The sequence below is a fragment of the Mya arenaria genome, chromosome 14 (genome assembly GCF_026914265.1).
Source record: "Mya arenaria isolate MELC-2E11 chromosome 14, ASM2691426v1".
NCBI classification, from domain to species: Eukaryota; Metazoa; Mollusca; class Bivalvia; order Myida; family Myidae; genus Mya; species Mya arenaria.
Genome location: NC_069135.1, coordinates 64,178,795 through 64,322,973, shown reverse-complemented (window position 1 = coordinate 64,322,973; position 144,179 = coordinate 64,178,795). Strand labels below are relative to the sequence as shown.

The 144,179-nt window shown below is 35.4% G+C and overlaps 9 protein-coding genes and 2 long non-coding RNA genes across 12 annotated transcripts in view; 4 read left to right on the top strand and 7 right to left on the bottom strand.

Moving 5' to 3' along the window:
- The window catches only part of LOC128216401 (E3 ubiquitin-protein ligase TRIM33-like), a 6,333-nt gene extending 4,346 nt beyond the window's left edge, over window positions 1-1,987 (bottom strand). Inside the window, exons 1-2 of the mRNA XM_052922960.1 lie at window positions 991-1,987; window positions 567-683 (exon numbers count right to left, since the gene is read on the bottom strand). Of these exons, the coding sequence (XP_052778920.1) occupies window positions 567-683; window positions 991-1,987 (1,114 nt within the window). The remainder of the gene's footprint in view (window positions 1-566; window positions 684-990) is intronic.
- Window positions 1,988-10,315: 8,328 nt separating this feature from the next.
- On the bottom strand, window positions 10,316-11,218 carry LOC128216400 (uncharacterized). The gene has a single exon (XM_052922959.1). The coding sequence runs from the start codon at window positions 11,216-11,218 to the stop codon at window positions 10,316-10,318; it is 903 nt and encodes a 300-aa protein (XP_052778919.1).
- An 8,646-nt stretch (window positions 11,219-19,864) lies between these two features.
- LOC128217176 (uncharacterized) lies at window positions 19,865-23,036 on the top strand. The gene is made up of 5 exons (XM_052924119.1): window positions 19,865-20,281; window positions 20,691-20,873; window positions 21,390-21,500; window positions 22,254-22,340; window positions 22,704-23,036. Exons 1-5 carry the CDS (start codon window positions 19,865-19,867, stop codon window positions 23,034-23,036), a joined length of 1,131 nt encoding a protein of 376 aa, XP_052780079.1.
- A 2,042-nt stretch (window positions 23,037-25,078) lies between these two features.
- On the bottom strand, window positions 25,079-41,017 carry LOC128216922 (E3 ubiquitin-protein ligase TRIM33-like). The gene is made up of 4 exons (XM_052923635.1): window positions 40,865-41,017; window positions 39,144-40,072; window positions 29,251-29,367; window positions 25,079-26,670 (listed from the first exon to the last, which is right to left on the bottom strand). The coding sequence occupies exons 2-4, from the start codon at window positions 40,069-40,071 to the stop codon at window positions 25,823-25,825; spliced, it is 1,893 nt and encodes a 630-aa protein (XP_052779595.1). The 5' UTR covers window position 40,072; window positions 40,865-41,017; the 3' UTR covers window positions 25,079-25,822.
- A 9,885-nt stretch (window positions 41,018-50,902) lies between these two features.
- LOC128216638 (uncharacterized) lies at window positions 50,903-54,653 on the top strand. Its single transcript, XM_052923250.1, has 6 exons — window positions 50,903-51,019; window positions 51,691-51,756; window positions 52,252-52,341; window positions 52,941-52,985; window positions 53,341-53,360; window positions 53,903-54,653. The coding sequence occupies exons 1-6, from the start codon at window positions 50,995-50,997 to the stop codon at window positions 54,083-54,085; spliced, it is 429 nt and encodes a 142-aa protein (XP_052779210.1). The 5' UTR covers window positions 50,903-50,994; the 3' UTR covers window positions 54,086-54,653.
- Window positions 54,654-63,413: 8,760 nt separating this feature from the next.
- Window positions 63,414-66,294, bottom strand: LOC128216399 (uncharacterized). The gene is made up of 2 exons (XM_052922957.1): window positions 65,505-66,294; window positions 63,414-64,267 (listed from the first exon to the last, which is right to left on the bottom strand). The coding sequence occupies exons 1-2, from the start codon at window positions 66,292-66,294 to the stop codon at window positions 63,414-63,416; spliced, it is 1,644 nt and encodes a 547-aa protein (XP_052778917.1).
- Window positions 66,295-66,473: 179 nt separating this feature from the next.
- Window positions 66,474-68,334, bottom strand: LOC128216709 (uncharacterized). The gene is made up of 3 exons (XR_008258115.1): window positions 68,258-68,334; window positions 67,693-67,760; window positions 66,474-66,520 (listed from the first exon to the last, which is right to left on the bottom strand). It is a non-coding gene; the product is annotated as an uncharacterized LOC128216709 (long non-coding RNA).
- Window positions 68,335-73,228: 4,894 nt separating this feature from the next.
- On the top strand, window positions 73,229-80,345 carry LOC128218569 (uncharacterized). 2 transcript variants are annotated; one of them, XM_052926261.1, is made up of 7 exons: window positions 73,229-73,326; window positions 74,362-75,103; window positions 77,436-77,501; window positions 77,997-78,086; window positions 78,681-78,725; window positions 79,081-79,100; window positions 79,642-80,345. In XM_052926261.1, exons 2-7 carry the CDS (start codon window positions 74,365-74,367, stop codon window positions 79,822-79,824), a joined length of 1,143 nt encoding a protein of 380 aa, XP_052782221.1. In that variant the 5' UTR covers window positions 73,229-73,326; window positions 74,362-74,364; the 3' UTR covers window positions 79,825-80,345. The 2 variants fall into 2 exon arrangements, with proteins under 2 accessions (XP_052782221.1, XP_052782222.1); XM_052926262.1 differs by having other exon boundaries at window positions 73,243-73,302.
- Window positions 80,346-85,400: 5,055 nt separating this feature from the next.
- LOC128216888 (germ cell nuclear acidic protein-like) lies at window positions 85,401-97,872 on the bottom strand. Its single transcript, XM_052923587.1, has 8 exons — window positions 97,725-97,872; window positions 97,482-97,560; window positions 96,115-96,347; window positions 94,325-94,493; window positions 93,846-94,054; window positions 91,051-91,162; window positions 87,723-87,958; window positions 85,401-86,158 (listed from the first exon to the last, which is right to left on the bottom strand). Exons 2-8 carry the CDS (start codon window positions 97,516-97,518, stop codon window positions 86,054-86,056), a joined length of 1,101 nt encoding a protein of 366 aa, XP_052779547.1. The 5' UTR covers window positions 97,519-97,560; window positions 97,725-97,872; the 3' UTR covers window positions 85,401-86,053.
- Window positions 97,873-106,940: 9,068 nt separating this feature from the next.
- On the top strand, window positions 106,941-109,569 carry LOC128217022 (uncharacterized). Its single transcript, XR_008258175.1, has 4 exons — window positions 106,941-107,008; window positions 107,506-107,595; window positions 108,177-108,221; window positions 109,550-109,569. It is a non-coding gene; the product is annotated as an uncharacterized LOC128217022 (long non-coding RNA).
- Window positions 109,570-120,126: 10,557 nt separating this feature from the next.
- On the bottom strand, window positions 120,127-127,775 carry LOC128218065 (E3 ubiquitin-protein ligase TRIM33-like). Its single transcript, XM_052925589.1, has 4 exons — window positions 127,667-127,775; window positions 125,541-126,549; window positions 125,128-125,235; window positions 120,127-122,659 (listed from the first exon to the last, which is right to left on the bottom strand). The coding sequence occupies exons 2-4, from the start codon at window positions 126,535-126,537 to the stop codon at window positions 121,800-121,802; spliced, it is 1,965 nt and encodes a 654-aa protein (XP_052781549.1). The 5' UTR covers window positions 126,538-126,549; window positions 127,667-127,775; the 3' UTR covers window positions 120,127-121,799.
- Window positions 127,776-144,179: the final 16,404 nt, after the last annotated feature.

Sequence of the window (144,179 nt, the reverse complement as noted above, 5' to 3'; positions counted from 1 at the left end):
AAGAAAGGCACACTTCTGTCAGCGAAAATTGACGTTTTAGACGAATTTTAAATTAAAAACGCAAAACAAGACATAGAAAGATATATATCCGTGAACGTTTTCATAAGACGCACTTGAGGTGGAAAATTCATAGCGATGAACGAAGAATTGATGAATATATCGGTTATTGTAGCTGGAACGCAAACATATGACAGACGTCTCAAAAGTGACGTCAGTGGTATATTTTGAAGACTCGTAGTTTCAATACAGTTCCGAATATTGAACAAGTAAAAATATTCCCTAACTGGACATATGCTATTCTATTCGTATATTTCAGACATTAACGCGAAAATTCTCTCAGAGTCGCGTTCCACCTTAAGTTTATTTGGATCTTAATTTTATTTTTGATATATGGTTTGTCGTAGTATTTTATTATTTTACTTTTGTTAAGTACTTTACAACATAGTTTTTAACGTAACTTCATCGTGCCTGGTTAGCTTGAATTACGTCAACAAGATTTTTGAAAACAGATTCATCAACTGCAATACGTAAGGAAATGTCAAAATTGTCTGCGATTGTACACAAACCTTTCTGTGGTACACCTTTCTTGTATTTTTGTTGTTGCTGCATCGTCTCGAGTTGCGGTGGCTGCTGCTCCTTTTGTTGTTGTCGTTCTTGCTGCCCTACCGCCGAAGTTGATTCGCCTGGAAATATGACGGTTGTAAATTAAGTAAAATATACATACCGTATTGTTATAACTAAACAAGTATATATCATTCAAAATTATATGGCTTAAGTTTATTTGTATCTCAATTTTATTTGCGAAATAATATTTGTCGAAGAATCTCAATATGCCATTTCTGTAAAGCACTTTGTGAACTTTACAACATAGTTTTTAACGTAACGTTAACGTGCCTGGTTAACTTGAGCGACGTCAACAGGCTTTTGAAAACATACTTATAAACTGCATTACTTAGGAAATGTCAAATTAGTCAGTTGTTGTACGCAAACCTTTTTGTGAAACAGCTTTCATCTGTTTTTGGTGTTGTTGCGTCGTCTCCTGATGCAGTTGATCCTGCTTCGTCTGCGTTTGTCCATGTTGCTGCCCTAACACCGATGTCGAATAGCCCTCTTCTAACCGTCCTATTGCTTTTTCAGAAGCTATTAAGTGTTCAGTTGCGGGGTCCCTGTGAAACTTGTATCGCGGAACTTCACTCCTCCTGCTCACCTCTTCTAGGGCTGCCTGGAAACCCGCCAGCTCTTTTATAGCTCGCTTTCCTACTATTAATAGCTGGTTGCTATTGTTGTCCTGTGCCTGTAGCTCCGACTTTAGTTTCTCAATGGATGAGTTCATGTTTGTGCATTTTGATTTCAATTCATTTAGCAGTGTCTTGGATGTTTGTTTCTTCTGATCAATTTCTGCCAAAAGTTCGTTTTCCCTTTTATCCAGGTACTGGTTCATTTCATTCCTGAATTTGCGAAGCTCATTGATATTGGTAAAGCTTTCTTCGTCAACTGATTTCATGATCGCCTGTATGTCGTGTAAAAGTTTGCCGATGTCACTAGCCGTCTGGACAAGTCCTGTTTTCAGGTTGTTGTATTCTGCACCCTCTTTGTACCGCTTTGCCACTTGAGAAATTCTTTCAATAGTGCATGAGCTGTGTACTTTCTCAGCCAAGCAGTCTCCACACAGAGGTACCTCATGATTTGGACAAAAGTATTTTATGAACTCTTCGGCATGACGCTCACATGTTTCTGTAAAATACTTAATCTCACTCTCTGGTTGGAATGAAGAAAACATGGTACTCTTGTCCTTGAGAGCGTGGCTTTTGGTAAACTTCATATTCCTGTGTACTCGGGCACAGTTAGAACACAGGAACTCCTTGCAGACGGTACAGAAGGCATCAGGAGAGATGATCTTGCCATCGTTCGCACATGGCTGGCAGAAGGTAAGATCAGATACTGATCCTGTTCCCTCGGGTGCCTTTTTCCCCGAGCCTGCATCCATCTTGAGTCTTAAGTCATAATATGAATGATAAATATATTTTAGGTTTATTAAGTTTTCAACAATTTACAGGAGCGGCTCCAATAGCTGACGTTAGAAAGGGCATAACAAAGGGGCGAAACATTTTGACATGCACGCCTCACTCAAAACCGAATCTATTTGAATCACATTGTTGACAGGGGAGGTGGGGCTACTCCCTTAAGAAAGTTTTTTTTAAATTACCATGCCGAAATAGTGCAATTCAGGCATATTGTATTATCTAATTCTCCTATACTGAAATAAAAAGAAAACTTGGCAAAATAAAGTGGGGATGCGCCCGATGCGCCCCCGCGCAGGGTCTGCTTGTGATTTTTGCTGTTAACCACCGACCCCGCAAACAAATTATACAACTGAACATGGCTGAAATACAGTGGAGAAAATGTGCAAAAATCACACAAGAATGCACCATTTCAAACTGAAGGTAGCCTAAAATTTCGTTTGAAACCTCCAAACGCCAAAAATATATTAATAATATATTTGGCGCATATGTACATGTGTTGGGATTTTTGGCGCGACATAACGTAACGCAATGTATTGACGTAACGCGCGAAATGTATTGATATTAACGTTACGTAACCTCTTGTGTGTTGTGATATTATGTATGACTTTTTTATAAAGGAAACGTACCTTCACGACGTGTTTTACCGTGATCACGTTTCTGAATTCGTTTCTGATGCCGGCCGCGCGTTCTAATTTGTGCCCCCAGTTGTAAGTCAATACAAAGGCCAGGGTACTTTTAAGCTGTTTTGTTACAGCAAACTACTAGTGGCAACATGGGGACATCAAAATGTTGCAATGAAATGAAAGACTTTCTGAAAGCCAATTATTGTGACTACCCCAAGTGCGCACTCACTAACTTTAAATCCTGGCACCGCCCCCTATAAAAATACTTATTTAAACTTACTTTTGTTTACGCTTGAAAGCAAGTCCTTTCCGATAGTCACTCGAATATCTTATTTACACAAATCACTACTTTCATAAGTGGTTGTCGCCAATGATTAAAGTATTCGCTGTTTGGAGAGAGGGGGAGAGTCAACGTATTTCATGTGACTTCAAAAACGAAAGTAGCAACTTTCTTGATAAGAAATATTATCATAGGTAGTGCTATAACCAGGTATCCGGTACCCGGATGAAGTTGATACCGGACTGCGTGATAAATCAGTATCACATGATCGGGTAATTATTGCCTATTGAAGTAATGGTTATCGGATAACGAACCATGGTATATTTAAAGGTTTATGCACCACCCGTTAACCATTATGAATCCACTGATACGTTTAATTGTTTATTTCCCTTATGCGTGTTCTAAAGAGAAGTATACTCATAAGAAGGCATATTTAGCCTACCAAATAAGACCGCCCCTGAGCAAACTGATATTAACATTCAATAAGGGTTTATATTGCTGTTGTTTTTAAGTTTCATTCGAATTAAATGATATCAATATGATTATTTGCGGTAAGCGTTTTGCTGTGCCATATTCCTGCCAAGCTTATGCGATAATACCTACGTTCTTTCCTAATAAATACACATTTTGTCTAGCTATTATTATTTTTCATGTGATACATTTTGTACTATAGTTCCTTTCTCATTAACTGACAGAATTTGTAAAATAGAAAATTGTCAAAACGTACAACTAAATATTGAGTCTAGGGATAAAAATGTCCAAGTTACTTTTTATTTCGATATATATGAAAAACACATCCCAAATGCACCAATTCGGAATACAAATTGTTAAAATGATCCCGTGAGATTACCCACATCCACAAGCCAAAACTTTAAATCATATTAATTTCGGTTCGGCGAAAAGGGTGCAATTCAACCGATAATGCTCCTAAGTAACGCCCAATATAACTCCAAATCTGCATCCGCCCCTGCTTTCGCATTTTTTGAATATTTTTCCAATTCCAAATTTACTGGGTTTGTCTATCACGGTACATGAAGCTGTACTAATAACATTATTATCACGTGCTTAATATGCATACAATAAACTGGAAATCATTATGTGATATTTTTAAACGGATAAACTCAGCTGAGACAGCGTGGAAATTCTCTTGTAATCATGTAAATTGATGTTTGATTATCGGACACATAATAGCTAGGTTTGGCAATTCTCTGTGTAAGTAATGTTTTGGTGTGAGTGAGTAGTATATAGGTGTCTGATTCTCCCCAAGAGCTTAAAAATTGGTTCCTCACAAGGGTAATCATCGACACTAACACTAGTTTATTCCTAGGGAACTGATTTAAACATGACTCTTTTAGCTTTTAGCTTTCGTCACAATCGGGCAAAATAATTAGTATAAACTATATATGAAGAAAACATTGTTTGCAGATGTCATGAAATACAATGGATCAATATTAGGACAGTTCATAGAGAACTTGCATGGGGTTGCGTTTTAGGTCCTTAGAGTCAAGGTCGAGGTCACTGCAACTTAAAATTGAAAAATGGTTGAAACTGAATATTTTTAATTAAGGTAGAAAGGTTGTGACCAAACCAAACTTGTTATGTAGGAGGAGTTTATTGATATATTTCATGGAATTGTGTTTTGGGTCAAGGTCACTGGTGCTTATAATAGAAAATCAGTTGAAACCTTTAATGGGATTAGGTTTGGGGCCCCAAGGGTTGACTTCAAAGACGCTGTTCTAAAAATAGAAAAACAGTTGAAATACGAATATCTTTAGTTAAGGTCGACGACAAATTGTGACTAAACTTCGTATATAGGAATATTTTAGGCAGACCTTCTACTGCATTGTTTTGGGGGCTGGTAGGGTCAAGGTCAATGTCACCTGTTATAAAAGTTAGAAAAAAATCAGTTGAAATTAAGTATCTTTAGTTTGGGTTGACATATGGGTAACAAACTTTCATATGAAGGAAGCCTTTATGGAGACTTTTTAAGCCATTGCATTTTGGGCCCATAGGATCAATGTCACTGTTATTAAAGTCAGAACAACCGTTGCAACTGATTATCTTTAGTTTGTTTAGTACAATTTCATTAAGTGTGTTATTTAATATGTAGTTTAAAACCTTTAAAGCTTTATATAAAATATGACTTAAATACCATTCCCCAATAATGACAATATAACATTTCACATAAAGCCTAAATATTATATATAAATTAATAAATTGACAATATACAATTTTTGTGTAAAAATAGAAACGAACATTCCCCCAAAGGACCAATTGATATATTACGAGGGTTGTCTTCTTCGTGACGTCGTCAGAGAAATGGACCCACTTTGCACGAACCCGAAAATAAGTGAGGAAACACTTCTTGTGATGATGCGGTCGACTGCTGTCGATCAGTGTGTGATGCCTGATGAGGTCAAATTCTGGTACAGCGACCCACGTTTTGGTAAGATTTTTTGGTTTAACTGCAATTGGGTTGATGTGCTTGACTACATCCTATCATCCTCTCACACAATATAAATTAATATATTTTTATGTATCTGTATCCCTTATTCATTGTTATTTTAACATAAATGCAGTATTACCTACCTGATAAAAGTACAATATCCTTTCAGAAAACATTCCATCGTTTTATCAATCAACGAACATGAACAATGACTTGCGTGTTGCGAAGACAATTTGCGACTCGATCGCCCTCGTTGAGTCATGTTCAGCTTGCTTGCCTCACTCAGCAGTTGTTTGAAAAGATCATCGGTCAAACAGAGTATGTATGAGTGATTGGCTAATTCAGGCTTGATTATCAAAAAAAATCTATGATTGTGGTTATAGACTTTAAGTCATGATAATCATGACTAGTTTAAAAATACCATTATATTTGAACTGAGTATGAAGAGGTACAAGCTGAATATGAAAGGCATTTTATCTAAGTAACTAATATACACATTAGTTTAACAATTCAATCGTAATCAAGTTTTATTTTTAGCTCGACTATTCGAAGAATAAGGAGAGCTATCCTAGTCACCTGAGCGTCGGCGTCGGCGACGGCATAACCACTTATGTTAAAGTTTGCATACCAACTCGAATATTTTCAAAGTTCATTGACATCTGGCTTTAAAACATTGCATGCTTGTTCAACATCATGCCCCAACCTGTACACACGGACGCACGGATGCACATACTACGTACACATTACCATCGCAAAAGCTCTTCTGGCCTTTGGCCAGTAGAGCTAAAAAAAGAATCTTTAATAGTCAGTATGGTATTTCATGTTAAGCAGTGTCAGATGATAGGATTGTTTGGTTGTGGACAGTAATCAAGAAGATGATGTTTTGATCCAGCAGCTGAGCAGTGATTCTTTTTTTTCATGAAAAGTGAATGTTAGATTAAACGTTTCTGAAAGTACAAAGGTGTAGTGAAATTAGTATGTCATTGGATGTTGAGGACCCTTCAATTCTTTGTAGTCTGCATCATCTGAGAATATTGGGTTAACTTGATTCACATGCAAGCAACATTCCAGTACCATAAACAGCTTCACATACTTGCGTACAGAGATGGCTTGATTTCTGAAATTTGGTTTTATTTGATAAAAAATAACAAAGATGAAAACTTTAACTTAAATTCTAAGTTTTAAAGCCAGATGTCCATTGACCGTATGTGCGTCTTGTTTATTGGTTCAGGTCAGGCCATATTTGAATGATGCAGTGCAAATTATCATGACCGTATGTGCAACTTGTTTATTGGTTCAGGTCAGGCCATATTTGAACGAAGCAGTGAAAATTATTATGAACGTATATACAACTTGTTTATTAGTTCGGGTCAGGCCATATTTGAAAGAAGCAGTGAAAATTATTTTGAACGTATATACAACTTGTTTATTGGTTCGGTTCAGGCCATATTGATTCAATGTTTAGCATCCTGAGACAGGAAAGTTTTCAACTTTTAGAGTGAGACAAGCAATATTTTCCTCAATCTGCTTTTTTAAGCAAAGAAATTTGATATTCTCGAGGTTGATATCTTAAATAGCAAAAATATGTTTAAATATGATGTATTTCATTACCATGGCACTTTATTACATGCATTTGAGGTACATATTTTGTCATGGTTGAATTCTAATATAATTGATACTGTACATATGATACATACAGAATCCCAACTTCATGTGGAAATTGTAAGTTTGTCTGAACCTAAAAACAAATAAGATGATTTTCATGAGATTTGCCATTAAGTCTAAACAAATATTATACACTGGGAGAGCTTAACTTCGCATCTTTGTTTTTTCCTGCATATTGGTAGATTTTTAAAATGGAGCTTCACGCTAAAAATGAAATAATTTTGGCATTGTCATATGTGCTTTCATGTATCTTTATTCTATGAAACAGATCTGCAGGCCCAAGATTCTTGAAAAAATCTTTTAAGTCCCTTTTAACAGGATTAGGCTTTAATATCACACTATATTTGTATAATCGAATTATGTTCTCATTTAGTTTCCAAAAAATGCAGTTATCTTTATGATGGTCATATAATGGTCACAATAATTTTGATTTTGTTTTTATTCAATTTTAATTTAAGTTATTTGGTTCAATAAAAGATATACTTAAGCTGACCTGACTAATGATTTTTCGAGTAATTAGAGCCAGTTCTATATATTAAACAGGATCATAGCTGTAATGTTATAAAAAAATATCATTCGTGATTTTGAATAGATTTAAATAAATAAAAACTAAATATTCAATTAAAATTTAAGCTTTAAAATGACTCATATACATTTTTAAAGCCCCATACATCGAAAAAAACATTTGTGTGAAATGTGAGCAGAACGCTTGCAACATGATTATAAGTATCTTCCATGACCGAGAGTGTAAGATAGGTTCATCCCAACATGAGCGTATGGTGTTTTGAGGAAACGAGGTTTACCAATTTTCCACAGAACATCCTGCGCGAGAGTTGGGATGAACCTATCTAACACAAGCGGCAATGGTAGATGCTTTTTCTCCCACCTCAGTTAAACAAAATAAAGTATAAATTGTATTTTTTCGTTGGAACTTTTTTGTGCCTAGTGATAATAAATGCGTATAGATTTGTGCTAGTTCTTGGTTGTCATGGATATATGAGCAGTGATTCAGATTATGTTAATAGTCAAATCGTTTTTAAAATAGTTCTGAGAAGAGTGCAGCATTATTTCTTGAATGGAGTGTAAAAAAAAAATATGGCGCCATTTGAAGCGAGAAATAATTAGTCAGATTTCTAAATATTGCTACAAGACAAAGTTTCCATGATGCTACAGACAACGGTCTTCAACAAGGGAGGTAATTGTGTAATGACAATAAAAAAGGAGTTCCATATGGGTACTTGTTTTATCTTTGCCCGTGTGCAAGATAAGAATTTCTAGCGTGGTCAAATTTTGGGATCTACTTATCTGAGGTGGGAGAAAGAACATTATCATGCGCTCAAAAAAAAAACTCTTTTCTTAACTGATATTAAATGCAATACAAAATTTTGTCAAGAAGTATTTATAACGCTATTGAAAATTTGGTTACAGTATTATTTTTTGTTTTAATCTGTTAATGATTCCTTTTGAAATACATAATACATGTAATATGAAAAATAATGTTTTGCATTTATTTGTTAGTGAGGCGATATTAATATAATTTCTTAAGTCATTTCCTAACTTAAGTCATTTTCCTAACTTATGTAGCTCCCTTATATGATATAATACGTTCATATTGAAAATATCTTAAATGCTTGATATTCAACCAGTTTATTAAAATTTCGTTATTAATGTTAAAACACATCTACCTTTCTTTTGATTTGACTATGAAACAAGGAAAGCGACTTAAGATATAACTTAAGAAGTTTTATGGATGTTGCCCCTGTATTTCTGTGTTAAATTGACTTGATTGTGAATCCATACAAGACCATGGAAATAAAGTGAAATATCTGCCGACGTTGACTTTGTACATTTAGATAATTCTTGAATTTTCAACAATAGGCTGATTGCTTGAAACTTTATTATTAAGAAGCGACAACATTTTAAACGACATTGTTGTTCACTTTTAAACCTCAATATTATTCTCTAAGTTTCATGGACACGCCTTTTATCTGTAGACCTTCGGACGAATTTGGAGACAAATGTTCCATCTACATACATGAGCTATTTCTAAGAGGCTTCCCAGAGGATTTGGTCTGAACTCCAGGGGATTTTGATATTTGATCAGGGCATATTCACCCAACAAAATTAAGCAAATGCCCATTTCAAGCTTTTTTCATAAAAAAACTACCTCTCATTGGTAACAAGAACAAGTTAAACAAACCTTGCATTTGCATGTTTTTACTTTGAACAAGACGTGCTATAGGTCACAAGAAAAAAATATTATCGTTATATTCCTTTTATCATTTCCATGTTTAAACGAACTGTTTTTAGTTTGAAGTGACACTCGTATTTAAAATCAATACATACACATGTATAACAAAGATAATATTTGATTGATAAACTACTTACAAAACAAGAGCTGTCACAGAGACAGCGCGCTCAACTATTCCGCCGCTTTTTTAGTGTAAGGATTGAAAAGTTTTGGCGAAACATCACTGTTAGATTAGATTTTAATGCAATACATGATGTGCTGAGATATTTACATAAATGTGCTTACATGCAAAATTTTAACCAGAATAAAGGGCCATTATTTGCAAAATACAGTTATCTAACTTGGTTATTCAATTAGGTTGGGTGGTTGAATACCATTGTATAAAGTCTCAATGGTGGTTAAGTGGTTACATGCAAAACCTTAACCAGAATTTCTATGTCGAATGAAAAAGGGGCCATTATTTGAATTTAAAGCAAACTAGAGTTGTCTTACTTGGTTTACTTTTTTAAGTAGATTCAATGGTTGAGTACCATTGTATAATGTCTCAATGCAATACATCAGGTAGTTGCTGAGATATTAACCTATGTGTGCTTCCATGCAAAACCTTAACCAAGGTGTGACGCAGACGATGACGCTTGGGTGAGGAGTATAGCTCTTCTTACTCTGCGAATAGTCGAACAAAAACTGCGTTTATAGAAAATATCAACTGTTAACAAGATTGTTACCTTATAAATCATATCTAAACATTCACATATATTAAATGACCGATGGGTCTTAGATCTGTCAAGATGACTGCATATGACTAAAGGCATATTCTTCTGTGAACAGTAAGGCACACTTGTTGGCATACCAGAGCTAACATATAACTATTATTTCAGCAGTTCAACATTATTTCAAACTATCGGCAAAATAATTAAATCATAAAACAATTGATACATAAGTAACATTTGAAAACGTGTGCATTTTCATAAATGAATATACCATATTTAACAATGACATAAATTTATGTTTAAGTAAATGCAATTGTTATGCGACTTTGAAGACTTTCACGAAATTCTCGATTTCAGGTTTGTTATCTGGACTACAGGTAACAAATGTCATCTCCTCAAGTGGAAAGTAAACCATACTGTATGGACCGTCTATCCCCTCTTTCTTCCCCATCAGTTGGGTTATCTCGCCTGTGAATGTGTCCAGAAACAGGATGTTGTCACTGGCCCTCCCACATAGTAGCAGCTGGTTGTCCCCCACGGCTGCCAGACCGCGTGGTGATCTCAGTATCGGGTCTTTGTAGGTCTGGAGCACCTCTACTGAGATGCTCAGCTTGGTTATGGTGTTGGTGCCCCAGTCTGTGACATATATGACTGGAGGAGTCTGGCTCTCTCTGGTCACTGTCAGATACTCAGGATACAGAAACAAAGGTTTTCCACTGCTGTCTTTGTCCGCACTCTTCTTCACCTTTACCTTCATGTTCATCAACACAACCTTAGGTGGGAAGGAGAAGGACACTATCAAGTTGTCATCACAGAAATATATTCCATGACATTCTCCATCTACTTTAACAACTTTCTGTAGTGTAACATTTCCCTGAGTAGATACGAACTGTATCTTTTTCTCCTTAGGCAGAGTTACAGCTGCCCTGTCCCCGGGCATGAGACACAGGTCCCACGGACCACCTGGAAGTTTCACCTGGGACACCATCTTGTTGGTAGTGGTGTCCACATGCATTACTGAGTTATTGTTGAAGTCAGCCAGTAGGAGCCTGTCCCCAGGCAAGAGGGCCAAACTGTTTAGGAAGCAATCCCGGTTGTCTGTTGATCCCTCCACTGGGATGTCAGGCAGCTTGCTAAACAGGGACTGGCTCAGGTCTGTACGGCTCTGGTTTAAGGCTGGAATATCGCAAAAGAACTGTCGATGGACAAATACTTGCATTAGTGTTTCCTAATTTATATCCACATCACTATAATTCAACATTTTGCAAACTAAGATCTGTTCATAGTAAACGCATGTATCATGATCTTGATGGAACTTGGATGCATAAACAAAATATAGCATCGGCATGTACGCAAAGAGATATTTGAAGCTTCATAATTCATATTCATGGGCCGTTATCAAATCTGAACTAAGGAAATTGTATGAACATAATTAATATAATAAACTACACTTGCCGAGTGTAGTGTTTGAAACTTATTACTTAGTTTTGGTGATAAAAAAATGTTGTTTACTCAAATGATATAAAATAAAATCATACTTAAAAGCATATTCCGATTAAGCCTCTATTTTGAACATGAATTTGAATTTAAACACACGTTTTGAATGAAATCAGAATACCGTAATTATTTTACAAAATCTTTGTTTTATAGTAATTGAAACACACCAAATAAGACGTAAAAAGCAGTTTCGATCTCCCCCCTTCCCTACTTTTTTCCGCCCGTCATTATTTTTCAATGATCCCACAGACTCTAAAATACTTACGCCCTCTCACATGTGTTTAATAATCACAAACAGAGTATTTTTATGAATAAACAGCCTTCATAGGGGGGAGTATCAACCATGAAAGTATACGGCGTAATCATAGGGGACAGTACCAGTCAGAGAAGAAAAAAGTAAATATTTTGCAAATTCTTGGTTTTATAGTTCGTTCAACTCCCAGTAAGATGTAAAAAAACAGTTTATTTCTGGTTTTCCGCCCTAACTTAGTTTCGCCCGTCATTACTTTTATTTTTTATGATTAGCAGCTGCTTTGTCTAGATGGGCATCTAAAAAGTGATAACATAGACACGAAAATACTTTCTCCCTCTCTTATTCGTTTCTCAATCACAAATAAGACTTATTAAAGTAAGTTTTATAAAGAAAAAGCCACATATGGTACAGAGAAGTAAAATGTGTCATCAAAGGAGGCAGTATTAGTCAGAGAGGTATACGGTGTAAACATAGGGGGTAGTATCATTCATAGAAGTACATGGTGTAACCATAGGGGGTAGTATCATTCAGAGAAGAATATGGTGTAACCATAGGTGGCAGTATCAGTCAGAGAAGAATATGGTGTAATTATAAGGGGAAAAATCGGTCAGATAAGGTGTAACCATAGGGTGTAGTATCATTCATAGAAGTACATCGTGTAACCATAGGGGGTAGTATCATTCAGAGAAGTACATGGTGTAACCATAGGGGGCAGTATTAGTCAGAGAAGTATACGGTGTAACCATAGGGGGTAGTATCATTCAGAGAAGTACATGGTGTAACCATAGGGGGGGTAGTATCATTCAGAGAAGTACATGGTGTAACCATAGGGGGCAGTATCAGTCAGAGAAGAATATGGTGTAATTATAAGGGGAAAAATAGGTCAGATATGCCAGAGAAGTATATGGTGTAATCAAAGGTGGCAGTATCAGTCAGAGAGGTATATGGTGTAATCAAAGGTGGCAGTATCAGTTAGAGAGGTATATGGTGTAATTATTAGGGAAAAAATCGGTTAGAGAAATATATGGTGTAACCAAAGTGGGTAGTATCATTCAGAAAAATACATGGTGTAACCATAGGGGCGCAGTATCAGTCATAGAAGTATACGGTGTAACTATAGTGGTCAGTATCAGTCAGAAAAGTATAAGGTGTAACCATAGGGCATTGTATCAGCCAGGGAAGTATACGGTGTAACCATAAGGACAGTATCAGTCAGAAAAGTATAAGGTGTAACCATGGAGGGGGCATTATCAGTCAGAGAAGTATTCTGTTGACCAAAGGGAACAGTATCCGTCAGCGAGGTATTCGGTATTAAGTGTAACCTTAGGGGGCAGTTTCAGCCAGGGAAGTATACGGTGTAACCATAGGGGGCAGTATCAGCCAGAGAGGTATATGGTGTAACTATAGTGGTCAATATCAGTCAGAGAAGTATAATGTTTAACCATAGGGAATTGTATCAACCAGGGAAGTATTCGGTGTAACCATAGAGGGCAGTGTCAGTCAGAAAAGTATACGGTGTAACCGTTGCGGGGGGGGGGGGGGGGCAGTATCAATCCGCGAGGTATTCGGTGTTACCATTGGGGGCAGTATCAGCCAGGGAAGTGTTCGGTGTAACCTTAGGGGGCAGTATCAGCCAGGGAAGTGTTCGGTGTAACCCTAGGGGGCAGTATCAGTCAGGGAAGTGTTCGATGTAATCTTAGGGGGCAGTATCAGCCAGGGAGTGTTCGGTGTAACACTAGGGGGCAGTATCAGTCAGGGAAGTGTTCGATGTAATCTTAGGGGGCAGTATCAGCCAGGGAAGTGTTCGGTGTAACACTAGGGGGCAGTATCAGTCAGGGAAGTGTTCGATGTAATCTTAGGGGGCAGTATCAGCCAGGGAGTGTTCTTTGTAACACTAGGAGTCAGTATCAGCCAGGGAAGTGTTCGGTGTAACCCTAGGGGTCAGTTTCAGCCAGGGAAGTGTTCGGTGTAACCATAGGGGGCAGTATCAGCCAGGGAAGTGTTCGGTGTAACCATAGGGGTCAGTATCAGCCAGGGAAGTGTTCGGTGTAACCCTAGGGGTCAGTATCAGCCAGGGAAGTGTTCGGTGTAACCCTAGGGGTCAGTATCAGTCAGAGAAGTATAATGTTTAACCATAGGGAATTGTATCAACCAGGGAAGTATTCGGTGTAACCATAGAGGGCAGTGTCAGTCAGAAAAGTATACGGTGTAACCGTTGCGGGGGGGGGGCAGTATCAATCCGCGAGGTATTCGGTGTTACCATTGGGGGCAGTATCAGCCAGGGAATTGTTCGATGTAATCTTATGGGTTAGTATCAGCCAGGGAAGTGTTCGGTGTAACACTAGGGGTCAGTATCAGTCAGGGAAGTGTTCGATGTAATCTTAGGGGGCAGTATCAGCCAGGGAGTGTTCTTTGTAACACTAGGGGTCAGTATCAGCCAGGGAAGTGTTCGGTGTAACCCTAGGGGTCAGTATCAGCCAGGGAAGTGTTCGGTGTAACCCTAGTGGGCAGTATCAGCCAGGGAAGTGTTCGGTGTAACCATAGGGGTCAGTATCAGCCAGGGAAGTGTTCGGTGTAACCCTAGTGGGCAGTATCAGCCAGGGAAGTGTTCGGTGTAACCATAGGGGTCAGTATCAGCCAGGGAAGTGTTCGGTGTAACCCTAGGGGTCAGTATCAGCCAGGGAAGTGTTCGGTGTAACCCTAGGGGTCAGTATCAGCCAGGGAAGTGTTCGGTGTAACCCTAGTGGGCAGTATCAGCCAGGGAAGTGTTCGGTGTAACCATAGGGGTCAGTATCAGCCAGGGAAGTGTTCGGTGTAACCCTAGGGGTCAGTATCAGCCAGGGAAGTGTTCGGTGTAACCCTAGGGGGCAGTATCAGCCAGGGAGTTTTCTTTGTAACACTAGGGGGCAGTATCAGCCAGGGGGTGTTCTTTGTAACACTAGGGGTCAGTATCAGCCAGGGAGTGTTCTTTGTAACACTAGGGGGCAGTATCAGCCAGGGAGTGTTCTTTGTAACACTAGGGGGCAGTATCAGCCAGGGAGTGTTCTTTGTAACACTAGGGGGCAGTATCAGCCAGGGAAGTGTTCGGTGTAACCCTAGGTGTCAGTATCAGCCAGGAAGTGTTCTTTGTAACACTAGTGGGCAGTTTCAGCCAGGGAGTGTTCTTTGTAACACTAGGGGGCAGTATCAGCCAGGGAGTGTTCTTTGTAACACTAGGGGGCAGTATCAGCCAGGGAGTGTTCTTTGTAACACTAGGGGGAAGTATCAGCCAGGGAGTGTTCTTTGTAACACTAGGGGGCTGTATCAGCCAGAGAAAGTATTCGGTGTAACCCTAGGGGACAATATCAGCCAGGGAAGTATTTGGTGTAACCTTAGGGGCCAGTATCAGCCAGGGAACTAAACAACGAGACTTTGAACAGTATATTTAATTATGAAAAAACCCAGCTATGGACAATAAAAAAGCATTGATATGTTTATAAATATAGATATAGAATGTTTAACAACCTCTGAGTGAAACTGCCGCAAGCAATGATATAAAACAAGGACTTTCATACTTCAAATCATACAAATATATCTCAAACAATCTCCTTTGTGAAGAGCTATCAGCATATTTAACAATATCCTGCCTAAAACGATTTGTGAGCCCTGATCTCTTTGGATTATTTCGAACCGAGATTACATCCGTAACTTTTCGGCCATTTCCGCAACGCATGAGGTGTGTGTCAGGCGACTAATCAAGCTGCTGGATTTCGCCTTATAAATTATCCATGAGTACGAGCTTTTTACAACTGATTTGTCCAGGGTCATATATGTTACGATACACTTGGTTGCCGAGGATGCCAAGACAGATTAAACTAAAGCGCAGACATTTATTTATTTTTACTCTTTTGTCGAAAGCTGCATCGTGTGCTATTAGGACGGGGTGGTTAAATTCGTTCAACCACTCGGTAAATTAAGACGGCCGGTAAACACGACCGTAGACTCAACCAGTGTCTTGTAATAAAAAAAATGCTCTCTATGTATCGCGATTCCGGTAAGCGATTTGATGGATGTCAGAATACTGCCACCTGCGGGTATGACGCTGTTACCGGTTTTATTGAGACAGTTCACGGTGTCGACAAAAAATGCACGTTGATTTTTTTAAACCATGAACGAGTCCCTTTAAATTACACATTTTTTAAGCTAATGGAGTTACATTTTGAGTCAGTTAGATAACATCAAGCTAAAAACAAATGATTGAGAATGGCGGTTAGCAGATGTGCGTGTATGCGCATGCGTGCACGTGTTTGTGCGTGAGTCACAGGGGTTGGTCCGGCAGTGTTTTCGAGCTCCACCGAAATCATGCATTGGTAGCAGAGCAATGTTTTCACAAAACTACAATATTAATCAATGTAAAGCGGCAGAAGCAAATTGAAAGAGATTTAGATATGTGATCAATAATCAATAAAAACCTCAAAATGAAAATGATTTATTTTCAGTTGACACCGAAACATTAAAATATTAAATCGGTGGCAAAGGCCGAGTAATAGGCGTATCGAATTCAACGTTAAAAATACATTTTGAACGCATTGTTTACAATTAATTGCTAAATAAAATTAAACAAAACTTACCCCGTAAATTCATGTATTTTATTGCATAACTCGAAAGGCTGAATTTCAGACTAGAAAATAGTACACAAAATATAGGAATTGCCAGGCATTTCACGAAGAAATGTTCACCCAAATGTCAGTCGATGGGCGTAAAGAAACGCACAATTATCAAAAGACACACTGCTTATCTTCCGCACGTTTTTAAAATTGGTAATGTTATCGTTATATAATTTAATTTAGGCATCTCTAAACCAATTTTCATTACTTTATGATGAAATATCGGTAGTCGAGATGCGCCAAATGTATCACTCGATGTGAGAAATCGTATGGTGTCAGATAGCATCCTTTAGCACTAAACGACGACGCGTATATAAGTTATTTAAGCAAAAATGCGAAAAAAAAATCACACTTACCTCTGGCCAATTTACAAAAATAATGAAATATATTTTATATTGAATGCCAATTAAAACTATGACAGCTGCACCTCCTAAACAAATGTTGATACATACTAGTAAACGAACTGTCTTTGAATTCCACGATTCCACACCCGTTACAAATCAGCTAAAGGCTGTTGTGAGATTGGTTGATTGATATTATCACGCGAAGCTTTCAATTAATTAAGGAAAGGTTCGAAAATCCACAAACTTGTGAATGAGTTCGAGTGGCCAAATGATCGATTTTCTAAAAATATTTGGACTGTGCCAGCGGGATGGGGGTTCACATTAATTATGCTGCCAAATAAGACCAGAATTTCTGTTTATACAGTCGAACCCCGTTGGCTCGAACCCCAAGGGACCATCGAAAATACCTCGAGCCTCGAAAAATTCGAGCCAAGCGGTAATACTTTTCTTCAGTATAATGAAATCGGTCGTTTACATCAGTTCGAGCTAACAAGGAATTCGAGCCGAGCGAGTTCGAGCCAACGGGATTTGACTGTACTTTAATTATATCTTTTGCTGTAATTAAGGTTTCAAACAGTAAACTAATAATACGATAACTCAGTTCAGATGCATTACTTCTGAAATATGTTTTGGTCCAAAAACATGAGCGAGTCCATTTAAACACTTTTTTGACATTAGGCCACAACAAATTGATCATTTGTTCGTCGGATTTGCCGCACCTAAAAATCGAAAAACGAAAAAAAAATAAAAAAACTTTTTTTTTGCGCCCGCACGTATTTTTTGCCTCGGCCGTTTTTTTTTTAACTCCGTATTTAATTTTTTTAACTCCGTATTTAATCTACGCGATTTTACAAGGGGAAGTCACTGCGTAAGGGGAAACTGTTAATCGATTAGTATAAAGTGGTCTGTTTGTTTCTCGTTCATTTGAAGCAATGGCGGCCGCCATGTTTCTGATCGTCACAGCGCGGTCTCTTAATGGAGATACCGTTTAACCCCCTACAGCACTAAATGTTGCGGCCAATACCACTTTCGCCGATCTGTTTGTGTCTGCTTTAAACAAATCAGATACTATTTTATCTCAAGATTCAATCCAGAGTATCAAAATTAGTAGTCAAATTGATGGTTCGGGAGCGATTAAAATTGCCGATGTACACATGCAGCTGGATGTAGCTTTGGAACTCGGTAAGAAATATGTACTGTACATTGTTGAGAATGAACGCTTGTCTACTCCTAACACTGCATGTTCTAATGGGGTCCCAAATGCATTTTCAATTATGATGTCTAATTCAAAGACATTTCAAATGCCAAAGAAGCCAGATGGAATGGGAAAGAAAATCACTGGTCCACAAAAACTTTACACAGATTTAATAGACTGGGCTCGATCTATTGGGAGTGGTTGGCCAGCAGATGTGGTTGATGTCAGTGGTAAACAAGTAATGAAGTCACTCAGTAATTCTCTATGGTACATAGATGACAGTCACGCAAAATTCAAAGATGCTGGGTGTCCGATTCCAAAAGATCTCGATGATTTTCAACATTACAATAACTACAAGGCTCTTCGCCATAGACCACCAATTGTAAGAGCTGAAAGACTTCAAGAACTTGTTGAAGATCTTGCATCTGCATTATGTTTGCCATCAATGTCTGAGAAAAGAAATAAAACATTGGCACTAGTCATTGAAGAATTATCAAAATCAATGAATAAATACAGGGAAAGACTTCAAAGTGACAATGAAAAACATAAGAACACATACCAATCAAGAGATAAAGCCAATAGTGGCGATTCAAGTTCTTCATTCATTGAGCCAGTTGAAGAGTCGAATGTAAAAGAGGAGTATAAAATGTTAAACGAAACAATGAAGGGAACTCCTGACTACACTTTCATCCAACTTGACAATTTTTGTCCTGACAATCGCATTGAAAGGCGCAAGTATTTGAAAAATCTTCGGCTGTCAAAACACATAACGTTATATCGCGTTGCTTATGGTGGGAGTATTGGTACCCTGAATTTCATATGGAGTGTTCCACCGGGAAATACATCTGATCGAATGAATCAATGCATGAGAGTGATATCTGAAATATCGGATTCACTACCGAAATTCTCTTGTAGGGCATTGAGAAAGGAGTTTATTGAAAAATATGTCAATTTTGTTAAATGTCCAAAATCAATCCTCAGACATATGTACTTCAGTCTTACAGGGTACGAAGAATCTGCAAACTGCACGATGGAACGGGAAATAAATGAAAGAGTATCGAAGATTATTAGTGCTGATGATACACAGTTGTTGTTAGATCTACGAGCCACCAATGGATCTGATTCATATTATGATGGGTTTTTTGATGAGATGGGCAAGTACTTTGATGAGCAGATTTTGCAAGTAAATGAGAGACGGAAAAGTGAGGAAATGTACATGCCACTTGCAATATCCATAGAAACATTAAAGAATGAAATTACAAAAAGGGTCCCTGATGGCACTCCCATACCCAGTAATGAAACCATAAGACTTCAGTTTTCTCCTAGTAACCCATTTCATAACACTGCTTTAAAGTACACTGGCAAATTTAATGTCAAGTTTCGTGTTCAGACAAGACAAGCAAGGGTGTCCCATCCAGATTCACATTATGCTGCCAAATACTTTATGTATTTGAAAGAATTTTGTGTGAAGTTCAGAGAAAACTCAATGTTCTTATGTATGGATGACAAAGCTATTATCCCTGTCGGAGAACCTGGGATACCAATATCTACTGGTGTAAGGGGTCACAACAAAGTTTTAGCTCCAACAGAGGGACCACTTCTAGTAGCAACTGATCATGATTTCCATCTTGGAGGCCTTGTTCCTTCAGTAGTTTTTGTGACAGATATTCCTGAAGACCCAAAGGATAGCTTCTTCTCTGGTGACATGCATGTAAGAACAAAGGATAAGGTTTTCAGTCCATCAAGTCCACTCAGGCATGGAGCTGAACTGATCAAGCTACTAAGGCACACAAATAACTACTCAGAAGATGAAGTAAATCTCAGTGTCCCAATACTTTGCCTTTACACTGATGGGGGACCAGACCATCGGGTCACATATGAAACAGTGAAGCTTTCATTGGCATTACTTTTCATGCAACTAGACTTAGACATGATCATTGCTTTACGCACGGCACCTTCCCACAGTTGGACAAATCCAGCCGAAAGATGTATGTCTATTCTGAATTTAGCACTTCAGCATGTGGCTCTTGACAGGGATGAAATGGAATCAAAGTATGAAAAAATGGTGAAAAACCTGTCAACACTGTCGTCTGTAAGGAATCAGGCAAAATTGAAAACAGGACTGAAGGAGGCTTTCGAGAAAAGCATGGAATCAGTTGTTGATAAAGTGAATGAACGCTTCTCACAAATGACCTTGAAAGGAAACAAAATCATGGCTCACAAAGGCTTATCTGATGAAGAAGTATTGGCTTTTCTTGATATAACAGCCATTGGCCTTGGAGCGGACAGTCCAGTTGCCACTCTGAATACAAAAAGTTCAGACTTAAAAAAAAGCAAACATCTTCAGGTATTCATATATGATTATTATTCGGTAAAGAGACGAATAAAGAGGCGCATCGCATTTAATCATTATTCTAACACCATAACCAATATTAACCAATTCCATAATACTATTTTAGCAATGTACTAACTTACTAACATACATGTAGATGTATATAATTTAAAGTAATAAGTTGAATTCTGGGTCGTGAGCAATTTAGTATAATATTTTATAGAAAGAAATTAATTATTAGTATAATCCAATTTAAAGTCTTGCTTGTCACTGAAGCAAGAGTCAATATATTGTCACTTTTATCCATATTTTGTTGTTGATTTTCTAATTGCAAGGTCAGGGGATACAATTCAGGCAGACATTCATGTACATTTTTTATGCAAATTATGTGTGAACTATTTAAATGTTTTCAATTGTGTTGTAGGACTTCTTCGAAAAGCACGCCGAGTCAAGCCACTATTGCTTCCAGATTAAGAAATGCTCAGACACTGAGTGTCACTACTGTTTGATAAACCCTGTTCGAGACCAGGACCTTTTTGACCGTCTCAGTTACCTCCCAGAACCTACACCAGATGATAGTGGAGAACACTACTTGCCGTTTAGTGATGTATGTGTTTAGGTATTGCTTATCATTTGCACAGAATGTAATGAGCATAATATGAAAAAATGAAACACTAATATTTGTGTAATATTTGAGCTACTTCTTTGAAGGTCACCAATTTTTCCTTTCCCAAATACTAAAAGATGTAATCATCCAAATGCTCTGAATTTGAAGTGAACAAGCTAATGGTAGACTGATTTCTGGAGTTATACATTCATTCTCAGCATAGAGAACCTGTTTATGAAATCTAATTTATTTTCAAAATCAACATACAAATGCCTCTGGCTGTTAAATGCATGGTCATGGCAAAAAAGATTATGCACACACACACAGATATTTATATAAATAAGTGACTCAAAATTATAGTGGTTGAAAAAAAAAAAAAAAAAAAAAACTAGACAAGCAAACTTCAAGTCATTTTAAGTTTAAAATGTGAAGCTTATAATTTTAGAGACATATAGGGTTCCTGTGTAGATTATCTTTATTCAATATATATTATATAATACGATATATAATTTGCAGGTGTTTGGAAAACCTCTGACTCGTGACAAGTACAGACCATCGTCAAAGAAACATGGAGACTTTGATGAGGAGTCAGAAGATCACGATAAACAGAACAGAGATATTTTCAAGGTGAAGTACATCAATGTAAAATATATAACATGAAAGACCAGGTGTGCATGTTTCAGCCATCAATTCTACGCAAAACATTAATTGTAATCGCTATAACAAAGATGATCTTTTATAGGTAAATTCATTTTTTCACAAGCAGATTGGGCATATAATTGTGATACGATTGTTATTTTAACTAAGGGTTAAATATTTAGTAAAGAAGTTCATTAATATATGAACATAGTGGGTCAGTGCACGGTATAAAAATGGACTTTACTTTAAGCCATGCCCTGACAGAATGCACTCTTTACCTGTGCATGTTGTAGAGAAAAATTAAACCTCAACATTGACAATAATATTAAAATAACAAATGGATCTGGTATAAATTTTAGCTGTTTGAAAAGCACCAGAAGAAGTGACCATTTGATTAAATTTTATGCTGCATAGATACCATTTGACTTATCACAATTAGTCAAAATCGTTTTCAGTCACATCAAAGGTATTCTGAGCGTTTCGCTCATTAAGAACACTGTGAAGATGCATACATGTATATTGAAATTACTCATCTGCTATATTTTAAGATAAGAAATTTGTATTGTTATTGAATCAAGTAGTGCCAAACAACAGTGTCATGTGTCTTTTGTTCTTAGAGATCTTTATTAAGTACAGTTAACCCAATTATGTTTATAGAAAATCAATGTACAGAAGTACATGGACATTTTGGTGTACATATTACTTGTTTTAATAATATATTCAATGTATATTTATAAATAGGTAGAGAAGGTTAGAGATGCTGTCCTCTGCGGGGAATGTCACAAGCCTAGATGTGTATTCAGTGCCAACAAACTTGACCGCCAGCAGGTATTTGAAATCAAACACTATTTAAAGTTTGGTTATTTCAGAATTGAAGCCATCTAGAATTATAACAGGGTGGTTTAATGCTAAAATTGGTAGTGAATATAGAATTTAGTCATGTCAGTCTGAGAGTAATTTGCACCATCTGTCCGTCCCTCTGCTTGTCCGGGTAGTATCTTGACCTTGCAATGGAGGATATAAAAATATCTTCCCACAAATGAAAAGACAGTGTGTTGCATACCATAATCATGTCAAGGTCTTTAGTCTACATTCCTTGTATTATTGTTTTGGCTGTTATTTGGCTCTTTTAAGATATTCAACTTATCTTAATGCAAACTATTTAAATGATGTTTAAAACTGTTTATACAGGAGGAAGCCCTCCAGAACATCAAGGCCTGCCAAACATATACCTGTGGGGATCAACTGGAGGAAGCACCTGGATTGTATGTCAGAAGATGTGTTAGCTGCATCTCCGATGTTGAGATTTCATACTTTTCTGCTAAGTGCCGACACTACCTACCACCTGTCTGTGTCTATTGTGGAAATACTGGGGAATTATTAGATGACAATGATCTGTACATTGCAGATCTGTACGGGAAATACTCAGTTGTACGGCCTTTGTGTTCAACTTGTCGTGGTTCAGGGAAAGATGCAAAGACATGGGGCATAAAGAAATTTGTTAAAAAACAGAAAACCAAGTGAAAACATAGACTACCGTAGAGAAAATTTCATCAACCTATATGCAGTGTGTGTATACTTTTAATATGATAAATTACGTTATAAATGCTACTTTGGAAGGCAATATTTTTCTTAGTTTCACCATTTAATAAGGTGTAGAAATAGTAAAGTTATATTTTTATAAGTCTTCATTTGAAGCAAAGTATTGCTTTCTGAAGAAACATTTATGACGCAATGTTTAACATGGTATACACATTATTGTTGTTGTGCCCCTTCTATTTGAAGTGCTTTCTTGTAATAGTCATTTGTATCTTTTATGACAATTATTTTGCCTATAGACTGCTATACATTTAGAATCTCATGTGTGAATTGTGCAATCCTTGTTTAGAATGTTGCTCATACAGTATTTGGGTCAAAGATAAAGTAAAGTATCTAGTCATTTTCTATATATTTGGTACTCGTATAGTAAAAAGTCTATGCATACTGAACCTTTTGTTTGAGAAAATGGCAAACTGTTTGTTTTACAGGTTCTTGTCATATGTTTGGACAGTATTTAATTGATATCATGTGTAAATTGTTTTTAAATATTGTTTGTGCAGTTTTTGACAATGTTAAAGATTGAGTAAATAAGCTAGTCAATTGTTACAAGTTCAATATTTACATAACAACATGCCACCTCATAGGGTTAAGCTCTAGTCATATGTCTGTTCAGTACAGTTATCAACCTGGTATTTTTGTTTATATGCCTGTCATAAAAATGCTGATCTGTAATGTGACCTTAAAATTGATATGCAGTGGTTCAGATCAGCTCAAGCCCTGAGAGCCCTGTACTGTTAAATTTCTTTCCGGGCTTATTCAAATTCAGGATTGGAACCGGGCTTGCTTATTCAAAAGTATAACTTAAGCTTAGTTCAATGTCAAGGTGTAGGGGAATATTTACCATTCTGCTCTTTTTTATACAGCCGTTTAACAGTAGGTTTTATAGTTCTCTCTGCAGAATACAGAATGTATATGGGTATAATATCTTGGACCTGTTAAATAATAAGTAATTTTGCTCTAGTTCTCTAAAGTTATCACCCTTTTAATTATAGGAATTACCTGAAATCGGTCTTGTCCAATCAATGATATTATAATTCTTTGTCCAATCATCACCATATTCGGTCAGAATGTGCATTGGTAAAATATCTTGGTCATTTTCTTTAACCAGCCATGTCGCCCCTATCACTCCAGAGTTTTGACCTTGGGATTGGGAAAAACTGTATTTAATGGGGCGGCTCTCTAAATTAAGCTCATCACCAAACTATTTTTTTCTCATTTATTTTTCAAAATATATCATATTAACATAACCAAACTTGGTGTTTTAAAAAAAGGACGGGCGTGTTTTGTGACAGTTGGCACTCTTGTTTATATATAGAATAACGTTGAAATTAATGTCTGTTACAGTTCTTAAAGATTTATCTTAATAAATGTGTGTGTTTTCAAATATTAGTTGTGTTATTACCATTTTCCATCTACTATTTTCCATCTTCTGTCATGTCAAAATCACAGCAACTTGATCATGGGCTTCACAAATTTAACGTTTAAAATATATATATGTCCCAATATTTTTTGAGTGACTTGATGTTTTTAAAATGCTCTTTGTGAAAGTTAGTTGGATAAGAATGGCATGAATACAAAAGTTATTTTTTGTTCATAGAATAATTGCAGAATATTGTTAGAATGCATATTTAAATGATGCTGTGACAAAGTCGATGAATAGTAAAGCACAGTATCTTATTGACATTTGTTAAATTTTGAGTCATGTTTTCATGTTACGCCATCAAAACCTGTTCATTTATAATTGAGAACCTTCTTCGCATCTTAAAAGCATTACTTTACATCATTTTAAGATATATTTGATAAGATATACTTTTTTTTTTTTTCGCCTTTCGCTCGCCTCTGATTTTCATGAAAATGAAAAAAAAATATTTTTATTTTTTTTTCGCTCGCTCGCTCCTACTTTTTTCTGGCAAAATCCGTAGAACAAATGATCAATTTGTTGTGGCCTTAGTTACATCTAGAACACCAATGTTTGTATAATTTATTCAATAAATATATGAGGAATCAAGTTGCACATTGGTCAATGTCGGTTTAATCATTTAATTCATATATGAGGAAACTATTTGAACTATGGTCAATGTCTGTTTAATTATTCAACTAATATAGGAGGAAACTATTTTAACTATGGTCAAAGTCTGTTTAAACAATTCAATCCATCTTTTTGGAAACAATTCACACTTAGGTCAATGTCTATAGAATTATTCATTCAATATACATGTATAAGGATACGTACATATATGTTTAACTTCAATATAAACACATTATAAACTTCATATGTACTAAATACAAACTGCATGAAAAAATGAAACACCGTGTCTATAACTCTATAATCTATATTCTGAATCATTCTATTACACAATTACATTTTTTGATTAAACATTCACAAGTAAGAAACCAACTTGTTGGTATATTTCATACACAATCAGCTACTAACATTTCAATTAATAATACACATTCTCATACTCGTATATTATTTTCTTATAACACATTACTACACGATTTGTCACTAATGAAAACTGTTAGAATTCAATATAATTTAAAAGTCAAGTTTCCGTCAAATACTCTCATAGTAATTGAATCGCGCGATATGTGAAATAAAGCATTGTATATGCGTATTGTCAGTATAATTTTATAGATTTGAATTATTCTTGAACATTACAATTACTTCACACCTGATACAGATTTCACTCATATCAATTAACTGACATGATCTATACTAAGTTGAATACTTTTACGAAATTATCCAAATCAGGTCTGTCATAGGCATAGCAGGTGACAAACAACATCTTCCTCGGTGAACAGTAAGCCACACTGTATGGAGCCTCTATCCCCAACAGCTGGGTAATCTTGCCGGTGAGCGTTTCCAGTAACAGGATGTTGTTACTGCCCTCCCCACACACGAGCAGCTGGTTGTCCCCAATGGCTGCCAGATCACGTGGGTATTCCAGTGTCGGGTCCTGGTACGACTGGAGCACCTCTAGTGAGATGCTCAGCTTGGTTATGGTGTTGGTGAACCTGTTTGAGACAAATATGACTGGATGAGTTTGGCTCTCCCTGGTCACTGTCAGATAGAAGGGACACGAATACAAAAGTTTTCCACTGCTGTCTTTGTCCGCACTCTTCTTCACCTTTCCCTTCATGTTCATCAACACAACCTTAGGTGGGTTGGTAAAGGACACTATCAGGTTGTCATCACAGAAATCTATTCCACGACATTCTCCATCTACTTTAACAACATCCTGTAGCGTGACATTTCCCTGAGTAGAAACGAACAGTATCTTCCTCTTACTGGGTAGAGTGACGGCTGCCATATCTCCGGGCAGGAGACACAGGTCCCACGGCTGACCAGGTAGTTTCACCTGGGACACAAGCTTGTTATTCTTGGTGTCCACCAGCTTCAATGAGCAATTATTGTAATCTACCAGTATGAGACTGTTCCTGGTCAGGAGGGTCATATTGGTTAGCAAGCAGACCCTGCTATCACCTGATGTCTTCACTGAAATGTCAGGCTGTCTGCTGAACTTGGCCTGGCTTAGGTCTGCTCTGCTGCTGAAGTGGGCTGGAAGTAAACATTACCATAAATAACACAAATCAAAAAAGCATTTTGTTTCATCACATTTTAAAATGAATAATAATAATAATAATAATAATAATAATAATAATAATAATAATAATAATAATGATAATAAATATTTTTATTCAAAATTTTATGATAAATCCTATTGTCGATAGTCTATATATTTCACCGCAATGATATACAAAATGACGTATAATATTATAAGTAGTTGCCTATCTATTTAAAAAAAAAATAATAAAAGTATGCGTCAATTTTCGCATAACGAGTTTTCATTGAATACAATGTAATTAACAAACATCTTAAAGCACACTAGTCAGTCGAGGACACATAATATATAAGATAAATATTTGATCATTTTACTGAAAAATACCTATAACATTACATTATTTTGGGAAATAGTTAGCACTCTTTTTAACGATTCATCCAACAATTCATTTCAACGAAACCTTCTTGCAATAGCGCAAATGTCTATAAACATTCACTTTGTGCAGTGTAAAATCGTTTTTGGAATGAGTTCTGTGGACTATTAACTTTTATACAGGGGAAGACGTTTCTTATGTTGTAAGAACTTGTGTCCAACCCATTTGCTTTTTGTATACTCTATATTATTGTTGTAAATACCGATTATGTTGAAAGAAAAAAGGCAATAAAACATGTTTAAATCAATTAATTTTTATACATATGAACTTTCATTATGTGTTTTTTACCTTTTTAAAAAAGGTTTCAACAAAAAAATATGAATCATCATTGCTGTAGCAGTGATGGTATAAACTGATTAGGGTCAATATGAAGCAATAAAAAGCAAATGTATTTATCAATAACTAATTGGTTTATTAGTGATGCGCTTTGGTCTGGAAGGTTGTATTAGAATGGAGCGAATATTTGCATATTTGGATTTCATGAGGCGCAAGGCCACTGAAATTAATATCTGCAAGAATCCACGAGAGTCGAATACGATATACCGGATCAAAACGCTATATTAGTTACCCTTATCATGTATATATATATATATATATATATATATATATATATATATATATATATATATATATATATATATATATATATATATATATATATATTTATATATATATATATATATATATAATATATATATAATATATTACTGGCTTAGTCACTTAAAAGACACATGTTTTTATAATCAATGCAATATTAATTACGCAACATTTTGTATTATGACGTAATTTCAGCATAGTCTCATATGTTTATGATGTGACGTCAGCAGAGTAGAATACAGCCGTGTTGTACTGACAGAAGTTGAATACGGGTAACCAAATTTTACGATATGTATAGCGCCTGAAATTATGACTGTTCTGTAATACCAGCACAGCACAGTATATAACATTAAAAAAGATACGTCTTAATGTTTGTAAGTGAGCTATAACTATACTTAACAAAATGAGCTTATAGAAACCATTTAAAGTGTTCATTTATAATCAGTGCTATACTGATAAGATCATGTTTACTATTCAGATTTCAACATAATTTTTGCGAAAATGCATGGAAACCAGTTACATAAGACTGCTGACTTAGATGGCATATTTTTATATTGAAATTTAAAAAAAAAATACTTTATGCATTTTTCTTAAACCGTGAGTAACGGTTTAAGCCATAAAACCTTAATTTTCGAAAGGAAAAATGAAAATCTCCGATCTGATCTTTATGCCATCAACCTTTTACAATTGGTTTGCAGATATTTACGCATATATTTGCTCTTTCCAAGATAAAAATAAAAAAAATAAAAACGATAAATCTGTGAGAGTGCAGCTTTAAACAAAACTTAACTCTTAAATTACATTAACAGTGTTTCGTAACGTCATGGTTAACGTTTCAATACAATACGTTTAAAAATACGTTAGTTTGTTTAATATTGCGCAAAAACGAAGTCGGTAAGGTACACTTTCGTTATCAAGCGATTTATAATAAAACATTGAATGCATGCATTTATAACAAGAAAGGCGCACTTTTTTCAGCGAAACACGATGGCGTTTTTCCCGCAAAAAGTGACGTTTTATACGAAATTCAAATTAAAAACGTAAAACAAGAGAAAGAAAAAATATATGTCCGCGAATGTTTTCATAATATGTACTTGAGGTGGAAATTTCATAGCAATGAACGAACAATTGATGAATATATCGGTTGTTATAGCTGGAACGCCACAAAAAATGACAGACGTCTCAAAATTAACGTCAGTGGTATTTTTTGAAGACTCGTAGTTTCAAAAGATTCCGAATATTGAAAAAGTAAAAACAGTCCCTTACTGGACATATGTTCTTCTATTCGTATACCAATTTTCAGACACTAACTCGAAAATTCTCGCAGAGTCGCGTTACACCTTAGGTTATTTGGATCTTAATTTTATTTGAGGAATATGATTGTCGTAGTATTTAATTATTTTACTTTGTTAAGTACTTTACAACATAGTTTGTTAATGTACTTTCATCGTTCCTGGTTAGCATGAGTGACGTCAACACGATTTTGAAAACAGATTCATCAACTGCAATAAAGAAATGTCAAAATTGTCTGCGGTTGTACACCGACCTTTCTGTGATACACCTTGCATGTGTTTTTGTTGTTGCTGCATCGTCTCTAGTTGCCGAGGCTGCTGCTCCTTTTGTTGTTGTCGTCCTTGCTGCCCTACCGCCGAAGTTGATTCGCCTGGAAATATGATGGGTATAAAATTTAGTAGAATATATATATATATATATATATATATATATATATATATATATATATATATACCGTATTGTTATACCTAAACAAGTTTGTATCATTCAAAAATGTATGCCTTAAGTTTATTTGTATCTCAATTTTATTTGCGAAATATTATTTGTCGAAGTATCTCATTATGCCATTTTTGAAAAGCACTTGGTGAACTTTACAACATGGTTAACGTGACTGGTTAACTTGAGCGACGTCAACAGGCTTTTGTAAACAGACTAATAAACTGCATTAATTAGGAAATGTCAATTTTTTTAGTGGTTGTACGCAAACCTTTTTGTGAAACAGCTTTCATCTGTTTTTGACAGATGTATACAGTGTAATCGTAAGGGGAAGAATCAGTTAGAGAACTACACAGTGTGAGGGGGCAGTTTCAGTCAGAGGAGTACAGAGTGTAGTCATAGGGTGCAGTTTTAGTCAGAGAAGTATGCGGTGTAACCATAGGGGGCAGTTTCAGTCAGAAAAAGTATAGGATGTAACTTAATAGGGGACATTTATATTCAGAAATGTATATTGTGTAACCATAGGGGGCAGTTTCTGTCAGAGAAGTAAACGGTGTAACGATAGGGGGACGTTTTAGTCAGAGAAGCCTTCGGTGTAACCATAGGGGGCAGTTTCAGTCAAAGAAGAAAACAGTAAAAGCATTGGGGGCAGTTTCAGCAAAAGTATTTTACCATGTTACTACTAGTGACAGTATAAGTCAGAGGAGTTTAGAGTGTAACAATAGTAGGCAGTATCAGTCAGAGAAGTATTCGGTTTAACCATAGGGGGCAGTGTCAATTAGAGATGTTTTCAATGAAAGCATTGGGGGCAATTTTAGTCAGAGTTTTTAGCGGTGTAACCACAAATGCCAGTATCAGTCAGAGAAATTCGCAGTGTATTAATAGGGAACAGAATCAGTCAATATACATAAATGGTGCAACCAAAAGGAGCAGTATCAGTCAGAGAAGAATACGGCATAACAATAGGGAAGACAGTGTCAGTCAGTGAAGTATGCTATGTAACCATCTGGGCAATGTCAGTTAGTAAAGTGCGTAACTATAAGGGACAGTATTAGTTAGAGAAGAATACGGCGTAACCAAAAGGGAAAGTATCCGTCAGATAAGTGTACGGTGTACCCGGTAACCATAGGGGCATATTCAGCCCGAGAAGTATACGGTGTAACCATTGGTGACAGTTTCAGGGAGAAAAGTATAATGAAGAAACCATTTTGGGCAGTATTAGCTAGCTAATATATAAAATAGTGTAACCAGTGGGCGTATTGCCAGTTCAAAAAGTATACGATGTAATCAAAGGGGCAGTTTTAGTCAGAGAAGTATAGGCTGTAACAATAGAGGACAGTATCAGTCAGAGATGTATATCATTTTACCATAGGGGGCATAATCAGCTAGAGTAGTATAACGGTGTAGCCATAGGGGCGGTTTCAGTCAGAGAAGTATAGGTTGTAACCATAAGGGGCAGTATCAAACAGAAAAGTATATCATTTAATCATAGGGGGCAGAATCAGCTAGAGAAGTATAACAGTGCAACAATAAGGACAGTTTCAGTAATAGAAGTATAGGTCGTAACTATAAGGGCAATATCAATCAGACAAGTTTATCATTTTACCATAGAATCAGCTAGATTAATATAACGCTGTAACCATAGGGGACATAATCTGCAGGAGTAGAATAACGGTGTAACCAAAGGGGGCAGAATCAGCTAGAGTAGTACAACGCTTTAACCATAGGGGCAAGAATCAGCTAGAGTAGTACAACGCTTTAACAATAGGGGCCAGAATCAGCTAGAGTAGTACAACGCTTTAACCATAGGGGCAAGAATCAGCTAGAGTAGTACAACGCTTTAACCATAGGGGCAAGAATCAGCTAGAGTAGTACAACGCTTTAACCATAGGGGCAAGAATCAGCTAGAGTAGTACAACGCTTTAACCAAACAGGGCAGAATCAGCTAGAGTAGTACAACGCTTTGACCATAGGGAGCAGAATCAGCTAGAGTAGTACAACGCTTTGACCATAGGATGTAGAATCAGCTAGAGTAGTACAACGCTTTAACCATGGGGGCAGAATCAACTAGAGTAGAACAACGCTTTAACCATAAGGGGCAGAATCATCTAGAGTAGTACAATGCTTTAACCATAGGGGCCAGAATCAGCTAGAGTAGTACAACGCTTTAACCATAGGGGCCAGAATCAGCTAGAGTAGTATAACGCTTTAACCAAAGGGGGCAGAATCAGCTAGAGTAGTAAAACGCTGTAACCATAGGGGGCAGCTGCCAATCAGCTACATAAATTTATCGGTGTATTTATAGAGGGCTGAATCAGCTAGATTACTATAATGGTGTAACCATAGGGGGCAGAATCAGCTATAAAAGTAAAACGTTGTAACCACAGGGGGCAGAATCAGCAAGAGTAGTATTACATTGCAACCATAGGGGGCAGAATCAGCTAGAGTAGTATTACATTGCAACCACAGCTTGAGTAGTACAACGCTTTAACCATAGGGGCAAGAATCAGCTAGAGTAGTACAACGCTTTAACCAAACAGGGCAGAATCAGCTAGAGTAGTACAACGCTTTGACCATAGGGAGCAGAATCAGCTAGAGTAGTACAACCCTTTGACCATAGGATGTAGAATCAGCTAGAGTAGTACAACGCTTTAACCATGGGGGCAGAATCAACTAGAGTAGAACAACGCTTTAACCATAAGGGGCAGAATCATCTAGAGTAGTACAATGCTTTAACCATAGGGGCCAGAATCAGCTAGAGTAGTACAACTCTTTAACCATAGGGGCCAGAATCAGCTAGAGTAGTATAACGCTTTAACCAAAGGGGGCAGAATCAGCTAGAGTAGTAAAACGCTGTAACCATAGGGGGCAGCTGCCAATCAGCTACATAAATTTATCGGTGTATTTATAGAGGGCTGAATCAGCTAGATTACTATAATGGTGTAACCATAGGGGGCAGAATCAGCTATAAAAGTAAAACGTTGTAACCACAGGGGGCAGAATCAGCAAGAGTAGTATAACGGTTTAACCATAGGGGGGCAGAATCAGCAAGAGTAGTATATCAGTGTAACCATAGGGGTCAGAATCAGCTTCAGTAGTATATTGGTGTAACCTTAGGGGACAGAATCAGCAAAAGTAGTATAATGGTGTAACCATAGGTGGCAAAATCAAAGAGAAGTATTACTGTGTAACAATTAGGTGCAGAATCAAAGAAACTAGTATGACGGTGTAACCAAACGGGGCAGAATCAGGAAGAGTAGTATGACGGTGTTGCCATCGGGGGCATAATCAGCAAGAGTAATATAATGGTGTAAATGGGGGCAGAATCAGTCAGAAGTAGTATAACGCTATAACCATAGTGGGCAGAATCAGCAAGACTAGTATAACGGTGTAAACTTAGGGGGCGGACTCAGTCAGAATTAGTATAACGGTGTAGCCATAGGGGTCAAAATCAGCAAGAGTAAAATAACGGTCTAACCTTAGGGGGCATAATCAGCTTGAGTAGTATAACGGTGTGACCATAGGGGGCAGAAACAGTCAGAGGTAGAATAATGGTGTAGCCATAGGGGGCAGAATCAGCTAGAGTAGTATAACGGTGTAAACTTAGGGGGCGGACTCAGTCAGAAGTAGAATAACGGTGTAGCCATAGGGGGCAGAATCAGCTAGAGTTGTTTAACTGTGTAACCATTGAGAGCAGAATCAGGTAGAGCAGTATATGGGTGTTAACATAGGGGCAGAATCAGAAAGAGTAGTAGAACGGTGTTACACAGGGGGCAGAATCAGCAAAGTAGTATAACAGTATAACCATAGGGGCAGAATCAGTCAGAGTAGTATAATGGTGTAAAAACAGTCAGGGTAGTATTACGGTGTTACCATAGGCGGCAGAATCAGCTAGAATAGTATAACGGTGTAACCATAGTGGGCAGAATCTGCAAAAGTGGTATATCGGTGTAACCAAAGGGGGCAGTTTTAGCCAGAAAAGAACTGCGTACCCAGAAACCATAGGGGGCAGTGTCAGCCAGAGAACAGGGTTTTTTTGCCCGTTTTTGGAAAAAAGACTCTAGACATTTTGGGGAAATTTGCATTGTGATATATGTCCAAATTGTGAAATTTTACAGTCAAAGAACAAGCTTCCTTACAGTCTCCTGCGAATGTGGAAATTATTAAATATTAGTTTCTTTTCCCTTTTAAATGAGCTGAAAGGGCTGAAATATCAAACCTTGTGGTGAACATATCTATTGCAATAAATTATGGCAGATAATAATTCACATGATCTCTGAATGTGACGAAACTCAATGATTTCTGAATTCAGGCCAGCATTTTTTAATAATATGGTTTACGGGAGCACCGACCCTTTTTTGTCAAAACCAAATAAAAACAAGAGCCGTCGTAAGACAGCGCGCTCGACTGCGCCGCTTTGACTGAGAATACAATAACGATGTAATAATAAATAGTTTGGTCTCTTTATGTCAAACCTAACTAAAATTATTCGATACAGAAGGTGACTTTAATGCTGCCCTCCCACCAGCCCGACCAAGCAATGTCACAAGTCATTCAAATAACTTGATTTCCAATTACGAAGATGTGGTTAAGAATATACAAATATGCCTTTCAAAAGAAATTTTAAAAAAATCAAGGGCCATAATTTGTATTTAGGCTTAAAAAGGAGTTATGTTTCTTGTTGTTAGATGGTCGTAAATAATTTTGAATTTTGATAAGTGCATTAAATGAACAGTATAGAAGTTTTTTATTAAAATCCCAACTTGCCCTTAACTTTTACTTGCCTAAAACTTTAACCTAAGTCAATCAGGAACCATAACTTGTATTAAGGATATGGATTTATGTAACCCTTATGGGTGATGGTCCTGAACAATTGTGTGAAGTATTAAGTCAATTGAATTAAGGGTATAGAAGTTATTAAACAATATCCCAACCTGCCCTAAAACTTTAACCTAAGTTCCATAGTCAATCAGGGGCCATAACTTGTATAAAAGATAATATGGAGTTATCTAACCTCATTATGTGATGGCTCTGAACATTTGTGTGAAGTATTAAGTCAATTGAATGAATGGTATTGGAGTTTTAAGTGAAAATCCCAACTTGCCCTAAAACTTTAACCTGCCCTAAAACTTTAACCTAAGTCAATCAGGGGCAATAACTTGTATTTAGAATAATATGGAGTTGTGTAACCTCACTGTGTGATGTTCCTAAACAACTGTGAGAAGTATTAAGTCAATTGAACAAAGGATATAAAAGTAATTAATAAATATTCCAACTTGCCCTTAAACTTTAACCTAAGTTCCATGGTCAATCAGGGGCCATAGTCTGTGTAAAGAATAATATGGAGTTATCTAACCTCATCATGTGATGGCCCCGAACAACTGCGTGAAGAATTAAGTCAATTGAATGTAGGGTATTGGATTTATAAGTGAAAATCCCAACTTGCCCTAAAACTTTAACCGGACGCCGACGCTGAGGCAAGTAGAATAGCCCACATATTCTTCAAATAGTCGAGCTTATAAAAGGGCTGAAATATCATACCTTGGGGTGTACATATCTATTGCAATAAATCTTGACAGATAATAATTCACATGATCTCTGAATGTGACGAAATTCAATGATTTCTTAATTCTGATAATTATCCCCAAAACTTTACATCACATGATTTTTTTTTAGAATTTTGAATGAACCAGTAAACGTAAAAAAAAACTTTCATAAGATATACAAATTTAAAAAAAAAGGATTTTTTTTTTTTGGCAGATTGGGAAAGATAATATATTTTGCATTGGGAACGGGTCGGATAGTCGGACCTGTGTATTCTTTAGAAAAAGTCCCAGAGATGTACTCAGTGTTGCCATTGTGGGCAGAATTAAATACAAAAATATACGGTGTAACCCTTGTCAGCAATATCAGTCAGAGAAGAATACTGCTTAACCATAGGGGGCAGTATCAGCCAGAGAAGAGTAATGTTTAGCCAAAGGGGGCAGTTCCAGTCAGAGAAGAGTAATGTTAAGCCATAGGGGCAGTTCCAGTCAGAGAAGAGTACCGTTTAGCCATAAGGGTCAGTATCAGCCAGAGAAGAGTAATGTTTAGCCAAAGGGGGCAGTTCCAGTCAGAGAAGAGTAATGTTAAGCCATAGGGGCAGTTCCAGTCAGAGAAGAGTACCGTTTAGCCATAAGGGTCAGTATCAGCCAGAGAAGAGTAATGTTTAGCCAAAGGGGGCAGTTCCAGTCAGAGAAGAGTAATGTTAAGCCATAGGGGCAGTTCCAGTCACAGAAAAGTACCGTTTAGCCATAAGGGTCAGTATCAGCCAGAGAAGAGTAATGTTTAGCCAAAGGGGGCAGTTCCAGTCAGAGATGTGTACATATGTTGTTATCATAAAAATTGCATCCCATGATACAAATTATGTAAAAATACAGTAAAGATAACAATATCATTCAAAACAAATAACAAAAAGGCACTGATATGTTTATAATAATAGACCTTATATAATTAACAACGTCTGACCGAAACTGTCGTCTATACTAGCAATAAAATGATGCAGATACCTTCGTATCATAATTATACTAAATATATGGAACAATCTCTTAAGAGTATCAGTCAGAGAAGTAAATGGTGTTACAATTGTGTGTAGTATAAGTCAGAGAAGTATACAGTGTAACCATAGGGGGCAGTATCAGTCAGATAAGTATACAGTGTTACCATAGGGGGCAGTATCAGTCAGAGAAGTATACAGTGTAACCATAGGGGGCAGTATCAGTCAGAGAAGTATACAGTGTTACCATAGCGGGCAGTATCAGTCAGATAAGTATACAGTGTTACCATAGGGGGCAGTATCAGTCAGAGAAGTATACAGTGTTACCATAGCGGGCAGTATCAGTCAGAGAAGTATACAGTGTTACCATAGCGGGCAGTATCAGTCAGATAAGTATACAGTGTTACCATAGCGGGCAGTATCAGTCAGATAAGTATACAGTGTAACCATAGGGGGCAGTATCAGTCAGAGGAGTATATGGTGTAACCAAAGGGGGTTCTATCAGCTAGAGAAGTATACGTTGTTACCATTTGGGCAGTATCAGTCAGAGAAGTATACGGTGTTACCATTGGGGACAGTATCTGTTTGAGGAGTATTCAGTGTAACCATAGGGGGCAGTATCAGTCAGAGAAGTATACAGTGTTACCATTGGGGACAGTATCTGTCAGAGAAGTATACAGTGTAACCACAGGGGACAGTATCAGTCAGAGACGTATACAGTGTAACCATTGTGGGCAGAAGTAGACAGAGAAGTAGATGGTGTAACCATTGTGGCAGTATCAGTCAGAGAAGAAGGCGGTGTAACCATTGTGGCAGTATCAGTCAGGGAAGTAGACGGTGTAACCATAGGGGCAGTATCAATGAGAGAAGTATACAGTGTTACCATAGTAGGCAGTATCAGTCAGAAAATTATACGGTGTTACCATTGGGGCAGTATCTGTCAGAGAAGAATACCGTGTGACCATTGGGTGTAGATTCTGTCAGAGAAGTATACAGAGATTACATTGGGGCAGTATTAGTTAGAGAAGTATACAGTGTAACCATAGGGGCAGTATCGGTCAGATAAGTATACGGTATAACCATAGGGGCAGTATCAGTCAGGGAAGTATACGGTGTAACCATTTGGGCAATATCTGTCAGAGAAATACAATGAAGTTACCATTGAGGACTGTATCATTCAGAGAAGTATACGGTGTAACCATTTGGGCAGTATAAGTCAGAGAAGTATACGGTGTAACCATTGGGGCAGTTTCAGTCAGAGAAGTATACGGTGTAACCATTGGGGCATTTTCAGTCAGAGAAGTATACGGTGTTACCATTGGGGAAGTATCATTCAGAGAAGTATACGGTGTAACCATTGGGGCAGTATCATTCATAAAAGTATACGGTGTTACCAAAGGGTGCAGTATCAGTAAGAGAATATCAGTATACGATGTACCCGGTTACCATAGTCAGCTAGAGAAGTATAATGTGGGCATATTAGGTAGAGATAATAATGGTGCAACCATAGGGGGTAATGTCGTTCTAAAAAGTAAGCAGTGTAACCGTAGGTGGCAGTAGCATTCAGAGAAGTAAGCGGTGTAACAATAGATGGCAGCTTCAACCAGAGAAATATATGGTGTTACAATGGTAGGCAGTGTTAGTTACAGAAATGTTCGGTGTAACCCTAGGGGGGCAGTATCAGTCAGAGTGTACAGTGAGGTTTTAAGGCATATATTCATGTTTGTGGTTTGTTATCTTATAGAAATTGCATACTGGTTATGATAACAAAAGGATACTCAAAAGATATAAAAAAAACTGCTGATATGTTTAAAATAATAGATATAATGTATTAAATACTCTCTGCCTGATACTTCCGCCTATGTCAGCAATGCTACAATAAAGAAACCTGCTATCATAATAAATATCAATATATATATATATATATATATATATATATATATAAAACAATCTCTGACTGATATTATCAACTATGATGCAACGATGTAACAGAGAGACAGGCATATATAGATATTGCAAAGAATATATCTCAGACCGATACTGCCGTCTATGAAAGCAACAATCTATCATTCCAAAATGTTTGTACCATCTTAAAAAAGTGATAATGTAAACTACTTGGCATTGATGCTATGTTTAAAACAAACACATGTTGTGTGTATACAAAGACGCTTCAATTGAAACACCATAGATGATTAATTTAATATTTAAAAAACCGCACAAATGATTCCTCACAAACACAACGCACATTACGAATTTGTGCTTAAGCTGAAAGTAACATACTACACGTACACACAAGAGCAAGCACACACATACCAAGGGCATACATACAAGCAAACACAACACACAAATCACACAAAACATACAAACACACCCACGTGCACGTACTCACATGCATATAACTCAACTATAAACATACACACCTAAGCACACATCGCACAAAACATACAGACACAGACACGTGCACGCACTCACATGCACACAACGCAAGTACAAACATACACACATAAGCACACATCGCGCGCTCGCACACACGCACGCACACGCACGCACACACACACACACACACACACAAACACCAAACACAAGTTCAAGCAAACACACCCACATATTGCATACATCGCACAAACCCAATATGCATAGATATTCTAAAAGGCACATAGCACATGTTCACACATACAAATCCCTCGGCACAATCGCACAAAACGTACACGCATAACAACCGTACCAATATACACTCCAACGGGTGACTCATATATCTTTTAAAACGCACTAACACTAACACATACTCGCATTCACAGACACAACATACCTTTAAACATATTCACTTACGAAAAAATCTCACAAACCCACATTCGTACATGCATTTGAGTCACACATGCACACACACACGCACGCACGCACGGACGCACGCACGCACGCACGCACACACACACACACACACACACAATTGTGAAAAAACTTCTGTTAAGGAAACTGATATACTATATATAATCCCAATTTATTGGGGCATTGAAATCGGAAACAACAAGTTTTATATTATTTCAAAATATATTGAATTAAACCTGGAGTAAGGATGGCAATAAGGTAACATGGTGTTAACTGAAACAAAAATTAAACGTGAAACCTGACTGATATCGTGAAACCTTACTATGATATAATTGCTTTGTGTTGCTTACCTGGCCGCTGAGGTTGTTTCTGCTGGTCTGCCAAATCTGACGCCACCTGGTCCACTCTGCCAATTGCTGTGTTTGAGTACAGCAGCTGTCCCGTTGCTGGGTCCCTACTGAATTTGGAGTGTGGAACTTTACCCCTTCTCCTGATGTCATCAAGTGATGACTGGAGACCGACTAACTCTTTGATCGCCCTTGTTCCAGATACAAACAGCTGGTTGTTGTTGAGCTCCTTAGCTTGTAGCTCGGCCTTGAGCTTCTCAGTGGCAGTTTTCATGTCTAGACAGTTTGCCTTCATTTCATTTAGCAGCGTCTCGGATTCCCGTTTCTTCCGATCAATTTCTTCCAATAACTCGTTCTCCCTCTTATCCAATAACTGGATGATCTCATGTTTGAATTTTCGAAGCTCATTAATATTGGTAAGACTTTCCTCTTCAACTGATTTCATGCTCGCCTGTATGAACGATAAATAGTTCTCAATGTCACTGACCATCTGCACAATACCTGTTTTCAGACTTTTGTATTCTGCACCCTCTTTGTAATGTTTTGCCAATTGAGAAATTTTCTTTACTTTACAAGAGCGATGTTTTTCATAATCAACTACGCTTTCTCCACACAGAAGTGCTTCATGGTTGGGACAGTAATACTTTATAAACTCATTCGCATGGAACTGACATATCTCTGTAAACGTCTCATCCTCACTTTCAGCATGGAATGAGGAAGGCATACTGCTCTTGTCCTGGAGGACGTGGCTCTTGGTCAGCTTCATGTTCCTGTGTACTCGGGCGCAAGTGGAACACAAAAACTCCTTGCAGACGGTACAGAAGGCATCAGGAAGGATTCTCTTCCCATCTTCAGCACATGGCTGACAATAAATGTGGTCATGGGACGACCCTGTAGCCTCGGGCGCGATTCTCCCTGGAACTGCATCCATCCTGTGTTCAAAAACATATTTTCATTGTCAAATATACTTTTTGCTAATTTCGTTCTTATTGAGGAATGGTCTTTAATATAAAAAACAACATATTCTCATTGTCAAATTAACACTTGGCTAATCCAGTTCTTTACGAGGTATAGTCTTTATTATAAGTAAAACTAACTTCTGTTTGATGGTAGAAAATGATTATTAAATTGGAAACACTAGCGGTTCCTGAGGCGTTGCTCCATCCATCTATTCATCCATCCCATCTATTCATCCATCCATCCATCTATCCATCCATAATCCATCCATACATCCATCCATTAATGTCAAACCCCTACTCTGGGGACCTAGACATTAAGCTGCAAGAATGTCAGTAAAAGTTGTGAAAGAAACAGTACTTTTTTAAAAACAAAGTTAAAATAAGGAGGTACAGATTAGGTTTAAAAATACCTAAACCATCAAAGCGACCAGCTTTGAAAACACAAACTACAATATTTTTGTTTCAGAATGAAAGGTGGCCAAAATGTTTAAGGACGGTCCAATACCCCAAATACTTGTGAGCCTTTTTATTCGTTTCTGGTGAAGCCGGGCTGCACGTTCTAATTTTTGACCCCAAAATCAGGTCCATATAAATAGATGCCAATAGTCTTTATAAGATATTTATGATGGCCACATATAAACATAGCAATGCCCACTGATATAAAAGTTTTTCTGAACGCCAATTATTGTGGTTATCCCAAGTGTGCACTCACTAAATTTAAATCCTGGCACCGCCCCTGAGAAAAAAATACTATTTTATACTTACTTTTGTTGACTGTTGGAAGCCAGTCCGTTCCGTTAGTTACTTGAATATCTTAAGTACACAACTCATTACTTTCAAATGTGGTTGTCGCCAATGATTTTAATATTCGCTGTTTGGAGAGAGAGGGAGAGTCAACGTAATTAATGTGACTTCAAAACCGAAAGTAGCAACTTTCTTGATAAGAAATAAGGGAGGTTATCATGTCATGGGTATTGCTAAAACCCGGTATCCGGTATCCGATTATGTTGATAACGGGTAGAGTGATCAATAGTTTTAGTCCAGAATAATAAATATTCTGGTTTTCCAAAGCTAATCCTCCGATACAAACAAAATTAAACCGTTTTAATATACACACGTTACTTCGGAAACAATAGAGTAAGAGGTCTGTTATATGAATTTCAATATGAGCTCGAAATTCACCTTTTATATTTACCGGCATAGCAAAATTCAGTTATATGAATTCCTGGCTATATATATTAGATCAGATAATCGATACCGGTATCACAAGGTCCGATACTTATTCTTAATAAAAGTCATGGTTATCGGATAACGATCGTTGGTATTATAGGCATATTTTAAGGTTTTGAAAATACTATTATAAACTTCATTTTGTTGACTGTTGAAAGCAAGTCCTTTTTGATAGTTTCTCGAATATCTTAAGTATACAGCTCATTTCATTCTAATGTGGTTGTCGCCAATGATTTTAACATTTGCTGTTTGGAGAGAGAGAGAGTCAACGAATTTTAGGCGTCTTCAAAAACGAAAGTAGCAACTATATTGATAAGGGAGGTTATCCAATTTAAATTATTTGAAATGAGGTTCTTGTCTTTATTTAAACAAATAAAAAACAATCAATTTTGTTTTAATTCTTAAAGAAAAATTCCAAGTAAGAGTGAATAAACTATTCTTCACTTGACTTAAACCATAAACATAATAATGTATTGATTTAAACAATAAAATTGCAATGTCATTATTATTCTTCATACTCTTCATTGTATGCGTTTCTTAACAACCCTCTTTGTGTATGTTGTATGCAAAGTTGAAAACCCTTCTTTGCCTATGTTGTATGCGTTAGTCTATTTCTTTGTTGTATGCATTTCATACTGCATCCAACGTCGTGAAATACATGTATGCTAAACATTATTATTAAGATTGAAATTTAGAATGCAAGATTGGTTGTGTATGGGGTTCTACCAACAAAATATAACGGAAGTTTATAATGAAGACTGATTGTTTGGTATATGTTACGATATTTTTCCGTTTATCTAATGCCATAAAAGTTAATTACATTTATCTCGATTTTACTCATGTTTAGTATGATTTACAATTGATAATTTCTTCAATTTCATAAAAAAAAATTATACTTTGCCATTAAATTTTACATTCAGAGTTAAGCATCAGCTGGCTATTAATAACTGTTTATGCAAAACTTGTTCAAGCATCTAATTATCCATTGGGAAATGTGCTTAGTTTGAAAATAAAATATGAGATAGAATACTTTAAATAGGTTGATTTGAATATTTATGTCATTAGAATATTATATAATTACTTACCTACGGGCTTGTTATAAAATTGTTTAGCTTTGTCTTTTAATTGATTTAATAACCAAATTAAACTGTGCTATGTATATTTATATTCTTATTTTACAAACCATACTTGGGTCGACCTACAGTGGAAGTCTATTCTGAAAACTGATTGGCTGAAGGCTTGCCTGACGCTCGGCATTTAAATTGTAGTTCTTGGTAAAATGGTGTATTCAACCCAGGAATGTTGTATCTCGTGTATCGGTGCTTTAAACCGAGCACGTTAAAAAACCAAAGGGTCTCTTCGCAAAGAGCTAGGGTAACGCACCCGGATCTCTTGTATCATATTCTGTTTCTCAAAGTCTTCCAGTGTCTGGATTTGACTACGACTCTTTTATCTCATGTCACTTATGGCATTTAAACACAATTTAAGTCGGGATGTTGTCACGGCGGGGACAAGCCATAATGCAGCCTACAGGCACGGGCAGACCTTGATAAACTCAAATGATCAAACAAAAACCATACTTGGACTGGTTTTTTATCTACTTAAAAGCCGAATGAATCATTTTCTTGAAGTTATCTTTCTTCAGACGATTTCTTCACTTTTTTATTTCCGACTTCAGCTTTTTTAAGTAAGTGCGTGGATTCCCTATGGACCATTCACGTTGTTTTACAGTAGGTATTCAATATAAGACTATTAATTGTTCCTGAGATTTGATTTTTTTCTGCTGATCAATTTTATACAGTTTAATCATTTACTTTAGATGTTTTATTTTTTTATTTTATGATACTCAACTGTTGATTGTGACACTCGGCGAAATTATTTGCAGCTGACAAAGGCACTTATAGTTTCCTATTTACATAGTTAACTTATTATTGCCATTCGAGTGACTTGAATTTTCAATTGACTGTATTGAAAATGAACACATCTCAGTCGTTTTTCACTCCCAACCTAAGCCCTGTGTCGATGCTGAGGGTTCATGTAACCGCCCGTGTGGCTACCATAACTCGTTAAATAAGACAGGTCGGATACAGTTGCAAAAGGGTATAGCGATGCCTGTTCTGATTTTTGTACATGTTTCACTGTTTTAATATTAGTTGTTACCAATACACATTTTGTGACATAGATTGAGCATGGTCATATAAGAAAAGGGTCAAGACAAGATCTGTACAGTTCGAGGATGTGAGGATCATATCAATCCTTGAACAATTCATGTCGATGGTGCGGGGCGTATAGTCTATAATAAAAAACATGTTATACGCGATTCTTCCAATCCCTAACGTACGTGAAGGATATTCCATATCAAAAATTGTAATAAATATGTAAACGTTCAATTATTTTGACTACAGTGGATTCAATCAGCGGTAAAAGGCCCAGTTAAAGCCCTCTATTAGTCCTCCTCCCTCCAAACAATGAAAAAAAAAAGAAATAAAGAAAAAAATCTGTATACCATGCCCTCTTACCACTTATGCGATCTGAGTATCCTGCTGTGCAGTTTTGGGGGTTTTATTATAAAAAATCACACAAATGGACCCTAAATGGCCCTGAGCCAATCAAAAAATGCACAGGAAATTGGCCCCTATTTTGACACCAGTGCAATTAGCAAGAGATGCACAGCAGAGGATTATCTTGCCAAACATATTACAGTGGGGGTATTCCAACATGTGTTCAAAGCAATATCTGGGACATTTGTAAATTGTCAAAGTTGATTAATCATTCGACGTGTTTTTGTAATGAGCAGGCACATTACAGATATTAAAAAATACCGTAAATACGAAATGTACGTATGATTACTATCTCGAAAACGCCCCCTATTATGGCAAGTGAACACATCTTTTTATGATAAATGTACAGTAACTTACTCGTAGTATTGAACGATTTGTTTACGGATGAATGCCCATTTCCTTTGAGCGTTTCCATTTCGTGTAGACTTAATTCTGCCGAATATGTTTTTCATTCTGCAAAGCGAAACAGGTGGAGTAGACCCGTCACGTGAATAAACAGACGTTTAAAAACGAAATTATAAACTTCCTGTCAAAGGGAACTTACTGTGTAAGGCAACATATGTTCTTGTTTTTCCGTTGTTTGCCCTTGACGGTGTTTGTGCAATTATTCCTATGATTACAGATGTGGAACACACTTAGAATGATTAGATATTCTTTAAAACAATAGTCAGATGACATTAATTCAAATCTTAATGATTTTAATGGGTGAAGTGAGCGCAGCGAAAGGGACCTTCCTAATCATTAAGCTATTAGATCTGACTTCGAATACAACATCTTTTGCTGATATAATAGTGTCAAAACAAAATCTGACACAGGGAATTCTCGGTTTTCAACATTTATTCATCCTTAGTTTTTAGAATATTAAAAACATTGAATTAATATTTATAAATCTTATATTAGGGGCGTATTGTCACTGTAATGTAGCATTAAGGGCTCGTAATGTCTTTGCTGATACAGGAATTATGGGACGTAATGTCACTGGTGGTGCAGCATTAAGGGCTCGTAACGTCATTGCTGATGCAGGAATTATGGGGCGTAATGTCACTGATGGTGCAGCATTAAGGGCTCGTAACGTCATTGGTGGGGCAGCATTAAGGGTTCGTAATGTCACTGGTGGTGCAGCATTTAGGGCTCGTAATGTCACTGGTGGTACAGCATTAAGGGCTCGTAATGTCACTGGTGGTGCAGCATTTAGGGCTCGTAATGTCACTGGTGGTACAGCATTAAGGGCTCGTAATGTCACTGATGATGCAGCATTAAGGGCTCGTAATGTCACTGATGATGCAGCATTAAGGGCTCGTAATGTCATTGGTGGGGCAGCATTAAGGGCTCGTTATGTCACTGGTGGTGCAGCATTAAGGGCTCGTAATGTCACTGGTGGTACAGCATTAAGGGCTCGTAATGTCACTGATGATGCAGTATTAAGGGCTCGTAATGACACTGCTGGTGCAGCATTAAGGGCTCGTAATGTCACTGATGGTGCAGCATTGAGGGCTCGTAATGTCACTGCTGGTGCAGCATTAGGAGCTCGTAATATGGTGGTGGTGCAGCATTAAGGGCTCGTTATGTCACTGCTAGTGCAGCATCAGGGCTCGTAATTTCACTGTTGGCGCAGCATTAATGGTTCGTAATGTCATTGCTGATGCAGGAATTATGGGGCGTAATGTCACTGATGGTGCAGCATTAAGCGCGCATAATGTCACTGAAAGTGTAGCATTTATGGGGCGTTATGTTCCTGAGGATGTAACGTACAAAACATATGTTACATTCATTCAGGTGGCCATTTTTCAGATTCACCAGATGGCTGAGTTCATACACATAAAGGTGTCCGTTTCGCATATATATTCGTTAGCCGAGGTCGTACAAACAGGCGGCCGTTTTGTACATTCACCTAATGGCCGAGGTCATACAAACAATTGGCAGTTCCGCACGTTCTTCCGATGGTCGGGGCAAACACATAGATGGCCGTTTCGCACATACACCCGATGGCCGAGGTCAAACAAAAAGATGGCAGCTCAGCACATTCACCAGGGCAATAAACAGGTGATTTCCGTTTTAATAGTGATACAGATGGAAAAAAAACTGACACCATGGCAACACACATGGGATATTCCAACACCAGAGATTATCGTACACATCGGATTCTCATGAGGGATGCTCCAACATCAGGGCTATAAGCAGGGGTTTATCAAACGTCAAACAATACAAAGTGGTTTCTCCGACACCAGAACAGATCCAAGATGGTGTCTTGTAAAGAGGACAAAACATAGGGCATTCTTCAACCTCGAGCAATACAAAGGGGTTTTCCGACTCTACCTGGGCAATCAATACAAAGATTATGCTCCAACACAAAGGCAATACACAGGTAATAATCCAACACAAGGGCAATACACAGGTGGTGCTCGAACACAAGGGCAATACACAAGTAATGCTCCAACACAAGGACAATACACAGGTGATGATCCAATACCAGGACAATACACACGTGATACTCAAACACCAGGCCAATACACAGTAGATGCTCCAAAACAAGGGCAATATACAGGTTATGCTCAAACACAAGGGCATACACGAGTGATGCTCAAACACCAGGGCAATACACAAGTGATGCTCCAACACCTAGGCAATACACAGGTGAAGCTCCAACACCAGGGCAAAACACAAGTGATGCTTCAACACCATGGAAATACACAAGTGATGCTTTAACATCATGGCAATACACAGGTGATGTTCCAACACCAGGGCAATACACAGGTAATGCTCCAAGACAAGGGCACTACACAGGTGATGCTCCAACACCAGGGCAATACACAAGTGATGCTCCAACACAAGGGCAATACACAAGTGATGCTCCAACACCAGAGCAATACACAAGTGATGTTCCAACACTAGGGCAATACACAAGTGATGCTCCAACACCAGGGCAATACACAAGTGATGCTCCAACACCAGGGCAATACACAAGTGATGTTCCAACACCAGGGCAATACACAAGTGATGCTCCAACACAAGGGCAATACAAAAGGGATGCCCCAACACCAGGGTAATACACAAGTGATGTTCAAACATCTAGGCAATACACAGGTGATGCTCCAACACTATCGGTTTACAGTGTAGATGCTCCAACACCTGAGCAATATACATGTGATGGTACGACATCTGGGAAATACACTGGTGATGCTCCAACACCAAGACAATATACAAGGCATATTCCAAATCAAACACACATGATGCTCCGACATAAGGGCAATACACAGTTGTTACATTGCTTAGGATTAACAAGCTATACATTTCTTTAACCAGGTACTAAGTATTCATACAAGTCCCGTATAACAGAATTTGGGTGAAAGTGACTTGCGATCGAAATTATTTTATGATAGTTACGATTAACTTTAAAAACGCCTAGACATTAAATGCAACGCAACTATAATTAAACATGATCAATTCAATTTGAATAACATACAACCACAATGTTGGATCTGTTATTTAAATTTGTATGAAAAGCTTATCAAAACACCGCAAACAAAGTAAATCCATTTGAATATTTAGTTTAAAACCTAAACAGGTTATTGATTTACCACTTTTATAATGTGTTTGGTTAAACCGCCGTCACAGAGTAGATGTGATTTATATATTGCTACCCATAGTAGATTATCGATAAAGTTGAGTTGAGGTTTAAAGCCGTCCTTCTGCACTTTACCAATTTCTATTGAATTCGGAATGATAATTGACAAAGTGTGCAGGTAATAAGGATTTCCGACATAAACGTATGTTGCATTTTGTTTTGTATTTTGTTTCAGTAATGTTTAAATGTTATAAGTATTAATTTTCCAAAATAAATTAACCTGTAGTGTCTCAAGCGTTTTGCACGTTTAATTGGTGAATGCATACTTTTAACTTTTTAACGGCAGCATAGGGTTTAAGATTATATTTTGTCGAGTGACAATATAATTATACTGATTCAACTTTTTTAAATCAACAATGGCAGACTGTCTATTCACGAAAACAATTGTACGGTAGATGTGAACAGTTTTGTCATCTCATTATACACAATAACACCATTTTTGTACAATTATTAAAGTGTCTAAAACTAAAAGATGCACCTTCATTCTTCCAAAATGGCATGTGAATAAAATGGGAGTAATTGCAAAGCTTAATAACTCCGTGGCAAATTTTCAATCTATAATTCTTCCCCCCCCCCTCCCCCTTACTTTGACCTTACGACTGATCCGATCAACAAGTGATCGATGGCATAGGGGTTGATTTTTCCCTTGGCCATGACTTAATAACTAGTTCTCAGAAGTAAGAAGGGCTTAATTTTGTCATACCCACGACTTGGTAATCTCTAAGTCGCGGCCATGACGTACCGTGTTGTGGGAACGAGTTAGTAAATCGTTGAATTATGACACGAGATTACTAAATCGTAGGAACTAGGTAGAAAGCCGTGGCCATGTCACACTAAGTCGTGGAAACGAGATAAATATATATTTCACAAATGTCACATCTATGCCATCGAAGTTTGATGTGAAAATGGAGGAATGTCCTTTATATCGTTGCCTTTTAGTTGCAATAATGACCTATAAAGCACTCAAATTGATTTGTCCTGTGGATAATGTAAATGATGTCTGTCATTTTTATCTTTCATTTGAAAAACTTCTATAGCATTTATATTAACAAAATATGCTAATTATAACATCTGAAGTATACGCCAAATTATCGAGGGGTTATTAAGTATTTATGTTATTTGCTCTTTTGACCATTCTTATGACAAACTTCTTTTACGTTTGTATTTACAGAATATGCTTTTTGTAAATTCTGACATATACGCCCATTTGAGGCCGCGAAATGTTGATCGGAAGGAACGTCATCCTGGTGCACGCGAACGGAATTCTAACAAGCGCCAACGTTTGCAAGACAAACGTAAAATACCACCAGAGAATGCTCCGAGGTCACGGGCAACAGAACCTCAGTTTCACCCAACTTACAGTCATGACTCAGCAGTGAAGGATTTCGGTCGACATGAGACCTTTTCTGAGCAGAACGAACAACAGAAAGTGACGTCATATTATCAGGAACTCTCAACTATTGAGGCTATCCGAAAAAGTATTGATAAAACCTCACGCGCCATCTGCACCATCAGCTAATATTCCAAACTGGATGCTTAATTTACGTTAAAATCTCGGGCGTCCGAGACATTTTCCGAGCGCGCCTCTTTAACATTTGTTGAAAATAATTCAGAAGACAATATTGACAACTTAAGTGATTCTGAAAAAGATTATCTAGAGGCAGTCCCAAACGAAAACATACACCAAGAAAAGGCTAAAAGTGTTCCAATCCCCGATAACAAAAAAAGAGAAGTTTACGGTGACACCTCAGTTTGGCCAAAACAGAACAAGAGTGCTCGCCCCTTATCAAATACGTTCAGAATAGCGACACCATTTTCCGCTGGGTGGACAAACACGGAAGATACAGGTATATTGTTTTCTTATTAAAATACAGACCCGATGTTGAAACATGTATATCAAGTGCAATATATTCCGTAATTTAAGATTCGGTTGCCGGAATTCAACAATACCTTATACGCAGTATACCTTCATGCTACTTAAGAGAATTAAACAATATTTACAGAAATTAATAATAAGTTCGTTTTGTACAGAAGCTTGCTTCTATCTCCAAGACTAAATTACACGACAGAAGAGTTATTATTGTGTAAATCATTATTTATGGCAGGCTTGCAGAAGATATGCTAGAACGAGGGAGGTCTCTATCCAGTAATCAGGGTTTTATAAAAGAAATGGCTTAACTGTATATTAGATATGACCCATATCATACACATATATGTATTTTTAAATCAAATACTCTGTAAATCTTGACCCATAGCAGACACGCTGAGGCTTGTATAAAGTATTTGTCAGACCTGACCCATATTACGTACGTCAATAAGTACTTGATCTTATATGTGACCTCGTTCCGGACAGTTCCACCCGACTCGACTATCTATAAAACTTGTTTCAAAGGAGTTTGCTTATCTTTGATCATCAACTTGGTTTGTGAATTCCAAATATTAACATTAAATTTCTAACAACGAATATTCAATATTTATACCAGACATGACTTATATTGAAACCAGACTTATGCTACATATACCCATCATTTCAGAAGTATTTGTTGTAGATTATTACCTTCAAGTATATATGAATACACGATACAGTACAAGTATTAAAAGAAATATGTTGCATTTTTAATACAAAAATGGGAATTTAATTCACTAGTGCTCACTATTTTAATGAATTTATTCAATATTTGATTCTGTAGTCTGGAGTTTTTGACACCAAACCATATTTATATTGTCGACAGACTTTGTGCAACAATATATAAAACTATTTATTATTGTAGGTATATACTTACAATGTTTAACCACAACTAAGAAAGCGCTTGCGCTTTTATCATTAAAGTTGTCAATCTCGTATACAATAGATTTCCTTATATTTACAAACTGGGTATTGAAATGTTTGTATTTTTATCAATGTTATCAATTATTCAAACTGAATAAACTGACTTCCATCAAACAGCTTTTCAATATTTATCTTTCATTTTTATTAAAACAAACACTTTTGTGAGCTATCAGCAGCAAACTATTGACGTTTCAAAAGTTTGCCATGTTTGTATTTAGCAAAATTGTTATCACCAGTTTTTAATTAATTTCGCTCCATTAGAATTATCGTGGCAGCGAACGCCAAAATTATTACAATATGTCTGACGATAAATACAAAATTATCGACTTGTATTTGAAAAGACTTGGGCCAACAGTTTCTGTTAAAGGGATTTCGATTGAACATATTGTGGATTAAATTTTAAAATATTTGCTACAGATGTACATGCATGAGTAAAACTTAATTTTATTAATGAAACGTGCTGACATTCTTCAAAGAAAATGCTTATTACGTTTTGCTTTTTAAAAAAGGATTACGCAAATGGCTCAATTTGCATTGAATGATATGAATAGATGAGACTTCTGAAAACGATGTGCATATGTTATTTTTTTGTTATAAACGTTTAAAACTTGTGTGTTTTTATTTTATGTAATTGTGGTTTTTGAACATCATGGATGAATACGATTTGCTGTTCAGTAAGAACTATTGATAACAATTTTCCTTGATTTTTAAAATAAAAATAAAAATGGTAACATCAAAACAATTGTTTTAAAATTTATTTGCTCGTTTTCACTTTCTGTTATAATTGAATTAATTCGTTTACCTTTTTATTCTTGAATGATTCTTATCTTATTAATCATTCAAGTAAGGTAATTCATTTACGTCTTTATTTCTACAATGATTTTCTACTTATATAATTAATATATCAATTTATGTATTCATTAACCTCTTTATTTCTTCATTAACGTTCTTTTTATCTTATGCGAGGACAAACGATAAAAGTCAATGCTGTAGATTAATCAAATCACTCAAAACAAGACAGAAATACATCAACATTAAAAAAAATGTTTTAGCGCATATACTCATCAATACTAATTATGTAGCAGAAAACATATGTAATACAACAACAATTAATTCAATGTCGCAAATATGTGTTTAAATATTGTGCTTCATTCAGACGCTTGAAATTATATTTGTCTACAAAAAATCATTGAGTTCGTTTACCTTTCTTGGCATGCGTTGTTACCAAGGCGATTAAAGATGGTGTCGATGCAACAGAGTGGAATAATAGTATATGACAAGTCCATTTAATTACATGTTCCTACCAATTTAATACACCTGCTATGATATAGATTAACTTTTTAAGGTCCGCGTCGTTACCAAGGCGATAAGAAGGTGATGTCTATGCAACAAGGTGGAATCAGGAGTACCCGTATGTAGCTATTTTCAGATGATTAACATATTTAAACAAGACAGAGCCTCATTCGTGTACCAAAATCATACCATATTATAACATCATTCTGATTTGATACGGTTTACAATTGAAATATCACGAATTTGCAAATAGAGCCCGGTGAACATAAATGGGAAATTTTGATTCCTGGTTATCCCATATTAATTAGGTATCATTTGAAAAGGCTTAATGTGTAGATGAAGAAAATTTAAATAATGAGCCGATGGACATATTATACAAACGCTGTTAGGTCCCGAAACATTGAAAAATCTCTCAATGCACTTCCGATTTCTGTTAAAAAATACATCTGCATTAGCTATATATGCAATATATGTTATTGAACGAGAATATCATGTTTCATTACTCCTGTAACAGCTCTAGTTCAGTGTTTCAATTTTAAATTTGAGTTTTGATTATTTTATTGTTTGGGCATTTTTAATGTCATGTAATGTATTGTTTCTTTATTTATTTCAGCTATGCAGCCGAAATCTAAGAAATATATTAACCAGATGTTAACTTTCCACCATATGAAACACCATGAAAAGAAAATAAGGCTGGCAAAACGTAAGCAAACCAATTGTAAAAAAAGTGAAAATGCTCAGTGGCGAACATACTGTATTGTAGCAACATAAATAAAATGATAATTACTACTGCTTCTGCAGACGAGCAGAATCAAGAACCATTATATTAAGTTCGTTAACTCAAATCATGATTAATATATTTGACAACGGCAATTATAATAACAGTTTAGTGTTCGAAATTAGCTTTTGTTCAATTGAATGGCAGAATTTATACAAGAGGAAATTGGGTAAATCAGCAATTAGCCGTTATTGATTTTACTCAGCTAAATCGGAAGATTTAAACAGAGTCATGATAAGTTAAACTAGAATCTTAAACACCAAGTTGGTTAAAGGGTTGTAAAATGTATTTACCGAAATAAATAGGTCAAACTACATAATAATTAACTTTTACTATTACTTTACTACAATTTGATCGCTTTTATATAAGTGAGTTTCTTAATCTATGTTTCAAGTTAAGACAGTATGCATGTGTTCACACTTCGTTTTCATATTGTTTTATAGCAGCATGACAATTTTGAATTTGTTAGATTTGTAAAAGTTTTCATTTGTTATTTGACCATGGCATTTCCATTTTATACACAGCCGCCATTGACAGCAAGATGCCGAACACCTTTAAATATGCATTAGGTAGGTATGTTTTCACTAAGTTCCATGCAATAACAAGTGCAGTTGATTTGCTATGTCAACTTTTGAAATATAACTTAAGGACCCAATAAAACCGGTTTTCAATGAACTGTGTATTAAAAATTGTTTCTAATTTCAAACAGATATAACTCGTACCTATAACCATTATTAGTCTTTTTAAACTGTTACACAAACTTAAAACAAGGCATGAACTTACTTACATTACAAAACTTTCGTATAGCATATATATACATGATAACAGATGAACTCTCTTCTAAACAAAATATTAAATACTTCCCTGTTGATCCTCACCCTAATGCCCTTCGGTGCTTTGATTTTCGTGTTGTCTCTTTTTCAGACCGGAAGCGTTTGGTTGATGTAAGTTTAAGATGAGATTATTAACAGCAAATAAGTTTTTGTTTGATATACAATTCAGGGATTTTTTTTTTATTACATTCAGTTACCGGTCAATTTCACAAGTAATTTTGAACATTTCATTCGATTCATATTCAAGGCCAAATAAACTACTTGTGTACATGTCATTGATATAAGCTATTATACATTGGCTCTTCAAGAACCTAAAAGACTTGTTTATGATTTATTTTTCGTTCAGAGGATTTAACCAAAATTCTTATCTCATGGAAATTGTGAGGAATTCTGCTTTAAAACTCCATAGAATAAATGTATTATGACCAAAAGAAATTAAAATCAAATTATTTTGAGCGTAAATCTACTTTGTTGTTATATCTTTAGCAACGGATTAGCGACTCTTGGAAGTTTTTTAAGAATTCCACTAATATTTTTACAGCCTTCATATTTAGCTGGCTTTCAAGAACCATTGTTAAAAAAGAGATAATCATGAAACCAAAATGAAATCAAAACATTTTTAAGGCAATTCTACTTTGTTTTTATTTCCTTAGCAACGGATAAGCGACTCTTGGAGCATGTCAAGCAATTCTCCTACGCCAATGACTCAGAGGAGATTCCATAACGACAAGAACGTGACGTCATCAGATTCGCAAAATGTGACGACACGAAGAAATGTATCAAATGAAGACACAAGCGAAACAAAACAAACTAAATACGTTGTAAAGAACAGATAGCATTTGTGACATTTATAACATTAACTTTAATTAAAATACTGTTAACCATCGCGACATTAGATAAAGTAACGATTTTCTAGATAATGCTTTTGAACACAACAATATTAAAAACATTATTTTATATTGAGGTGCATACCAACGGGAAATATGAAACAAATATTGCAATGGCATGCGTTATTTTGTGGGTCATTTTGGCCCTTACCTTGTGCTTCTTGAATGGTTTTCAGTATGAAATTAAAGCCTTCCTTATGGTCATACAGGATTGACTTGTTTCACGGTAAAGGTCCGTTATTCATATCACGTAATCAGATTGGCTATATCATTCTGAGATCCAATTAAGATCAATATTGAATACCACCCCTGAACAGCGTGTTTGATTGTTGTACTTTTTATCTATAGTTCTGTCCCTGTATTTGTCAATTTAGTATTCATGTTCAAGTCATTAATATTGCTTTTTAAGTTTGAAAAGGTCGAGTTTTGTCATTTCATTTTAAGAAAAGCTCTAGTTGAAGGTCACCGTCATAAAAGGTCAACTAAGTCATTAAGTTAAATACAACAATAATGCCTGTTTTCCTCGACATCTTCTTCTTACCAAACTCGTTATGAATCTTTAGAACGACGTTTGCTTTTGTTATATGAAGGTCAAGAATTACAGTATAACATTTGATAAAAAATATCCCATGAGGCTAACCCAGGGAAGAGCATGCTTAACATGATTATCCCCATGTGTACATAACCAGATATTTGTAACAAATTAATGTCATATTACATATGCAGAAGGGCTTTTATATTGAACTCGAAAACTGGTCATTTCATTCAAAACGCAGTAATTACGTTAAATTTCTGCTGACACAGTTTCAAATCACTACGAAACATATTTATAGTCTTTTTTGTCACAAATCAAAATTAAGTTTAAATAATTGTTATAAACTATATAACCAGGTCATTATGCAAAAGCCTGGAAACAATACATTTTTTCATTATCCTCGTGTTTTTAGCCTTATTGCACTCCTCATGATCACCTTTAGAGCAGTTTTGTCCGTATGATATAACAAGAGGTCACTCAATCTAATACATAAGTTTTAAAAAGGTCGTATAAACATCATGTCAAGTTAAAAGCGAAGTAACTTGTCATGTCAGTGCTATAATAGGAGGTCGTTTGTTAAATAATGTAATGCAAACTACAGGGACAACCCATCAGTAAAAAAACTTATGTATCCTTTGTACACAACCAGCTACTATTATCATCCATAGTCAGAAGAGAAAATGGGCCATTTAATTGAAAACACAGGAATAAGATCATATAATGCAAACGAGTTTCAGTTTTCCGATTATCTATCAAATCACTGCGAAACGTTTTTTATATTCTTTATTTGTCACAAGTAAAAGTTAAGTTCAAATATTTGTATTTTACTATAATACTACGTCACTAGGCAAAAGGCTGGATATATACATATTCACATCATCCTCGTGTTATGACCCTTTCAATGAGTTCGTTATAATTACCTTTAGAGTATTGCCGTCATTGTATGAAAAAAGGTCACTCACTCTAGTACAGAGTACACCATAAGTGATTCATTTTGTTCAGCATCCCGATTTCTACAAAACTCATTGCTTTTCATAAGGAGCCATTACTCTTCAATTTAAAGGAATCAGTAATGCTCCGTGAGTGGCACATAGGGTCGGGGCAATATTTTTTCTACATAAATTCAGACCCATTTAGTTTAGTGGGGCTGTTATGTGGGTCAAATATCGCCCTTTACAAAGGATTTTCATTTAAAAGATTTTGATTAAGCATTCTATGTATAGAGTTCATTTCAAATGGTAAACAAACGGAAGCATAAAAATGAAGCGCTAAATGAGATAAAATCATTAGCTAAATGTACTCATATAATAACAGATGTATATTGTAATTTTAACAATGAAATGATAAATTGAAATATAGAAAATATACGAGTTGATGCATCTTTTAATTGTACATTTCGTACATTGTTTAGGTATTTGAATGCTTAAAACAAATAAGTAAAGCATAACTCAATAATCAAGAATTAAATAGACGATGAATTAAATTGCTTTTTTGTGTGTTTTACTCATTTTTTTAAATGCGAACAAAAAATGGCATTGATAGGTTTTTAATACGTTTAGATTTTAAACTGATTAGTGAAGAATCGTAGCTGATCGCTGAAGACTCTTCAAGATTAAGCTTTAGCTGCACAGTTGCACAGTTGCATATAGCCAAGCCTTCTGTTTACATATGCAAAGGCACAATTTTAGTGTCAATGCTGACTTAAATCACGTCAAAATATCCTGGGGAGGAGGGGGAGTGCATGCAGTGATTGACAGTCGCACGGCATCATTTTAGGGATACAATCTGGGAGTGTAAAACACTAAGTCAGTTAGAAGTTATTAAGTTACATATCCGTTAATAAGAAACGAAGAAAGAACTTAATAAACTCAAATATAAACTAAGTGTTTGAATTTTAGACTGATGATTTGTAAACGGCATCCTATTTTTGCCTTGACATGGCAAGTAACTTCGCTTTCGACATGACATAATGTTTATATTTATAAAGGCAACGGCAAAACTGCTCTAAATTTATTGGTGAGAATTACATTTAAATGCTTAAAACACGAGGATAATGCCCAAATCTCGTGTTTCCAGTCTTTTGCCCAGTGACATAGCTAAACAGTTTATACCAAATATTAGAACTTAACTTTTGCTTGTAACAAAAAGAATATTCAAAAATATTTCGTAGTGATTTGATAGGAATTCGGTAAGCAGAGTTCCAACTCGTCTGTATATCTAAACCTTTTTTCTGCGTTATGAATTAAATTACACATTTTCGAGTTCGATATAAAATCTTTGCTGACTATCAATGCTGGCAATAACTTCTTATGTATACATTTTGATGACAGAGTATAAGACATCTGATTGTCGATTATTATCAGATGATTCACAAATTACTTAACCTACATCTTACACAAACGAAAAGCGTTCGAAAGATTAATATCTAGTTTTGTTTTAATATATCCGTCGAGGGAAACGGAATGTTCTTGTTTTTGACTAAGTGACTCAGTTTGACCTTCAATTAAAACTATTCTTGATAGTAAAATGATACATATCGGGAAAAATAAGCTTGCTATTGTAATACAAATAAACATGAACACAAGATGACAGTGGTTTTCTTTTTAAGAAGTCCACCTCGCACATTATACGTTCGTGGGTTTAAGCCACACCAGTGGCTTCTTCTCTTCGGTTTTCATACAGGACAATATAACTGGTTTCTACCAAAAAAGCGGACTGAAATTTGATAAAGATTGGGTAGAATTTTTCTCTTAAGTTAATTAAGACAAACAAAGAAAGTATGTTTCAGGGTGTTTTGTAACTGAATGTGAACATGATGAGATTTTCCATTGCATGATAAAATAAACATATTAAGGTGTATTTTTCACTTTTTCCTTTCACTTTGAGAAAAAACTTTTTCTTTTTGTCTCTAAATGTGAACATGTTGTAATGAGAATAAACATGTTAAGAGGTCTTCTTTATACCTCAAAGTAAACATTTTGAGATTATCCATTTTACTATGAGAATAAAATCATAAGGTGTATTTTTTTGTCTCTGAATGTGATTATGCTGAGATGTTACCTTTAATCACGAAATTAACATGTTCAGATGACTTTTTTTGTACCTGTTTGTGAACATGTTCAGATGTTCCCTTGCATGATGAAATATAAATGTTTCGGTGTCTTGTTTGTGTCTGACTATAAATATATTAAGAGATGAAGTCTTTCATGATGAAATATACATGTTTATGTATCCTTCTTGTCTCTGAATGTCAATATTTTGAGATGCCCTCTTTCGCTATGAGCTTTAATATGTTAAGGTTTCTCTTTTTTCCATTAAGGTGAACATGTTGTGGTATCCCCTTAGTTCCTAAAATAGTTGTTTTTTGTAATGTTCTCTCCCTATAAACGAGAAATGAGAATTCCATTTAAGTTGTATTCTTATTTTCGTTCGTTTATGCAGTATGACCACTAGGCCGCGATTTTGCAAACCCATAGTGATGCATTGAGTGTGGTATATTGTCCATTTTGTCTCTGATTGTAATGGGGTTAGATTTCCGTTTCTGAGAATTATAGTGTTGGATTCCCTCTGAGTGTGATTATGTTGTATTAATCCCATAGTCTCTGAATGTGATAATGTTTTGTCCCTTTCGTCTCTGAGTGTGAAAAAACTGGATTTTCCCCCTTGTCTCTAAGCGTGATAATTTTGAAGTGTCCATTTTTATCCCTGATCGTGACAATGTTGATTTCCCCTTTTGTCTCTGCTCGTTTCCGTTTGTCACTGAGTTTTCCATGTGAAACGATGTTGAAATATTTTAATTTATTTCTGAGTGTGATCATGTTAAATATTTTGCTTTGTCTCAAAGTGTGATGATGTTAAAATTAAACTCACATTTCTGAGTCAGATCATGTTTAATATTCTGCTTGGTCTCCGAGTGTGATGATGTTAAAATTGAACTCATATTTCTAATACAGATTATGTTGAATAACCCCCTGATTGTTAGCATGATGAATTGTTCTTTTGTTTCTGGCGTTACAGAGTTTTCCTATTGTCTGAGTGTGATCATGTTGAAGTTGAATAGCTCAATTTGTTTCTGAATGTGACTTTTGTTGAATTGTTCCCATTGTTTTGGAGCGTTTTAATATAGAGTTCTCACCACTTTGCCTGAGCGTGATTATGCTGATTTTTTTCCAATGTTCTCCTGGTATGATTGACATACTTTTAAAATATATATGATTTATTAGGAGTTGTACAAAATTGTTTTAATTGTAATATTTGTGTATGTGACACAGAAAGTTTTCAATTATGCCAAAACATGAGGAGCTTGTCATAAGATATTGGTTTGTCATCAAGTATTGAATAGTACTGTTAATGTAAAGGCACCATGCTTATAAAAATAATAAAAAAAAAAATAAAAAAAAAATAAGTTATATGAGGTTTTACCTCCCCAAACTACATTTTAAATACATTGTTATTGTGATTCATCTAATGAGATTAGCTGTGTTGATAGAGTATGATTATTGTAAACATTTCAAAAAATTGATTGTTGTGGTATTTTTGGAATAAACTAAAAATTAACCATCATTTGATGTGTGTGTTCAAGTTAAGCTGAACGTAGTCGATACGTTGCTCAACAAAATTTCGACGTCAATATGAAATATTTTCTATATGTACTGACAATTGATCAGCACAAAGTGGTAAGCTTGTTTTAATCATATATGTGAAAAAATACTTTTCGGAGAAGTAAGTGAAAAACCCCGCCATCATCAGGCACCATCATTTCTTTAATTTTATCCCCAATGGCGTCATTAGATATTGAAATCTCATCGAAAAAACATAGATAAACGATATGCACGTAAACAAGCATAATACAATTTTATTTTAATATTTGCACACAAAGGTAAGATCAATGGGAAACATATATAATAACTCGCGTTTTTCATATTTTGTTTTGTTCAACGTCAAAAGTTGAACAAGATAATAGTAAATATTCGACTCAGAAAAATAAATGGCTAAAGACCACAGTTATCTGCCCCCCCCCCCTTTAATTCGGATGTTAGTGCAGAAAAAAACAGTGCTTTTGTTTAAATATCAATATTTTGTTCAAGGAAAAAGAAAGGGATGCTCTTTTTTCCATAACGCTGAACATATTTTAAGACTGTTTTGCAAAAAAAAATGATAGTTTCCAGTGTGAATATTGGAAGCCACATTGCCTGTGGAACTGTTAAAATTGCTTCTTTGTAGCCTTTGTTCCGTCTTGACCTTAGGGTCAAGTATTTCTACTCAATTTTGTGAGATACGGCAAAAACAACCTTATGTTTTCTTGTGATTAATTGTTTTGTTTTGGATTGTTCGACAGCAGTCTGTTATTTATTAATTTGGGGCTGCTTTAAAGTGAAAAGCCAGGTTAATATTTAAATGAAACATATAATAAAAATAACTGTTAGGCCTTCTAACAGTCCATCGCACCCGTAATCTGCGTACGCTACTTGGAGCTACTTCCCGTCCAGTCCAGTACCAGCTAGTGATAATACTGTTGCAGTTATATACATATGTCCGCAAGTAGTTCTTTTCATTCTTGTTTCATATTACGTTAAAGTGAGCATCTTCTAAGAACGTAATCTGAAGCTTTTGTGGTAGAGCGTCGACTGTTTGTAACAGGGCTCCGAAGGCGGCAACATCAGCGTCCGCACTGTGAGCATTGAAGAATATGTTCAATATATTTTGGACGAGTGCAGACAATTTGTAGCTTGTAATTTCAGGAAATATTACTTTGCATAGCCATAAAGTTTCCGCAAAACAATAAATGTGGAAATGGCTTATAATACAGCTCAGACATTTAGTTATCATTAATCTTGTGTCAAAATCAGCATCGTGTGCTATTAGGACGGGGTGTTTAACTTCTTCAACCACTCGGAAATCGATGACAGGCCAGTAAACACGTCCATAGACTCAACCAGTGTTTTGTAATAAAACATTTGCTCTCCATGTATCGCCATTCCGGTAAGCGATGTGATAGATGTCAGAATACAGCCACCTGCGGGTATGACATCGTTTTCTGTTTTATTGAGCAAGTGCACGATATCGACAAACACTCAGATTGCACGTTGAATTTGCGTAAACTAATGGAGTTACATTCTAAGTCAGTTGGATAACATAAATGAAATCTAAATTATTGAGAATGACTCTTTCGCTACATACTCTTATATAACGTTTAAGAGCAAATGTTTTACTCGCCCCAATGACCATGTTTTGCGAGCATGTCGTCGCGCAATAAAGCGGGTTTGCAGATGTGCATGTATGTGCATGCTTGCACGTGTTTGTGCGTGAATCTCGAGGAGGGCCCGGCAGTGTTTTCAAGCTTCACCGAAATCTAATATATACCACAGAATATTTTTTTTTCAAGACTGCCATTTTAATCAGTTGATAAGACAGATGCATATTGAAAAAGGTTCAGATATGTGATGAAACAAAAATCAATAAAAACTTCAAACTAAATAAATATTATCATTAATTTGCAGTTGACACCGGAAAAGTTAAATATTAAATCGGTGGCGAAGGCAAGCGGTAAACATATCGTACTCTTGATCAGAAGGTCCCGTGTTTGATCCCCACTCGGAGCATCATTATAATTCGGGAGTGCTAACAATGTCTATGAGGTTATAAACCACATGTATATAACACATCTTAAAATGCTATGTAACATTTTCATCGTAAGAAGATAATCGCGGGGTAAAACAAATGATAGTTTTACCATTACGTGTGTACGAGTACATTCATAATCTCCATTGTTCACGAACCGATACATATATAAATCATTAATGCAAATCCATCAAAAACAACTTTTGATACAGAAAAACATCTTTCCGTTTCATTTGCCTAATGTTACTATAACATTTCGTTTTTGTTCTATGAATACATGCCGTTCTCTTGGCATTCATTTCCTCAAAATATCACTATTTGACGTCATTATTACGATAGCGGACACCGAAACAACGTTGACGTCAGCAACGTTAAAATACATTTTTGAACGCATTGTTTTAAGTACACAAAAATATAGGAAGTGCCAGGCATTTAACGAAGACATGTTCACACTAATGTCAGTCGATGGGCGTAAAGAAACGCACAATTATCCAAAGGCACACATCTTATCTTCCGTAATCTAGATAATTTACCCACGATTTTAAATTTGGTAATGTTATCGTTATATAACTTAATTCAGGCATCTCTAAAGCAATTTCCATTACTTTATGATGAAATATCGGTAGTCGAGATGCGCCAAATGTATCACTCGATGTGAGAAATCGTATGGTGTCAGATAGCATCCTTTAGCACTAACCGACGACGCGTGTATAAGTTATTTTAGCAAAAATGCGAAAACAAATCTGACACTTCCTTCTGGCCAATTTACAAAAATAATGAAATATATTTTATATTGAATGTCAATTAAAACTATGACAGCTGCACCTCTTAAACAAATGTTGATATATACTAGTAAACGAATTGTCTTTGAATTCCACGATTTCCACACACTTACAAATCAGTTAAAGGCTGTTGTGAGATTGGTGAATTGATAGTATCACGCGAAGCTTTCAATTAATTAAGGAAAGGTTCGAAAATCCAGAAACTTGTGAATGAGTTTGAGTGGCCAAAGTATCGATTTTCTAAAAATATTTGGACTGTGCCAGCGGGAGGGGGATTCACATTAATTATGCTACCAAATAAGACCAGAATTTATTTGTATACAGTCGAACCCCGTTGGCTCGAACCCCAGGGACCGTCGAAAATACCTCGAGCCTCGAACAATTCGAGCCAAGCGGTATGCTTTCCTCAGTATAATGAAATCGGTCGTTAACATCAGTTCGATCTAACAAGGAATTCGAGCCAATTGAGTTCGAGCCAACGGGATTTGACTTTACTTTAATTATATCTTTTGCTGTTGTTAAGGTTTCAAACAGTAAACTAATAATACGATAATTCAGTTCAGATGCATTACTTGGGAAATATGTTTTGGTCCAAAAACATGAGGGAGTCCATTTAAACACTTTTTTGACATTAGTTTCATCTAGTACACCAATGTTTGTATAATTTATTCAATAAATATATGAGGAATCAAGTTGCACATTGGACAACGTCTTTTAAATCATTCAATTTATGTATGAATATACTATTTTAACTATGGTCAATGTCTGTTCAAACAATTCAATCCATCTTTTTGGAAACAATTTACAATTCGGTGAATGTCTAAAAAATTATTCATTCGATATACATGTATAAGGATACGTACATATATGTTTAATTTCAATAAAACACAAAATGAACACCATATTTACTTAATACAAACTGCATGAAAAAATGACACATCGTGTCTATAACTCTATAATTTATATTCCGAATCATTCTTTTACACAATTACATTTTTTCATTAAACATTCACAAGTAGGAACCAACTTGTTGGTATATTTCATACACAATCAGCTACTAACATTTCAATTAATAATACACATTCTCATACTCGTATATTATTTTCTTATAACACATTACTACACGACTTGTCACTAATGAGAACTGTTAGAATTCAAAATAATTTAAAAGTCAAGTTTCCGTCAAATACTCTCACAGTAGTTGAATCGCGCGATATGTGAAATAAAGCATTGCATAAGCATATTGTAAGTAAAATATTATACATTAGAATTATTCTTGAACATTACAATTACTTCACACCTGATACAAATTTCACTCATATTAATTGACTGACATGATTTATACTAAGTTGAATACTTTCACGAAATTCTCCAATTCAGATCTGTCATACTGACTGCAGGTGACAAAAATCATCTTCTTCAGTGAACAGTAAGCCACACTGTATGGACACTCAATCCCCTCTTCCTTCCCCTGCAGTTGGGTTATCTCGCCGGTGAGCTTGTCCAGTAACAGGATGTTGTCACTGCCCCATCCACAAACGAGCAGCTGGTTGTCCCCCATAGCTGCCAGACCAGATGGGTTTTTCAGTACCGGATCTTTGTAGGTCTGGAGCACCTCTAGTGAGATGCTCAGCTTGGTTATGGTGTTGGTGCCCCAGTCTGTGACATATATGACGGGAGAATTCTGACTCTCTCTGGTCACTGTCAGATACCTGGGTTGCTGAAACAAAGGTTTTCCACTGCTGTCTTTGTCCACACTCTTCTTCACCTTTCCCTTCATGTCCATCAACTCAACCTTACCGTAAAAAGACACTATCAAGTTGTCATCACAAAAATCTATTCCATAACATAGTCCATCTAGTTTAACGACATCCTGTAGTGTGACATTTTCCTGAGTTGATACGAACTGTATCTTCTTCAAACCAGGCAGAGTGACGGCTCCCCTGTCTCCGGGCAGGAGACACAGGTCCCACGGCTCACTTGGCAGTTTAACCTGGGACACCAGCTTGTTATTCATGGTGTCCACCAGCTTCAATGAGCAATTAGTGTGATCTACCAGTACGAGCCTGTCCCCGGTCAGGAGGGTCACATTGGTTAGCCCGCAGTGAAGGGTATCACCTGATGTCTTCACTGAAATGTCAGGCTGCCTGCTGAACTTGGCCTGGCTTAGGTCTGCTCTGCTGCTGAAGTTGGCTGAAAGTAAACATTACAATAAATAACACAAATAAAAAAATTGTTTTGTTTCATCACATTTTAAAATGAATAATAATAATAATAATAATAATGATAATAATAATAATAATAATAATAATAATAATAATAATAATAATAATAATAATAATACTAATAATAATAATAATGCTGGGAGGGCAGCATCAAAGTCACCTTATGTATCGAATAATCTTAGTTAGGCTTGACATAAAGAGACCAAACTTGGTATTATTACATCGTTATTGTATTCTAAGTCAAAGCGGCGTAGTCGAGCGCGCTGTCTTACGACGGCTCTTATTGATAAATACATTTGCTTTTTATTGCTTCATATTGACCCTAATCAGTTTATACCATCACTGCTACAGCAATGAAGATTCATATTTTTTGTTAAACCTTTTTTAAAAAGTAAAAAAACACATAATGAAAGTTCATATGTATAAAAGTTGACTGATTCAAACATATTTTATTGCCTTTTTTCTTTCAACATAATCGGTATTTACAACAATAATATAGAGTATACAAAAAGCAAATGGTTTGGACACAAGTTCTAACAACATAAGAAACGTCTTCTCCTGTATAAAAGTTAATAGTCCACAGAACTCATTCCAAAAACAATTTTACACTGCACAAAGTGAATGTTTATAGACCATTGCGCTATTGTAAGAAGGTTTCGTTGAAATGAATTGTTGGATGAATCGTTAAAAAGAGTGCTAACTATTTCCCAAAATAATGTAATGTTATAGATATTTTTCAGTAAAATTATCAAATAGATACCTTATATATCATATGTCCTCGACTGACCAGTGTGCTTTAAGATGTTTTTTAATTACATTGTATTCAATGAAAACTCGTTATGCGAAAATTGACGCATACTTTTATTATTATTTTTAAAATAGATAGGCAACTATTTATAATTTCGCCTGGAAATATGACGGTTGTATATTAAGTAAAATATTTATACCGTATTGTTATACCTAAACAAGTATATATCATTCGAAATTATATGGCTTAAGTTTATTTGAATCTTAATTTATATAAGAAATATCATTTGTCGAAGTATTTCATTCTGCCATTTTTGTAAAGCACTTGGTGAACTTTACAACATAGTTTTTAACGTAACGTTAACGTGCTTGGTTAACTTGAGCGACGTAAAAAAACAACAGACTTATAAACTGCATTACTAAGGAAATGTCAAATTAGTAAGTGTTTGTACGCAAACCTTTTTGTAACACAGCTTTAATCTGTTTTTGGTGTTGTTGCATCGTATCCTGTTGCCGTTGTTCCTGCTTCGTTTGCTGTTGTCGGTGTTGTTGCCCTAACGCCGACGAAGATTCGCCCTCTTCCAACCGTCCTATTGCATTTTCAGCAGCTTTTATCTGCTCAATTACGGGGTCCCTGTGAAACTTGTATCGGGGAACTTTACTCCTCCTGCTCACCTCTCCCAGGGCTGCCTGGAGACTTGCCAGTTCTTTTATAGCTCGCTTTCCTACTATTAATATCTGGTTGCTGTTGTCGTTCTGTGCTTGTAGCTCTGACTTTAGTTTCTCAATGGATGATTTCATGTTTGTGCATTTTGATATCAGTTCATTTAGCAGTGTCTTGGATGTTCGTTTCTTCTGATCAATTTCTGCAAAGAGTTCATTTTCCCTTTTATCCAGGTACTGGTTAATTTCAGTCCTGAATTTGTGAAGTTCATTTATATTGGTAAGGCTTTCTTCATCAACTGATTTCATGATCGCCTGCATGTCGTGTGACAGTTTGCCAATGTCAGTGGCCGTCTGGACAAGTCCTGTTTTCAGGCTGTTGTATTCTGCACCCTCCTTGTACCGCTTTGAGACTTGAGAAACCCTTTCAATATTACATAATCGATGAGCTTTCTCAGCCAAGCAGTCTCCACACAGAATTGCCTCATGATTAAGACAGTAATATTTTATGAAATCTTGAGCATGACGATGACACGTTTCATTAAATTTTTCATCTTCACTCTCTTCGCGGAATGAGGAAGGCATACTGTCCTTGTCCTGGAGGGCGTGAGTTTTGGTTATTTTCTGGTTCCGGTGTACTCGTGCACAGGTGGAACAAAGAAACTCCTTACAGACGGGACAAAAGGCCTCGGGGACGATTTTCTTGCCGTCCTCCGCGCATGGCTGGCAGTAGGTGAGGTCAGGCGCCGATCCAGATGTCACTTGTGCCTTTCGTCCGGGAACTGCATCCATCCTTCCGAGTGCCTTAAATCTTTATAATACAAGAACCATGAAGTTGTTAATACGGAAAAGAAATTGATTCCATAACTTTCACTTCTCTGTCTGGCTCTCTAGCTCTCTCTCTCTCTCTTTTTCTCTCCCCATCCCCTCTCCGTCCCTCTCCCCTCTTTTTTCTTTCTTTCTCCCTTGCTCTCTCCCTCTGTCTTTCTCTCTTCCCCCCTCTCTGTCTCTCTCCCATCTCTTATTATTTCGCTTCCCATCATATTTCATCCTAACTATCTCTCCAACTGTTTTCCTCTCTGAACCCCCCCCCCCTCTCTCTTTATTCCGTCTCTCTCTTTCTATTTATCTCTCTGTGTCCCTTTGTCTCTCTCCCTATTCCCTCTCTCTTTCTCCCTTTCTCCTCTCTCACTCTCTCTCTCTCTTCCTCTATCTATCCCCATCACCTCTCCGTCCCTCTCCCCTCTTTTTTCTCTCTCTCCCTGTCTTTTTCTCCCCCCCCCCCTTTCTCTCCCTCTGCCATTTCATATCTTTCTTTCTCGCTCTCCATCCATTTTCATCCTATATCTATCTCCATCCGTTTCTCTCTCTGAACCACCCCCCTCCCCTATTTTACCCCTCTCTCTCTTTCAATTTATCTTTATGTGTCCCTCTCTCTATTCTCTCTCTCTCTCTCTCTCTCTCTCTCTCTCACTATTTTCAATTGTTATGCTTTATTATGTTCAACTTTTTTTGACTTACTTGACTTTCAGTGGAAGCCTTTATAAAGGAATTTTTAGTTTATAGGTACGTGGCCACAATTTCCCAAATAGGGCTAAAATATCGCGAATAGTTTTCATACGTTTACGGTTTGATAGCTGCGTGGTCGATCTGTATTGATTTAAGTTTGGAATGTAAAAGGTCAAAGTCAAATATCCTTTTGTAAGAATAAACAAATATTGGTTGGACTGTTGGGTGGTCGTATGATACGGTAGGCCATAAATAGTTCTCCTCATTCACGGTATTACAACGTATTTACAGTATATGTTTTTTTGTAAAACAACGTTTGAAAAAATAAACTTGAAAGTTAATTTAACCGGGAAATCCAGTCACCGTTTTGTATTATTCTGACAAATACGATTAATTTGAATTCAATATTTCAAGAAATAACTGAACAAATTGTAGAGTATATATCTTCTTTACAATTTGGTGAAAACTGTTTACTGTTTTGTCCAATTCCCGTTTTTCGACAGATTTTGTTCGGTGTGGACAGGCTGCCAAATCAATTTTGTCTGAAAGACAGAACACAGGTCATTAATAGACCAAAAATTGTACGTTTACGGATTTTTTTTTTTCGATTTTTGATATGGCAAATGTAAGGGACTGGAAGAATCCCGTATAACACGTCTAATACTTTAGACTAGAAAGTACCTAAACAATCAAAGCGACCAGCTTTGAAAACACAAACTACAATATTTCTATTTAAAAATGAAGATGGCCAAAATGTTTTAGGGCGGTCCAATACCCCAAATAGTTGTGACCCTTTTAATTCGTTTCTGGTGAAGCCGGGCTGCACATTCTTATTTTTGACCCCAAAATCAGGTCCATATAAATATATGTCAATAGTCTTTATAAGATATTTATGATGGCCACATATAAACATAACAATGCCCACTGCCATGATATAAAAGTATTTCGGAACGCCAATTATTGTGGCTATCCCAAATGTGCACTCAATAACTTTAAATCCTGGCACCGCCCCGCAGAAAAAATACTGTTTTAAACTTACTTTTGTTGACTGTTGAAAGCCAGTCCGTTCCCATAGTTAATCGAATATCTTAAGTACACAACTTATTCCTTTCAAATGTGGTTGTCGCCTATGTTTTTAATATTCGCTGTTTGGAGAGATAAGGGCCAACGTATTTCGTGTGAGTTCAAAAACTAAAGTAGCAACTTTCTTGATAAGAAATAAGGGAGGTTATCATTGGTAGTGCTAAAACCCGGTATCTGGTATCCGGTTATGTTGATACCGGGCTGAGTGATCAATAGTTTTAGCATGGAATTATAACTATTCTGGTTTCCCAAAGCTAATCCTCCGATTTAAACAAAATTATGCCGTTTTAATATACACACGTTACTTCGGAAATAATAGAGTCATTGGTCTGTTATATGAATTTCAATATGAGCTCAAAATTCACCTTTATTTTCAATGTCAATATTATTTTTATACTCTACATTGTATGCATTTCTTAACAATCCTTCTTTGTGTATTGGTTGTGTACGGGGTTCTACCAACACATTAGTATAACGGAAGTCTATAATGAAGAATTATTGTTTGGTATATGTTACGAAATTTTCCCGTTTATCTGATGCCATTAAAGTTAATTACATTTATGTGGATTTACTAATGACCAGTATGATTTACAATTTATAATTTCTTTAATTTCATAAAAAAAATAGAGTTATACTTTGCCATTGAATTTTAAATTCAGAGTTAAGCTTCAGCCGGCTATTAATAACTGTTCATACAAAACTTGTTCAAGCACCTAATTTAGTTCGTAAATTATTCACTGGAAAATGTGCTTATTTTGGAAATAGAATATGAGATAGAATACTTTAAATAGGTTGTTTTGAATAATTTATGTCATTAAAATATAATATAGTAACTTACCTACGGGCTTGTTATAAAATTGTTTAGCTTTGTCTTCTAATTGATTTAATAACCAAATTGAACTGTGCTATGTATATTAATATTCATATTTTACAAACTATTCTTGGGTCGACGTACAGCGGAAGTCTATCCTGAAGACTGATTGGCTGAAGGCCGCTTCATACCTAAAGACGTTAAAAGTAGCTCCCTTGCCTGACGCTCGGCATTTAAATGGTAGTGCTAAATTGTAAAATGGTGTATTCAACCCAGGAATGTTGTATCCCGTGTATCGGTGCTTTACATCGAACACGTTAAATAAACCAAAGGGTCTCTTTGCAAAGAGCTAGGGTATCGCAACCCGGATCTCTTGTATCTCACTCTGTTTCGTTAAGTCTTCCAGTGTCTGGATTTGACTGTGAATTGCTATCACTTTTATCTCATGTCACTTATGGCAATAAAACACAATTTAAGTCGTGATTGCGCCACGGCGGGGACAAGCCATAATGCAGCCTATAGGCACGGGCAGACCTTGATAAACTCAAATAAACTAACAAAAAACATACTTGGACCTGTTTTTTATATCTTTTTAAAAACCGAATGAATCATTTTCTTGAAAGTATCTGTCCTCAGACGATTTCTTCACTTTATTTATTTCCGACGTCAGCTTTGTTGAGTCAGTGCGTGGATTCCCCAAGGACCATTCACGTTTTTTTTACAGTTGGTTCTCTATTTAAAACTATTGATTGTTCCTGAGATTTGAATTTTCTCTGTTGATCAAGTTTATAGAGTTAGAAATCATTTACTTGTCTTAAGAGGTTTTATTTTTATTTTATGATACTCAACTGTTGATTGTGAGACTCGGCGAAATTATTTGAAGCTGACAAAGGCACTTATAGTTTCCTATTAATACAGTATTTTTGCCATTCAAATGACTTGAATTATGAATTAATTGTATTGAAAATGAACACATCTCAGTCGATATTTACTAACAACCTTTGCCCTTTGTCGAACCTGGGAATTCATGTAACCGCCCGTGCGGCTACCACCACTCGTTAAATAAGACGGTTCGGTTACAGTTACAGTTGCACAGAGGGTATACCAATGCCTGTTCTAATTGGTTTTACTGTTTTAATATCAGGTCATATAAGGAAAAGGGTCATGACAACATCTGTACAGTTTGAGGATGTGAGGATCATATCAATCCCTGAACAATTGATGTCGATGGTGCGGGGCGTATAGTCTAAAATAAAAGACGTGTTATACGCAATTCTTTCAATCCCTAACGTACGTAAAGGATTTTCCATATAAAAAATTGTAATAAATTTGTAAACGTACAATTATTAGACTTCGGAGGTGAATCAGCGCTAAAAGGCCTAGTTGAAGCCTTCTATAAGTCCCCCTCCCTCCATAAAAAGAAAAAGAAAAAAAATCTGTGTAAAATACACAACTTCTGATTATTGATCTGAATCCTATTGCCTTGTGCCCTCTTACCCCTAATGCGATCTGAGTATCCTGCTGTGCAGTTTTGGATGTTTTATTATAAAAATCACACAAATGGACCCTTAATGGCCCTGAGCCAATACACAAATGCACAGGAAATTGGCCCCTACTGTGACACCAGTGCAATTAGCAGGAGATGCACAGCAGAGGATTATCTTGCCAAACATATTACAGTGAGGGTATGCCAACATGTGTTTAGAGCAATATCTGGGATACTTGTTAATTGTCAAAGTTGATTAATTATTCGACGTGTTTTTGTACTGAGCGGGCACGTTACAGATATTAAAAAATACCGTAAATACGAAATGTACGTATGATTAATATCTCGAAAACACCCCTTATAATGACAAGTGAACACATCTTTTTATGATAAATGTACAGTAACTTACTCGTAGTATTGAACGATATGTTTACGGATGAATGCCCGTTTTCTTTGAGCGTTTTCGTTTCGTGTAGACTTAATTCTGCCGAATATGTTTTTCGTTCTGCAAAGCGAAACAGGGGGAGTAGACCCGTCACGTGAATAAACAGACATTTAAAACGAAACTATAAACTTCCTGTCAAAGGGAACTTACTGTGTAAGGCAACATATGTTCTTGTTTTTTCGTTGTTTGCCCTTGACGGTGTTTGTGCAATTATTTCTATGATTACAGATGTGGAACCCACTTAGAATGATAATATATTCTTTAAAACAATAGTCAGATGACATTAATTAAAATCCTAATGATTTTAATGGGTGGAGTGAGCGCAGCAAAGGGGACCTTCCTAATCATTAAGCTATTAGATCTGACTTCGAATACAACATCTTTTGCTGATATATTAGTGTCAAAACAAAATCTGACGCAAAGATTGTTTTTTGGATAAATGGCAATGGTTGGACCTTCATTCATCCTCGAAAGTTAAAATGCTTATAGTGACCATTTTATTCAAAATCAACGCATGCACTAGTATTAAAAACAAACATTTTGAGTGATAAAACTTTACCTACTTTCTGAATAATGCATTTATGGAAAATATTATTTACTGAAAACCAGATTGTAATTGTGTATTTAACAGATGACAACGCAAAAATATTAAATGATTGGTGAATGCTAAAAGATTAACTGTGATCGACTTTGGTCTCAAAAGGTAGAAATAACGTGTTATCTGCACCTTAATTTCAAATTCAAGTCGGTATCCTTCATAAGAACAGTTGTTTTCGACATTTATTCATTCGTTTTAGTATATTAAAACAATTGTATTAATTTTGATTAATAGTGACACTGTAATGTAACATTAGGGCTCGTAACGTCATTGCTGATGCAGAAAATATGGGGCGTAGTGTCACTGATGGTGTAGCATTAGGGCTCATAATGTCTTTGCTGATGCAGGAATAATGGGGCGTAATGTCACTGATGAAGCAGCATTTAGGGCTCGTAGTCATTGCTGATGCAGGAATTATTGGGCGTAATGTCACTGATGCTGCAGCATTAAGGGCTCGTAACGTCATTGCTGATGCAGGAATTATGGGGCGTAATGTCAATGATGTTGCAGCATTAAGGGCTCGTAATGTATTTGCTGATGTAGGAATTATGGGGCGTAATGTCAGTGATGATGCAGCATTAAGGGCTCGTAATGTATTTGCTGATGCAGAAATTATGGGACGTAATGTCACTGATGATGTAGAATTAAGGGCTCGTAACGTCATTGCTGAAGCAGGAATTATGGGGCGTAATGTCACTGATGATGCAGCATTAAGGGCTCGTAACGTCTTTGCTGATGCAGGAAATTATTGGACGTAATGTCACTGATGATGCAGCATTAAGGGCTCTTAACGTCTTTGCTGGCACAAGTGTTGCTTCAACACCATGACAATACACAAGTGATGCTCCAACACCTAGCCAATACACAGTTAATTTTCCAAGACCAAGGCAATACCCAAGTTATGCTCAAACATCAGGGTATTACAAAAAGGATGCTCCAAGACCAGGGCAATACACAAGTGATGTTCAAATACCCAGGAACTGCAAAGGTGATGCTCGAACACCATGGTTATTCGGTATAGATGCTCAAACACACTGGTGATGATCCAACATCAAGACAATATACAAGGCATATTCCAGATCAAAAACACATGATGCTCCGACATAAGGGCAATACACAGCTGTTACAGTCCTTAGGATTAACAAACTATACATGCCTTTAACCAGGTGCTAAATATACATACAAGTCGCGTATAACAGAACTTAGCTGAAGTTTAAAGACTTGCGATCGAAATAATTTTATGATAGTTAAGATAATTTTTTCTTATTTCGTACAATAAATATCAAATAACATTTGTTTTGCTATATCTTTTGTAAGTGGCTAAAGCTTGATATGATTTAGTTTTTCAAAATATGCCTATACATTAAATGAATGACATGCAACCACAATGTGGGATTCGTTATTATAATTTGTATGAAAAGCTTATTAAAACACCGCAAACAAAGTAAATGCATTTAAATATTCAGTTTAAAACTTAAACAGGTTATTGATTTACCACTTTTATAATGTGTTTGATTAAACCGCCGTCACAGAGTAGATGTGATTTATATATTGCTACCCATAGTAGATTATCGATAAAGTTGAAGTTGAGGTTTAAAGCCGTCCTTCTGAACTTTACCAATTTCAATTGAATTCGGAATGATAATTGACAAAGTGTGCAGGTAATAAGGATTTCCGATATAAACGTATGTTGAATTTTGTTTTGTATTTTGTTTATGTTGTAATGTTTAAATGTTATAAGTATTAATTTTCCAAAATAAATAAACCTATAGTGTCGCAAGCGTTTCGCACGTTTAATTGGTGAATGCATACTTTTAACTTTTTAACGGCAGCATAGGGTTTGAGATTTTATTTTGTCGAGTGATAGTATAATTATACTGATTCAACTTTTTTAAATCAACAATGACAGACTGTCTATTCACAAAAATAATTGTTACGGCAGATGTGAACAGTTTTGTCATTTCATTATACAACATAACACCATTTTTGTACAATTATTAAAGTGTCTAAAACTAGAAGATGCAGATTCATTCTTCCAAAATGACATGTGAATAAAGTGGGAGTAATTGGAAAGCTAATAACTAACTCCGTGGCAATTTTCAATCTATAATTCTCCCCCCCCCCTCCCCCTAGCTTTGACCTTACGACTGATCCGATCAACAAGTGATCGATGGCATAGAGGGTTGATTTTTCCCTTGGCCATGACTTAATAACTAGTTCTCAGAAGTAAGAATGGCTTAATTTTGTCATACCCACGACTTGGTAATCTCTAAGTCGCGGCCATGACGTACCATGTTGTGGGAACGAGTTAGTAAATCGTTGAATTATGACACGAGATTACTAAATCGTAGGAACTAGGTAGAAAGCCGTGGCCATGTCGCACTAAGTCGTGGAAACGAGATAAATATATATTTCACAAATGTCACATCTATGCCATCGAAGTTTGATGTGAAAATGGAGGAATGTCCTTTATATCGTTGCCTTTTAGTTGCAATAATGACCTATAAAGCACTCAAATTGATTTGTCCTGTGGATAATGTAAATGATGTCTGTCATTTTTACATTTCATTTGAAAAACTTCTATAGCATTTATATTAACAAAATATGCTAATTGTAACATCTGAAGTATACGCCAAACTATCGAGGGGATATTTAGTGTTTATGTTATTTGCTCTTTTGACAATTCTTATGACAAACTTCTTTTACGTTTGTATTTACAGAATATGCTTTTTGTAAATTCTGACGTATACGCCCAATTGAGGCCGCGAAATGTTGATCGGAAGGAACGTCATCCTGGTGCACGCGAACGGAATTCTAACAAGCGCCAACGTTTGCAAGACAAACGTAAAATACCACCAGAGAATGCTCCGAGGTCACGGGCAACAGAACCTCAGTTTCACCCAACTTACAGTCATGACTCAGCAGTGAAGGATTTCGGTCGACATGAGACCTGCTCTGAGCAGAACGAACAACAGAAAGTGACGTCATATTATCAGGAACTCTCAACTATTGAGGCTATCCGAAAAGGTATTGATAAAACCTCACGCGCAAAGTCTGCACCATCAGCTAATATTCCAAACTGGATGCTTACTTTAGACATAAATCTTGATGTTTCTTCAGTTGATATAATTCCACCATATGATGACGGTGTAACGTTAAAATCTCGGGCGTCCGAGACATTTTCCGAGCGCGCCTCTTTAACATTTGTTGAAAATAATTCAGAAGACAATATCGACAACTTAAGTGATTCTAAAAAAGATTATCTAGAGGCAGTTCCAAACGAAAACGAAAACATACACCAAGAAAAGGCTAAAAGTGTTCCAATCCCCAATAACAAAAAAAGAGAAGTTTACGCTGACACCTCAGTTTGGCCAAAACAGAACAAGAGTGCTCGCCCCTTATCAAATACGTTCAGAATAGCGACACCATTTTCCGCTGGGTGGACAAACACGGAAGATACAGGTATATTGTTTTCTTATTAAAATACAGACCCGATGTTAAAACACGTATATCAAGTGCAATATATTCCGTAATTTAAGATTCGGTTGCCGGAATTCACAAGACCTTATACACAGTATACCTTCATGCTACTAAGAGAATTAAACAATATTTACAGAAATTAATAATAAGTTCGTTTTGTACAGAAGCTTGCTTCTATCTCCAAGAAAAATTACACGACAGAAGAGTTATTATTGTGTAAATCATTACTTATGGCAGGCTTGCAGAAGATATGCTAGAACGAGGGAGGTCTCTATCCAGTAATCAGGGTTTTATAAAAGAAATGGCTTAACTGTATATTAGATATGACCCATATCATACACATATATGTATTTTTAACTCAAATACTCTGTAAATCTTGTCCCATAGCAGACACGCTGAGGCTTGTATAAAGTATTTGTCAGACCTGACCCATATTATACGTACGTCAATAAGTACTTGCTCTTATATGTGACCTCGTTCCGGACAGTTCCACCCGACTCGACTATCTATCAAACTTGTTTCAAAGGAGTTTGCTTATCTTTGATCATCAACTTGGTTTGTAAATTCCAAATATTAACACTAAATTTCTAACAACGAATATTCATTATTTATACCAGACATGACTTATATTGAAACCAGACTTATGCTACATATACCCATCATTTCAGAAGTATTTGTTGTAGATTATTACCTTCAAGTATATATGAATACACGATACAGTACAAGTATTAAAAGAAATATGTTGCAGTTTTAATACAAAAAAATGGGAATTTAATTCACTAATGCTCACTATTTTAATAAATTTATTAAATATTTGATTCTGTAGTCTGGAGTTTTTGACACCAAACCCTATTTATATTGTCGACAGACTTTGTGCAACAATATATAAAACTATTTATTATTGTAGGTATATACAATGTTTAACCACAACTAAGAAAGCGCTTGCGCTTTTATCATTTAAGTTGTCAATCTCGTATACAATATATTTCCTTATATTTACAAACTGGGTATTGAAATGGTTGTATTTTTATCAATGTTATCAATTATTCAAACTGAATAAACTGACTTCCATCAAACAGCTTTTCAATATTTATCTTTCATTTTTATTAAAACAAACACTTTTGTGAGCTATCAGCAGCAAACTATTGACGTTTCAAAAGTTTGCCATGTTTGTATTTAGCAAAAGTGTTATCACCAGTTTTTAATTAATTTCGCTCCATTAGAATTATCGTGGCAGCGAACGCCAAAAGTATTACAATATGGCTGACGATAAATACAAAATTATCGACTTGTATTTGAAAAGACTTGGGCCAACAGTTTCTGTTAAAGGGATTTCGATTGAACAAATTGTGGATTAAATTTTAAAATATTTGCTACAGATGTACATGCATGAGTAAAACTTAATTTTATTAATGAAACGTGCTGACATTCTTCAAAGAAAATGCTTATTACGTTTTGATTTTTAAAAAAGGATTACGCAAATGGCTCAATTTGCATTGAATGTTATGAATAGATGAGACTTCTGAAAACGATGTGCATATGTTAATTTTTTTGTTATAAACGTTACAAACTTGTGTGTTTTTATTTTATGTTATTGTGGTTTTTGAACATCATGGATGAATACGATTTGCTGTTCAGTAAGAAATGTTGATAACAATTTTCCTTGGTTTTTAAATTAAAAATAAAAATGGTAATATAATGATCAAAACAATTGTTTTAAAATTGATTTGCTCGTTTTCACTTTCTGTTATGATTAAATTAATTCGTTTACCTTTTTATTCTTGAATGATTCTTATCTTATTAATCATTCAAGTAAGGTAATTCATTTACGTCTTTATTTCTACAATGATTTTCTACTTATATAATTAATATATCAATTTATGTATTCATTAACCTCTTTATTTCTTCATTTACGTTCTTTTTATCTTATGCGAGGACAAACGATAAAAGTCAATGCTGTAGATTAATCAAATCACTCAAAACAAGACAGAAATACATCAACATTTAAAAAAATGTTTTAGCGCAGATACTCATCAATATTAATTATGTAGCAGAAAACATGTGTAATACAACAACAATTAATTCAATGTCGCAAATATGTGTTTAAATATTGAGCTTCATTCAGACGCTTGAAATTATATTTGTCTACAAAATATCATTGAGTTCGTTTACCTTTCTTGGCATGCGCTGTTACCAAGGCGATTAAAGATGGTGCCGATGCAACAGAGTGGAATAATAATATAGGACAAGTCCATTTAATTACATGTTCCTACCAATTTAATACACCTGCTATGATATAGATTAACTTTTTAAGGTCCGCGTCGTTACCAAGGCGATAAGAAGGTGATGTCTATGCAACAAGGTGGAATCAGGAGTACCCGTATGTAGCTATTTTCAGATGATTAACATATTTAAACAAGACAGAGCCTCATTCGTGTACCAAAATCATACCATATTATAACATTATTCTGATTTGATACGGTTTACAATTGAAATATCACGAATTTGCAAATAGAGCCCGGTGAACATAAATGGGAAATTTTGATTCCTGGTTATCCCATATTAATTAGGTATCATTTGAAAAGGCTTAATGTGTAGATGAAGAAAATTTAAATAATGAGCCGATGGACATATTATACAAACGCTGTTAGGCCCCGAAACATTGAAAATTCGCTCAATGTTCTTCCGATTTCTGTTAAAAAATACATCTGCATTAGCTATATATGCAATATATGTTATTGAACGAGAATATCATGTTTCATTACTCCTGTAACAGCTCTAGTTCAGTGTTTCAATTTTAAATTTGAGTTTTGATTATTTTATTGTTTGGGCATTTTTAATGTCATGTAATGTATTGTTTCTTTATTTATTTCAGCTATGCAGCCGAAATCTAAGAAATATATTAACCAGATGTTAACTTTCCACCATATGAAACACCATGAAAAGAAAATAAGGCTGGCAAAACGTAAGCAAACCAATTGTAAAAAAGTGAAAATGCTCAGTGGCGAACATACTGTATTGTAGCAACATAAATAAAATGATAATTACTACTGCCTCTGCAGACGAGCAGAATCAAGAACCATTATATTAAGTTCGTTAACTCAAATCATGATTAATTTATTTGACAACGGCAATTATAATAACAGTTTAGTGTTCGAAATTAGCTTTTGTTCAATTGAATGGCAGTATTTATACAAGAGGAAATTGGGTAAATCAGCAATTAGCCGTTATTGATTTTACTCAGCTAAATCGGAAGATTTAAACAGAGTCATGATAAGTTAAACTAGAATCTTAAACAACAAGTTGGTTAAAGGGTTGTAAAATGTATTTACCGAAATAAATAGGTCAAACTACATAATAATTAACTTTAACTATTACTACAATTTGATCGCTTTTTATATAAGTGAGTTTCTTAATCTATGTTTCAAGTTAAGACAGTATGCATGTGTTCACACTTCGTTTTCATATTGTTTTATAGCAGCATGACAATTTTGAATTTGTAAGATTTGTAAAAGTTTTCATTTGTTATTTGACCATGGCATTTCCATTTTATACACAGCCGCCATTGACAGCAAGATGCCGAACACCTTTAAATATGCATTAGGTAGGTATGTTTTCACTAAGTTCCATGCAATAACAAGTGCAGTTGATTTGCTATGTCAACTTTTGAAATATAACTTAAGGACCCAATAAAACCGGTTTTCAATGAACTGTGTATTAGAAATTGTTTCTAATTTCAAACAGATATAACTCGTACCTATAACCATTATTAGTCTTTTTAAACTGTTACACAAACTTAAAACAAGGCATGAACTTACTTACATTACAAAACTTTCGTATAGCATAAATATACATAAGAACAGATGAACTCTCTTCTAAACAAAATATTGAATACTTCCCTGTTGATCCTCCCCCTAATGCACTTCGGTGCTTTGATTTTCGTGTTGTCTCTTTTTCAGACCGGAAGCGTTTGGTTGATGTAAGTTTAAGTTGAGATTATTAACAGCAAATAAGTTTTTGTTTGATATACAATTCAGTGATTGTTTTTATTACATTCAGTTACCGGTCAATTTCACAAGTAATTGTGAACATTTCATTCGATTCATATTCAAGGCCAAATAAACTACTTGTGTACATGTCATTGATATAAGCTATTATACATTGGCTCTTCAAGAACCTAAAAGACTTGTTTATGATTTATTTTTCGTTCAGAGGATTTAACCAAAATTCTTATCTCATGGAAATTGTGAGGAATTCTGCTTTAAAACTCCATAGAATAAGTGTATTATGCCCTAAAGAAATTAAAATCAAATTATTTTGAGCGTAATTCTACTTTGTTGTTATATCTTTAGCAACGGATTAGCGACTCTTGGAAGTTTTTTTTAAGAATTCCACTAATATTTTACAGCCTTCATATTTTAGCTGGCTTTCAAGAAACTTTGTTAAAAATGAGATAACCATAAAACCAAAATGTAATCAAAACATTTTAAGGCAATTCTACTTTGTTTTTATTTCCTTAGCAACGGATAAGCGACTCTTGGAGCATGTCAAGCAATACTCCTACGCCAATGACTCAGAGGAGATTTCATAACGACAAGAACGTGACGTCATCCGATTCGCAAAATGTGACGACACGAAGAAATGTATCAAATGAAGACACAAGCGAAACAAAACAAACTAAACACGTTGTAAAAAACAGATAGCATTTGTGACTTATAACATTAATTTTTATTAAAAAACTGTAAACCATCGCGACATTAGATTAGAAGTAACGATTTTCTAGAGAATGCTTTTGAACACAACAATATTAAAAACACTATTTTATATTGAGGTGCATACCAACGGGAAATATGAAACAAATATTGCAATGGCATGCGTTATTTTTGCTTCTAGAATAGTATTCAGTATGAAACTAAAGCCTTCTTTATGGTCATACAGGATTGACTTGTTTCACGGTAAAGGTCCGTTATTTATATCCCGCAATCCGATTGTCTATATCATTCTGAGATCCAATTAAGATCAATATTGAATACCACCCCTGAACAGCGTGTTTGATAATTGTTGTTTTTATCTATAGTCCTGCTCCTGTATTTGTCAATTAAGTATTTATGTTCCAGGCGTTGACATTGCTTTTAAAATTTGGAAAGGTTATCAAAATGTGGTTTAATAACTTGATGATACATATTTTGTCTGTACATTATATTCAGAAATATTTATTAAAATCCCATAATAAAATTGTTGGTCTTTGTCACGATAACAAACTTATGATTGCGAAAACCTTGCAAGAAGAATTGACCGATCTTTATCAAACTTGGAACAAACCAGCTATATGGTCCTGTTTGATTGTGAAAAAAAACTTGGAACAAACCAGCAATATTGTCCTGTTTGATTGTGAAAAAACTTGGCTGAAAGGTAACTTTACTAGATCTCTATCTTTCTCCATTTTCTGTGTAGATACCAATGATAATGTCAAGTTTGTAATGTCAAGAGAAGATAACCCTGGTGGGGCTGGAATCTATAACCTCTTAGACGAGAGGTGGACTGCTTAACAACAAGACCATTTTCAGTATATGTAAACTTTTATTTTTGTAACTATACCAAGCTTATTGTTAGCTTTTCATAGTTAGTTTTTTTATTCATTTTATTATTAAGACTAGTTGTAGTTGAAGGTCACCGTCATAGAAGGTCAACTAGGTCATTGAGTTAAATACAAGAAAAATCCCTGTTTCCCTCGACATCTCCGTTTTACCAAACTAGTTATTAATCTTTAGAACGATGTTTTCCTTTGTTATATAAAGGTAAAGTATAAAAGTATAACATTTGATGAAAAAATGTTATGAGGCTAACCCAGAGAAGAGCATGCTTAACATTATTATCCCCATGTTAACCAGTTATTTGTAACAAATTATTGCCATCATTCATAGGCAGAAGTGATTTTATATTGAACTCGAAAGTTAGTCATTTCATTTATAACGCAGGAATTAAGTTGGATTTCTGCTGACATAGTTTCAAATCACAACATTTTTGAATAGTCTTTTTGGTCACAAATCATAATAAAGTTCAAATAATTGGTATAAACTTTACAACTAGGTCACTAGGCAAAAGACTTGAAGCATTACATGTTTGCATTTTCCTCGTGTTTTAAGCCTTATTGCACTCCTCATGATAACCTTTAGAGCAGTTTTTTATGATATATAAAAGGTCACTAAGTCTAAAACAGAGATTTTAAAAAGGTCATTGAACTTCATGTCAAGTCATGTCAAGTCAAAAGTGAAGTAATTTGCCATGTCAGGGCTAGAATAGCATGTCGTTTGTTCATTAATATGATGAAAAGTACATGGAAAACTCATGCCCCATGTGTACCAGCCAGGTATTGTCATCATTCATTGAAGAGAAAATGGGTCATTCAATTCATAACACAGGAATAAGGTTATATAATGCAAACGAGGTTCAGTTTTCCGAATTTCTATCAAACCACTACTAATTAATTTTGAATTTCCTTCATTTTTCACAAGTAAAATTTAAGTTCACATATTTGTATTATATTATAATACTACGTCACTAGGCAAAAGGCTGGAAAAAATACATATTCACATCATCCTCGTGTTTTGACCCTTTCAATGAGTTCCTAACCTTTACTTAGAGAATGTATGTCCTTATTGTATGAAAATAGGTCACTCAACCAAATACAGAGATACTGGGACTTAAATCCTTATTGTATGAAAATAGGTCACTCAATCTAATACAGAGATACTGGGACTTTAATCCTTATTGTATGAAAATAGGTCACTCAACCAAATACAGAGATACTGGGACTTAAATCCTTATTGTATGAAAATAGGTCACTCAACCAAATACAGAGATACTGGGACTTAAATCCTTATTGTATGAAAATAGGTCACTCAATCTAATACAGAGATACTGGGACTAAAATCCTTATTGTATGAAAATAGGTCACTCAACCAAATACAGAGATACTGGGACTAAAATCATTGTTGTATGAAAATAGGTCACTCAATCTAATACAGAGATACTGGGACTTTAATCCTTATTGTATGAAAATAGGTCACTCAATCTAATACAGAGATACTGGGACTTAAATCCTTATTGTATGAAAATAGGTCACTCAATCTAATACAGAGATGCCGGGACTTTAATCCTTATTGTATGAAAATAGGTCACTCAATCTAATACAGATATACTGGGACTAAAATCATTGTTGTATGAAAATAGGTCACTCAATCTAATACAGAGATACTGGGACTTTAATCCTTATTGTATGAAAATAGGTCACTCAATCTAATACAGAGATACTGGGACTTTAATCCTTATTGTATGAAAATAGGTCACTCAATCTAATACAGAGATACTGGGACTTTAATCCTTATTGTATGAAAATAGGTCACTCAATCTAATACAGAGATACTGGGACTAAAATCCTTATTGTATGAAAATAGGTCACTCAATCTAATACAGAGATACTGGGACTTTAATCCTTATTGTATGAAAATAGGTCACTCAATCTAATACAGAGATACTGGGACTTTAAACCTTATTGTATGAAAATAGGTCACTCAATCTAATACAGAGATACTGGGACTAAACCTTATTGTATGAAAATAGGTCACTCAATCTAATACAGAGATACTGGGACTTTAATCCTTATTGTATGAAAATAGGTCACTCAATCTAATACAGAGATACTGGGACTAAAATCCTTATTGTATGAAAATAGGTCACTCAATCTAATACAGAGATATTGGGACTTAAATCCTTATTGTATGAAAATAGGTCACTCAATCTAATACAGAGATACTGGGACTAAAATCCTTATTGTATGAAAATAGGTCACTCAATCTAATACAGAGATACTGGGACTTTAATCCTTATTGTATGAAAATAGGTCACTCAATCTAATACAGAGATACTGGGACTTTAAACCTTATTGTATGAAAATAGGTCACTCAATCTAATACAGAGATACTGGGATTTTAAACCTTATTGTATGAAAATAGGTCACTCAACCAAATACAGAGATACTGGGACTTTAATCCTTATTGTATGAAAATAGGTCACTCAACCAAATACAGAGATACTGGGACTAAAATCATTGTTGTATGAAAATAGGTCACTCAACCAAATACAGAGATACTGGGACTAAAATCCTTATTGTATGAAAATAGGTCACTCAATCTAATACAGAGATACTGGGACTAAAATCATTGTTGTATGAAAATAGGTCACTCAATCTAATACAGAGATACTGGGACTAAAATCCTTATTGTATGAAAATAGGTCACTCAATCTAATACAGAGATACTGGGACTTTAATCCTTATTGTATGAAAATAGGTCACTCAATCTAATACAGAGATACTGGGACTTAAATCCTTATTGTATGAAAATAGGTCACTCAATCTAATACAGAGATGCCGGGACTTTAATCCTTATTGTATGAAAATAGGTCACTCAATCTAATACAGAGATACTGGGACTTTAAACCTTATTGTATGAAAATAGGTCACTCAATCTAATACAGAGATATTGGGACTTTAAACCTTATTGTATGAAAATAGGTCACTCAATCTAATACAGAGATACTGGGACTTTAAACCTTATTGTATGAAAATAGGTCACTCAACCAAATACAGAGATACTGGGACTTTAATCCTTATTGTATGAAAATAGGTCACTCAACCAAATACAGAGATACTGGGACTTTAATCCTTATTGTATGAAAATAGGTCACTCAATCTAATACAGAGATACTGGGATTTTAATCCTTATTGTATGAAAATAGGTCACTCAACCTAATACAGAGATACTGGGACTTTAAACCTTATTGTATGAAAATAGGTCACTCAATCTAATACAGAGATACTGGGACTAAAATCATTGTTGTATGAAAATAGGTCACTCAATCTAATACAGAGATACTGGGACTTTAATCCTTATTGTATGAAAATAGGTCACTCAATCTAATACAGAGATATTGGGACTTTAAACCTTATTGTATGAAAATAGGTCACTCAATCTAATACAGAGATACTGGGACTTTAAACCTTATTGTATGAAAATAGGTCACTCAATCTAATACAGAGATACTGGGACTTTAATCCTTATTGTATGAAAATAGGTCACTCAATCTAATACAGAGATACTGGGACTTTAAACCTTATTGTATGAAAATTGGTCACTCAATCTAATACAGAGATACTGGGACTTTAAACCTTATTGTATGAAAATAGGTCACTCAATCTAATACAGAGATACTGGGACTTAAATCCTTATTGTATGAAAATAGGTCACTCAACCAAATACAGAGATACTGGGACTTAAATCCTTATTGTATGAAAATAGGTCACTCAACCTAATACAGAGATACTGGGACTTTAATCCTTATTGTATGAAAATAGGTCACTAAATCTAATTCAGAGGTACTTCGACTTTAGTCACGAAAAGTTGTCCTCAGCCAAGCGTGACGATTCGTTACAGATAAAAAATAAACAATTTGAAAATCTAGCGCCCTTGATTGACTGCAAAATGTAGTTCAAACACTATCCCTGTTTAGATGCGCAAAGAAAGTGCAGTAGACTTTGAACGAGTACAAACAAACAAAACACCACAAACAGATCATATACACGAGTCAAAGCAAATAGTGTACTTTTTCTTCTTTTTTTATTGCAAAGCAAAATAAAAACTATCATGGGGGCGACACATTTTAGAATTCAGCAATACATTTACAGATAATTTTTACATGTATTGTTTGAACATGGCAAGCATTAACTATGTATGCAATCTATCATTAACAATATTCGCGATTTATTATTCTCAGCATCCCGATTTCTACAATACTTATTGCTTATCCGGAAGAGCCATTACTCTTCATTTGGAAGGATTTAATATTGCACCATGAGTATCACCTAGGGGCGGGGCTATATTTTCTCCACATAATTTCAGACTCATTTAATCTGATATTGGGGCTGTTATGTGGGGGAAATATCGCCCTTTTACAAAGATTTTTCATATAATAGATTTTAATTGAACTCTTGTTGTTAAGTATTCGTCTACTTTGGTAACACAAAAAGTAACATGATGATAAAGCGTTAAAGGCAGACAAAATATTAAACTCAGTGTTTACATATATAATGAAAGGTAATGCATTGTGATTTTTAACAATGAAATGAAAAATAAACAGAACCCAACTATAAGAGAAGAAAATGCATAATTCTTGTCCACTTCTTATAAATTATTTTTCGGTATTTGAATGCTAAAATAAATAACTATAAAGCATGATTCATAAATCATGAAATAAAAACAAGATGAATTGAACTGCTTTTTGTGTATTTGTCTCATTTTATTATTTTTGTTTGCTTTTTTAAATGCAAACTTAAAAGGCATCAAAACACATTAACGGGTATTAAGGCGCAGATCAAAGCTTTGAAGAACCGCTTCAATTTCCATGACTTTTAAACACATAACTCGTACAATATAAGTTTGTATGGCACTTTAAACATGTTATTCTTAATTTACATATTTTATATAATTAAAACACAAAATATAATGTTTGAGAGATGAGATGTTTTAACATACCGAATAAGTAAGGGGATTTTTGAATTATTAACTCATTAGCATACATATAACATCAGTAGCTAGACATCTCCTGAAATGCTACCACAAAGTCACAAAATAATTGTAGTGTTAGCTTTCGTTTTGTTTTCTTTTATTTGTAGTAATGATACTAACTATGTCCACAACAAAAGCGTATTTACAATTATCAAAACGTATTTTTAGGTATACACGCTTGACGATTTCTTAAAGCTTTGTTTGGTAAATTATTTATCCTTATATCAGTTTGATATTTGTTATTCATTCGTGATTGACAATAACTTTGCAAGCAATTACACTTTGTTGTTTTTAACTTTGTTCCGTCTTAAAGAATAACGCAACATGCAACTTCGTCAGCACTTTCCGACGAGCGGTTCTTTATAAGCGGGGAAGATTCCTTCGACGGTTTTGATGCCGACGTCGTCGGGATCTGAAATTGGTAAATATTTTAAAATCAAATTGAGATATTTGGAAAATCATTGAAAAGGCCTAATATTCATAAATAAATAAAAATACATAAGTTGCATTAGTAAAGAACTCCTGCTCTGGTTTCATATGACCTGTAAAACTTTTAGTGATTTTAACCTAAAAATATAAAACATAAAATATTCAGATAAATCAGATTTTTGGTAAAGTTGAACCTTACCAAAAATCTAGCACAAGAAATGAGTTACTGCAGTTTAAAAATCAAAGTCAGAAAATTTCGAATTATTTAAAAGAAAAATAATTTCAATTTGATCGAAAAGTTTTGAGTACGAAAAACATGCCAAGAAAAGTATCCAAATAAAAAGTTGAAAAGAATCATGCAGTCTACATGCATATTTTGTATTACCCTCGAATCGTTCAAAACAACCAAAATCCTGCTCTGAACATGCTGTCTAGTTGAAAAAAAATGTTCAAGTTTCCGAAAGTATCTCAAAAGAAATTCTCAACACAGCGATTCGGTTCACTGACCAACACTATGTAGAGTTACAAGGGACTGTACTCCTGTCATATGACACCACCATTCGGAACTCCTCTGCCATTTTTTTTCCAAAAACAAACTAGGATGTATGCCGGTACATCAGTTGAAGTAGTTCGTATTTTTTTTAATTTATATCGTTAATTAAACTTAGTGTTTTAGAGTTGTATTAATTGATCTAAGTTTAAATTGATTACCAGTGAAGTGTATTATTGCAAACATAATTAAGATTTCCAAGAGTAAAGAAATAAAGTTTAACTGTTAAATAAAATCACTACGCGATCTACTTGCAGCGGACTAAAACGTACCTCTTTTTAAGAATGTAAACCGTCCAAATACATCCGAGGTTGTTTTTGAAAAAAATGGCCGAAAAGTCCGATTGATGACACCACATTTGTAACGCGTCGGCCATTTATACCAAAACAACCTCGGATGTATATGGACGGTTTAAATACTCAGAAATAGGTATGTTTAAGTCCGCTGCAAGTAGATCGCGTAGTGATTTAATGCAGTAGTTAAACTTAATGACTTAACTCTTAGAAATCTTAATTATCTTTGCAATAATACACTTCACTGGCAATCAATTTGAACTTAGATCAACACATACAAGCTAAAACACTTCGTTTAATTAATGCTATAATTTAAAATTATACGAACTACTTCTACTGATGTACCGGCATACATCCGAGGTTGTTTTTGATAAAAATGGCCGAGGAGTCCTGAATGATGACACCAAAGCAGGAGAGCATTCCCATCAAATACTAGTATATAGGTTTTTGATTGGTTGATGTAAACAATTTAAAATCATGCATTTAAACAATATAATACCAAAACGGCTCTTCTGTTATTTTCGTGTGTACCAATGCAATGGACTTTATTTTCATTACAATTAAATACTCAAAGAAATAGGTCAGATTTTGAAGAACTATATTTTTATGCCAATAACTAAAATAACCGTACGAAACAAAACACTTTAAAGCGAAGGGACATGCCAGTTAGACGAGAACATGTACAGAAATGTGTTCCTGCAGACCTGAATAAAGTTGACGTTGTCGAAATTCGTCTGGAATCCACTCTGAAAACTTTTCAGCGAAAATTTGTCATTTTCTTCCTCCTTCAGAGTCTGTTCGTAAAGCGGATTGCACGTGATATTCAGGTCCCGACGGGCGCTGGCATCAAACAGCACCTCGTCCTCCTTGTCGTCGTCGATCAGCAAGTCCATGGGGATCTGTATGGGTCCATCGCTCTCCAGAACCGTCGGATATAAAACTGGAAACGTAATTATACATAGAATAATGTGCTGGTTACACTGTTAAAATCCAACTGTACTGGAAACGTGGTTAAAATACATGCAGACGTGGATAACACTACAAATATACGGCAAACGTGGTTTAAATACATGGAAACGTTGATAACACTATAAGTATACGGGAAACGTGGTTTAAATACATGGAAACGTGGATAAAACTACAATTGTACTGAAAACTTGGTTAAAATATATGGAAACCTGGATAACACTACAATTGTACTGTAAACGTGGTTAAAATACACGGAAACGTAAAAAACGCTACTATGGTACTTGAAATGTGGTTAAAATACATGGAAACGTGGATAAAACTAAAAATGTAATGTAAATGTTGTTAAAATACATGGAAACGTGGGTAAAACTAAAATTGTTCTGTAAACGTGGTTAAATTACATGGAAACGTGGATAAAACTACAATTGTATTGTAAATGTGGTTAAAATACATTTGTACTAGAGTTGTAAATGAGAAACAATTGTACCGAAAACGTGATAACAACACAATAGTTCTGGAAACGGGATATTAAAGTACATACAATTCTTTAGTTATTTCAGTTTAAACTGAGCAATAATGCCTTATTATGTCATCTTCGAAGGTCATTTATGTATTATTTTGGTTAAAAACAACACCATTCTACACACACAAAAATTGAAGTTGTAACAAAATACTTTGTAGTCACCATGCATCCATAATTGACATTATTTTGCATGTATTGGATCTCAAACACCATGGCTGGTATTCAATATTGGTCTTAATTGGATTTATGAGAGATGTAGCTAATCGGATTACTTGTTATCAATAACTGACCAATAGAATGAATGAAGTCAATGATGGATGGCCGTAAAATTAACTTAAGTTGAATATTGAATACCACGTACCCCAGGCCAATATTGAAAGCATTTTGACTAAATTAATATTAACCAATACCCTGATTGTTTCAGACGTTTTCAAATCAAAGCAAACCTCACCTTCTCGTATGGGTTAATTTTACAGCATAATCACAATAAATGCAACATTATAAAATATCCTTCACTTTACACGAAAACACATCTAAACCAGTCCAGTTGAAACCACTCATAGAGCTTCACAACTACGGAGCTTCGAATACAGTTTATGCCGGAAAAACAAATAAATCGGTGGTGAACACCTATTAACCAGGCACCTGTTATCTTAAGCCTGATGTTTCTCATTGAGATTTCCCCAAGAAACTTTTGACAGATACACTCTGCATTATTCAAAAGTAACGATTTTTGCTTAAGAAATAATTACAAATTTTTGAATTAACGGTTTACGCATTCTTTCAAGTAATGTAATTTCGAGGGTTAGGGTAAATATTTTTTTTATTTTAAAAAACTCGCAGAGCAAGAAACAGATATTGTCAATGCATACCAAAGAGTATTACTTCAACAAGTACTTAAGCCATTATGATGCGACTAGAAGTTGAGTTCAATGTACCCTTAAACCCCCAGTCAACATCTGTTTCGTTAATTGTCCAATGCGGTATTAAAGGGGCTGAACACCAGATGATACAAAACCGAAAAATACATTAATTCAACAAAGCAAGCCTAGAATAATGAGGCCGAGACTAAATAAAAGAATATTTTATCTCTGTATCAGCTGAGTTTGTGTACCCGTTTAGAAACTTCCGCATAATGGTTTTCCAGTTTGTAGTGATTAAATTTAGTAAACAAAAGTCACGTGATGGGTACTTATAAATATTTTTAAATTAAATTGGATGTACGTGGTAGACAAAGCCTGCAAATTTAATGAAAAAAATACGCAAAAACTGCGAAAGATAGATGTATCGTTAGCGAAGTGATACATCAGTAAAGAGAGATTCAATGCGATACCATTGCTATGTTAGTTTTTGACAATGTTCTGTCTTTTTTCCAATTCTATCATCTGGTGTCTAGTTCCTTTAACCAAAACATTTTTAGTAAAGATATTACGATGTTTGTGCTGACTTTGTTGTTGTAATTGTGTGTCTCTTGCTAAGCCAAAACCGTGTGCTTCTAAATAATGGGCCGATTGTTCTGGAAGTTGTCAAAGTTTACAACCTAGTTAACTCATCGTTGTTAACTTTAAAGTCATTACTGCATTGTAAGTTTCAAGGATACATTTGTGATCTGCCGTACTTTTAACAAGATTTGACAAAAAATATTTCAGCTGTGCTTGTTTAATATAAACATGTTAACATATCTTCAACTAGTTCACGTTTAAAAGTTAACAACAATTTTGTTAATCACGTTGTTAACTTTAACAAAGTTCTGAACAATCAACCCATTGTTTGGCTAATGGTCAAGTTGTTTAAAAATTATAATGGCCTAACCGGCATAATTACATTGTACATTTTGAAAGTTTTTTCTTCAATGAATGCTACTTTTAAACAATCCATTTACATCATCCGAGACTACCCCCCACTCCCTCAAACCCTGCTCTCTCCCTCGCCCTCTCAACCCTGGATTGCAATTATGAACATAATTGAGTTTAATTTGCATAGTAAAATCTTGTGAGATGAAGTAAACGACCATAGTGGACGCTTATGACCGATGACAAAGTCACAAATGACGTCACCGGTGATAGGGCTATTACAGATCGAAATGACCAATGTTTAAGTTTTTGAACGATGATGAAGTCAAAGGTGACGTAACTGGTGATCAACCTTTGACATCACTGTGAATGACCAACGTTTAAGTGTTTGAACGATGATGAGGTCACAGATGACGTCACTGGTGATCAACCATTGACATATGTAAATGACCAACGTTTAAATTTTTAAACGATGATGAGGTCACAGATGACGTCACTGGTGATCAACCTTTGACATATGTTAATGACCAACGTTTAAGTTTTTGAACGATTATGAGGTCACAGATGACGCCAGTTGTGATCAACCTTTGGCATATGTATGTGTATGACCAACGGTTAAGTCACAGATGACATCATAGATGACGCCACTGTCGATCAGCCTTTGGCAATTCCTACTATTATTGTCTGCAGTAAAAAGCAACCAACCAACTAAACAATTTTTGAATTGAAATTTGAGTTTATACTTACAAGAGCCTGCTGTTGTTTGCCTTTGTAAATCTTTGATGGCCGAAAGTTCGCCCTCACAGTTATTGAGTTCCAGTTGAGAAAGGTCAAAAATAATGTCGTCCTCTTCCTCCTCCTAAAACAATTATGTATCTTTCTTTTTATTTATTTCAACTATTCAAAGCGCTTATGAAACAAAAACGTTTTTTAAAAGCACAATCCGTGTTAAATATATTACTGAAATGGTGTCCGATTTTGACAATAATTTGTGCTTCACGATGTATGCATTTATTCTGCTGATAATTGTATATATATATATATATATATATATATATATATATATATATATATATATATATATATATATATATATATATATATATATATATATATATTAAATATATGAATTTTATAAATGAAATTGTTTTGAAATTCCAGAAACCTCGGATCTACTTATTGTTTTTGAATTTAAAATAGAAAACAGCTGTTACATCAATGGCATTTATAGTCGATGGCATATTTTGTAAACAAGTTTCACTGGGAGGTAAATATTTAAATAAAAATTGCCACTTGATGATAACAAAGGATTATTGGTGGAGTGTGTTTTTAAAACAAAAAAATATCGGACTATTTGAGCTACGGAATTAGATTTATCGATACTTTAAATCAATATATTCAAACAGAATACACAAAAGAAAAAAAAGAAGAAAAAAATAGTATATAGAGCATGAATTAAACACACAGCAATAAAATAAAATGATAAGGGTTATTGTTGATATTGTTTAAATCGTAAGTAGTATCAACCGGTAAATTGCAAAGTAGTCAATCTATAGCATATATTAGATAAGTTGTGAATCAAGAGGCCCATGAGGGCCTACGCTATACTGCCATGTATTTCTGGTGTGTTTTTATCCCAAGAATTAACATACTCAGTGTGTGTATATCACGTGAAAAACGGCGTCATACATGCTACATGGCAAGGTAATACATTGCTACGGATGAACACTTTAAACAAAGATAACTTCACTATTTTTTCACTATTTCAAATGAAACATAGCGCAGTTTACGTCGCTTACGTAGCCCCGCTTTCGGTCTTCACCAGAGTTTGATTGAGAGTTAAGTTTCTTAAAACACTCCGACAAACCTTTCCTCAATACGATCGTATGACAGAGCGCTGTCAAAACATTATTTTGGAAACATGTTTGTCGAAGTGTTTGATCAAAAATAATAACCTAGTGAAACTCTGTTAATAAAACTAAGGCGGGGCTCCTTAAGCGGCATAGACTGCCCTTTGTTGCATTTAAAATGGTGTATTAAAAGAAAAGTTATTTTTGTTTTAAGTCTTCATTTTAAGCATAATGTTGCCTTCCGACGTAGCGTATATAACGTAATTTATCACGTGGTTTAAACACACTGATACTGATAACATGCAATTTTATAATCAGTGAACCATATGTTTCACAAAGGGCAAAGGGATATAATCTAAACAATAATACACAGCTCTCTGTATAAGTTCACAGCTCTCTGTATAAGTTATCTCCCTCTTACTTTTATTATCATATAATTGAAAAGGCTACACCATTTCAAGGGCTGTTATACAGTCATGCATGGGCGGATCTGGCTGAATTAGGAAAGGATTTCTGAGCGTTCATGGAAATCAAACCACTGTATACAATCGTAACTGAGGAAGGTATCGCGTTTACATACAATAGCTTATAGGGGACGCAAGGACAGACAAACATACGACAGACACAACGCCATAGCATTGGCTCTTCAGTCCTTTTAAAAATGACACTCTTTTCCAAAAGCACGGGAAAAACTGTATGCATTTCTAAAAGCAAGGGAGAAAACTGTACTCTTTTTCAAAAGCAAGGGAGAAAACTGAACTCTTCCAGATGCAAGGGAGAAAACTGTACTCTTTTTCAAAAGCAAGGGAGAAAACTGAACTCTTCCAGATGCAAGGGAGAAAACTGTTCTCTTTTTCAAAAGCAAGGGAGAAAACTGTACTCTTTTTCAAACGCAAGGGAGAAAAACAACTTCACTCTGTCACTACATGTTTTCTCTCTAAATCGTTCAAGGAAGTGAATAAGAAAAAATATTTCTTCAACCACTTAATAGGTGTTGTCTTTGTATTTCTTAAAGCTGCACTCTCACAGATTGAACGTTTTGACAACTTATTTATTTTTTTGTCTTGGAACGAGGCAGTTTTTGCGAAAATCCATGGAAACTAGTTATATAAGACTGCTGACAAAAAACTAGTTCGCAGATGTTTATATAAAAGTTCAAATATTGATGTTTTATGCATTTTTCTTAAACGGTTTAAGCCATAATACATTAATTTTCGAACGGAAATATGAAAATCTACGATCTGATTTTTTGTTAGCAATCCTATATCATTGGTTTGTAGATAAATACGCAAAAATTTGCTCTTTCCAAGACAAAAAATAAAAAAGTTGAAAAAATGTCATATCTGTGAGAGTGCAGCTTTAACAGGCAAAAATAGCTATTTTGATCATTTCAAGGGCAATACTTCCGTAATGAATGGAGGGATATGGCTGGTTAAACACGGGACCCAGCTCTCATGAATACCTAACTACTTTATAAGTTTGATTAAGATAAATAAAACTTCAGACTTTATCGCGTTATCAAGCAGTTGTTTACGGACGAACGGACCTACGGACGACCGCACCACGCCATGGCATAAGGCCATGAGCTAATCCAGCCTTTGGCCAGTAGAGCTTAAAATAAACATGAAAGTGTGTGAAAGTGTCTATGAAAAAAAGATCGATTCTATTTTCGGAATCATCATCTCGACATACCAATTTGAGAAATCGATCTGGCCCTGAAAGTTGTCCAATGTCATCTTTCCCTTTCCGAGCCACGTCCCCTTCTTGACTTGGGGCCACACCCGACTCCGTTTCCATGGATACCATTTCGGCGTCCCTAGCAACAGGGTCGTCGGTTTTGAGGCCGGAAACTTCTGCTTGGGCAAGCTCTTCAGAGAGTGGGAGATATCCATCGCCGATTTCTGAAAGTTGATAAAAAGGCAACATGTTATAGAGTAATCATTTATGTAGGACTAAATTCATTTGCTAATATATAATAACCAAGCTCTCTCCATTTCATATAATTATTTTATGGCAAAAAGCAACTAATTAAACAATATCAAATAATGAAATAGTCCGATTTTTGAAAATGAGTTTGTTGAAGTATTTCAAATCATGCTTAAAAATTATGAAATCAAAATCTAGCGGACTTCGGCGAACTTTTTAAAAAACAACATGTTCAAAATTATTACCGATAATATCTTGTTTCTCTTCATTTAGATCGATTTCCTCAAACTGTTCTTCGAATTCATCAAGAATAGCCCGCTCTTCCTTTTCCAGTGACGTCACATTATCGATGACATCATCAACGTTGCAATTTTCGACATCAGACACGTTTTGGACGCTTTCTGCTTGACTGATCTAAATCAAGTACGTATTAATTAATTATTTATTAAGAATTTAAATAGTTTAAGTCTGGCATTTATCAGAAATGGCCTTCGTACCGTAGTTTGGTACTATTTTTGGCGTCAAATGTGTTCAGGCTCACAAGAAGTGTCTAATAGAAAAGTTGTAATAAAATAGAAAATAGTGGGAGAAAAAAGTTATTTGCTTAAAGCTGCACGCTCACAGTTTTACCGTTTTTCCAACTATTTTTTGTCTTCGAATATGAAAAAGTTTGCGTAAATATTTGCTAACCAGTGACGAAAGACTGCTGACAAAAGATCGCAGATTTTCATATTTCCGTTCCAAATTTAATATTTTGGCTTCAACTGTTACTAACGGTTTAAGAAAAGTGCAAAAACATCAATTTTGGGACGGAAGTATGAAAAGCTGCGAACTGATCTTTTGTCGACTGTAGTTTACCACTGGTTTGCAGATATTTACGCAAAAATTTGCTCGTTCCAAGACAAAAAATAAAAAAAGTTGTCAAAACGTTCAATCTGTGAGAGTACAGCTTAAAAAAGTAGCAATATAAGGAATTTTGTATAACATTTTAAAGCTGCACTCTCATAGATTGACCGTTTTGATAACGTATTTTTCGTGTTTGACTTGGAATGAGCCAATTTCTGCGTAATTGTCTGGAAACCAGGATGCAAGATTACTAACAAACAAACAAACAATCTCCTAATTGATGTTTTATGACTAACACTTTATGAAAGTGTTTGGCAGTTGTTCAAACAATTGAAATCTGTTTTATTGTGAACTATGTTATGATTGAATTGAAGACATGGATACCAAAATCAGCTGATTCTGGTACAAAAGAAACATAACGAACGAACGAAAGTTTATTCAATGAAAGGTCTCCAGCCTAAAACCATAAAAACATGAATATAATCAAAACTGTCAATCTGTGAGAGTGCAGCTTTAAAAGCCTAGTTTAAGCCCCACGGCCCCCCCCCCCAAAAAAAAAACCCCAACAACAACAAAACAACAACAACAAAAAACAACAACGACAAAACTTGTATTTGTACACATCCAGTAACCTGCTGTGCAGTTTTCGATGTTTTATTATAAAAAATGGACCATAAATGGCACTGAGCCAATAAACAAATACACAGGAAATTGGCCCCTACTGTGACAACAGTGCAATTAAAGGAGATGCACAGCAGGGGATTATCATGCCAGGCATTCCTTAAACTATGCCTTTAAGATCATTATTCAACTATGTTCAATCCCTCAAACATGTTTTAATAGTGTCTACTTCACCAAATAACAGACTCAAGAGTTTGAAAAGTAATATCACTATCAGGCCATCTCGGGGCTGCAATATTTCGATTGACTTATTTGGCTGTTTAAAAGAAAACTGCAATCGAATTTGACTTACCGCGTTTGGGCATGTCAGTAGCGCCGCTCATTTCTTTAAGGATATTACAAGTGACCAGGTTTTTGTCCGAAATTGAAATTTTTGTCAGGATTTGATTTTAAATGACTTAAATCTATCATTTCAGACCAATCACTGGGTCAAATTCCTGTTGCTCAATCCGGTCCTTTGTTGAAAACTTTTAATTTTGAAAGTAAACAACCAATCAATTCCAAGTACCGTATCAGAGCAGGAGATTAACCCTTCGTCTGTTTCCGATTCATCTGCAGCAGCAACGTCATCTGTGCTGACGTCATCAGAAGCATCGTCGTCAATGATGTCATCATGGTCGATGTCATTCACTTGACCATTTGCAGTGGTGACGTCATAGGAAGTGTCGTCAATGACGTCATCGAACATACCAGAATCGCGACTGTGCGTTCGTGATAGCTCACCTTTCTTTATTCTGTCGACTATAAAATAAACTGTTTTAGATTTTAGGATATGTTTTTTGTCATTATCAAACTATGTTAGAAAATTGAGGAGGTACGGCTCATTAAAAGCATCAGAATTTCTAGCATGGTTAAATTTTTTGGATCTACTTATCTGAGGTGAGAGAAACTTATATTCTAGCACACCGGATAGGCATTTCCGGTTATTTTAGCACATGCCAGATGAGTCACGCGCTGTGACGTAATATTTTTTATTTCTTTTATATATACTTTATGTTAGAATAACTATAAGATTTCAATAGATTAAGTTCCATTAAGTTAACATTAACTTGACACGTAATAGCTCAAAATTACACTTAAAAGACGTGATATTGAAAGAATTTCTTGAAGTGCAGTGAATAAAAATTACTGCGCGTCATGACGTCAGTAAACATCCCCGCATGCGCTTCTACGTGAAATGCACAATTAAAAACATGCGTTTTTATTATTTTCTACATAATATTCTCACAATTCTCACAAAAAAGTAATTTAAAATATGCTAGAAAAAATATCAAGCCTGTGTGTCCGGTCCGGATGGAGAAATCCTAATCGAACATTAAATTGAAGCGACTGTACACCAGATTGGCACCAAAAAAAGTTTTTTCTGTAACGAATCTCAGGACAATTATCTAATAGAATGTGTTACGCTTTGATATCATAATTGTAAAAAAATACCAAAATGTAAAAAATTAAAATGTGTCGGAGACCGGGTTCGAACTTGTGTCGCCAAAATTGCAATCCAGCGCCGTATCCACTGAGCTACGACTGCTTACTCTAATTGGGTGACATAATTAAGCTATACTCCTACCTCGGTAATATCACGTGGTAACACCGACGAGCCAATCACGCATAATGAATGAATTCTACCTGGTAGACATACCCAGTAATCTTTTTTAATGGAAAAATACGAAATAACTGCAAAACTTAAATAAATTGCAAACTATGTGGTACTTCAGTAAGTAAGTTTCAATGCATTGTACACATCGATGCCAAGTTTATGTCAGTTTTAGACAATTTTCTTTTTTTTCTCTATTTTATCATACGGAGTACAGCCTCTTTAACTTTTATTTAATCCTTCAATCTAAGAATGCTGAATTAAATAATTAAACTACTGACCAATCGGGTTGTCAATGGAGTCGTTGTCTGATGGCATGTCCACTTCACAACCACTGTCCAGCCTGGCCTTGACCGCTGACTGGATGGAAAGAAGAGTTGTTAGTCTTGAATAAGTAGTTGGCCTAAATTTTTAGATGGCCGTCTATCTGATAGAAATTTATAAAATTGTATTTTAGGAGTAACATATGAACACTTTTTCTCGTAATCAATCATTATTAAACAAGGAGCGTAACAATTTTTTACCAAGTTTTCACTGCTGTTGTACAGCGAATCCTTGTCCGATTCCTTGTCGCCATGTTTCCGGCCGGAAGTGACGTCATAAACGAACACAGGATCTTCAAGATCTACACATGTCACGAGAGGGTACTTTCGCTTTGGGGCAACATCTGCAATATACCGCGGGACGAAAAAAAGGTTTCATATAATAATTATGTAAATAATTCTTAATGTGCTGTAAAAGTGATAGTTTTACAATTATGGCAACTCGAAAATGAGTTTACAACTCTCTTTTTAAATTAAAAAAACAAACAACGTCATATTTAAATAAAAACGTATTGTCGATTTATATTTAAGAATAAATAAGTCTTATGGGGTCCTAATAAATGTTTTGAAACCAAAAGCAATAAACTGAATTAGGAAATAAACAAAAACAAATAGAGCGAACAGCAAACTCCAACGTGATCTTAAAAAATAATCTCCATTATCTATGATCTGGAGATCCAAAAAATCCGCAAAAAAAATCATGCATAGATTCAGTGTGGATTTTCTGGATTAAATTCTCTACGGACGCACATTTTAACACCATTGGGGAATGCTAACATTCAGTAGAATGAAATCGGTCTTTAAAGCTGCACTCTCACAGATTGAAGGTTTTGACAACTTTTTATTTTTCGTCGTGGAACGAGCCTTTTTTGCAAAAATTCATGGAAAGCAGTGTAATATGACTGCTGACAAAAATTGGATCGCAGATTTTTATATTTAAGTTCAAACATTAATGTTTTGTGCATAGTTCTTAAACCGTTAGCAACGGTTTAAACCATAAACATTGATTTTCGATCGGAAATATGCAAATTTGCGATCTGATTTTTTGTCAGCAGTCTTATGTCATTGGTGTGCAGATATTTACTCAAACATTTGCTCTTTCCAAGAAAAAAATAAAAAACGGTAAAAACGGTAAATCTGTGAGAGTGCAGCTTTAATATCTAGTTCGAGCAAACGGGGAAATCGAGCCAAGCGAGTTCGAGCCAAAGGGGATTTGCCTGTAGTTCGTTACGAACTCAAACCGGTGAAAAAATATATGCGAAACTAAATGGGCTTTCTTTAGTTTTATACAGTTAAACAATCGTAATATTTGGATAGGGTGGAAATTCACATAGAAGAGTCTGTATTATTCAAAATTAATTCATTGCAAGTATGTTTCCTTTAAATTTCATTTCAGATTAGATCTTATTTCTTCGGGCCATTCATACTCATATTTCTTCTTATGAATAGCATTGATTCAGTATTATCGCACGGGGGCTTGTGCAAGTCTGGAAAGTTTGTGAAGCGCGCGTAACTGCGTTTGTGACCCAGACATGAATTACATACTTGAACAAAAACAATGCATTTTAGTGAAACTGCGTGGTATTTAATTGCATTTTGAACTCCTCGGCCATTTTTATCGAAAAGAACGTTTCGATAAAATAGCCGAGGAGCTCCAATCTATCATCGTACTATCGTGTTTTCATCATCGTACTATCGCGTTTTCATCATCGTACTAGTGCGTTTTCACCAACGTACTATCGCGTTTTCACTGTCGTGTAAAGTACGATGATGAAAACACGACAGTACGATGGTAAAAACACGACAGTACGATGATGAAAAAACGCGATAGTACGATGGTACGATGATGAAAACGCGAAATCACGATATAACGACGGTGAAAACTCTATAAAACGATAGTGAAAAACACGATAGTTTATCGCATTATCATCATCGTACTGTCGTATTATCGCGTTTTCGTTATTGTACTGTCGCGTTTTCATCATTGTACTGTCGCGTTTGTACGAACGAAACGAAATGTACTTTATACATTTACAGGCGAACAGCGTTGGCTCGACCTCGCTTGACTCGATTTCCTTGTTGGCTCGAACTGGATGTAAAGGGCGGATTTCTTTTTTCAGAATGAAAGCATTCCCGCTTGGCTCGAATTTTTCCGAGGCTCGAGGTATTTTTGCCGGTCCCTTTGAGTTCGAGCCAACGGGGTTTTATTGGTCCGTAATTCTTGATATATCTGTATAACTGGATATGTGGCCTCAGTTTTCGAAAAAACTTAATTAGTCTATGACTAACTGAACTCTTTATACCACATAACGGCTCATTATCGAACGTTTTAACTGTTTTAAAATCATATTCTCTCATATATTATAGTGATATATTGAAAACACAAAATACAAAAAATGGAAGAAAATTTGTTTTAGATCAAGAAAAAGGCACAAAATATGGGTTGATGCATTGTTTATGCATTATCATGTTAAACTCATTTCACTTCAATGATCAAAACATAAAAGACATTTGATTTAGGTACATATAAAATATTAGCTATATTGTTGAGCTTGGAATTAGTGGCCACGTAGCCATTAATTGCAATTTCTTTTTATAATAAAGCTTAATTTTGTTTGAGATGTACCGAAATCATATGTTTTTGTGGTATTAATCATTTCAGTCAAATTAATTCAACATAAAAAAAAAACATTAAAATAAAGAAATATAATGTTTGCATCTACCAATGGTGTGTGCCTTTAAGTAATTACTCATTTGTGTAACAGTTCATTTTTTTGCATATTTATTCGCATTGTAACGGAGATTAACGCACACAATTTTGTTTAAAGATTCATTCTTACTCCCAAATAAGATTTACCACAATTAATAATATTGGTTTAATATTTTATAAAGGATGAATAAATGTGGAAAACAATGGTTCTTAAGAAGGAAACCGAGTTGAATTTGAAAAAAACAACAACATCAGCATATAACACGATATTTCTACCTTATGAGACTAAAGTAGACACAGTAAATCTTTTAGCACTCACCAATCGTTTACTATTTTTGCGCTTTCTGCTATTACATACACAGTTACAATCTTGTTATCAGTAACTAATATTTTCCATCAACGCATTATTTAGTAAGTAGTTAAAGGTTTATCACTCAAAATTTATGTTTGTTATACAGGTGTATGTATTGATGTTGAATAAGAGTGTCACTTTAAGTATAAAAAATACAAATTGAAAAAAAATTACAAATACATGTATACCGAGGATTTAAATGGTGTACTCAAATGAGTAAGAACTTTCAAATTTTCAAAACAATGTCGGTTTAGTAATGTGCGTGAAGTTAGCACCGTAGCACCGTATCCCCATATCACCGCGGTGATGCGGTGCTAGCACCGTAATACCATCAAAATCAATACAATAAGAGGAAATGCAATATTCTCGAGGAGGAAACATGTAAGACTCGTTCTCGCAGAAACGAGCAAGGGGACCATAGGGACCTATGTCACTGTGTAGCCGAGACCTGGCCCTAGATGGCACATGTGAATACCCTAGGATTTAAGGCAGGCTATGCGGGATAGGGACATGAACTCGATCCCCAATGCCAATTTGGCCCATATTCAGACACTGTTATGGTGCGGATGCCTTAAAAACGAGCAAGGGGACCAATGACACTGTATCCAAGGGATACCTGGCGGTGTGATACATTCGGGAAAACTGTTAATACTACGAGAATTTTAGTCTGGCCCCGTCCTTAGCCCAACATTGTGCGTATATGGGCAATATAAGCCCTACTGACACCCACCATACATGTAAGACTCGTTCTCGCAGAAACGAGCAAGGGGACCATATGGACCTATGTCACTGTGTAGCCGATACCTGGCCCTAGGTGATGGTACATGTGAATACCCTAGGATTTTAGGCAGGCTATGTGGGATAGGGACAAACTGACCCGAAAATGTTACCGAGGGGACATAACGATCAGTGTAGGGATGAACTAGGCCACGAGGCTTACTTTATGATCAATTTATATCGCTGGAGCTGTTGTACTAAATAACCGAAAATAGAGCCCGAAAAAATTGAACTTTGCTGCTGCAAGAGCCATTTTTGGGACGGACTGACCCGATTATTCGACTTAGGGGTCCTTAACAGAAAGTGAAGTGATAAACTAGGTTCAAAGCCTTTAATGTGAACTATAGATAATAATAATAAGTTTTCATGGCTAATGTTCTAGGCATTGACACGTTTGCTTAAAATTATCATGGCTATTGCCACTATGCTAGAGTGTTCGGCATTTGGAATCTCTTCAACCTCAAATATACCATTGTATTCGGAGAAGTCTGGTTTGAGCACATTAACACATTAACACGTGAGCATTGCCTTATGCCTCAATATGCTGGCTATATGATGGCTCATGTTCGAGGCAATCACGAGTTTATGTTCAATTACCATGAATATTGCCAGAGTGGTAGGAATTTGGAATCACTTCAACCTCACATAGGCCATTGATCTGTGAAAACTCTGGTCGGAGCATATTGAACGAACACATGAACATTCCTTTATACATCGCTAAGGTGTTTGAGCACACAACATGAAAACCCCGTGTCAATAGAAAAAAAACGTTATTTTGGTAAATGAAATGTAAATTATTTGTAAACGTACTTAGAAAGTATACATAACTGCATCCCATGCAAATGCAGTGATCTATTCTGCTTGTTAATGGAGGACACTGCATTGGAGATTGATTAACACCGGGTTGCAGACATCAGGTTTAAAGCTGCCCTCTCACAGATTTACCGTTTTTCCATTTTTTTATTTTTTGTCTTGGAATTGGAAAATATTGCGTAGATATCTGCTAACCAATGATTAAAGACTGCTGACAAAAAATCAGATCGCAGATCTTCATATTTTTATTCCAAATTTAATGTTTTATGGCTTAAACCGTTCCTAATGGTTTAAGAAAAATGCATAAAACATCAATTATGGAACGGTAATATGTAAAGCTGCGATCTGATCTTTTGTCAGCAGTCTTTTATCATTGGTTTGCAGATATTTACGCAAAAAAAAAATCTCGTTTCAAGACAAAAGAATAAAAAAAAGTTGTCAAAACGTTCAATCTGTGAGAGTGCAGCTTTAAAGCTTAGCTTCAGATTTGAAATTGAGGGTGATTCTAGCACAGTTTCGAATTTAAATTGCCCTATATAAGAATCAGGCGTAACATAGTACCTGTTTAACAAAAACAATAGCTTTATATTTTTTAAAGACAGATATTGCCGAAATTTACCTTCAATGCCTTATAGATAGAAATTTGCAATCCCCGATTCGCACCTTACGATCAACAATCGAATGATCAACAAACGATTGACTGCTACCGAACATCCGTATTAACGGAGGGTACACAGGGGTAACATTTTGGACCGTATAAGAGGTGCAGGAGAGAAAACAGTGATTCTCCTGAAAGGATACCGAGTTTAATAGTAGATCACATTAAATATTTTAGCACACACCAATCATTTATCCTTTTGCGTTTTCAAAACACTGTTACAATATTGTTATCAGTAAATAATATTTCCATAAATGCATTATTTAGTAAGTAGTTGAAGGTGTATCACTCAAAAATAATGTTTGTTATACATGTGTATTTATTAATTTCACTTTAAAGTGTCTATAAATGTAGGTTGCACCTTCATTCTTCAAACATGGCATGTGAATAAAGTGGGAGTAATTGGAAGCTTAATAACTCCGTGGCAATTTTTCAATCTGCAATTCTCTATCCCCCCACCCCCAACCCCAATTTTGACCTTACGACTGATCCGATCAACACGTGATCAATGGCATAGGGGTTGATTTTTCTATTTCCATGACTTAATTACTAGTTCTCAGAAGTAAGAATGGCTTTTTTTGTCGTAGCCACGACTTGGTAATCTCTAAGTCGCGGCCAAGACGTACAAAGTTGTGGGAACGAGTAAGTAAATCGTGGAATTATGACACGAGATTACTAAATCGTGGGATCGGGATAGAAAGCCGTAGCCATGACACACTAAGTTGTTGAAACGAGATAAATATATAGTTCACAAATGTCACATCTATGCCATAAAAGTTTGATAAGAAAATGAAGGAATGTCCTTTATATCGTTGCATGTTAGTTGCTATAATGACTTATAACGGACTGAAATTGTTTCGTATAGGGTATAATGTTTATGTCATCTGTCATTTTACCTTTCATCTGAAAAACTTCTTTTGCATTTATAATAACAAAATATGCTAATTGCATACGCCAAATTATCGAGGGTGATTTAATGTTTATGTTATTTGCTCTTTTACTATTTTTGTGACAAAAATATTTTACATTTGTATTTACAGAATATGCTTTTTGTAAATTCTGACGTATACGCCCAATTGAGGCCGCGAAATGTTGATCGGAAGGAACGTCATCCTGGTGCACGCGAACGGAATTCTAACAAGCGCCAACGTTTGCAAGACAAACGTAAAATACCACCAGAGAATGCTCCGAGGTCACGGGCAACAGAACCTCAGTTTCACCCAACTTACAGTCATGACTCAGCAGTGAAGGATTTCGGTCGACATGAGACCTGCTCTGAGCAGAACGAACAACAGAAAGTGGTGACGTCATATTATCAGGACCTCTCAACTATTGAGGCTATCCGAAAAAGTATTGATAAAACCTCACGCGCAAAGTCTGCACCATCAGCTAATATTCCAAACTGGATGCTTAATTTAGACATAAATCTTGATGTTTCTTCAGTTGATATAATTCCACCATATGATGACGGTGTAAAGTTAAAATCTCGGGCGTCCGAGACATTTTTCGAGCGCGCCTCTTTAACATTTGTTGAAAATAATTCAGAAGACAATATCGACAACTTAAGTGATTCTAAAAAAGATTATCTAGAGGCAGTCCCAAACGAAAACATACACCAAGAAAAGGCTAAAAGTGTTCCAATCCTCAATAACAAAAAAAGAGAAGTTTACGCTGACACCTCAGTTTGGCCAAAACAGAACAAGAGTGCTCGCCCCTTATCAAATACGTTCAGAATAGCGACACCATTTTCCGCTGGGTGGACAAACACGGAAGATACAGGTATATTGTTTTCTTATTAAAATACAGACCCGATGTTAAAACACGTATATCAAGTGCAATATATTCCGTAATTTAAGATTCGGTTGCCGGAATTCACAATACCTTATACACAGTATACCTTCATGCTACTAAGAGAATTAAACAATATTTACAGAAATTAAAAATAAGGTCGTTTTGTACAGAAGCTTGCTTCTATCTCCAAGAAAAATTACACGACAGAAGAGTTATTATTGTGTAAATCATTACTTATGGCAGGCTTGCAGAAGATATGCTAGAACGAGGGAGGTCTCTATACAGTAATCAGGGTTTTATAAAAGAAATGGCTTAACTGTATATTAGATATGACCCATATCATACACATATATGTATTTTTAACTCAAATACTCTGTAAATCTTGTCCCATAGCAGACACGCTGAGGCTTGTATAAAGTATTCGTCAGACCTGACCCATATTATACGTACGTCAATAAGTACTTGCTCTTATATGTGACCTCGTTCCGGACAGTTCCACCCGACTCGACTATCTATCAAACTTGTTTCAAAGGAGTTTGCTTATCTTTGATCATCAACTTGGTTTGTAAATTCCAAATATTAACACTAAATTTCAAACAACGAATATTCATTATTTATACCAGACATGACTTATATTGAAACCAGACTTATGCTACATATGCCCATCATTTCAGAAGTATTTGTTGTAGATTATTACCTTCAAGTATATATGACTACACGATACAGTACAAGTATTAAAAGAAATATGTTGCAGTTTTAATACAAAAATGGGAATTTAATTCACTAGTGCTCACTATTTTAATAAATTTATTAAATATTTGATTCTGTAGTCTGGAGTTTTTGACACCAAACCATATTTATATTGTCGACAGACTTTGTGCAACAATATATAAAACTATTTATTATTGTAGGTATATACAATGTTTAACCACAACTAAGAAAGCGCTTGCGCTTTTATCATTAAAGTTGTCAATCTCGTATACAATAGATTTCCTTATATTTACAAACTGGGTATTGATATGTTTGTATTTTTATCAATGTTATCAATTATTCAAACTGAATAAACTGACTTCCATCAAACAGCTTTTCAATATTTATCTTTCATTTTTATTAAAACAAACACTTTTGTGAGCTATCAGCAGCAAACTATTGACGTTTCAAAAGTTTGCCATGTTGGTATTAAGCAAAAGTGTTATCACCAGTTTTTAATTAATTTCGCTCCATTAGAATTATCGTGGCAGCGAACGCCAAAAGTATTACAATATGGCTGACGATAAATACAAAATTATCGACTTGTATTTGAAAAGACTTGGGCCAACAGTTTCTGTTAAAGGGATTTCGATTGAACAAATTGTGGATTAAATTTTAAAATATTTGCTACAGATGTATATGCATGAGTAAAACTTAATTTTATTAATGAAACGTGCTGACATTCTTCAAAGAAAATGCTTATTACGTTTTGATTTTTAAAAAAGGATTACGCAAATGGCTCAATTTGCATTGAATGTTATGAATATATGAGACTTCTGAAAACGATGTGCATATGTTAATTTTTTTGTTATAAACGTTAAAAACTTGTGTGTTTTTATTTTATGTTATTGTGGTTTTTGAACATCATGGATGAATACGATTTGCTGTTCAGTAAGAAATGTTGATAACAATTTTCCTTGATTTTTAAATTAAAAATAAAAATAGTAATATAATGATCAAAACAATTGTTTTAAATTTGATTTGCTCGTTTTCACTTTCTGTTATAATTAAATTAATTCGTTTACCTTTTTATTCTTGAATGATTCTTATCTTATTAATCATTCAAGTAAGGTAATTCATTTACGTCTTTATTTCTACAATGATTTTCTACTTATATAATTAATATATCAATTTATGTATTCATTAACCTCTTTATTTCTTCATTTACGTTCCTTTTATCTTATGCGAGGACAAACGATAAAAGTCAATGCTGTAGATTAATCAAATCACTCAAAACAAGACAGAAATACATCAACATTTAAAAAAATGTTTTAGCGCAGATACTCATCAATACTAATTATGTAGCAGAAAACATGTGTAATACAACAACAATTAATTCAATGTCGCAAATATGTGTTTAAATATTGAGCTTCATTCAGACGCTTGAAATTATATTTGTCTACAAAATATCATTGAGTTCGTTTACCTTTCTTGGCATGCGCTGTTACCAAGGCGATTAAAGATGGTGTCGATGCAACAGAGTGGAATAATAATATAGGACAAGTCCATTTAATTACATGTTCCTACCAATTTAATACACCTGCTATGATATAGATTAACTTTTTAAGGTCCGCGTCGTTACCAAGGCGATAAGAAGGTGATGTCTATGCAACAAGGTGGAATCAGGAGTACCCGTATGTAGCTATTTTCAGATGATTAACATATTTAAACAAGACAGAGCCTCATTCGTGTACCAAAATCATACCATATTATAACATTATTCTGATTTGATACGGTTTACAATTGAAATATCACGAATTTGCAAATAGAGCCCGGTGAACATAAATGGGAAATTTTGATTCCTGGTTATCCCATATTAATTAGGTATCATTTGAAAAGGCTTAATGTGTAGATGAAGAAAATTTAAATAATGAGCCGATGGACATATTATAAAAACGCTGTTAGGCCCCGAAACATTGAAAAATCGCTCAATGCACTTCCGATTTCTGTTAAAAAATACATCTGCATTAGCTATATATGCAAAATATGTTATTGAACGAGAATATCATGTTTCATTACTCCTGTAACAGCTCTATTTCAGTATTTCAATTTTAAATTTGAGGTTTAATTATTTTATTGTTTGGTCATTTTTTTAATGTCATGTAATGTATTGTTTCTTTATTTATTTCAGCTATGCAGCCGAAATCTAAGAAATATATTAACCAGATGTTAACTTTCCACCATATGAAACACCATGAAAAGAAAATAAGGCTGGCAAAACGTAAGCAAACCAATTGTGAAAAAGTGAAAAGGCTCAGTGGCGAACTAACTGTATTGTAGCAACATAAATAACGTCTGCAGACGAGCAGAATCAAGAACCATTATATTAAGTTCGTTAACTCAAATCATGATAAATATATTTGACAACGGCAATTATAATTACAGTTTAGTGTTCGAAATTAGCTTTTGTCCAATTGAATGACAGTATTTATACAACAGGAAATTGGGTAAATCAGCAATTAGCCGTTATTGATTTTACTCAGCTAAATCGGAAGATTTAAACAGAGTCATGATAAGTTAAACTAGAATCTTAAACACCAAGTTGGTTAAAGGGTTGTAAAATGTATTGACCGAAATAAATAGGTCAAACTACATAATAATTAACTTTAACTATTACTTTATTACAATTTGATCGCTTTTATATAAGTGAGTTTCTTAATCTTTGTTTCAAGTTAAGACAGTATGCATGTGTTCACACTTCGTTTTCATATTGTTTTATAGCAGCATGAAATTTTTTAATTTGTAAGATTTGTAAAAGTTTTCATTTGTTATTTGACCATGGCATTTCCATTTTATACACAGCCGCCATTGACAGCAAGATGCCGAACACCTTTAAATATGCATTAGGTAGGTATGTTTTCACTAACTTCCATGCAATAACAAGTGCAGTTGATTTGCTATGTCAACTTTTGAAATATAACTTAAGGACCCAATAAAACCGGTTTTCAATGAACGGTGTATTAGAAATTGTTTCTAATTTCAAACAGATATAACTCGTACCTATAACCATTATTAGTCTGTTTAAACTGTTACACAAACTTAAAACAAGGCATGAACTTACTTACATTACAAAACTTTCCTATAGCATATATATTAGGGATGCAAACGAATATTCAAATATTCGATCGAACGTTTGATATTCGAATGTCAAAATCGGTATTCGAATATTCGATGTTTTTTTGTTTGATAACAAATAAACCTTTTGCCTACAACTGTGTTGTTGTATTTATTCACTTGTCTTTTTACAACGACTGATCCCTTATGCCAGGGGCGTGAACGCTATGACACTATACACTTGTCACATGTTAATAAGGGACAGATCGTCGGCGACTATATAAACAGTACCCGTAAATTTACGAAAAATGGCTATTAGACAAGTGACATCAAACAATTATTTTCGGTAAATTTTAATGACCATGCCAATAAAAGATATACGGAAACAGCAACCAAAGTGGTGTCATGGCTGCCAATTAAGCTGTGCAATATAGCTCAAATCGCCGTAATAATATGAATGACATGTGCTAGTTATGTGCTCTAAACTATCTTCCATGTTTCAATATGTCGCTCGTGCGATGAAATGTAACTGTATAGTATAGCGTTTTAGGATAATGTTGTACAATAAATGAGTCAAAATTCAGGGTCATTTTCGTTTTATTACTGAACTTATCCCCGATTAGGTTTGGATTTACATATATATATATTAAGTAGAGATCAATCCCAGAACGAGCCTCTCGTCCTACGGAAAGACCCTCCGTTGGTGATCACGACATTCGACCGGGAATTTACGATCAGGTTTTTTTTTTTTTCAAATATGAATGCTGTGGAATTGAAATTAATTTGGCTTTTTATTTGTTCAAAATATTTTGCTTTTTGTTGGATTTATCAGGGTCCGTCGCGTGTACCGGCTATGGCAAAAGCCCCGGCTATAAATGTAGAGAATAATAATTGTAGTTAACTACATTTCTTAAATATTAATTTTGTTAATCGAATATTCGAATATTCGATCGAAAGAATAACCGAATATTCGAATATCAATTTTCCCATTCGTTTGCATCCCTAATATATATACATAATAACAGCTGAACTCTTTTCTAAACAAAATATTAAATACTTCCCTGTTGATCCTCCCCCTAATGCCCTTCGGTGCTTTGATTTTCGTGTTGTCTCTTTTTCAGACCGGAAGCGTTTGGTTGATGTAAGTTTAAGATGAGATTATTAACAGCAAATAAGTTTTTGTTTGATATACAATTCAGGGATTTTTTTTATTACATTCAGTTACCGGTCAATTTCACAAGTAATTGTGAACATTTCATTCGATTCATATTCAAGGCCATATAAACTACTTGTGTACATGTCATTGATATAAGCTATTATACATTGGCTCTTCAAGAACCTAAAAGACTTGTTTATGATTTATTTTTCGTTCAGAGGATTTAACCAAAATTCTTATCTCATGGAAATTGTGAGGAATTCTGCTTTAAAACTCCATAGAATAAGTGTATTATGCCCAAAAGAAATTAAAATCAAATTATTTTGAGCGTAATTCTACCTCGTTGTTATATCTTTAGCAACGGATTAGCGACTCTTGGAAGTTTTTTAAGAATTTCACTAATATTTTTACAGCCTTCATATTTTAGCTGGCTTTCAAGAAACTTTGTTAAAAATGAGATAACCATAAAACCAAAATGAAATCAAAACATTTTAAGGCAATTCTACTTTGTTTTTATTTCCTTAGCAACGGATAAGCGACTCTTGGAGCATGTCAAGCAATACTCCTACGCCAATGACTCAGAGGAGATTTCATAACGACAAGAACGTGACGTCATCCGATTCGCAAAATGTGACGACACGAAGAAATGTATTAAATGAAGACACAAGCGAAACAAAACAAACTAAATACGTTGTAAAAAACAGATAGCATTTGTGACTTATAACATTAATTTTTATTAAAAAACTGTAAACCATCGCGACATTAGATTAGAAGTAACGATTTTCTAGAGAATGCTTTTGAACACAACAATATTAAAAACACTATTTTATATTGAGGTGCATACCAACGGGAAATATGAAACAAATATTGCAATGGCATGCGTTATTTTTGCTTCTAGAATAGTATTCAGTATGAAACTAAAGCCTTCTTTATGGTCATACAGGATTGACTTGTTTCACGGTAAAGGTCCGTTATTTATATCCCGCAATCCGATTGTCTATATCATTCTGATATCCAATTAAGATCAATATTGAATACCACCCCTGAACAGCGTGTTTGATAATTGTTGTTTTTATCTATAGTCCTGCTCCTGTATTTGTCAATTAAGTATTTATGTTCAAGGCGTTGACATTGCTTTTAAAATTTGGAAAGGTTATCAAAATGTGGTTTAATAACTTGATGATACATATTTTGTCTGTACATTATATTCAGAAATATTTATTAAAATCCCATAATAAAATTGTTGGTCTTTGTCACGATAACAAACTTATGATTGCGAAAACCTTGCAAGAAGAATTGACCGATCTTTATCAAACTTGGAACAAACCAGCTATATGGTCCTGTTTGATTGTGAAAAAAACTTGGAACAAACCAGCAATATTGTCCTGTTTGATTGTGAAAAAACTTGGTTGAAAGGTAACTTTACTAGATCTCCATTTTCTGTGTAGATACCAATGATAATGTCAAGTTTGTAATGTCAAGAGAAGATAACCCTGGTGGGGCTGGAATCTATAACCTCTTAGACGAGAGGTGGACAGCTTAACAACAAGACCATTTTCAGTATATGTAAACTTTTATTTTTGTAACTATACCAAGCTTATTGTTAGCTTTTCATAGTTTTTTTTCATTTTATTATTAAGACTAGTTGTAGTTGAAGGTCACCGTCATAGAAGGTCAACTAGGTCATTGAGTTAAATACAAGAAAAATCCCTGTTTCCCTCGACATCTCCGTTTTACCAAACTAGTTATTAATCTTTAGAACGATGTTTGCCTTTGTTATATAAAGGTAAAGTATAAAAGTATAACATTTGATGAAAAAAGTTATGAGGCTAACCCAGAGAAGAGCATGCTTAACATTATTATCCCCATGTTAACCAGTTATTTGTAACAAATTATTGCCATCATTCATAGGCAGAAGTGATTTTATATTGAACTCGAAAATTAGTCATTTCATTTATAACGCAGGAATTAAGTTGGATTTCTGCTGACATAGTTTCAAATCACTAAACAACATTTTTGAATAGTCTTTTTGGTCACAAATCATAATAAAGTTCAAATAATGGATATACACTATACAACTAGGTCACTAGGCAAAAGACTTGAAACATTACATTTTTGCATTTTCCTCGTGTTTTAAGCCATATTGCACTCCTGATAACCTTTAGAGCAGTTTCTTTATGATATATAAAAGGTCACTAAGTCTGAAACAGAGACTTTTAAAAGGTCACTAAGCATCGTGTCAAGTCATGTCAAGTCAAAAGCGAAGTAACTTGCCATGTCAGGGCTAGAATAGCATGTCGTTTGTTCATTAATATGATGAAAAGTACATGGAAAACTCATGCCCCATGTGTACACAACCAGGTATTGGTATCATTCATAGAAGAGAAAATGGGTCATTTAATTCATAACACAGGAATAAGGTTATATAATGCAAACGAGGTTCAGTTTTCCGAATTTCTATCAAACCACTACTAAACAATATTGAATTTCCTTTATTTTTCACAAGTAAAATTTAAGTTCACATATTTGTATTATATTATAATACTACGTCACTAGGCAAAAGGCTGGAAAAAATACATATTCACATCATCCTCGGGTTTTGACCCTTTAAATGAGTTCCTCACCTTTACTTAGAGAATGTATGTCCTTATTGTATGAAAATAGGTCACTCAACCTAATACAGAGATATTGGGACTTTAATCCTTATTGTATGAAAATAGGTCACTTAATCTGATACAGAGATACTGGGACTTTAATCCGTATTGTATAAAAATAGGTCACTCAATCTAATACAGAGATACAGGGACTTTAAACCTTATTGTATGAAACTAGATCACTCAATCTAATACAGAGATACTGGGACTTAAATCATTGTTGTATGAAAATAGGTCACTCAATCTAATACAGAGATACAGGGACTTAAGTCCTTATTGCATGAAACTAGGTCACTCAATCTAATACAGATATATTGGGACTTTAATCCTTATTGTATAAAAATAGGTCAAGGTACTGGGACTTTAATCCTTATTGCATGAAAATAGGTCACTCAATCTTATACAGAGATACAGGGATTTTAATTCTTATTGTAAAAACTTAGGTCACTCAGTCTGATACAAAGGTTCTGGGACTTTAATCCTTATTGTATGAAAATAGGTCACTCAATCTTATACAGAGGTACTGGGACTTTAATCCTAATTGTATGAAAAAAGGTCACTCAGTCTGATACAAAGGTTCTGGGACTTTAATCCTTATTGTAAGAAATTAGGTCACTCTGTCTGATACAAAGGTTCTGGGACTTTAATCCTTATTGTATGATACGATTCGTAAGAGATAAGAAAATAAACATTTTGAAAATCTAACGCCCTTGATTGAATGAAAATGTAGGGCAAACACTATCCCAGTTGAGATGCACAAGGAGAGTGCATTAAACTCTGAATGAGTGCAAACAAACAAACATCACAAACAGATCATTAACACGAATCAAAACAAATAATATACTATTTGTCATTTTATTTCAAAGCAAGAAAACACTATCATGGGGGCGACACATTTTAGAATTCAGCAATACATTTACCTAATATTTTAACAAGCATTATTTGAACATGGCAAGTATTAGCTATGTATGAAACCAACCATTAACACTATAAGTGATTCATTTTGCTCAGCATCCCGATTTCTACAAAACTCATTGCTTTTTATAAGGAGCCATTGCTCTTCAATTTAAAGGAATCAATAATGCTCCCTGAGTGGCACATAAGGGCGGGGCTATATTTTCTCTAAATAAATTCAGACCCATTTAGTTTGATAGTGGGGCTGTTATGTGGGTCAAATACCACCCTTTACAAGGGATTTTCATTTAAAAGATTTTGGTTAAGCACTCGATGTATAGTGTTCATTTCAAATTGTAACAAAACGGAAGCATAAAAATGAAGCGCTAAGAGAATTGATAAGAATTCGGTAAGCAGAGTTCCAACTCGTCTTTATTTCTAAACCTTTCTTTTCTGCGTTATGAATTAAATTACACATTTTCGAGTTCGATATAAAATCTTTGCTGACTATCAATGCTGACAATAACTTGTTATGTATGCATTTGGATGACAGAGTATAAGACATAATATTGGCCTGGGTTGGCCCTGATGGTCGATTATTATCAGATGATTCACAAATTACTTAACCTACATCTTACACAAAGGAAAAGCGTTCGAAAGATTCATATCTAGTTTGGTTTTAATATATACGTCGAGGGAAACCGAATTTTCTTGTTTTTGACTAAGTGACCCAGTTTGACCTTCAATTAAAACAAAACTATTCTTGATAGTAAAACGATACATATCGGGTAAAATAAGCTTGCTATAGTAATACAAATAAGCATGAACACAAGATGACAGTGGTTTTCTTTTTAAGAAGTCCACCTCGCGCATATACGTTCGTTGGTTCAAGCCACACCAGAGACATCTTCTCTTAAGTTTTCATACAGGGCAATATAACTGGGTTCTACCAAAAAATCGGACTGAAGTTTGATAAAGATTGGGTATTTTTTTTCTCTTAAGTTTATTAAGACAAACAAAGCAAGTATGTTTCAGGGTATTTTGTACCTGAATGTGAACATGATGAGATGTTTCATTTCATGATGAAATTCACATTTATTTATTTCTCTGAATGTGCGACGTTCCCTCTCAGGATGAAATAAACATGTTAAGGTATATTTTTCACTCTTTCCTTTCATTTTGAGAAAAAAAAAACTTGTGTCTTTTTGTCTCTTAATGTGAACATGTTGTAATGAGAATAAACATCTTAAGCGGTCTACTTTATACCTCAAAGTTAACATTTTGAGATTATCCATTTTACTATGAGAATAAATATGTTTAAGAGTCGTTTTTGTCTCTGAATGTGAACATGTTGGGATGTTCCCTCTCAGGATGAAATAAACATAAAAGTGTATATTTTTCACTTTTTCCTTTCACTATGAGAATACGTGGAATAGGTGTCGTTTTTGTACCTAAATGTGAACATGTTGTGATAAACAATCATATTAAGCGGTCATCTGGATACCTCAAAGTTAACATTTTGAGATTATTCATTTTACTATGATAATAAAATGATAAGGTGTCTTTTTTGTCTCTGAATGTGAACATGTTCAGGCGACTTTTTTGTACCTGTTTGTGAACATGTTGAGATGTTCCCTTGCATGATAAAATATACGAGGTGCAATCAAAAAGTTCCCGGACTGCCTTTGTACTGTTGTCATTTTTGGGATTTGAAAAAAAACAAATTGCATCAAACTAAAGCAGAAAATATATTCTACATGACTGTACATATATTAACTTTTAATCACGCATAAATAATCATTTATTACATAGCAAATAAACATAACACACACTGTACGGATCATTTCGTACGAAAATGACATACTGTTGACGTTTACTAATGCAATTACGTCAATGTAGGCGCTTGTATGCTAGTCAATGTGTTCAAAGAATATTGCATGTGCCAATTTACCCACTTATTAAAAATGTCTGCGTACCACCCCTTTTCGCAGTTGCTTCATAACCGCCGACCTGACGCCAATGTTCATTTCTTCTGTCGATTCAAATCTGCCACCTCGTAAGTCGGCATTTAATCTTTGAAATATACAGTAGTCCAAAGGCGTTAGGTCGACACTATAAGTCGGATTATGCAGTTTTTCATACCCGAAAAATCTATTGTTAGTAATGAGTCTTCAGCTAGAAGTGCAGAAGCGTTGTCTTGATGAAATATCAAATTCCGCAGTCCGGACTCTCAATGAGATCGTGAGATGTCTCTACACGTCTCAAATGTCACAAACATATGTTAACTCAACGTGAACCCAATTTATATCATAAGAAATGCCTGGAATCAATTAAAAATAAATAATTATCAAGATGTGTGCATTCCCATGGATAAATCCGACACATCAGCTATTTCGTCGATCGATTTCCGCCGATCTACCGAAATGACATGTTGCAATTTGTCGAAACTGCCACTTTCCTGTTCCATTATTGTCAGTAATGTCGTCACGACCGTCCCGGAAATGCTTGTGCCAATCCAATACGAGTTTCCGGAAACATTTACGTAAACTTTCTACCAGATTTATAAATTTCCATGCGTCCTTTGGTGTCATTCCCGCTCTCGCAGAGTAGTTATGACTCTCCGTTGCTTCGTTCGCTCGGATAACGTTGACGTTTCTTCACCGGCGATATCTTCCATGGCTTCAGACAATGCATACTAATTCAATAATTTTTAAGCGATGATGTTTGTTTCGGACGTGTGTTTAGAAATGTTGTTAGTGAGACGTCATGTAAATTTACATGATACAACGGCGCGAAAATATTGCATATCTAGCGTTAATAACAGTGAAACAATTTCGCAATCGTTAATAATTCAAAGCGATCCATAGCGTAGATTATATACTACAATGGACATATTTTTCTAATAAAGTATGGATGCTATGTAATTTATTCTCCTGTAAAATGTAAACATTTTGTTAGGATTAATGTGTGTATCGTCATAGTCAGACGTCAAAAGTGTGCAATATATAACCAGTCCGGGAACTATTTGACTGCACCTCGTACATGGTTCATTGTCTTGTTAGTGTCTGACTCTAAATATGTTGAGATGTTCTCTTTCATGATGAAATATACATGTTTATGTGTCCGTTTTGTCTCTGAATGTCAACATTTTGAGATGCCCTCTTTCGCTATGAGCTTTATTATGTTAAGGTTTCTCTTTTGTCCATTAATGTGAACATGTTGTGATATCCCCTTAGTTCCTAAAAATAGATGTTTTCTCCCTATAAACGAGAAATGAGAATTCCATTCAAAAATGTATAATATTTTCGTGTTTTTTTATGCAGTATGACCACAAGGCCGCGATTTTGCAAATCCATAGTGATACATTGAGTGTGGTATATTGTCCATTTTGTCTCTGATTGTAATGGGGTTAGATTGTCTTTTCCGTTTCTGAGAATTATAGCGTTGGATTCCCTCTGAGTGTGATTATGTTGTATTCAACCCATAGTCTCTGACTGTGATAATGTTTTGTTCCTTTCGTCCCTGAGTGTGAATAATATAGATTTTCCCCTTTGTCTCTAAGCGTGATAATGTTGAAGTGTCCGTTTTTATCTCTGATTGTGACAATGATTATTTCCCCTTTTGTCTCTGCTCGTTTCCTTTTGTCACTGAGTTTTCCATGTGTAACGATGTTAAAATATTTTCTTTTATTTCTGAGTGTGATCATGCTAAATATTTTGCTTTGTCTCAGAGTGTGATGATGCTAAAATTAAACTCACATTTCTGAGTCAGATCATGTTTAATATTCTGTTTGGTCTCCGAGTGTGATGATGTTAAAAGTGAACACACATTTCTAATTCAGATTAATATGTTGAATAACTCCTATGTCTGATTGTTAGCATGATGAATTGTACTTTGTTTTTGGCTTTATAGAGTTTTGCTATTGTCTGAGTGTGATCATGTTGAAGTTGAATAGCTCAATGTGTTTCTGAATGTGACTTTTGTTGAATTGTTCCCATTGTTTTGGAGCGTTTTAATATAGAGTTCTCACCATTTTGTCTGAGCGTGATTATGCTGATTTTTTCCCAATGTTCTCCTGGTATGATTGACATGTTGATATGTTCCATTTGCCTTGATCCCATTTGTTCAGGCATTAGTTTGTCGTGATATAGTATATTGTTTGTTAAAATATATATGATTTATTAGGAGTTGTTCAAAATTGTTTTAATTGTAATATTTGTGTCTGTGACACAAAACATGAGGAGCTTGTCTTAAGATATTGGTTTGTCATCAAGTATAGAATAGTACTGTTAATGTAGAGGCACCATGCTTATAAAAATAAAATAAAAAATAAATAAAAATTAAATAAGTTCTATGAGGTTTTATCTCCCCAAACTACATTTTAAATACATTGTGATTGTGACTTATCTAATGAGATTAGCTGTGTTGATAGAGAATGATTATTGTAAACATTTCAAAAAAAAAAGATTGTTGTGCTATTTTTGGAATAAAATAAAATTTAACAATCATTTGATTTGTGTGTTCAAGTCAAGCTGAATGTAATTGATACGTTGCTCAACAAAATTTCGAGGTCAATATTTTCTAGATGTACTAACAATTGATCAGCATAAAGTGGTAGGCTTGTTTTAATCATTTATGTGAAAAAATACTTTTCGGAGAAGTAAGTGAAAAACCCCGCCATCATCAGGCACCATCATTTCTTTAATTTTATCCTTAATAGCGTCATTAGATATTGAAATCTCATCGAAAAAATCATTGATAAACGATATGCACGGAAACAAGCATAATACAATTTTAGTTTAATATTTGCACACAAAGGTAAGATCAATGGGAAACATATATAATAACTCGCGTTTTTCATATTTTGTTTTGTTCAACGTCAAAAGTTGAACAAGATAATAGTAAATATGCGACTCAGAAAAATAAATGGCTAAAGACCACAGTTATCTGCCCCCCTCCCTTTAATTCGGATGTTAGTGCAGAAAAACAGTGCTTTTGTTTAAATATTAATATGTTGTTCAAGGAAAAAGAAAGGGATGCTCTTTTTTGCATAACGCTGAACATATTTTAAGACTGTTTTGCAAAAATGACAGTTTCCAGTGTGAATATTGGAAGCCACATTGCCTGTGGAACTGTTAAAATTGCTTCTTTGTAGCCTTTGTTCCGTCTTGACCTCAGGGTCAAGTATTTCTACTCAATTTTGTGAGATACGGCAAAAACAACCTATGTTTTCTTGTGATTAATTGTTTTGTTTTGGATTGTTCGACAGCAGTCTGTTATTTATTAATTTGGGGCTGCTTTAAAGTGAAAAGCCAGGTTAATATTTAAATGAAACATATAATAAACATAACTGTTAGGCCTTCTAACAGTCCATCGCACCCGTAATCTGCGAACGCTACTTGGAGCTACTTCCCGTCCAGTCCAGTACCAGCTAGTGATATTACTGTTGCAGTTATATACATATGTCCGCAAGTAGTTCTTTTCATTCTTGTTTCATATTACGTTAAAGTGAGCATCTTCTAAGAACGTAATCTGAGGCTTTTGTGGTAGTGCGTCGACTGTTTGTAACAGGGCTCCGAAGGAGGCAACATCAGCGTCCGCGCTGTGAAGAATATGTTCAATATATTTTGGACGAGTGCAGATAATTTGTAGCTTGTAATTTCAGGAAATATTACTTTGCATAGCCATAAACTGTCCGCAAAACAATAAATGTGGAAATGGCTTATACTACAGCTCAGACATTTAGTTATCATTAATCTTGTGTCAAAAGCTGCATCGTGTGCTATTAGGACGGGGTGTTTAACTTCTTCAGTAAACACGTCCGTAGACTCAACCAGTGTTTTGTAATAAAACATTTGCCCTCCATGTATCGCCATTCCGGTAAGCGATGTGATAGATGTCAGAATACAGCCACCTGCGGGTATGACGTCGTTTTCTGTTTTATTGAGCAAGTGCACGATATCGACAAACACTCAGATTGCACGTTGAATTTGCGTAAACTAATGGAGTTACATTCTAAGTCAGTTGGATAACATAAAATGAAATCTAAATTATTGAGAATGGCTCTTTCGCTACATACTCTTATATATCTTATATTCTAAATGTTTTACTCGCGCCAATGACCATGATTTTGCGAGCATGTCGTCGCGCAATAAAGCGGGTTTGCAGATGTGCGTGTATGTGCATGCTTGCACGTGTTTGTGTGTGAATCTCGAGGAGGGCCCGGTAGTGTTTTCAAGCTTCACCGAAATCTAATATATACCGCAGAATGAATTTTTTTCAAGACTGCCATTTTAATCAATTGATAAGACAGATGCATAATTATTGAAAAAGGTTCAGATATGTGATGAAACAAAAATCAATAAAAACTTCAAACTAAATAAATATTATGATTAATTTGCAGTTGACACCGGAAAAGTTAAATAAAGGCAAGCGGTAAGCGTATCGTCCTCTTGATCAGAAGGTCCAGTGTTTGATCCCAACTCGGAGCATCATTATAATTCGGGAGTGTTAACAATGTCTATGAGGTTTAGACCACATGTATATAACACAACTTAAAACTGCTATGTAACATTTTCATCGTAAGAAGATAATCGCGGGGTAAAACAAATTATAGTTTTACCATTACGTGTGTACGAGTACATTCATAATCTCCATTGTTCACGAACCGATACATATATAAATCATTAATGTAAATTCATCAAGAACAACTTTTGATACAGAAAAAACATCTTTCCGTTTCATTTGCCTAACGTTACTATAACATTTCGTTTTTGCTCTCTGAATGCATGCCGTTGTCTTGGCATTCATTTCCTCAAAATATCACTATTTGACGTCAATATTACGATGGCGGACACCGAAATAACGTTGACGTCAGCAACGTTAAAATACATTTTTGAACGCATTGTTTTAAAATGGTTGCTAAATTAAAACAACTTTCCCAGAAAACTCATATATTTTATTACATAACTCGAAAGGCTAAATTACAGACTATAAAATAGTACACAAAAATATAGGAAGTGCCAAGCATTTAACGAAGACATGTTCACACTAATGTCAGTCGATGGGCGTAAAGAAACGCACAATTATCCAAAGGCACACATCTTATCTTCCGTAATCTAGATAATTTACCCACGATTTTAAATTTGGTAATGTTACCGTTATATAACTTATTTCAGGCATCTCTAAAGCAATTTCCATGACTTTATGATGAAATATCGGTAGTCGAGATGCGCCAAATGTATCACTCGATGTGAGAAATCGTATGGTGTCAGATAGCATCCTTTAGCACTAACCACCGACGACGCATGTATAAGTTATTTTAGCAAAAATGCGAAAACAAATCTGACACTTCCTTCTGGCAAATTTACAAAAATAATGAAATATATTTTATATTGAACGTCAATTAAAACTATGACAGCTGCACCTCTTAAACAAATATTGATATATACTAGTAAACGAATTGTCTTTGAATTCCACGATTTCCACACACTTACAAATCAGTTAAAGGCTGTTGTGAGATTGGTTGATTGATATTATCACGCGAAGCTTTCAATTAATTAAGGAAAGGTTCGAAAATCCAGAAACTTGTGAATGAGTTCGAGTGGCCAAATTATCGATTTTCTAAAAATATTTGGACTGTGCCAGCGGAAGGGGGTTCACATTAATTATGCTGCCAAATAAGACCAGAATTTCTTTTTATACAGTCGAAGCCCGTTGGCTCGAACCCCCAGGGACCGTCGAAAATACCTCGAGCCTCGAAAAATTCGAGCCAAGCGGTATGCTTTCCTCAGTAAAATGAAATCGGTCGTTTACATCAGTACGAGCTAACAAGGAATTCGAGCCAAGCGAGTTCGAGCCAACGGGATTTGACTTTACTTTAATTATATCTTTTGCTGTAATTAAGGTTTCAAACAGTTAACTAATACTACGATAACTCAGTTCAGATGCATTACTTGGGAAATGTGTTTTGGTCCAAAAACATGAGCGAGTCAATATAAACCCTTTTTAACATTAGTTACAAGTTGCACATTGGTCAATGTATGTTTAATCATTCAATTAATATATGAGGAAACCATTTTAACTATGGTCAATGTCTGTTTAAATAATTTAATCCATCGTTTTGGACAATTCACACTAAGGTCAATGTCTATAGAATTATTCATTCAATATACATGTATAAGGAAACGTACATGTGTGTTTAATTTCAATATATTAAACACATTATAAACATCATATTTACTAAATACAAACTGCATGAAAAAATGACACATCGTGTCTATAACTCTATAATCTATATTCTGAATTATTCTATTACACAATTACATTTTTTTATTAAACATTCACAAGTAAGAAACCAACTTGTTGGTATATTTCATACACAATCAGCTACTAACAATTCAATTAATAGTACACATTCTCATACATTATTTTCTAATAACACATTACTACACGACTTGTCACTAATGAAAACTGTTAGAATTCAAAATAATTTAAAAGTCAAGTTTCCGTCAAATACTCCCACAGTAATTGAATCGCGCAATATGTGAAATAAAGCATTGTATATGCGTATTGTCAGTATAATATTATACATTAGAATTATTCTTGAACATTACAATTACTTCACACCTGATACAAATTTCACTGATATAAATTGGAAGACTTGATCTATACTAAGTTGAATACCTTCACGAAATTCTCAAATTCAGGTCTGTTACGATGCCAGCAGGTCACAAACATCATCTTCTTCTGTGAACAGTAAGCAACACTGTATAGACTCTCTATCCCCTCTTTCTTCCCCAACAGTTGGGTTATCTTGCCGGTGAGCGTATCCAGTAGCAGGATGTTGTTACTGTCCCTCCCACACACGAGCAGCTGGTTGTCCCCCACGGCTGTTAGACCACGTGGGAATTCGAGTATCGGGTCTTGGTATGTATGGAGCACCTCTAGTGAGATGCTCAGCTTGGTTATGGTGTTGGTGCCCCTGTCAGAGACATATATGACTGGAGGATTCTGGCTCTCTCTGGTCACTGTCAGATGATAAGGATACTGAAACAAAGGTTCTCCACTGCTGTCTTTGTCCGCACTCTTCTTCACCTTTCCTTTCATGTCCATCAACACAACCTTACCTGGGTCGGCGAAGCACACTATCAAGTTGTCATCACAGAAATCTATTCCGTGACATTGTCCATCCACTTTAACGACATCCTGTAGCGTGACATTTCCCTGCGTAGAAACGAACTGTATCTTCTTCAAACCAGGCAGAGTGACGGCTGTCCTGTTCCCGGGCAGGTGACACAGGTCCCACGGCACACCTGGCAGTTTCACCTGGGACACCAGCTTTTTATTCTTGGTGTCCACCAGCTTCAATGAGTGATTATTGTGATCTACCAGTATGAGACTGTCCCCGGTCAGGAGGGTCATATTGGTCAGCCAGCAGTCACTGCTATCATCTGATGTCTTCACTGAAATGTCAGGCTGCCTGCTGAACATGGCCTTGCTTAGGCCTGCTCTGCTGCTGAAGTGGGCTGAAAGTAAACATCACCATAAAAAACACAAAGCAAAAACAAATTTTGTTTCATCACATTTTAAAATGAATAATAATAATAATAATAATAATAATAATAATAATAATAATAATAATAATAATAATAATAATAAATATTTTTATTCAACATTTTATAATACATGTAAATCCTTTTGTCGATAGTCTATATATTTCACCGCAATGACATACAAAATGACGTATAATATTATAAGTAGTTGCCTAACATTTTTGAAAAATAATAATAAAAGTATGCGTCAATGTTCGCATAACGAGTTTTCATTGAATACAATGTAATTAAAAAACATCTTAAAGAACACTGGTCAGTCGAGGACATATAATATATAAGATAACTATTTGATCATTTTACTGAAAAATATCTATAACATTACATTATTTTGGGAAATAGTTAGCACTCTTTTTAACGATTCATTCAACAATTCATTTCAACGAAACCTTCTTACAATAGCGCAATGGTCTATAAACATTCACTTTGTGCAGTGTAAAATCGTTTTTGAAATGAGTTCTGTGGACTATTAACTTTTATACAGGGGAACACGTTTCTTATGTTGTTAGAACTTGTGTCCAACCCATTTGCTTTTTGTATACTCTATATTATTGTTGTAAATACAGATTATATTGAAAAAAAAGGCAATAAAAGATGTTTAAATCAATCAACTTTTATACATATGAACTTTCATTATGTGTTTTTTACTTTTTAAAAAAGGTTTCAATAAAATCATATGAATCATCATTGCTGTAGCAGTGATGGTATAAACTGATTAGGGTCAATATGAAGCAATAAAAAGCAAATGTATTTATCAATAACAAATTGGTTTATTAGTGATGCGTTTTGGTCTGGAAGGTTGTATTAGAATGGAGCGAATATTTGCATATTTGGATTTCATGAGGCGCAAGGCCACTGAAATTAATATCTGCAAGAATTCACGAAAGTCGAATACGATATACCGGATCAAAACGCAATATTAGTTACCATTATCATGTATATATATATATATATATATATATATATATATATATATATATATATATATATATATATATATAATATATTACTGGCTTAGTCACTTAAAAGACACATATTTTTATAATAAATGCAATATTAATTACGCAACATTTTGTATTATGACGTAATTTCAGCATAGTCTCATTTGTTTATGATGTGACGTCAGCAGAGTAGAATACAGCCGTGTTGTACTGACAGAAGTTGAATACGGGAAACCAAATGTTACGATATGTATAACGCCTGGAATTATGACTGTTCTGTAATACCAGCACAGCACAGTATATAACATTCAAAAAGATACGCCCTAATGTTTGTAAGTAAGCTATAACTATACTTAACAAAATGAGCTTATAGAAACCATTTAAAGTGTTCATTTATAATCAGTGCTATACTGATAAGATCATGTTTACTATTCAGATTTCAACATAATTTTTGCGAAAATGCATGGAAACCAGTTACATAAGACTGCTGACTTAGATGGCATATTTTTATATTGAAATTTAAAAAATTAAAGTTTTATGCATTTTTCTTAAACCGTGAGTAACGGTTTAAGCCATAAAACCTTAATTTTCGAAAGAATAAATGAAAATCTGCGATCTGATCTTTTGCCATCAACCTTTTACAATTGGTTTGTAGATATTTACGCATACATTTGCTCTTTCCAAGACAAAAATAAAATTTAAAAAATCGATAAATCTTTGAGAGTGCAGCTTTAAACAAAACTGAACTCTTAAATTACATTAACAGTGTTTCGTAACGTCATGGTTAACGTTTCAATACAATACGTTTAAAAATACTTTAGTTTATTTAATATTGCGCAAAAACGATGTCGATAAGGTACACTTTCGTTATTAATTGAATGCATGCATTTATAACCAAAAGTGACGTTTTATACGAAATTCAAATTAAAACGTAAAACAAGAGAAAGAAAAAATATATGTCCGTGAACGTTTTCATAATACGTACTTGAGGTGGAAATTTCATAGCAATGAACGAACAATTGATGGATATATCAGTTATTATAGCTGGAACGGCACAAAAAATGATAGACGTCTCAAAATTAACGTCAGTGGTATATTTTGAAGACTCGTAGTTTCAAAAAGAATCCGAATATTGAACAAGTAAAAAAAGTCCCTAACTGGACATATGCTATTCTATTCGTATACTAATTTTCACACATTAACGCGAAAATTCTCTCAGAGTCGCGTTCCACCTTAGTTTATTTGGATCTTAATTTTATTTGAGGAATATGATTGTTTTAGTATTTAATTATTTTACATTTGTTGAGTACTTTACAACATAGTTTGTTAACGTAGTTTCATCGTTCCTGGTTAGCATGAGTGACGTCAACACGATTTTGAAAACAGATTCAACCACTTCAATACTTAAAGATATGTCAGAATTGTCTGCGGTTGTACACAAACCTTTCTGTGATACACCTTGCATGTATTTTTGTTGTTTCTGCATCGTCTCTAGTTGCCGTGGCTGCTGCTCCTTTTGTTCTTGCTGCCCTACCGCCGAAGTTGATTCGCCTGGAAATATGATGGTTATGAAATTTAGTAGAATATATATATATATATACCGTATTGTTATACCTACACAAGTTTATAACATTCATAAATATATGCCTTAAGTGTATTTGTATCTCAATTTTATTTGCGAAATATTATTTGTCGAAGTATCTCATTATGCCATTTTTGTTAAGCACTTGGTGAACTTTACAACATGGTTAACGTGACTGGTTGTTACCTTAAGCGACGTCAACAGGCTTTTGAAAACAGACTAATAAACTGCATTACTTAGGAAATGTCAAATTAGTCATTGGTTGTACCCAAACCTTTTTGGGATACAGCTTTCATCTGTTTTTGGTGTTGTTGCATCGTCTCCTGTTGCCGTTTTTCCTGCTTCTTTTGCTGTTGTCGGTGTTGCTGCCCTAACGCCGACGTTGATTCGTCCTCTTCCAACCGTCCTATTGGTTTTTCGGAAACTATTAAATTCTCAGTTTCGGGGTCCCTGTAAAACTTGTATCGGGGAACTTCATTCCTCCTGCTCACATCTTCCAGGGCTGCCTGGAGACCTGCCAGCTCTTTTATAGCTCGTTTTCCTACTATTAATAGCTGGTTGCTATTGTCGTCCTGTGCTTGTAGCTCCGACTTTAGTTTCTCAATGGATGATTTCATGTTTGTGCATTTTGATTTCAGTTCATCTAGCAGTGTCTTAGATGTTCGTTTCTTCTGAGCAATGTCTGCCAAGAGTTCGTTTTCCCTTTTATCCAGGTACCGGTTAATTTCAGTCCTAAATTTGCGAAGCTCATTGATATTGTTAAGGCTTTCTTCGTCAACTGATTTCATGATCACCTGTATGTTGTGTGACAGTTTGCCAATGTCAGTGGCCGTCTGGACAAGTCCTGTTTTCAGGCTGTTGTATTCTGCACCCTCCTTGTACCGTTTTGCAACTTGAGAAATCCTTTCAATATTGCATGAGCGATGAGCTTTTTCAGCCAAGCAGTCTCCACACAGAAGTGTCTTATGATTAAGACAGTAATATTTTATGAACTCTTGAGCATGACGCTGACATGTTTCTGTAAACTTTTCATTTTCACTCTCTTCGCGGAATGAGGAAGGCATACTGTCCTTGTCCTGGAGGGCGTGAGTTTTGGTTATTTTCTGGTTCCGGTGTACTCGGGCACAGTTAGAACACAGGAACTCCTTACAGACGGAACAGAAGGCCTCAGGGAGGATTTTCTTGCCGTCCTCCGCGCATGGCTGGCAGTAGGTGAGGTCAGGCGCCGATCCAGATGCCATTTGTGGCTTTCGTCCGGGAACTGCATCCATCCTTCCGAGTGCCTTAAATGTTTATAAATATAAGAACCATGAATTTGTTAATACGAAAAGAAATATTGATTCCATAACTTTCACCTCTCCATCTCTCTCTATCCCTCTCTCTCTCTATCCCAAGCCCCTCTCCCCTCTGATTTCTCTCTCTCCCTCGCTCTCTCCTTCTCTCTTTCTCTCCCCCCTCTCTCTCTCTCCCATCTCTTTCTCTCTCGCTCCCAATCTCATTTCATCCTATCACTCTCTACATCTTTTTCACTCTCTGAACCGCAACCCCCCATCCCCTTTATCCCGCCTCTCTCTTTCTATTTATCTCTCTGTGTCTCTCTCCCTATTCCCTCTCTTTCTCTCCCTTTCTTTCTTTCTATGTATCTCTCTGTGTCCCTCTTCCTATTCCCTCTCTTTCTCTCCCTTTCTCTCTCTCTCTTATTCCCTCTCCTATCCCCCTCTCTCTCACCCCCTCTGTACCGCCACCCCCCATTTCCCCCCTCTCTCTATTTCTATCTGTGCCTCTATCCCCATCCCCTCTCCGTCCCTCTCAGTCCCTCACCTCCTATTTCTTCTCTCTCTCTCTATTTTTCTCTCTGTGCCCCTTTCCCCATTCTCTCTCTCCAAACACCCTCTCTCTCACCCTTTCTTTCTCTCTCTCTCAAATATAAAACATGTTTCAATTGTTATGCTTTATTATGTTCAACTTATTTGACTTACTTGATTAAACCAAATAAGGCTCAGAGTTGTGTACCATTAAAACAGTTAAGCCTTTATAAAGGGATTTTTAGTTTATAGCTACATGGCCACAATTTTCCAAAAAGGGCTAATATATCGCTAATATTTTTCATACGTTTACGGTTTCATAGCTGCATGGTCGATCTATATTGATTTAAGTTTGGTAGTAATGGTGGAGGTCAAATGTCTTTTTGTAAGAATATAAAAATATTGGTTGGACTGTTGGGTGGTCGTAATATACGGTAGGCTATATATAGTTCTCCTCACTCGCTTTATTACAAAGTATCTATATGTTTTTTGTTAAACAATAAACTTGAAGTGAATTTAACAGGGAAATCCAGTAACCGTTTTGTATAATTCTGATAAATACGATTGATTTACTACTGAGTATATATCTACTTACCTAATATGGAGAAAACTGTTTTCTGTTTTGACCAATTCCCGTTGTTTCGACAGATTTTGTTCCGTGTGGACAGGCTGCCAAATCAATTTTGTCTGAAAGACAGAACACAGTTGATGAATAGACCAGCCTTTTGAAATCGAAACGAACAAATTTCTGTTTATAATTTCATTATTGTGTTGAAAGGGAACTAATCGCTTAAGCTAAGTAATGTTGTTCTTTGCTTTACTTCCCTTTTATAAATGACAGTTTAGCACATTCATGATGGCAGGGGCCATATACCTAGGACATTGTTTTACATATTTACTCGATGGCTGAAGTCATACACACAGATGATAGTTCCGGATATTGACCGAATGGCAGAGTCTCTATGTGTTTATGGAGACGAAGTGCGGGTGCGCGTACGTGTGTGTGTGTGGGGGGGGGCAGGTATAGCTTGTGTTCGTACGTGTGTGTTGGGAGAGGAGGTACGTGTGAGCGTGCGCGGAGATGGAGTGCGTATGCGCATGCGTGTTTGTGTGGAAATATAATGCGTTGAGTGTGTGTGGAAATGGAGTGCATATGTGCGTATGTTTGTGTGTAGAGATTGGGTGCTTGTGCGCGTACGTTTTTGTATGTGAGTGTCAAAATGGAATGCATGTGCGCCTACATGTATATGTAGCGATGGAATGCATGTGTGCGTAAGTGTGTGTGGAAATGGAGTGCGTGTCCGTGTACGAGTGTGTGTGTGTAGAGATGCAGTGCGTGTGCGCTTACGTGTGTGGGGAAGATTGAGCGCGAGGGTACGTACGTTTGTTTGTAGAGAGGGAGTGGGTGCGCGTACGTGTGTGTGCGGAGAGGGATTGCGTGCTTGGGGAGGGGGAGTGCGTGTGGGTTTACACACACCGCCAACTGAGGACAATCCTTAGAAATAACAGCAACGATTGAGACCATTACCGCCAACTGAGGACGGTCTCATTTGGCATTTTTTTAAGGTAGTCTCAAAGTTCGTTTTATGACTTGAAACGAAAAATAAAATCATAAAAATGGACTGTCCTCAGTTGGAGGTCAGAAGGGTCAAGTGTATGGGAAGTGCGTGACCGTCCGTAAATTTCCATTTTTTGCCTCTTTTTTGGTCACACTCCAGTGGTCTCGATTGGCGGTGTTACGCGCATCATCAAGTGAGTGAAACATCTTTTTTCAATTGTTAATTTACTTTATAACAATATTTTATAGTAAAAAATATATGTTTAAAGGTGTTATCTAATCAGTATCATACGGTCATGACCAGACGTTGTTTACTTCGATTGACTTTTGAGACTGTCATATGTTTTCGCGATGTCTGACCCGGAAACGGAAAATTTCATTAAAATGAAGATACAGTGATGGTTTCTACAATTATGATGTGCCCATTAGCTGTTTATATAAGAAACTATATACTTTTCTTTAAATATAAATTTATTTCATTTTTTATGCTAATTTAAAGAATTATATGTCAACACGACGAGTTTTCGGAAACATTCAGTGTACAGTATCTTTGTAAAAATGAACAAAACAAGATTTAAGTTGGTCAGCTGTTATGTTTAAACACCAGCTATTCGCCAGTTGTTATTTTTGAATGGTTTTATTTATTAAAGCTTATGTATCTACAAAAGCAGTGCATTAAAGCATTATGATTAGCATACATCTTAGTCCAAATAATTGTACGTTGATGAATGTTAGCTTCAGTCTTCAGAGACGGTTTTTATTTGGCGACTCTAAGCGTCCATGTCCCACCTGTTGTTTTCCTAGCCAAGAATGACAGAGCCCAGCGCTAAATTTATTGAGCGAAAAGATAAAGGGCACCTGCTAGGTAGTTTAAGTTGGTGATGCTTTGTTGACAGATCAATATGAATTAGCAACCCCTGCATTGGAAAAATGTATTCCAGGCTTGTTAAAATTCTGAATTTTATATAGCAGGGCTTGTTAAAAAAATTGATGCCAAGCAAAAGTTTAAGAATTCAGGCTTGTTCATCCAAAAGTCTAATATCGATGACTGGTTTCATGAAACACTTATGCACCAGCCAATTGTAACCACGCCCCCCCCCCCCCCCCAGGTCCAAGGGAATAGCCGGGACTTTGACTTTCATTCCAGCAAACCCCGGGTAAAATCCCCGCCTTGCGGGGACAAACTGATTGTTAAACGCCGGCCAAATGCCCCTGTACCCCAGAGACTCTATATAAGGCCCAATCTCCGCTAAATTTGGCGTTATGACTAAACCATCGCGATCACCCGATTTTTTTAGACTAGCATACAATCATGCTTGTAGCTAACAACCATGCATGAACTTCATCAAACACGTGATTACAAGAGCCGTCGTACCAACACAAACTAGTACTACTATGAAGTCTCACCATATATATATAGAAGTCGCCCCGCATATGGATTATATACGGTAGTACATATTATTTCTGTCAAATTTTACAATATTTATTGGATATCTTTTTTAAAGGTATTTTATTGATTAAGAATTTATGATGGTAACTTAATATAAAGTCTATATGACAAGCTACTTATATGAATCTACCCATACCGCCTACATAATAAATATGTGGGGCGACCTGTCCGTATATTGCACGACTCTGCACGACTCGTATTGGTGCGAGTTTGTTTTGGTACGACTTCTGTTAGCAAACTTGTAGCCCTCTGAAAAATAAACTACAATATGATTTGAATAGGTTTTCAAGACAACCAAACCCTACCGACAAAGAATCCTGACCCGATTATGTTTTTTTATGTTAAGGTGACTGTGAATGCAAAATTATTCTGTTTAGGGTACAGTGACTAACCTTAACTTTCGAATGTTAATGTTTAAGTCAAGTGTGGTCATTAGGAATTAAAACAATCACAATCAAAAATAATATAGATCTATATGTCCAAAATTTACTGTCGCTTATGCTCAGAAGTTGTATGTGAACTGATGTGATGTTAAACACTTATCTTTAAGATACATGGTTGTTTTGCAGTCAGATTTATTGTTAATGTAGCAGAAGACCAAAACAATATCATATTTAACGGCGTACATTTTGTTTAATTTCATCTTTATAAAAAAACTCCAAATACGATTGAATGTTACCACTAGCCGGTTGAAAGCAAGATATGATATAATGTATATTTTTTTATTTCTTTTAAAAAACAATCTAAGAGTCTAAATCAGTCTTTACCATGTATATCCGATAAAATACATAAAATTCAACTTAGAGTGACTTACTGTTATATATAACAGTTAAACAGTATATAAATAGCAACAGCTTTCCAGTTACAGCCAATATATAATCAATTGATTGTAACCAATAATTGATTGTAAAATAGAATACTGTTTAAAACAAGGAAGCATAATTAAAAAAATATGCAAAATATAATTATTATCAAAGTAGAAATGAATGTAAGTGATGATGTGCCATATAAACATTTGCATTCACATATTCTAGTGGAGGCATAATTAATTATTTTATTGCAGACAAAGTTTTTTTCTTGGCCAATTCTTACCTGATTTCTATCAAATGTTTTTTCATAAATTGGGGAAAATACATACTCACCTATTTTACATGTATAACAGGACATAACTTTGTTGGCAGAAAGTTATAGTGCAGGCCCCAGCATAAGGTGTTAACCAATGATTTTTTAGCTTGACTATTCAAAGAATAAGGAGAGCTATCCTAGTCACCCGAGCGTCGGCAGCAGCGTCGGCGTAACCACTTATATTAAAGTTTGTGTACCACCTCAAATACTTTCGAAGTCCATTGACATATGGCTTCGAAACTTTGCACGCTTGTTCACCATCATTCCCCCAACCTGTACACAGGAAAAGGTAACTTTATCAAGCATTTTGAGAAAATTATGCCCCTTTTTCTTCTTAGAATTTACGTTAAAGTTTACGTACCACCTCAAATATTCTCAAAGGCCATTGACATCTGGCTTTGAAACTTTGCATGCTTGTTCACCATCATTCCCCCAACCTGTACACAGGAAGAGGTAACTTTATCAAGCATTTTGAGATAATTATGCCCCTTTTTCTTCTTAGAATTTACGTTAAAGTTTACGTACCACCTCAAATATTTTCAAAGTCCATTGACATCTGGCTTTGAAACTTTGCATGCTTGTTCACCATCATGTCCCAACCTTTATTTTAAATAAAGAGTAATTCTTTGGTATAACGTACATGTTTTGTTTACAATTAAAATTACTAGAAAGTTTTTATTTGCCGTCAGTGCAATTGGTAAACTCCAAGGTTGCTCTGTTAAATTGTATTGAATTGTCCCCTGGTTTGAGAAAGCATAAGTGATTGAAGATTTTTGTTGTCTATGATACGCTTGAAATATGGTGTGTTTTTCTTAACTAGGAGTTGCAAAGTGTTATAATATTGGTTGTCAGTGGGTGTGCTATAAAGAACTTCCAGTAAACATGCCTCAAGTTTTATGAGACAAAACTGGTTGAAGTGCCTAGCTTAAATGAAATTTTATACCAGAGATATTTAAAAAATAGTTTTATATGTGTCGTTCAAGGGTAATAACTTGTCCTCAATTGGAGGTGTTTGTGCTAGAATTGTCCTCAGTTGGTGGTCATTCACACTGCACTGTATTCAGTAGTTTTTCTTCCATGTTAAATACCATAATGTATAGTCTTGTTCTGTTTTTGATGCTTCTGTCACTTTTCAGTGATGTGATGTTTTTGTATTGCAGCTGGACAGTGCCATGATGTGAATACTGTTCATACTGATGATGTGGATGCTGATGATGTGGATGTTGATAATGTTGATGCCTCCGTTGATCAACCAGGGACTGAAATAGGTACACTTATCGTTTTTATAATATAAGATGAACGGGTGCCTGATATTTGATGTTTTCATGTATAGATTTGCCCTTGTTGTAAAAGAATTAGTCTTGGAATGTAGTTTTCATAATGGGTTCAAAGTGATTGGAATGGAGTGTCTTCATTTGGACATCAATGGGTGTTCGACCAAATTCATTGTCTTTTGAGGTGATGACTACATGTAGAAATTTGCTTAACAAATAAGAAATTCAAACCACCAGAGATATTAAAATCAGTTTGACATCATTCTAGTTGTAGGTTGAAGGTCATTTCACAATCTTGGTTGTACATCATTGTATGTAAATAACATTATCATTAACCGAATTGTTTAATATATGTACCTGTATGTGCTTACAATCAGTAAAGCTGAATACTTTTTTTCAGTATTATGCTTACCACAGAACAAAATCAAAATATCAGAGGTTCAAAAGACAAAATACTATGTCATTTTGTTGCAACATGTCTCTTTTAGCCTAGTTGTGTAGAGATAAATTGTCTCCCTAAATCGAGGTTGGTGTGTGTGTGTTTGAGATAAATTATCTCCTGTAGAAATTAAAAACACTACACCTTCAATATTTCATAACCAGTACTGCATTTTAAATAATAGGCATCAAGGAAATTTGAAATACCTGAGATCTCAATACAGGCATGGTGTCTAATAAAAGTAACTGGCCTCCATTGGAGGTGATATTTTTAGAAAAGTCTTCAGAAAGAGGTTTTGTTAATGTACATCAATTTCATTCAAATAATACTTGTCGAGAGACACCTGTTTCATTATTATAAATAGCATTAATTGTTAGCGTTAAGAAACATAGCAGACATATTTGCGTATATAATATGTTTTTGTCTCCATAGGTCAACTCGAAGCAGTCATAAATGCTGGGATTGGCACAAACCATGTAAGAATCATATTGAAATTTGTAACAATTAGAAATTTCTATTCTTAAAGCAAATTTGATTTAAAAAGTGTTGTTTCTGTAAAGGAGTAAGTGCACTTTTGTGATCAGGCTTTTCTGTTGTCTTCCTTAGTGTACAATTAATTTTGTGTAACAACGGTACTTGTAATCTTAAAAAAAACCTATTCAGTGTTTAAATTAGCCAGAATGTGTGTCATGTTACTGATCAGTGTAAAATGTTACAGTGAAAATATCTAATTGTATTTAACAGAAAGGCCTTGAATTGAATTTCTACATATCAAATAAAATCCTGAAGTCAAACATGTTTAACATGGACAACAATGTATATTATATAGCACTGTAAGACATGTTGCTCAGATCAGTGCTACAGAAAAATGAGTTTGCTTACCGTGCCCATTTTATTGTACAAATTCAGAAATCAAATAATATAAAGGTTATCAGTGAAAACACATCATCTTGAATACAGGTCATATTTATATATTGACTTGCAGAGGCACTGTTGCTAATTCCTAGACAACTTCAATTGATTAAACATGTTTTAATATAGGATTATATGTGTTATGGTTATTTGTCCTATAGAGGAATATCAAGAACACACTTTCATATTTTAGTGCTCAAAATAGATGAAAATATAGTGATTTTTTGGTCTATAAAAAAGCCAGTATTTCTGTGTTTTAGGAAAAACGAACAGCCACAGTCAGAACACCTTGGAGCTAGGCTGAAGAGGACGTCGTAGAAAATGGCCTTAAAAAGTGTTTTAAGCTTAATACTCCACCAAAAATAAGTTGGAATGTCTTGAACTTATAAAGAAGTATCCAATTCTTGCCAGGCGATCAAGGACAATGGTGAAAGGGTACATTCGAACAAGGCCTTGCAATAGGCTCATCAAAAAGCAAACAATTAAACAAATAGATACTTTAAATTATAGAATAGACTAGATTGCATTTTGATTTAAGCTTAATATCTGAATACCATCAGTGATTGACATTTTCTTTGGATATTGTTCTATTTTTATTTATTTTTTAACAATTAAAAATTTGAAATTGAATATGGTAATAACTTGTCCTCAATTGGAGGTGATTTTGCTAGAATTGCTCATGATGTTTGTGGTCATTTACACTGCAGTGTATTCAATTGTTTTTTTGTTCCATGGTAAATAATGGTGTGTGGTATTGCTTTGTATTGAATGCTTCTGTCACTTCTCAGTGATGTGATGTTTTTCGTGTTGTTGGATAAATTGATGAAATGCAAATGAAATATCATCATGTATGAACATGTCAAACAAAAATGTATTAACTTTCTTCTGTTTGCTATCAAAACGTTAAGTATTTGTTTGGTTGAATTGAATCTAGAGCCAATGAATGAAGATTTGTTTATTACTGAAATTTGATGTGCATTAATTTTTGTAAAATATTTTTTTTCAGAAAAAAGTATCTTGGTATTGTGATATGCCTTGGCACCTGTCAGGGCTGTGGGCATCATGCAGTCTTTTACCTAGGACAGTAACTAAATCACTTCATATTTAAATAAAACTTGGTTAAGATGTTGCCAGGGACAATATGCATGTGTACATCAAGGGGCATAACTCTGGCTTTAGTTTGTATTGAGTTATGCCTCATTTTCGAAGGAGAAAAAAACAGACGAGCGCTGGTGTTCTCTTCATGGCGCTCTTGTTGACCTTGGCAAGATCAAGGTTCAATGTTGAAATAAGATATGCCTTGTAAGTTATTTTAACTAACAGGGGAAAGTCTGACAATCAAGTTTAGACTTTAATAGCTTTAATAGTGATTGTTGTGTAAAGTGGACTTTCAACATATTTTATCATATAAATAGAAGTATGAATTCTGCTCTTTGGAGCTAAAAGTTATCTACTTTCCGGCTATTGATAATTATGTACTTATTTCACATATCCGAGCATGTTATGTATCCGAGGTTCTTTTGACATGTATTTGTATCCATTTGTCTACATTATACTGATTACTTAGTATTAATATATTCGTATTTAATACCTGTCTTGTAATGATCAGCTATATAAATATATCCATCCATCTGAAGTTTCTGTTAATTGACACTTAACTATTACAGTATTACAATCGGACCAATAAAATACTTCTGAAAACATTACTGACTTGCTGACATTATCCTTGATGTATATGCAAACAGATATCTGTGTCACATCCTTAAAGTGCAAAGGAGTCATTTTAGTTCCACAAGATGATGCGTTGTTCGCATTACATTACAGTATTAGTCCCATGTAATACACTGGGTGATTCAGTTTTTCAACGCAGTCGTTATCACACACAGAAATAGCCATTGAAATTAAGGGCAGTTAGTATGACTATCTGTTTTACTTCCATATAAGAGTCACAATATGCAGAGGTGTTATTTTTTTAGAAGAGAAACAGTGAGAAAGATTTTACCAGCTTGATCTATAAACGCACCGACAACATTTCTGTTCTGTAGTACCGTACGAATTCGCTGGATTGATACCCGTCGGCGTCGCTAAATTAGGTATTTTTCATGCATCAAAAATGCAAAAAGTATGGTCTGATCATATATTCAATGAATAGCAACAACAGCATAATAAAAGCATTTCACAAATACATTTGAACACCCTTTCCAAGTTCCATCCATTTGAAGGCAGCCAGAGCCTACTCGCCGAAGACAAAAAATATTTCAAGTAGCAAAGAGCCTCAACATTGCTTAACACTGGTGGATTGAATTTCGTTTATGGACCAGAACTAAGATACATGAATGGCTCCGCATGGTGGAAATTAACTGACGAGTCCGGATGGAAGGGCGTGGTGGTTGTGGTGGGGGGGGGGGTTGGAAGGGGCCGAACAAATCAATCCATGTGCTCTTCTTACGATCATATCTAGAAACAAAAATAGAAATGGACTCAAAATGACATTTGGTCCGCGGAAGGGTTTGGCTCGTGTCACGCCCGGGTGTCCCCTCCGGTCGAGATTTTTTTCAATTGTAAGCATTGATGGACTCGATTTCCAATGAGTTCAGGTTTTGTTTTCATGTTTATTTCTCTAAACCTTTTTACGTTTCAAATAGTTGTAAGATCTAAAACTAATATCGTTTGGTAACATTTATTCACTGAGAAAAAAATGCTAATATGATAAAACAGTAATACACATGTTATGGACACGTTTGTAAGCACACATTTAATACTAGTATTTTCTATTTCTGTACCAAATACAAACAGTCACAAATTAATAAATCAGACACATTAAATTCATTTTAATCAATTAGAGTAATCATGTCATGGTGACCTGTATATTCAATATCGTGTCAGACATGTATTAATCTATATGCGCGTAGCTTCATTTGAAATACAATTTAAAAAATAATTGGTATCAAATTTTGCGGCCCAATTGCCGTTACTAGCTAGAATATTGGGACCGCGGCCACGGCCCCTGTGATACCAGCTCCTACGCGCCTGAACAAACTGAAAAAATCTCGAACAAACATTACATGATTTTTCGAATAAGTGTAAAGCACTCGAACAATGGATTTTTGAAAGTAAAAAATGGGTAATTTATCTGCCTATAGTCGAGGTTGATATTTCTTAGCATTAAAGGGTCTGCAACCCTGCTATTATAATGAAGAGAACTGGTTATTAATTTGCATTATTTTAATAATCATACATAATTATATGCATGAATTTACATTACATGCACTCTGACGATGATTTACCAAGATATCGCTCCATTAAATAAAGTAACCCTTTGCCATGACACTGATATACATTGGAGGATTGTACATAGTTTCATTATACATTTATGCTTGGTTTCACCATAAGTAGGACACTGAAGCATTTTAGGCTTTAGATAATGTTAAAGATTCTAATGCTGGAATTTCTGATGTTTTGAAGCACAGAATCTATGGTTTGGGTCACAAAGGGTAAATTTTGGTAATAAAAATAATAACTTGAAAAAAGATTTGCCGTCAAACCTACCCTTTTTAAAGATGCACTCTTATACCCATGTACGATTTACCATAACTAATACGATTGTTTAAAAATACTAAAAAGGATGAATAAATGTCAAAACAATGGTTCTTATGAAGGATACCGAGTTAAATTTGAAAGAAAGTTGCAGAAAACACGGTATTCCAACCTGATACGACTATTGTTAATCACAGGAAATCTTTTAGCATTCACCAATCATTTAATATTTTTGCGTTTTTAGCCATTAAATACACGATAACAATCGTGCTATCAGTAAGTTATACTTTCCATATATGTATTATTTAGTAAGTAGTTAAAGGTTTATCGCTTTAAAATTTAAATGTATGTTTCTTATACATGGGTATGAAGTGATTTTGAATAAGAGTGTCACTTTAAGGCAGGTGACCAGAGACAGAGCTTGTTTGCCTACCTAAAACTTATACCTTTTAAGTTATTATTATGGTGTAAATATTTGCAATAAATACACATGTATCGACTTCGTATATATACACAAATCAATCGCGGTACTCGATAAATATGGTATAAGCCAACCATCACAAATTTCGTGCAACGCAACCTTTTACAGTAATCAATCGGAACACCTCGGCTGTCGTTTTATGGCGGAGATGGTCAGGGTGTTCCGATTGTAAACTAGTGTAAAATGCGGCCCACGTAAGGCCCTATGATATTTGTATACGGAAAACACGGCCTTTTCGGGGATCCTGTATAACGTTAATTATTTCTTAATTCATTGTTAAATTTCGTTCGAGCGTTCCGACCGTAAACTTATTTGGTAATAGTGTGAATAACTGTATAGGGTAAAACACTGCCCTATTGGGTGATATACGACTCTATAGATATATTGAAAAAAATCTTTATTCATTGAAGTTCGGCTTATGAAAAAGAGAACAATTAAAATGCATCAGAAATTCCCTACCAATACAGCTATCAAAGTACAGTATTAAAATGCTTTAAAATATGCAAGTTTGAAAAATGACCGTAGATTTCACAGTCTTTGGCGACAAAGTTTTTCAAATGAATATCCCATGGTCCTATTTGTTTTATCTAAAAAAAAATTCGAAATTAAGAAAAAAAGTTAAGAAAATATATTATTCAAAATCGTAGAATGCTGGCGAAGTCAACCATATATAAGAATATTTGTAAAGTTGTCATGGATCACGGCTATATTTATGCTAGCTATTCTTATGCCTTGGCCCAAAATGATAATGTTTCTATTTGTGTGAATCAATTCCTAATCACCCACTATTTAGGAATCAATTTAATGATTGCCTTTGTGTCGTTCTCGGCATTAAATTTAATATCTTGTATTTCTTTCCCGCTGTGCACTTTTTTATGATATTGCTTATTATGATGTTAAACGTGTCGGAAAATAGCTCATTTGTTAATACACGTGTATTACAAATAAACATTTCTTGTCTTGTTCTGGTGATACAAAGGAAAGTGCCGGTGCTTTAAAGAACCAAGCGGTTTCTACTTCGCACACGGATCTCTTGTCACGGATCACTCTGTTTCTTCAAATGATCATATAAATTGACTGAGAAGTGCAGTCACTGCTATCTCATCTTACTAAGTTCATTAACCACAACACATGTAGTGATAGCATCATGGCAGTTCAAAGTCATAATGCAGCTAATGATTACGGGCAGAACTTGATTAAATAAAAATAAGCATAAGCGAAATCTAGCGAAATTCCATTGAACTGTTTGATTTACATACGTACAACGCCTTATCTGGTCAATTACCTAATTGATTTACTAAGAATAAGTGTCCGCCCAGTGTTATCTTGTATATTGACAGCATAGTCTGACCAAGCGCTTCAAAGACCACGACCCCAACCAGTGATACAGCTCTTCAACGACCAAGTCTGTCTTCACACGACCAGGCGCTGGAACGAACATGACTCAAACCCCGCGAGCCTATGTTTCAACGACCATGACTCCAATCCCGCGACCTAGAGCTCCAACAACAACGTCACTCATCACACGACCAAACGTTTCCACGACCATGACTACATTTCCGGATCCTAGCGCTCCAACGACCACGTCTTTCATCGCACGACCCGGCGTTTCAACGACCATGACTCCAATCCCGCGATCTTATGTTTTAAAGACAATGTCTCTCTTCACACGACCCAGCATTTCAACGACCATGACTCCATTCCCACGTCTTAGAGCTCCAACGACCACGTCTCTCATTACACGATCCAGTGTTTCAACGACCATGACTCCAATTTCGCAACCTAGCGCTCTAACGACCACGTCTCCCATCACACGACCCGGCGTTTCAACAACCATGACTCCATTCCAGTGTCCTAGCGCTCCAACGACCACGTCTCTAAATGCACGACCCAGCGTTTCAACGACCATGACTCCATTTCCGCGACCTAGCGCTCTAACGACCACGTCTCTCATCACACGACTCAGCGTTTCAACAACCATGACTCCATTCCCGCGATCTAGCGCTCTAACGACCACGTCTCTCAATGCACGACCCAGCATTTCAACGACAATGACTCCATTCCCGCGACCTAGCGCTCTAACGATCACGTCTATCATCACACGACTCAGCGTTTCAACAACCATGACTTCATTCCCGCGACCTAGCGCTCTACCGAACACGTGTCTCATCACAAGCCGATGGTTTCAACGACATTGACTCATATCCCGCGACCTAGCGCTCTAATGACCACGTCTCCCATCAAACAACCCAGCGCTGTAACGACTCTGACTCTAACCCCGCAACCTAGCGCTCAAACGACTACGTATTTCGTCACGCGACCCAGCGCCGGAACTACCATGACTCCAAGCCCGCGAGCCTGTGTTTCAACGTCCATGACACCAACTCTGCAATCTAGCGCTCCAACGGCCACGAAACGAGTCCCATGGACCAGTGAAAAAAAAAAACACCACGGAGAAACAATGTCGACTTTGACAGAATAATGAAATCGAAATCGAAGGTCCATCTAGAATGAACATACTTGATAATGTGCATCCTGAACAGATTCTGGGATTTAGAAGTTGTTATTTGTCGTAAACAAAGAATATCGAGGGATATATGTGGATCAAGGAAGCAAACATGTAAGAATGACAGACGGAATCTGTTAAAAAACGCCATGCAGAATGTTAAACAAATGAACCAATGAGGTCGGTGTGACCCCCGTTGGGTTCTTCGTTGTCCGAGTATATTTTTTTTCTTAAATGAGGGTTTACAGACAAATCACACAACGAACAGGTTGACGTATAACGTGAACGTGTTTGGTGGGAATGGAATGCGTATGCGTGTTCGTGTGTGTGTGTGTGTGTGTGTGGAGAAGGAGTGCGTACGCGCGAACGTGTGTGAGGGAAAGGAGTTTGCTTAAGTGTATGGGGGAGAGAAAGTACGTGTGTGCTTACGCGTGAGTGTGTGGAGATGCAGTTCATGTGCGCTTACGTGCGTGGGGAGAGGGAGTGTGTGTGCGCGTACATGTGTGTGTGTGTGTGTGTGTGTGTGTGTGTGTGTGTGTGTGTGTGTGTGTGTGTGTGTGTGTGTGTGAAGATGGAGTGCATGTGCGCGTACGTGTGTCTGGAGAGAGGGAGTGTGTGTACGCGTAGGTGTGTTGGTTTAGAGTGAGTGTGTGTGCACTTACGTGGGTGGAGATAGAAGGCATTTGCGCGTACGCGTGTTGGGGTAGAGGGAGTGTTTGTGCGCTTACGTGTGTAGAGATGAGGGGTATGTGTTCGCGTACACGTGTCTGGGGTAAAGGGAGTGTTTGTGCGCGTACGCGTGTTTGGGTCTTGGAGCGTGTGTGCGCGTTAGTGTGTGTGGGGAAAAGGAGTGCGTGTGCACGTACGGGTGTTCGGGGAGATTGAGTTCGTGTAGGCGTACGTGTGTGAGGGATAGGGACTGTTTGTACGCGTACGTGTGACCGGGAAGAGGGAATGCGTGTGCGCGTATGCGTGTTGGGTAGAGGGAGAGTTTATGCGCGTACGCGTGTTTGGGAGAAGCAGTGTGTGTACACGTCCGTGTGTTCGGTGAGAGGGTTAGCGTGTGCACTTATGCTAATAACCGTCTTTTTTAGTTCTTATGCGAGTACTGGTACATATATGTTTTCAATACTTACACGCATGCTAATCTGTCTTAGACTTTAGGTTCCCATTTGGCCTGGTAAATAATAGTGTCCCATCCGGTATTGATGAATGATTTGACATATATATATATCATAGAGCATTAGTTATTATTTTGAACACTTGTATAAATACATTCAATTAAAGTAAACAGTCGATATAAATCACTCGCGTATCCATTTAGTACGCCAGTGTTTCCATATCGATAGAACATGAGATTATTTCCCTGGTGGGGCTTGAACCCACAACATCTTGGGTGAAAGGTCGATACCTAAACCACTAGTGTACTCTCTTTGACTGGTCTTAATATCATTGAATATATACGTGTACTTAAATTGATATGAGTGAAACTACACCGCTATAGGCAATAACTTACTGCCGTATATGATTTTAATGCTGGTATGTTTGTTTATTTATCACACTACGGTGGTACATGTGACATGACGATTGGTGACCGATATCTTAAATATTTATTATTATCACAAGATACAAGTTACATGATACACTATTCTTTATTTAAAGCCGGGTATATGACAAGAAACATTAACTGAATTAGCTATTATCCGATTAAACATCTCACCTAAGCCATTGTTAAACGTAACTTAAGCCTAAAAAGAAATGTGTGTTTATCAAATGATTTTACAAAAGTTTAGATAGGGTCGGCTTTAGTTTATAAATTATTTAACACGGAAGTTAGTTATATTAATATTACCATTAGTTTAATCTAAACTTATTTATTTTACAACGATTGTAAAACAAGCAATTGCAACTTATATTAATCACGATTGGAACGATATTGCGCGAAAGTGTGGTGTTGTGGGGGAAATCGGAGGAAACCCACTTGTACGACTTTGTAACCACAAACCAAACTCTCATGTGGTCAAGCCGGGAATTGAACCATAGTCGCCTATGTGAGAAGCGAGTGCACCAACCACTGCGCTAACCGGCAAACCTAATTGGTATTAATATTAACATTCGCACTTTAATAAAAGTTCGTACATATAATAATCTTTAATAACGAATTTCAATTATTTCCTGAACTGTGAAGTTCTACAAAGGAAAAGTGCAATAGTCAGAATATTTAGTTGTTTGGGTAACATTCACTTTATGTGATAACTAAAATTGATCATACGAAAGATAGCGCCTTATGATTTCAAACAATTTTTTATGCCACGTTTTCTTATTGAAATGATATTTTCTTAAGTATCGGAATTATTGTAAAACAGCGAAGCGTGGAGACCGTATGTGTTACAATACGAATTGATTTGCTTATATACGCCAGGTAAATTATTTATAACAAGTCATGGCCGTAATTGTATTTTGCCTGCGTTATCTAACTAACAAGAGGCGATGGAGTTTCAACAGTTAAGCGACTTCATAGCTACACGGTCAATCCGTTTTATCAGAGTTTTGAAGGTCAAATGTCGAGTTTAAGTGTCAACATTGAAGGATAAGTCATAAAGAAAATGTTTTTTTTGGGTAACCCGACCCGACCAACTAAAATTAAATGTCATTAATTTATGACATATTAAAGCTCCATAACAACAGCAATATATGGATGACATTTGTAAAACAGAGCACTATTTGCAAGAAAATAATCTTTTTTATCCAAGAAAAAGTATATTTGAATAAAAAAGTGAATATATACCTACCCAACAAAGTTTTTTTTTATATCTTGCCCTAAACAAACATTTGTTTGACCTAAGTAGGTATGTGTTGGTTTAAAGGGTGCTTATAAAGTACTTTAGACCGAATATTGTCCGCTATGGCCGCCCGCCTCGTTCACTTTATTACGAATAATATATAAAGACGATCTTATACACAAATACTTGGGAAAGTTCTTTTCAATTTGAAATGCATGTCTCCATTTTAAATCGTAATCTTTTGGTTCAAGTCATTCGAGAAATAGTTGTAAAAATTATATATAAAAATAAATGTATCTACTTACACAATATGAAGAAGTTTATTTACTGTTTTGTCCGATTCCCGTTTTTGGACATATTAAAATCGGTGTGGACATGATACCAAATGAATTATGTCTGATAAACAGAACATAGGTCATGAATAGACCAGCCTTTTGAAATCGAAACTAACAACTTCCTGTTTATAACTTCCCGATTGTGAGTGGAAGGGAACTAACCGTTAAGGCTAAGTTATGATGTTCTTTTGCTTTACTTCCCCTTGAATAATACTAAAAGTATTGTCGTCAAGTCATACACCCAGGTGAAAGTATGTATCTCCTTCGATGGACGAGGTCACACAAACAGGTGGTAGTTTGAATCTCACCCGATGGACGTGGTCACACCAACAGGTGGAAGTTTCGCAATTTAAACCGACTTCCGAGGCCACACAAACTAATAAGTGGCAATTTTACACCTTCCACCCGATAATCGTGGCCATACAAACATAGAGGTGTATCGCAATTTCAGCCGATGGCCGAGGTCTTACACACAAGAGCGGCAGTTATTTTATAATAATAACTTTATTTAAGTATATTTTTTTACTGTTCTGTCATTTTCTTCAACTAATATTCCGCCTATTATACTATATTGAATGATCTGCCTGTTTATGTAAATAAATATCCATCTTTCGCTGATTTGTATTGTACATGTTAACGTTTACGTTTAAATTCAGCATACAGCCCTGTTTCAACTTGTTTTAAGCATATGAAGAATTCTTAAAGAAA

Excerpts from the sequence above, each read along its gene's own strand:
- LOC128218065 (XM_052925589.1), bottom strand. The coding sequence starts at position 126,537 with ATGGATGCAGTTCCCGGACGAAAGCCACAAATGGCATCTGGATCGGCG. Across the intron at positions 125,236-125,540 it reads GAAAGCTGTATCCCAAAAAG|GCGAATCAACTTCGGCGGTA; the intron begins GTTTGGGTACAA and ends TCATATTTCCAG. Across the intron at positions 122,660-125,127 it reads GCAAGGTGTATCACAGAAAG|CCCACTTCAGCAGCAGAGCA; the intron begins GTTTGTGTACAA and ends GTTTACTTTCAG.
- LOC128216399 (XM_052922957.1), bottom strand. The coding sequence starts at position 66,294 with ATGCCTTCCTCATTCCGCGAAGAGAGTGAAGATGAAAAATTTAATGAA. Across the intron at positions 64,268-65,504 it reads TAAAGCTGTGTTACAAAAAG|CCAACTTCAGCAGCAGAGCA; the intron begins GTTTGCGTACAA and ends GTTTACTTTCAG.
- LOC128218569 (XM_052926261.1), top strand. The coding sequence starts at position 74,365 with ATGCTTTTTGTAAATTCTGACGTATACGCCCAATTGAGGCCGCGAAAT. Across the intron at positions 75,104-77,435 it reads GACAAACACGGAAGATACAG|GTCCGCGTCGTTACCAAGGC; the intron begins GTATATTGTTTT and ends TAACTTTTTAAG. Across the intron at positions 79,101-79,641 it reads ACCGGAAGCGTTTGGTTGAT|CAACGGATAAGCGACTCTTG; the intron begins GTAAGTTTAAGT and ends TTATTTCCTTAG.
- LOC128217176 (XM_052924119.1), top strand. The coding sequence starts at position 19,865 with ATGATCATTGCTTTACGCACGGCACCTTCCCACAGTTGGACAAATCCA. Across the intron at positions 20,874-21,389 it reads ACTACTTGCCGTTTAGTGAT|GTGTTTGGAAAACCTCTGAC; the intron begins GTATGTGTTTAG and ends TATAATTTGCAG. Across the intron at positions 21,501-22,253 it reads AGAACAGAGATATTTTCAAG|GTAGAGAAGGTTAGAGATGC; the intron begins GTGAAGTACATC and ends ATTTATAAATAG.
- LOC128216888 (XM_052923587.1), bottom strand. The coding sequence starts at position 97,518 with ATGCCATCAGACAACGACTCCATTGACAACCCGATTG. Across the intron at positions 96,348-97,481 it reads CTCCATTGACAACCCGATTG|TCGACAGAATAAAGAAAGGT; the intron begins GTCAGTAGTTTA and ends TTTATTTTATAG. Across the intron at positions 94,494-96,114 it reads TAATCTCCTGCTCTGATACG|ATCAGTCAAGCAGAAAGCGT; the intron begins GTACTTGGAATT and ends TACTTGATTTAG.
- LOC128216922 (XM_052923635.1), bottom strand. The coding sequence starts at position 40,071 with ATGGATGCAGTTCCAGGGAGAATCGCGCCCGAGGCTACAGGGTCGTCC. Across the intron at positions 29,368-39,143 it reads GAAACAACCTCAGCGGCCAG|GCGAATCAACTTCGGCGGTA; the intron begins GTAAGCAACACA and ends TCATATTTCCAG. Across the intron at positions 26,671-29,250 it reads GCAAGGTGTATCACAGAAAG|CCCACTTCAGCAGCAGAGCA; the intron begins GTCGGTGTACAA and ends GTTTACTTCCAG.
- LOC128216400 (XM_052922959.1), bottom strand. The coding sequence starts at position 11,218 with ATGCAAGTATTTGTCCATCGACAGTTCTTTTGCGATATTCCAGCCTTA.
- LOC128216638 (XM_052923250.1), top strand. The coding sequence starts at position 50,995 with ATGGATGAATACGATTTGCTGTTCA. Across the intron at positions 52,342-52,940 it reads GAAAATAAGGCTGGCAAAAC|CCGCCATTGACAGCAAGATG; the intron begins GTAAGCAAACCA and ends TTTTATACACAG. Across the intron at positions 53,361-53,902 it reads ACCGGAAGCGTTTGGTTGAT|CAACGGATAAGCGACTCTTG; the intron begins GTAAGTTTAAGA and ends TTATTTCCTTAG.